The following is a 118,395-nucleotide window of genomic DNA, read 5'->3' as shown; positions in this document are numbered from 1 at the left end:
GGTCTACGACGTGAAGTCGGTTCCCAGTCCCTCGTTCGCATTTCATTCCTTATTCGTGAATCCAGCCGCAAATGCTGAGGATAACTGCACAAACCAGATAGATTTAGCCGTGTTGGCCTGAAACAGCAGAACAAAGTCTGAGTCCAGTGGCACCTTTAAGACCAACAAAGTTTTATTCTAGGTAGAAGCCTTCGTGAAGAAGTGTGAGTGCAGTGCAGATGAAAGCTTACACCATGAATAAAAGGTCTGATGAAGTGTGCTTAAGAGCACACGAAAGCTTACATTCTAAATAAAAATTGGTTGGTCTTAAAGGTGCGAGTTGACTCCTACTTTGTTCTACTGCTTCAGACCAACACAGTTGCCCGCTTGGATTTGTTGGTCTTAGGTGAAAATTAACTCCTACTTTGTTCTACTGCTTCAGACCAACACGGCTGCCCACTTGGATTTGTTGGTCTTAAAGCTGAATATTGACTCCTGATTTGTTCTACTGCAAGTTCAGACCAACACCGCTGCCCGCTTGGATCTATCTACTGTGAATAAAACTTTACTGCTCTTTAGGGTTGCCAAGTCCAAATCAAGAAATATCTGGGGACTTTGGGGGTGGAGCCAGGAGACTTTGGGGGTGGGGCCAAGATCAAGGCTGTGACAAGCATAATTGAACTCCAAAGGGAGTTCTGGCCATCACATTTAAAGGTACAGCCAACTTTTCAATGCCTTCCTTCCATAGGAAATAATGGATAGGGGCACCTTCTTTTGGAGCTCATAGAATTGGACCCCCTGGTCCAATCTTTTTGAAATTTGGTGGGTATTTTGGGGAGAGGCACTAGATGCTATACTGAAAATTTGGTTCCTCCACCCAAAAACCAGCCCCCCTCCCAGAGCCCCAGATACCCGCGGATCAATTCTCCATGATTTTCTATGGAATAAATCTCCATAGGGAATAACAGAGTTCCCAGCAGACATTTCCCTCCCCTCCCCTCCCCCCGCTTTCTGACGACCCTGAAGCAGGAGGAGGGCCTCCAAACCGGGGGATCCCCTGCCCCCACCTGTGGGTTGGCAACTCTACTGCTCTTAAAGGCGCCACTGGACTCAAACTTTGTTCTCCGCCGAGTGCAAAACCGACCTCAGCCTGCTGCTGCTTATCAGCTCTGCCATCCCTTTCCCAGCAGCGCCATTTCCCCTCCGTTTCGGCCAGGCCTCCTTTGGGGTCTCGCTCTCCACGCCGAACCTCACCCTGGCCGGGCCTTCCGGGCCGCCCCGTTCCCCTGGCAACGAGAGAAGCCTGCAGGCCGCTCCTGCAACCGCCGCCGCTTCTCCCTCCCGAAGGGGCCGAGAGGGCGCGATGGGGAAAGGCGGCCTCCGTGGCGGGAGGGAGAGAGCCTGCTGGAGCTGGCAGGCCCCTTCTTCACCCCCGGAGTAAGCAGAAGTGTGGAGCCCGGGAAGGAAGAGCCCAGAGCGCCCGGCAGGTAACTCTTCCGCTCTCGAGCCCTTCTTCCTTTCAGGCTTCGTGGCTGGGATTCCTCAGCAGCGAGAGAAGGGCGAGGAAAGACCCTCGTGTGCATGCTCAGAGGCACTCTTTCTCTCTCTCCCCCAGCCACTCGGCTCTGGTTTGCTGATCTCTCGCACGGGTTGCCAACTGCGGCTCTGAAGCCGCATGCGGCTCTTTCACACATATTGTGGCTCTCCAAGCCTCCACTGCCCTGTTGGCCAATCTGAAGATGGCATTTCTCTATTTAAATAATTTCTCCAAGCCAGACAGCGGCTTGGAGAATGCCTTTGAAGTTAAAGTTGCTTTCTTTCCACCTCTCTCTTCTTCCTCTCATCTATCTCCCCTCCTCCCATCTATCTTCCTTCCTTCCTTCCTTCCTTCCTTCCTTCCTTCCTTCCTTCCTTCCTTCCTTCCTTCCTCCCCCATCAATTTTTCTTCCTTCCTTCCTTCCTTCCCCCCTCCCTCCTTCTTTCCTTCCTTTCCTCCCTCCTTCCTTCATCCCCCATCAATTTTCCTTCCTTCCTTCCTTCCTCCCTCCCTCCCCCATCAATTTTTCTTCCTTCCTTCCCTCCTTCTTTCCTTCCCTCCCTCCTTCCTTCATCCCCCATCAATTTTCCTTCCTTCCTTCCTTCCTTCCTTCCTTCCTTCCTTCCTTCCTTCCTTCCTTCCTTCCTCCCTCCCTCCCTCCCTCCCTCCCTCCCTCCTTCACCCCATCAATTTTCCTTCCTTCCTTCCTTCCTTCCTTCCTTCCTTCCTTCCTTCCTTCCTTCCTTCCTTCCTCCCTCCCTCCTTCACCCCATCAATTTTCCTTCCTTCCTTCCTTCCCTCCTTCCTTCCTTCATCCCCCATCAATTTTCCTTCCTTCCTTTCCCCCTCGCTCCCTCCTTCTCTCCTTCCTTCCTTCATCTCCCATCAATTTTCCTTCCTTCCTTCCTTCCTTCCTTCCTTCCTTCCTTCCTTCCTTCCTTCCTTCCTTGAGCCTCTCCGACATCTGAGGTTTGTGTCTTGTGGCTCTCTGGCATCTGGCTCTCTAACACCTATGTGGCTCTTATGTTAAGCAAGTTTGGCCACCCCTGGGCTCTCAGGTACACTGCTGGACTCCAGCTGCGCTGTTCTCTTGCAGACCAACACAGCTACCCTCTGAAACCCACTCCGCTATGGCAATGGACTTTTAAATTTATTTCACTGAGAAGAGGTTTTAGGGCTTAAACGAAGGCTAGTGGAAACCAATGTTCCCTCTAACTGCAGAGTCTTGTGAGCAAGAATTCTGCTTTGTGAGCTACTGGTATTAAAGTTGTGAGCTGCTGCATAAATTATTGTGCTCTGGGGCCATTTTTTCTGAGCTAAGACAAAAATGTGTGAGCTGGAGGCTAAGAATCTGTGAGCTAGCTTACACTAACTAAGCTTATAGAGAGAACACTACTGAAATACTCCCCTTCTCTCATTTTAGTCCCAGTATTCTTTTTAAAAAGAGCCCCGTGGCACAGAGTGGTAAAGCTGCAGTACTGCAGTCGGAGCCCTCTGCTCACGACCTGAGTTCGAACCCAGCAGAACCAGTATTCTTTTAAAAAGAGCCCAGTGGCACAGAGTGGTAAAACTGCAGTACTGCAGTGTCGTAGCCCTCTGCTTACGACCTGAGTTCGAACCCAGCAGAAGCTGGTTCAGGTAGCCGGCTCGGGGTTGACTCAGCCTTCCATCCTTCTGAGGTCGGTCAAATGAGTACCCAGCTTGCTGTGGGGAAAGCGTAAATGACTGGGGGAAGGCAATGGCAAACCACCCCGTAAAAACGTCTGCCGTGAAAACGTTGTGAAAGCAACGTCACCCCATAGTCAAAAACGACTGGTGCTTGCAAAGGGGACTACCTTTACCTTTTTTTCTGTAAAAGCATTGTAGAAGGGCACCGTGGGATAAGACTGTTGCAGCAAAAACATGACTAGAGTTTAGGGGTACTACAGAGTTGATGTGGCATGAACTTTCCTGGGCCAAAGCTAGGGATGCCAGCTCTGGGTTGTAAAATTCCTGGAGATTGGGGAGGGGGGTGGAGTAGGGTTACCAGGTCCCCCCTGGCCACCCGCAGGGGGTGGGGTGGGGTTTGGTTTGTCAAAATCAGGTTGGGGATTTCTGTACTAGATTGAACCTATGAATATTGTTATTTTGTATAAAGGAAAGAAATTTAAAAAACAGGTTGGGAAGCAGCTGAAGATTTGGGGTGGAGTCTGTAGAAGAGGACAGGAACCTCGGCAGAGAACAGTGTCCCTAAGAGTCTCTGCTCCAAAGCATCCATTTTCTCTGGGGGAACTGTTTACTGCAGTCTGGAGATGAGATGTAATTCCAGGGGAAGCCCAGGTCCTACCTGGAGACTGGCATCCCTAATTGAGAGGGAAGGATTTGGGGAGAGAGGGAGTTCAGTGGGGTGTGATGCCACACAGAGCCCACCTTACAAAGCAGCTATTTTATCCAGGGGAACTAACCTCTGTATCCCAGAATCAGTTGTAATTCCAGAAGATCTTCAGCCACCACCTGGAGGTTGGCAACCCTAGCCAAAGTACACAGCAACATGTGTAGGAACTTCAGTGGGCATGACTCTAGTCTTGTACATACTTATTTGGGAGCCAAGCACATTGAATGCAGTGGAACTGACTTTGGAGTAAACCTGCATAGGGTTGCATTGTAAGTCTCTTTCTGACTCATATAAAATAATGCATACAGTTAGTACGTAAGAAGAAAGGGGCTGGCTGTCTTTGCAAAAGGAACATGCTAAGGAGAGCCAGTTTGGTATCATGGTTAAGTGTGCGGACTCTTATCTGTGAGAACCGGGTTTGATTCCCCACTCCTTCATTTACAGCTGCTGGAATGGTCTTGGGTCAGCCATAGCTATTGCAGGAGTTGTCCTTGAAAGCCCTCTCAGCCCCACCCACCTCACAGGGTGTCTGTTGTGGGGAGAGAAGATATAGGAGATTGTAAGCCACTCTGAGTCTCTGATTCAGAGCAAAGGGTGGGGTATAAATCTGCAGTCTTCTTCTTCTTAGTGCTAGAGCATCCGCTTTGCATGCAGAAGGTTCCAGGCTCAGGGCCCATGATCTATTTAAAAGGCCAAGATTGTAGGTGATATGAAACACCACAAAAGCACCCATGGAAATGGCATGCAATCCAAGAATGGAATAAGAGATGCTCTGCTAGAGCTGACCCAGTGATTATTCCAGAATCCTATAAAAGATCCGGTCAGAGTTGACGAGACTCACTCTGAGCACCGACTGGTAACAAATTGGCAAAGGAAGATGAATAGTGTACATGGATGCCTTGAGCAATAAACAAGATGAAATCTAGATTCTCAGACTGCAGGAACTCTTCCTTCTCCTAATATGATCCCACCTTCATCTCTAAGGATTACGTTGAACAAAGAACACTGAGAGGACAGGGAACAATATTGTGGCCAGTATTGCAATTTATCACTTATGGACCACAGAGAATACAGCCACGTACATTTTCCTATTGCTACTTTTCTCCTACATCCCAAATCGAGAAGCAGTTTAAAAAAGAGTTCAAGTAGACAAGTGTGTATTGCAGTTCAATTTATTTCCTAGCTTTTAAAAATGATGTTTACTAAAATAGGAAAACTAGTAACTATAGTATCCTTCTTACTGTAGCCACAAAAGAAGCACTGCTGAACCTCCCTTATTGATAGTACCGAGTGTTTAAAATATAAGACTAATTCATTTTTGTGTTAAGTGATCGTCAGTATTTTGCTTTATATAATTTGTTTCGTGTCCATTCTGCAGGTAAAGCCATGGTAATGTGAAAGCGTGCATAGACTTACTCTAAAGTGCAATGATAGATTCTGCCTTTTCTGCTTTGATTTTATTATTTGTTTTAGTGTGTGTCAAACAAAAGGGTGTGCTACAGTAGCTTATATCTGCTGTTGCCCAGGTTGGCTATGGCTTCTAAAGAATTCTGGGAATTGCATTTGGTGAGGCTGGTGAGAATTGTGTTAAAACAAAAAGGAATCTCTTGGTATGCTGAATAACCTGTATTGTTACAGAAGCTTCCATCAGAAATATGACGTGCATTCTTAGTTGGCAAAGATATAAATGTATATACACACACACTCATTGGGAATCGACAATTGTAAACACTAGGGTGAAAAGAAAATGGAAAGCAAGAAATACACACTAGGACAAGTCTGTGGCTGTTTATGACACAAATTTCTTGGACAGCCAGTGTGGTGTGGGGTTTTTTCATCAAACTAGGACCTCAGAAACCCAGGTTCAAATCCCCTCTCTGCTGTGGAAGCTCACAGGCCAGTCACATGCTCTCAGCCTAATTTACCTCACAGAATTGCTATGGGGATAAAATGAAGACAGGAAGAATGTCATAAGCTGCTTTGGCTGCCCATTGGGGAGAAATTTAGATTTAAGTGCTACAAGACTGCCTTTTGTCTTTTTGCTTCACCAGGCAAATCTAGAGAGTCTTTCTAGAATCTTTAGTCAATGCTTCTTCTCCATTTTGTGAAAATTCAGGAGCCAGGCTTCCTCAAGGAGTAACTGTTGATCCAACTTAAGTCTTTAGTGGCTGAGTGGCTGTTTGTTGGACTATCAAGCCGTTTGTTGGACTATCAAGCCACAGCGCTACTTGGGCTACTTGGACTAATTCCGATACAGAGAAGAACTACACAACAGTGGGATACCAGTGATCCATTGAATTCGGGACAAGCTCCTGTTTTAAGTAACTTTAATTTGCATTTCATTGGATTATAGGTTCCTACTGTGTAGTGTTCCATTTTCACTGTATGTACCGATAGTGTATTTTGTATAAGTCTTTTTAAAAGGTATATCTCTGAGTGAATAATACACAGAAGAAAGGGAAAACTTGTTGATAGTGTGACTTTATTACACGGAGGCTGAGTGCCTTTCCCTTTCTCACTTTTTCCTGTGTCTCTCACTTCGTTGCACAAGCTTCCAGGTGGTAACTGCGGATCTCCTATGCTGTAAGCAGAGAGAAGATGATGGTAGAATAAACCCCTCTGTTCCCTTCCCACACCACAGAACTGTGCCTCTAGAAAACTTCTGCTGTTAATTTTCGCCTGCAGCATAAATAAGTGAATTAAAAAGATTTTCCCCTCTTGTTTAAATAGATTGAATAGGTCTTGAAATGGAGAAGAAATTAGAGGTTCTACAGGAACAAATCATGGCTAGGTAGGTACACTATTTTCTATCTTTTATGTTTGCATGTATTCAGAACAGTTCAGCGCTTTTTGAATGAACATGTCACATGGCACGTGTCACATAAGCACATGGAGCTTCCTTGTACTGAATCAGCAAGAGTCCAGTAGCATCTGAAAGACTAAGAACATTTGTGGCAGGGGATGAGCTTTTGTGAGTCACTGCTCACTTCAGGTATCTGAAAGCTCACAAAAGCTCTTCCCCTGCCACAAATGTTCTTAGTCTTTAAAGTGCTACTGGAATCTTGCTCTTTTCTACTGCGATGAACAGATTAACATGGCTACTCATCTTCATCTGTCTTTATACTACCACTGGTCCATCAAGGTCAGCATTGTATACTCAGACTGTCAGTGGCTTTCCAGGGTGTTAGGTAAAGGTCTTTGTTATTACCTGCTACCTGATCCTTTAACTAGAGATGTCAGGGGTCATAGTTCTTGAGCCTTTGACCTTTGGAGTTCCTTTTTTATGAAGGAGGCTGCTCTGTTTTGCAGTCGGACGATTGGTGAGAGGGGCAGAAGAATCTTTTGCTTCACAACTCAAACCAGTGCAGTCAGACTTTGTAACAAAGTTGGTGCCATTTAAAGTACACAAAGGCTTTTTCATTGGAATGCAGTGCCTTTCAAACTTGCCGAGGGTTGCCGTCCAATTCAAGAAATATCTGGGGACTTTGGGAGTGGAGCCAGGAGACTTTGGGGGTGGAGCCAGAAGCAAGGTTGTGACAAGCATAATTGAACTCCAAAGGGAGTTCTGGCCACATTTAAAGGGACTGCACACTTTTTAAATGCCTTCCTTCTATTGGAAATAATGAAGGATAAGGGTGCCTTCTTTTGGGGCTCATAGAATTGGACCCCCTGGTCCAATCCTTTTGAAACTTGGTGGGTATTTTGGGGAGAGGTACTGTATTCTATGAAGCAAATTTGGTGCATCTACCTCAAAAAACAGCCCCCCCCAGAGCCCCAGATACCCATGGATCAAACCTCCATTATACTCTATGGGAATCGGTTTCCATAGGGAATAATGAAGCGCCCAGCAGACATTTCCCTCCCCTGCCCCCCACTTTCTGATGACCCTGAAGCAGGGGGAGGGCCTCCAAACCAGGGGATCCCCTGCCCCTGCCTGGGATTGGCAACCCTGAGCTTGCCACCTTCAGGGACCGTTTTCTGCATTGTCTTTTCTGATGATGAACATCTGCTTTGAAACTCTATTGCACCACATAGGATTCTGTGGTATATTTTTGGGCAAGCTGAATTCACCAGGGCACTGGCAGGACTCCCTGGTTCTCACCATTACCCCACCTGAATGGAGAATGTGCTATCAACAAGCCCAGCACTTGCCTTCAGCTCCACACTGTAGGGGAAGATGGGCTGTGATTGGCAAGTTGTCTTTTACGGAAACTTTCAGAGGGTAACCGTGTTCATGTGCAGTAGAAAAGTTAGAACGCTCCAGTAGCACCTTAGAGACCAACACAGTTTTCGGGGTATGAACTTTTGAGAGTCAAAGCCGTCTTTGACATCTGGGAGCTTTGACTCTCAAAAGCTTATATGCGGAAAATCTTGTTGGTCACTAAGATGCTACTGGACTCAAGTCTAAGGAAACTTGTTCTCCATTACTGATCCTTTCATTGAGGAAACCCTAGTGAGCTTCCTAAAGTATCCTAGAGCAGGGGTGACAAACATGCAGTTTGGGGGCCAAATCAGGTCCCCAGAGGGCTCCTATCAGGCTCCCGAGCAACTGGCTGTCATCTGCTTCCTTCTCTCTCTCTCTCTCTTGCTTCCTTTTGCATAACAGCTTGCTTTGCAAGGCTTGCTCAATTGCACAGGAGCTGCAAAACAAAACCTCTGTTTTCTCCATTGGCTGAGGCTCCTCCTTTGGGGAGAAAGGGGGGAGGAATAGCTTGCTTTACCAGGCTCTTTCAATTGCACAGCAGAGCTACTGAGCCAAGCCTCTCTTCCTTCTACTGTCTGAGGCTCCCCCCCCCCACTCAATTCCCTGGGAATGAAGGAAAGAACCAGAGCTTCCTTTGCCAAGTTCCCTGGATCCCATTGGAGAAATACAAAGAAAACATCTTTAAGACCAATGAGTGCTAACGTTTTAAGCATGTTTTCCAGCCTGGCGACTAGGTCTCATTTATGTCAGATCTGGCCCTCATAACGAATGAGTTCAACACCCATGCTAGAGCGTAGTTTGAAAAGCTTTGCTGTGGCACATATGCACGCAGATGGTGTGAGATCGCCTTGGAGGGAACTGGCCTGAGGCAGGGATGTGTTTCCCAAGATCCTGCCAAGCAAATTGGCAAAAAAAAAAAATGCCTTCCCAGGACATGCCCAAAAGCAAATCAGTTCATGTTAAATAAGTAAGGACTGCTTCACGGAGGCTGTGGGCTACAGAATGATGTACTGATACCAAAAAGACATCGCATTAAAATATGGTACAGCGCAATCTCTTAGAAATCTTGTATAAAAATGGCCAGATCTTATTTAAAATGTACTGGGGCTGGCAGGAGGGATTTCATTTTATGCTTTCCTTCCTCCAGGGATCTCAGAGAATCATACAGTGCTCTAATTGCACCTTCATAGCATTCCCATGAAGTGGGGGAGGAGGACAGAAAAGACTGTCTGTTTGTTTTTTTTGGGGGGGGGGTGGCCCCATCCCTACACTCACTTGCTGGTGGATAGAAGCTGGTGGGGAATGGCCTTGTCCAGGCACCGTCGTGAGGCAGTCAGCTCAACCAGAGGCTGTGGGGAAGGGAACAAGGGTAAGGGCCATGCCCTGACATGCAACTGCAGCAGTCCCGGAGACTGGCAGGCCCAATGTGTGCTTCAGAAGGGAGGTGGGGCTCAGGCAGCAGACTGCTCCTGGGAACAGAACGAAGGAGGAGGAGGTTGGGTTTTCTACCCTGCCCTTCACTACACAAAGGAGTCTTGGAGCATAGAATCATAGAGTTGGAGGGGACCTCCACGGTCATCTAGTCCAACCCCAGCTTATGATCACCTTCCCTTCCTCTCCCCATAATGGATACCCTTCAAGGGAGGTGGGGCTGAGAGAGCTCTGAGAGAACTGTGACTGGCCCAAAGTCACCCAACTGGCTTCATGTGTAGGAGAGGGGAATCAAACCAGGTTAGAGTCTGCTGCTCTTAACCACTGCACCTAACTGGCTCTCAGAGGAGGAAGAGGACACTGGCAGCAAAGCAACCATTTAAAACCTCAAGGGAGGGCAGGGCAGGGGAGGGGAGGGACTAGGGCTGCCAGGTCCCCCTGGCTGCTGGAGGGGAATGAAGGGATAGGATTGGCCGATCCAGGCTCAGAAATTCCTGGAAATTTGGGGGTGGAGCCTGGGAAGGACAGGGACCTCAGAGGTGGGGAATGGCCTTGTCCAGGCACCGTCGTGAGGCAGTCAGCTCAACCAGAGGCTGCGGGGAAGGGTAAGGGCCATGCCCTGACATGCCCTCCAAAGTAGTACCATTTCATAAATGACAAGGCCATAGGGTCTACCCTCCAAAGCATCCATTTTCTCCAAGGGAATTGATCTCTAGCCCTGAGATGAGCTGAAATTCCAGGGGTTCCACAGGTCCAACCTGGAGGCTGGCATCTCTGGAGGACTAGGAATTTGGCCCTAGGACTTCCTGGTCTGAGACTATCCATGGCACTGCACTGGCTTTTGTGGGTCATTTTTGGCTGCCTGGTCTCTGGTTGGCAATCCCTGGTCTTCAGCCTCAGCACTCTAGTCATGCAGTGTTGCTAGCTGCTACTCTCTTTCCACCTAGCACTCTGTTTCTGACCTATTTCAGCAGAAGAGAGTATGGATGCATAGGAAGAAGGTATTGCCTGCTTTGGCGGGATAGAAATCCCATAAATAAAAGAAATAATAAATATTGTAGTTGTCTAGCAACCAGGCCAACCGTGGATTCATCCTGCAGTTGCTATGAAACCACAACATGCTTTTTCCTTTCCAGAACCTGGAACTGAAGTGTAGAAGTAGCAGCTTGAACCAAGAGATTTCCATTGATAAGGGAGAGCGAGGAGGTTATGGAGAGTTTTCAGTCTCTGAAAATTCCCTTGTTATTATGCCACAACCACTTCTCTTCCGCCAAGCTGTCCCTCCATTCACCATAACCTCTTCTTTCATGGATCTGCACTGCTAACGACCATTCTCCATTCAGTCAAAATGAATTCTTTTCTGACTCCTTTCTTTGTTAGCTCATTTTGGCTGTGTCATTTGTACATTCTAACGTTAAGAACATAAGAACATAAGAGAAGCCATGTTAGATCAGGCCAATGGCCCATCCAGTCCAACATTCTGTGTCACACAGCGGCCAAATATATATATATATATATATATATATATATATATATATATATATACACACACACACACACACACACACACACACTGTGGCTAATAGCCACTGATGGACCTCTGCTCCATATTTTTATCTAACCCCTTCTTGAAGGTGGCTATGCTTGTGGACGCCACCACCTCCTGTGGCAGTGAATTCCACATGTTAATCACCCTTTGGGTGAAAAAGTACTTCCTTTTATCCGTTTTAACCTGTCTGCTCAGCAATTTCATCGAATGCCCACGAGTTCTTGTATTGTGAGAAAGGGAGAAAAGTACTTCTTTCTCTACTTTCTCCATCCCATGCATTATCTTGTAAACTTCTATCATGTCACCCCTCAGTCGACGTTTCTCCAAGCTAAAGAGCCCTAAGCGTTTCAACCTTTCTTCATAGGGAAGGTGTTCCAGCCCTTTAATCATTTTAGTTGCCCTTTTCTGAACTTTCTCCAATGCTATAATATCCTTTTTGAGGTGCGGCGACCAGAACTGCACACAGTACTCCAAATGAGACCGCACCATCGATTTATACAGAGGCATTATGATACTGGCTGATTTGTTTTCAATTCCCTTCCTAATAATTCCCAGCATGGCGTTGGCCTTTTTTATTGCAAACGCACACTGTCTTGACATTTTCAGTGAATTATCTACCATGACCCCAAGATCTCTCTCTTGGTCTGTCTCTGCCAGTTCACAACCCATCAACTTGTATTTGTAGCTGGGATTCTTGGCCCCAATGTGCATTACTTTGCACTTGGCCACATTGAACCGCATCTGCCACGTTGACGCCCACTCACCCAGCCTCAACAGATCCCTTTGGAGTTCCTCACAATCCTCTCTGGTTCTCACCACCCTGAACAATTTAGTGTCATCCGCAAATTTGGCCACTTCACTGCTCACTCCCAACTCTAAATCATTTATGAACAAGTTAAAGAGGATGGGACCCAGTACCGAGCCCTGCGGCACCCCACTGCTTACCGTCCTCCACTGCGAAGACTGCCCATTTATACTCACTCTCTGCTTCCTATAACTCAGCCAGTTTTTGATCCACAAGAGGACCTGTCCTTTTACTCCATGACTCTCAAGCTTTCTAAGGAGCCTTTGATGAGGAACTTTATCAAAAGCTTTCTGGAAGTCAAGGTAAACAACATCTATCGGGTCTCCTTTGTCCACATGTTTGTTCACCCCCTCAAAGAAATGTAACAGGTTAGTGAGGCAAGATTTTCCCTTGCAGAACCCATGCTGAGTCTTCCTCAATAACCCGTGTTCATCAATGTGCCTACTCATTCTGTCCTTGATAATGGTTTCTACCAACTTTCCCGGTATTGAAGTCAGACTGACTGGCCTGTAATTTCCCGGATCTCCTCTGGAACCCTTTTTAAAGATGGGGGTGACATTTGCTACCTTCCAGTCCTCAGGAACGGAGGCAGATTTCAATGAAAGATTACAGATTTTTGTTAGAAGATCCACAAGTTCAACTTTGAGTTCTTTCAGAACTCTTGGATGTATGCCATCCGGACCCGGTGACTTATTAGTTTTTAATTTGTCTATCAGTTGTAGGACCTCCTCTTTTGTCACCTCAATCTGACTCAGGTCTTTCAACACCCCTTCCAATATTAGTGGTTCTGGGGCGGGCAAACACTTCTCATCTTCCACGGTGAAGACGGAGGCAAAAAATGCATTCAGCTTCTCAGCCATTTCCCCATCCTCCTTCAGTAATCCTTTTACCCCATGGTCATCCAAGGGCCCCACTGCTTCCCTGGCTGGTTTCCTACTTCTAATATATTTGAAGAAATTTTTATTGTTGGTCTTTATGTTTTTTGCAATATGCTCCTCATAGTCCCTTTTTGCCTGCCTGATCACAGTCTTGCATTTGATTTGCCACTGCCTGTGTTCCCTTTTATTAATCTCACTTGGACTGGTTTTCCACCGCTTAAAGGAGTCCTTCTTACCTTTTACAGCTTCCATTACTTTGTTTGTTAACCATGCTGGCCTCTTCTTATACCTGTTTGTGCCTTTCCTAACTTGTGGTATGTATTTTATCTGAGCTTCTAGGATTATAGTTTTAAATAGTCTCCAAGCTTCCCCAAGGGTTTTGACCGTATTTACCTTTCCTTTCAGTTTCCTCCTCACATGCCTCCTCATCTCAGAGAATTTACCCCTTTTAAAGTTAAATGTGGTTGTGGCGGTCTTTTTGGGCAACTCCCTATTTATACAAATGGTGAAATCAATAACATTATGGTCACTGTTCCCAAGCGGCGCAATCACTTTTACGTCTCTCACCAAGTCTTGGGCATTACTTAGGACCAGATCCAGGATCGCCCCACCCCTGGTAGGTTCTGAGACCATCTGCTCCATAGCACAGTCATTGAGAGCATCAAGAAACTCAATCTCTTTCTCTCGACCAGAACACATATTGACCCAATCAATCTGCGGGTAGTTAAAATCACCTATTACGACACAGTTTTTACGTTTAGCCGCTATCTTTAATCCCTCCATCATATTATAATCGTCCTCTCTCTTTTGATTTGGTGGGCGATAACAAACTCCCATAGTTAAATTTCCTTTTGGGCCCTCTATTTCAACCCAAAGCATTTCTAAAAGGGAATCTAATTCTCTGACCTCAGTCTTACTGGACCGTATATCCTCTCTGACGTACAGAGCCACCCCACCTCCAACCCTTCCCTCCCTATCCTTCCGATATAACTTATATCCAGGAATCACAGTGTCCCACTGATTCTCCTCATTCCACCAAGTTTCTGAAATTCCCACAATGTCTATGTTTTCTCCCAACACTAAACATTCCAATTCACCAATTTTACTTCGGACACTTCTAGTATTTGCATACAAACATTTATAATTTCCCAAGCAAGCTAGGCCCGCCACCTCTCTCCTGCCGCCTCGAGACTCTAGCAGACAGTCCATACTGTTTGTCACCATCACAGTGGACAACTCTGATCCGTTACTCGGTAGAAAAATAGAAGCCAACCCTTCATCTCTTTGAGACGAGTCCTCCCGAACCAGAGACATTCCATCTCCTGTCGGCTTTCCCCCAAGATTTAGTTTAAAAACTGCTCTGCCACCTTTTTGATTTTAAGCGCCAGCAGCCTGGTTCCATCCGGAGACAAGTGGAGACCGTCTCTTTTGTACAGCTCCGGCTTGTTCCAGAAAGCATCCCAGTGCCTAACAAACTTAAACCCTTCCTCCTTACACCATCGTCTCATCCACACATTGAGACTTCTAATTTGCGCTGTCTCTCCTGCCCTGCACGTGGAACAGGTAGCACTTCCGAGAAGGCCACCTTGGAGGTCCTGGCCTTAAGTCTCCCACCTAGCAGCCTAAATTTCTCCTCCAGGACCTCACGACTGCATTTCCCCACATCGTTGGTGCCAACATGCACCATGACCACAGGCTCCTCCCCAGCACTGTCTATCAGCCTATCTACTACACGCGTAATGTCCGCTACCTTCGCACCAGGCAGGCAAGTCACCATACGGTCAATACGCAGTTTTGCCACCCAGCTGTCTACTTGCCTAAGGATCGAATCACCAACTACCAAGACCCCCCCTCTCCCCCTGCCCAGGGATGGTTCCTTGGCGCGAAAGGATACCCGCTCACCAACTGAAGAAGAGGTCCCTTCTGAGGGCGCATTCCCCTTATCCTCAGCAAGGTGCCCTGTTCCCTCTAGACCCTCACGCTCTCTGGCAGCAACGGGGCTGCCACATTCAGAGTGGGGCTCATCTAATACGCCCCCAAGAGTCTTCCCCAATTGCCTAACTGACCGTCTCTGCTTCTCCAGGGCAGTCACCTCGGCCTCAAGGGTACGAACTCGTTCCCTGAGGACCAGGAGCTCCTTGCATCGAGCACACACCCAAGACTTCTGTCCTGTGGGCAGATAGTCATACATGTGACACTCAGTGCAAAACACTGGAAAGCCCCCACCCCCCTGCTGGCATTCTACCTTCATGATATATATATTAAATATACAGTCCTCTTTAAATGCTGTTGTTTACGTGGCTCCCCTTCTGGAAGGTCAACTTACCTTATTGGGAGAACAAGGAAATCAGGGATCTGGGTTCCTGGTCCTTAGGAAGCCCCCAGGCAAAGAGCCACAGGCCAAGAGCCCTTTAGCTCTCGCCCTTTGGCAAGGCGCAGCTTAAAATGCAAAGAGGGTGGAGCAGACCACTCCTAAGCAATCATCAACAATTACTCTCAATCAATCAATCAATCACTTTCACCTTTAGCCCACTCACCCAAACGTACAGCAGTTCCCCAGCTATCACAACTCAGCCTTTTCAGCAGTCACCCAAGCCTCAGAATGAAGTCTTTCAAAACGCAGAAATTCTTAGCAACTTCTCCAGCTGTCTCAGCTTATCAGAGCTGCTCTGCTCTGTTCTGTTCCTCTCAGGCCGTTAGTGCAAAATTGACAGTAAAGAGTACTAAGAGATTAGTAGTAGGGACTTAAGAAGAGCCCTGCTAGATCAGAGCAATGGTTCATCTGGTACAGCATTCTGTCTCACACAGTGGCCAACCAGTTACCCTGGAGGACCAACAAAGAGAACATAGAGGCCAAGGCCTTCCCTTGATGCTGCCTCCTGGCACTGGGATTCAGAAGTTTATTGCCTCTGAACACGGAGGTTTGCTTTGATCCCCATGGCTAGTAGCCATCGATGGCTCCACCTTCCATGAATCTGCCTAACCCCCTTTTAAAGACGGTTCTTCTCATGGCCCTCAGTATGTTCACTGACAATGGATTCCGTAATTTAACTGTTTGCTGAGTAAGCTGTTTTTATCTGTCCTGCAACTATAGTCCAGGAGTGGCCAAACTGTGGCTCTTTCACACATACTGTGTGGCTCTCAAAGCTCCCACTGCCCCATTGGCTGGCTTGGAGAAGGCGTTTCTTTCACTCCTCCAAGCCATGCCAGGTGGTAACTTGGAGAATGCATTTCAAGTTAAAGTTGCTTTCTTTCCGCCTTTCCCTCCCTCCTCCCATCTATTTTCCTTTCTTCCTTCCAACATCCATCCTGTGCTGCGTGAACTGCGCTGGCTACCCATTGAGTATCGGATCCGGTTCAAGGTGTTGGTGCTTACATTTAAAGCCCTATATGACCAGCGGCCAGCATACCTTTGGGACTGCCTCTCCCTGTATGAGCCCTGGAGGTCTTTACCCAGCGACTTTTGGTAATACCCGGCCCCAGAGACGTCCATCTGGCCTTGACGAGGACTAGGGCCTTTTCAGCCCTGGCCCCTGACTGGTGGAATGAGCTCCCCCTGGAGACCCAGGCCCTGTGGGATCTGCTCCAGTTCCACAGGGCCTGTAAAACAGAGCTCTTTCGCCAGGCTTTCAGCTGAGGCAGTGGGCGTCACTTGTTAACGGCCTCTCCCTTCATTCCATCCCAGTGCTATATGATCTACTGGACCTGGGCAACAGGCCACGTCTGTGAGGCAGAACCTGCCATTTTAGTCTTTCTTTTAGATGTTATATATTTAAATTGGTTTTGTATTGTTTTTATTGTTGATCATTTTTATGATGTAACCTGTGCTGAGCCTGTCCTATGGGAAGGGCGGGCTAAAAATCGAATAAAATAAAACAAATAGAATAGATAATGTCTTGCGGCTCTCAGACGTTGGATGTTCATGTCTTGCAGCTCCCAAACATCTGACATTTATTCTATGTGGCTCTTGCGTTAAGCAAGTTTGGCCACCCCTGCTATAGTCCATAAACTTCACTGGGTTCCCCCAAGCTCTGCTATTATGGGAGAGGACATTCTCTCTATCCACTCTTCCCACTTCAGGCATAATTTCATACACTTCTCTCACGATCCTCCCTTTGGTCATTTTTTTTCTTGTGTTCATGTCTTCTTTTTTCTTGCCTTCTTCATTCTGTTCGTGTCTGACCGGAGAGGGAGCCGGCTGAGAGCCAGTGCCGTCAGCCACAATGTTGAATGTGGTGGCCAGTGACCGTTGTCTTTTCCATGCACTAAATTTATTCCTTCCGCCTCTAAATAGGACACGGTCATTAATAGCGTCTCTGCAGGCCAGCCATGAAAAGTGGCTCAGAAGACCGAATAAAATTAAATATGTATAACTTCTATAGATTTAATCTAACCTGGTTTCTCACCATCTGCAGTCTTATTAACCTCAGTGGCATGGCGTAGGCGGAGCTCCTGCGTTTGAGAAAAACTTAGCAGGCAGGAATGAGAGAAGAACGGGAAAGAGCCATACGCATGTACCTTAAGCAACACCACCTTTGGGTGAAGCCATCGGTATTGTGGAACAATTCCAGAAGACTACAAGGAAAGAACATCAAGACGCTCTTTCAAACGGATAAGCGAAATCTGTTAAAGGCCATCGTGGCGCTTGACACTTGATGAGCTAACGTTTTGGTTTATTAGCCAAACCAAGAAGCAATAATGTGACTTGCTGCTCGTAATGAAGCTCCTTAATTGACCTATATGTCTTGTTGAAATTACATTATGCCAAGGACAGTCCAAGCAGAAGAGGCATCTTTTGCTTAATTTCCTTGGCATGAGTAACCTTCTTAATTAGGAAATGCTACAGTCTGGAAATTGCATAGTATCGCGCGCACCACCACCCCAATCAGAAGAATCATGTGAACTTTTAAAAGATTTTACTTAATTACAATAATTCAGAAGCCTTAAAGCAAACAGAGTAAAACGAGTGGAGAAACCTCAAGGAGTTGTCAGGGATAGGAAATTCTATTTTCTCCCTCCCAGACGGTTTCAGCTTTTCTTCCTCCCTGGGTCTGCCACCAGTTGTGGCCACAGTCACCAGCTCTCACCTCAATCCCTTTCCCCAGCCTCCAGCACTTTTCTTTCTTGTCCTGGCGGCCATCCCTGTGGCCTCATCCTGCTGGTCCCCATGCAGTCTCAACTCTGGCAGCCCAATTTCCTCAGATCTTGGAAGCTAAGCAGGGTCAACCCTAGTTGGTACTCAGATGGGAAACCACCCAGGAAGGTCAGGGTCACTATGGGGAGGCAGGTAGCGTCAATCCACCTCTGAACATCTCCTGCCTTGAAAACCCTACAAGACTGCCATAGGTCAACTTGGAGGGGGGGGAAACAGTATTTCGAGGATCATAAAGGTGTCATTTTGTCATGCCTGAGGGTTTTTACGATACTGATTTTGTGTAGAGGTAAATCCACTAACCTCTTCATTGCTTGTTCGTTTTGTTCTGTTTTGTTAAATTTGGGGTTTGGGTGAGGTTTTTTTTTAGCTGTGTGGTGTGCTCCTGTTCTTATTTACTTAGAAGAAGAAGAAAAAGATATTGGATTTATATCCCGCCCTTCACCCTGAATCTCAGAGCGACTCACAATCTTCTTTATTTTCCTCCCCCACAACAGACACCCTGTGAGGTGGGTGGAGCGGAGAGAGCTCTCACAGAAGCTAACCTTTCAAGGACAGCTATGCGAGAGCCATGACTGACTCAAGGCCATTCCAGCAGGTGCAAGTGGAGGAGTGGGGAATCAAACCCGGTTCTCCCAGATAAGAGTCCACACACTTAACCACTGCACCAAGCTGGCTCTCTTAATTATAAAACTTGGGTAGTTTCATTTGTGATGTGGTGTTGGAGGAGACCTTTACAGATACCGTGGACCACCAAAACCCCTCAAATAAGTGGGTACTAGATTAAATCGAGCCTGAACTCTCCCTACAAGTTAAAATGTCTAAATTGAGGCAATTGTATTTTGGTCACATTATGAAAGGTCAAGAGTTACTGCAAAAGACAATGATGCTGAAGGCAGTAGGAAAAGACGGAGGCCCAACATGAGATGGATTGACTTAATAAAGGCCCTCAGTTTGCATAACCTGAGAAATACTGTTAACAACAGGATGTTTGGGAGGTCCTTAATGCACAAGGTTGCCATAAATTGCAAGCAACTTGACACACTCACACAAGCATGGGTCTTCCAGAACTTGCTTGCTTTCACCCTAAGGCACATGGAATTGGCTGCTAGAATCATTCCTTCCCCTGTGTATCAAACAGTATGATACAATATGTATCCTTGTGGGAAGAACTGATAAGGCAAAGAAACTTCAACTAAGGGGGGGAAAAAAACCCAGAATCTTTCCAGTGATTTTTTTGAAGTAGGTCAACTCTTTTAAGAAACGAGCACTGTGACCTGAATATTTTATGTGTGCTATACTTAAAAAAAAAAGACAACTCTTAAATATCCTTGTATTTTTAGATCTGTCCCACATGATACTGAGCTTCAAGAATTAATGCATCAGATTGACATAATGGTAAACAACAAGAAACGAGAATGGGAAAAGAACATGCAGGCTTTAGAAGTCAGGATGACTATCCGGGATCAAGAACTGGCAAATACGCAAAGAAAGCTAGATCGGAAAGGTCAAGAGGTACTGTAGACCATCTCCTGTGATGCACTCTTGAATTGGAAGAGTTGCTTAATTGACTGTTCTCTGTAAATGTACTTATTCTGGTGCAGCTTATCAAAATACAAAAGCAGGACACACTCCTATACCCAGAGAAAGGTTTAGATCCAGGAGCACCTTAAAGACCAACAGTATAAACTGACCTGGGTGGCCCAGGCTAGCCTGATCTCATCAGATCTCAGGAGCTAAGCAGGGTCAGCCCTGGTCAGTATTTGGATGGGAGACCACCCAGATAATCCAGGGTCGCAACCCAGAGGCAGGCAATGGCAAACCACCTCTTGCCTTGGGGTTGCCATAAGTTAGCTGCAAGCTGATGGCACCACCAAATTTTCAAGAGCCAAAATTTATATCCTGGAAATCTTGCTGGTCTTTAAGGTGGCCTTGGATTCGAACTCTGCTCTTCTACTGCAGACCAATACAGTTGCCCGCCAGAGACAATCGTATTCTCAATAGGACACGCTTTGACACAGACACTGGAGGCTTGGTCTGACTTGCTTGTCTGCTACCGCTCATTTGGGTGTTAAGCCTTCCTTTGAGAGAAATGGCTCTTGTGTTCTTATCATGCACATTTATTGGTTTATTCATTCATCTAATCTGCAAAAAGCATTAGGGCAGGGATGTCAAACACGCAGGCCCACGAGCAAGTCTGTTTCCTTCTCCCTCTCTCTTGCTTCCTTCAGGTATAAAAGATAATATATCTGCAAGAGTGCTAATAAAATATTGCAAGAGTGCTAATAAAATATTGCAAGAGTGCTAATCTTTTAAGCATGTTTTATTTAAAGTTTTTTTTTAAAAAAAATCTTTAATTGCGTTTGTTTGTTTCCTTTATAAAGTTTATGTGCCCACTACCTGGCATTACATTTTATGACACATATGGCTCAGCCCGACAAGGTCTCATTTATGTCAGATTTGGCCCCCATAACAAATGAGTTTGACACTCCTGCTTTAGGGTGCCTTCATGTCACCCTTTCCTTGTTCCTGGGAACACCTGGTGTGCTTTGCACCAAATGCTGGGCTGATCCACCATTCGTATCTGGACTGTATATGGAGAGTAAGCTTTTCTTTGAAGAACAGCTCAGTCCCCGAATGAAGTCTGACATAATATGGAATACCAGATCTGCTGACTTGGAAGGCTTTTGAGCATTTTTTTATTCCAGCTGAGCTTGCTTCTGGTATTGGAACTGGGCATGGAAGAAAATTCTGAAGTATTTGAAACACCATGCATTGAGATTGGGGAAAGGTTAGGGTGTCATTCCTCTCCCTGTGTGCTTTGCTTTCAGTTACAAATAGATGCTACCACCCCATTTTACACATAAATGGGAGGAAACGTCCCTGGAACCTTCGGTTAATATCTTCTTTGACCCTAAGCGAAATAGACCCCTTTGAGCTATTTAACTCTGTAGCATTAGCAGAAATAAAAAATGAGTACCAAATTCATTTTTGCTAGTTATAAAAGCTATAGGGTTTTTTATTGCCCCATAAAAAGAAGAAATAAGATACATTTTGTAGTTTGAGCCATATAATCTGAGTCATTCTCCTACAGCTGCTCAATATATAATTGTACACCTTTAGGACATAAAACCTCAAACTGCATATTATGAAACAATCCCTTTGACTTGAGGCTGACAGCTTCAGAGTCAGAAATGTAATGACCTCAACAGTAATTAGGCTGGGGAAGGTTTAAACTGAAGGAGCAGACCACTTTGTAGTTCGGCGTAGCCTCTTATGATCGAGTGGCACTAACATTTTCGGTTCTGCTCCAGGTCATGGGACAGCATTCTCTCTTCAGCGGTGGAATAACATGTTCACATCACAGTGTGTAATAGCCCAGTCTCTTCAGCTCTCAGAAGCTAACCAGTGTCAGACCTGTTTAGGATTTGGATGGGAGACTACTGAGGAAGCCCAGGGTCGCTACACAAAGGCAGGCAATGGAGAACTACCTCTGAAGACTCTTGCCTTGAAAACCCTAAGGGGTTACCATTAGCTGGCGGTTACTTGATGGCTCTGGCCGAAATGCATTTCGTATGCGGTAATCTGCCTAGAAACTGGTCTGTCTTTAGGGGAAACCTGTGCATGGCTTATGACATTCACATTCTGGCTACACTTACATTACAACTCAGAACATGGGAGCCTTACACATCAAATGCTTTCTGTGTCAAATTCAATATCATATATCGAGGGGAAGATTTAAAAAATGGGCTTATCATTGTATCTATTGATATCTACTGCTGCTTTTCAGCAAATTAAAAACAGGAGGCTTGATACCGAGCGCCAGAAGTTATATGGTCTGGCTAATAAAACCTGCTTCCCCCTGGGTTTTGTAATTCCTCTTATCGTAGGGAAGATGGCTTTTACTTATCCTCCTTGCAGGTTCTACAACAATGTAGAGTTTTTTCTTTAGCCAGATGTAATGCTATGCCTTCCACCGGAAAGCCAGTTTGGTGTAGTGGTTAAGTGCGCGGACTCTTATCTGGGAGAACTGGGTTTGATTCCCCACTCTTCCACTTGCATCTGCTAGCATGGCCTTGGGTCAGCCACAGCTCTCGCAGGAGTTGTCCTTGAAAGGGCAGCTGCTGTGAGAGCCCTTTCAGCCCCACCCACCTCGCAGGGTGTCTGTTGTAGGGGAAGAAGATAAAGGAGATTGTAAGCTGCTCTGAGTCTCTGATTCAGAGAGAAGGGCGGGGTATAAATCTGCAGTTCTCTTATTATTCTCCTTACAGGTTCTACAACAACGTAGAGTTTTTTCTTTAGCCAGATATAATGCTATGCTTTCCACCGTTCTATATGGCAGATTCAGTAAAATAGCCTATTCAGCCAGATACTGCCCTTGCAAACAAAACTGTGTTGAGTCAATTACCCATGTCCTTCTGTACCGTGACCAGGTATATTTACATCCTATTCTAGCTAATATGAGGAATTGCTGTGGTGCAGTCAAGGCTCATAGGCTCCTAAATGACTTTTTTCTTGATGTTATTGAGAAGATGGCCAAGTTTCTTTATTCTGCTGTAAAGCGATGCCAAAGGATCTAATACAAATAATTTAAGATTGTGTGTGTGTACCTACAGTTTGTTCTCTATTTGCTTTCTTGACAGTACTTTTAACATAATATGTAAACTGACAATCTATGCCCATGAAGGCTGACTTGAGTTGATTCGATGGGGGAAAAAATCCACAGTACGTGAGCAGAGTGGAGTTTGTCTGCCCCTGCTAAATGAGATTTTTAATTTTTATTTATTTATTTATTTGATTTGAAATCACTGCTTACCCAAAGGGTCTTGCAGTGACTTACAAATTAAAACCATTCAGGTAAAAACAGCATCAGAAGCAAATAACTATTAAAATAAACATTAAAATATTAAACTAGTAAAACATGTGATTGTTGGCATACCACTAATAAAAATAGTTCAAACACGTGGTTACCCTCCAAAGGCAAACCTTGCATGCCATGCAGAAATTAAACTAGTCCAACAGGGCACAAGTGTAGTCTGAGAGTGCATTCCACAGGGCAGGGGTCACAGCTGAGAAGGCCATTCTCCTGGTGATAGCTAAGCAAGCCATCATGGGGCCAGGCATCTAGAAGAGGCACCTAGGGGATGACTAAAGGGATCATGGGGAGGGGGTGTAATGGGAGAGTCAGTCCCAGAGGCATGAGGGTCCCAGACCATTATTATGGGCTTTAAAGGTTAACACCAACACCTTGAATGGGATCCAGTGACTAATTGATAGCCAGTGCACCTGTCATAGAATCCAGTCAGCAACTCTGAAGCTGCATTCTGGATTACCTGCAGTTTTCGAAGCATTTTCAAGCATAGCCCTATGTAGAACTAATTGCAGTACTCCAATCTGGAGGTGACTTTTGCATGGCTCGATCTGGCGGTGTTAAATACTGGGTTCGATACATAGATGTTCAAAACAGGAACATGCTTTATTGGTAACTCCAGAACAAAATGGTGGGGCCACAACTCCGCTATATGCATGTCCCAGAACACTCCCCAAAGTCCCATACCAAATCACGGCAGTCGAGCTTCGCGCCAGAACTGCTCATTGGTTCCCTTTTAAAGTTCAGATCTCAAAGTATATCCCAGAGTCTGTAGCATTCCTGCAGCCGCCCAGGCACGCGAAAGCTGCCCGCCAGACATAAAGTCCAGTACATAACAGTCAGGATCTGACAGACAAAGAGCCAGTTGGCAGGCCTGGCATAAGTGAAAAAACACTGACTTTGCTAACTTGGACACTAGTTTATCCAGTAATAGCGCAGAATCCAACCACACCCCAAGGCTCTTTGCAGAGTCTACATCTGTCTGCTGGACACAATCAAGTCCTGGGAGTGATCCTCCAGCTAGCATTCTCAGTCTTTCCCAGCCATCTGACCTCCATCTTGGATGAATTCACCTTCAGCCAGCTCCCCCTTAATCTTTGGACTACCGCATCCAGGCACTCAGAATAAATTAAGCACTTTTGCAACTATCCTTTTGTTTTCGAGGTACAGACTCTATCTATACACTATCCATGCCATCTAAGATATTAGATGCTCTCAGGAGCTTGAGAAGGTAAAATTCCCCTCTCCCGCCCTTAGTTTATTATAGTGCCCTGAACATTCCACATCTCCTACAGCATGTCCAGTCCTCATTGGGCTGGTTTTGGGTGGATATGGACCCTTTTTCTTTTGATTAATTTACAGTTGATTTATTCTGTATACACAAGGCGTTTCCCCCAAGGATTCGGATCCCATCTGTACCTGTGAGTGGCTTGGTTATGGGACTGGCATGAGGCCTAGCCACTTTACTTTTAGTTATATTGATAAGCATTGCAGGCAAAGAGGGCAAAACGGTAGAATTGTCTTCAGTCCAGCGGAACGAATGCGCGCACAGTAGTTGGGCTGCACAAGCATGTTTTATATTGTTGTTCTAATTGTAAGCTGCCTTGAGCAGAAATCTGAAGAGGTTGCAGAGAAATAAAGTAAATAAAACTCCAATGGTGAGCGGTTTGGCTCAGAAGGGAGAACTGAATCCAGCCCCCAGCTTTTTGTGTCTGGTCTGGTCTCTTTCACAACTAATTAGAGGTTATGGTCTTTTGTGGAAGCAGTCTGAGCTGCTGGATTGGGATAAGGAATTGCATGTATAGCCCCCGTTTGTGTGTGCAATTCCCCCCCCCCTTTTTTTGGCTTTCAAGTTGCAGCCAACTTAGGGTGACCCCATAGGGTTTTCAAGCCAAGAAACATTCACAGGTGGTTTGCCACTCACTGCCTCTACATAGTGACTGACCCTGCTGAGCTTCCGTGATGTAATGAGACTGGGTTAGCCTGGGCTATCTAGGTCAGGGTGCAGTTCCCCATACAAGCAGGGCTTTTTTTTGAGTAGGAATGCACAGGAACACAGCTCCAGCTGACTTGGCATCAAGGGGTGTAGTCTAATATGCAACTGAGTTCCTGCTGGGGGTTTTCTACAAAAAGAAGCCCTGCGTGAAGCGATGGTGACATCAGGGGTGTGGCCTAATATGCAAATGAGCTCCTGCTGGGCTTTTTCTATATAAAAAAAGCCCTGCAGACAACTATAAATATTTATATAGAAGCTTGTGTACAAGCAGTCCATGGAGAGTAGGAGCATCAGCATCCAGCCAGTGGGTGGAGATGGGAACGTACAAGTTGCAGGTATCCCTCATCACCATCCCTAATGGATCTCACACACAGAGTGAGGAATTGCTTGCATCCACACTCCACACATGATCTAATTTGGAGGAGGGAAGTGTTTGTGTGTGTGTGCTGGGGTCATATGGGAGAATAAGTTCCTGAGGGTATTGTGGGCATGGGTTGTGTCAGGCTTTTAGGGTCAAAACCAGCACCCAACTTTGTGTCCTGACTTGTAGGCAATCCATACAGTTGTTGGAATACCTGCACCATATCCTCTGCTTCCTGCTCATTCTTTCAAGAAACACTGATGGCAATGAACAGTGGGTTAGTATAGGCTTGTGATCATTCAGTAATCTCAGTCATGGTCATCTCCTATACAGGTTGGGCTGCTAAAACAGAAGCTGGACAGTTTGCAAAAGACTAAAGATGAGATGGCTCAGAGTTACGATGCAGAGTTTCAGGCCCTGAAAGCTCAAGTAAGGAAAAAGTCAGATTCCTATTTTACACTTCTTGCAATATTTCAAGGTTAGTTTGGCAGATTTTGGATGGTATGGACTCTTATCTGGGAGAACCGGGTTTGATTCCCCAATCCCCCGCGCGCACCTGCTGATGTGACCTTGGGTCAGCCACAAGTTCTTTCAAAGCTGTTTTGCTCTCTCAGCTCCACCTTCCTCAGAGGCAGGGGTAGAATTCTAGCAGGAGCTCCTTTGCATATTAGGCCACACACCCCTGACGTAGCCAATCTTCAAAGAGCTTATAAGGTTCTTTATTGTAAGCTTTTGGATGATTGGCTACATCAGGGGTGTGTGGCCTAATATGCAAAAGAGCTCCTGCTAGAATTCCACCCCGGCTCAGAGGGTATCTGTTGTGCGGAGGGGAAGGGAAAGGAGATTGTAAGCCGCTCTGAGACTCCTTCAGGTAGTGAAGGGCAGGGTATCAATCCAATCTCTTGTTCTTCTGCTTGCCTCTGCATAGCAATATTCACCAAGGCCGACCCTGTTTAGCTTCCAAGATCTGATGAGATCAGGCTGGCCTGGACCATCCAGGACAGAATACCAATCAATTCCTCTGGAGAAGATGGCCGCTTTGAAATTGCGTTGTGCGGCATTACACCCCACTGAAGTTCTCCCCTGCCCAAACCCCACCCTCCTCAGGCCCCACCCCCAGAATATCCAGGTATTTTCCAACCCGGAGGTGGCAGCCCTCGGTGGCTTGCTTTGAACAGGCTCGCTGTAAATTTTCATAGTCTTCTTTTGGTGCTTCGTCGAGTACCAAAGGAATGAGGCTCTTGCATCGCTAACACGGTCGCCATTTTTTGCTGCAACTGCAAGCTCTTCTCAGCCCTGATCAGGCTGCTACAAGGAGCATAATAGTAGGGTCTTAGTTAATTACTCTCAGCATTCCACAATTAAGAAGAGTTCATCTGCCCATCAGTCTTCTACTTTGATATCTTCATTTCCTTCGCTATGTTTTTCCCCCCAGAATGAAAGCCCAAACGAATGGTGACCATATAAGCTAACCTTGTTCAGTCCTTGCATCTGTTAAACACCTTTGTTGTGCTGTATGTTAACCTGCCGCTCCCCCCTCTGCCTATATGTGTGGGCAGTGTATCGGAAGAAGTGTGCATGCACACGAAAGCTTATACCGTGAACAAAACTTTGTTGGTCTCAGAGGCGCCACTGGGCTCAAACGCTGTTCTTCAGTAAGCCATTTAGGAGTCAAGCGGCACCTTTAAGACCAACCAAGTTTTATTGAGAACGTAAGCTTTCATGTGATCCCCTCGTCTGATGAAGCGTGCTTAGAGAGCACACGAAAGCTTACGTTCTAAATAAAACTTGGTTGGTCTTAAAGGTGCCACTTGACTCCTGCTTTGTTCAACTGCTTCAGACCAACACGGCTGCCCGCTTGGAGCTATCTTCAATAAGCCAGTTGATGCAACTCTCTCATCGCAAAGAGCCGTAAAAACTGTCAACACAAGATGGCACTCAACAAATGCAAAACCATGTATCCAAACACTGGGCAAGAAACCCCTTTCCAAGGCTGCAGGAAACAACTATCAAGTCAATCTGTGCTTAACTGTGCAGTTAATTAACACTACCAGTTGTATGAAAGCTCAGCTGTGTTCATCCTTAACCATTTAGTTGTAAAAACGGGTGCTTTGTCAGAGAGACTGGCTAATTAGAATGTTTCAGCTTGGCTGCTTTTGCCAATTATGACTTCAGTATGAAAACTGCTAAGGAAGGAATCAGATATTCCTGGTATTTGTTTCTTTCCCTTTTTTTTAAGTTTGCCAAGCTGACACAAAGCTACGAAAAGCTACAACTGCACCAATTAAGACAAAATAAAGCTCATGGGAAGAGGCAAGGTACAGAAAACCACGAAACACCATTTCAGCTGAGCTGTCTAAACCAGAAATTGGAGGTAAGCATAAGCAAGCCTTCTCCCTCCCTTGTGTTCCCTCTCATACTTATGCCTTCTTCCACCTGAAATGTGTGTGGCCATGAGGCTTGGGGCCTTTTCAGTTCTGGCGCTTTACCCTATTGAACCCTGTGCTCACAGAGGCTATCGCAAAATGGTGAAGGTGGTGGGCATGGTTTAATGGAATATTCTGGTGAGTCAAGTTAATGGTTAGGGTTGCCAGCCCTAGGTTTGGTGTAGTGGTTAAGTGCGCGGACTCTTATCTGGGAGAACCGGGCTTGATTCACCACTCCTCCACTTGCAGCTGCTGGAATGGCCCTGGGTTAGCCATAGCTATCGCAGAGGTTGTCCTTGAAACGGCAGCTGCTGTGAGAGCCTTCTCAGCCCCACCCACCTCACAGGGTGTCTGTTGTGGGGGGGGAAGATATAGGAGACTGTAAGCCGCTCTCTCTTATTCAGAGAGAAGGGTGGGGTATAAATCTGCAATTCTTCTTCTAGATTAGGAAATGCCTGGAAATTTTGGGGGAGGAGCCTGAAGAGAGCGAGATTTGGGGAGGGGAGGAACTTCACTGAGGTATAATGTCATAGAGTCCACTAGGGTTCCTGTGTCCCTTTGCCTGTCCAGCAGGAAGATTTGGGGGGCATTCCAGGGTGAGTGGGGATGTTGCATGGAAATGCTCTGGTATTTTGAACAAAACTCTATGGGTTTTTGGCCCTCAATACCATAGAATTTGCCCAAGTACCAGAGTATCTCTGCACGATGTCCCCAACACAATGACAACACTTCCAGATGACATCATCACATCGGGGACATCACACAGTGACGTCCCTGTTTAGGGGAGGGGCTTTTCCCACTGACCAGCTGGGGGATCCCCTGCTAGGACGTGGGAGCTGGCAGCCCTAGAGGCCACTCTCCAGAGTGGCCATTTTCTCCACTTGAACTTGTCTCAAGGTCAGTTGTAATAGCAGGAGATTCAAGCCAGAGGCTGGCAACCATGTATTAATGGTTTTTCTGTCTATATTTTTATATGATTTGGATTTGAGGTGGCTTACATAATCAGGTTTGTAAAAAGCTATAATGCAGTTTAAGATAACAGCAAATAACAGGTAGCAGCAGTCCATTAAAAAACAGCAAAAGGGAGCATCCCCCCCCCCCCATAAAATACCAATGTACCATAAAAGAGTACGGCTAAGTAGTTAATATTTTTTAATATTTTTAAATTATTAATCTAAAAGGTTAATTGGATACAAATTAGGGGGTGCAATGTTAAAAGAAAGATTCAACATAAATATATAGATACCACAAGGCTCAAATATAGCCTCAATAAAAATTTCACATCGTACAATATGCACAGTTAGGACTTTATGTGACCCTGAAACAGATGTGTTTTGGCCTACTGGCCTTCTTCAGTGGTCAAGAATAATGTTACACAGTGGCTCAATTATTGCAATACTAATGTTAACCAATATAGGATCAATTGAAACATAAGGGGGAGGAGTAAGAAAAATTATTACTTTCTATACAATATCCAGTGGGCGTATACAATTATAAGAACAGAAATCTGTTGAAAATTGTATAATGATAAATTACTTCTAATAAATATATACTGAGAGAACAACATGATGTTAAACATATCACCAATCCACTTCCTCATTCAGGCCATGCAGGGTCAGAGTTTTTAGAGTGTGAATCCAATAGGTTTCTCTTACTCTCAGATATCATAGAACAGGGGTGTCAAATATGTGGCCCACGGGCCCGATGCAGCCCACAGAGGGCTCCAATCAGGCCCTCCAGCAACTGACTGTTGTCTGCTTCATTCTACCTTGCCTGCTGTGTTCGGTCGCCATTTTGTGTTTCTCCCCAGCAATCAGTTGGCCAGCAAAGCAGCCTTCTTGGCTCCGTCTCTCTCCCCCTCCCTTTTCCCAAAGGGAAGAGGAGAGAGCAGGAGCCTAGTTTTGTAGACAAGCACATAGCCCTCAGTCTGTGCCGTGGTGCCTTCACATAATCTTGACCAGCACATGAAGCAACATATGTACAAAAGCTCACAATGCCCAGCTGCTTCATGTTTTCCTCTAGGTCTGAGGCTCAAAGCATTGACTATGAGATCTTTGTAATGAATGTCTGTAAATCAAAAGTAGGTTTGCAACTTACAGATGTGCACACTTGAACAACACTTGAACAGCATATTCAAGATTGGTACAGCACAGACATTGTCTTCAGTTTTTGAGGCAATAATTCATAGCAAGAGATGACATTTATCAGACTATAAAACAAAATATTGCTAGAGTGCCAGTGTTTTAATTAAAAAAAATGTGTTTGTCTGCGCCCTCTTTATACAGTTTATATGTCCGCTACCTGGCATTACATTTTATGACACTCATGGCCCGGCCCGACAAAGTCTCATTTATGTCAAATCCGGCCCTCATAACAAATGAGTTCGACACCTCTATCATAGAAGCTGCAGACTAGGAGCTTGGATCTTTTCCAGAACACAGAACCACAGTTGTTTATCAGTATGTCCATTCCCAAGGTTGTGTAGTGCTGAACCAAAGAAGCATTTTTCTTTGTAACCAAATATAGCTCCTGTGTTCAAAAATCCTCTTTTTTACAGTTTACATACATAGGATCACAAGGACATTGAATTGTAGAATCATAGAGTTGGAAGGGACCTCCAGTCCAACCCACTGCACAATGCAGGAAATGCACAAAAACTTCCCCCCACACCCCCAGTGACCCCTGCTCCATGCCCAGAAGATGGCAAAAATAATAATTAAAAAATCCTCCAGGATCCTTGGCCAAGCTGACCTGGAGAAAATTAATTTCTGACCCTAATGTGGCGATCAGCATTTCCTTAGGTGTGTAAGAAAGGGCCATGAGAACTAAGCACGGATGCAACCCTTCCTGCCCTTTTTCTCTGATCGGCCTAAGTTCACAGAATCAGCATTACTGTCAGATGGCCATCTAGCCTCTGTTTGAAAACCTCCATAGAAGGTTTTCCTTCCTCCTGAGGAAGCCTGTTCCACTAAGGAACTGCTCTAACTGTCCTAGTGTTTAGCCAAAAACTATTTTGATTTAATTTCAACCCGTTGGTCTGATATAACCCTCTGGGGCAAAAGAAAACAACTCCACACCATCCTCTATATGACATCCCTTCAGGTACTTGGTTATCATGTCACTTCTCAGTTGTCTCCTCTCCAGGCTAAACTTACTGAGCTCTTTCAACCTTTCCTCATAGGACTTGGTCTCCAGACCCCTCATCATCTTGGTTGCCCTTCTCTGGACATGTTTCAGCCTGTCTATATCGTCCTTTAAATTGTGATGCCCAAACTGAAGACAGTACTCTAAGTAAGGTCTAACCAGAGCATTGGATAACATATATCAGGGGTAACCAACGGTAGCTCTCCAGATGTTTTTTGCCTACAACTCCCATCAGCCCCAGCCAACATGACTGATGGCTGGGGCTGATGGGAATTGTAGGCAAAAAAAAACATCCGGAGAGCTACCGTTGGCCACCCCTGACATATATTACAGACTTGGACTTACAGCTGACAGGTGATTTTATAGGATGAATTATAACAAAAAGATGTACATACGCAAAGGCTACAAACAGAACGATTTCCTCAGGGATAATTACTGTCTGAGAGCAAGAGAAACCTACTGGATTCAAAACCTAAATGCTTTGACCCTTCATGGCCTGAATGAGGAAGCGGATTGGTGATATGTTTAACATCATGTTTTTCTTTCAGCATGTATGTAGTGTTATTAAAACTTTTTTCCTTTTCCCAATATTTCTCCTGGGGAACAGTACACTGGCAAGATAAGTTTTTTCTTCTTTTTTTTCATCCCCATTATTATCGCATCATCCATCTTGATTACATCATCCCGTACCCTAGCAGGATAGGGTATGTCTCTCTGCACTATACACTATTTCATTACATGGCTCCATACTACCTTTGGAAATGAATCTCCTGGACCAGAATAGGATGGTAATTCTTACACTTTCTTTGATTTGGTAATTTAGTCTATGGAATTAAAAAAAAAAGTTCAGTATTTATAAAAATTGTCTATTAGGCAATTTGTTTAATATCTTTTTCAGGTAAATAATTGAAGCCCCATCAGGGTTATATGTAGCTTATTTGGACACAAGACAATGTCATATGAGGCCTATGTAGTACTACTTTTTCTTGAGTCACTGATATTTATCAGAAGTAAGCAATTTAATTCCCATTCTCATAATTTTATATGCCATTAGAAATTGTTCGCAAATTGATAATTAATTTTTTCTTCCCCCCCCCCTTTCTTTTTCAGCATAATTTTTGTTTGGTCCTATATTGATTAGTATTAGTATTGCAGTAATTGAGCCGCTATATAACATTTATGCTTGACCACGGAAGGAGGCCAGTAGGCTGAAGCACATCTGTTTCAGAGTCACATAAGGTCCTAACTCTACATATTGTACGATTTGAAATTCTTATTGACAGGGGTGGAATTCTAGCAGGAGCTCCTTTGCATATTAGGCCACACACCCCTGATGCAGCCAATCCTCCAAGAGCTTACAAAAAAGAGCCTTGTAAGCTCTTGGAGGATTGGCTACATCAGGGGTGTGTGGCCCAATATGCAAAGGAGCTCCTGCTAGAATTCTACCTCTGCTTATTGAGATTATGTTTAGCCCATAACTGTTTTTTAAACCAATTTATAATTTATAATGAATACATGCATTTTTGTATAATTTATATTATATTATATATTTATAATATATTTATGTTTAATGTTTGTTTATTTTAACATTGGGCCCCCTAGTTTGTATCCAGTTAGCCTTTTGGGGGGGGAGGGGATTAAGTTTTGGTTTATCTTTTTTCTTATTCTTTTATTTTTTTGGCCATTGAGTTGCAACTGAGTTATGGTGACCCTGGAGAGTTTTTAAGGCAAGAGATGTTCAGAGGTGGTTTGCTGTTGCCTGCCTCTGCGTAGCAACCCTAGTATTCTTTGGTGGTCTCCCATCCAAACACCAGCCAGGGCTGACCCTGCTTAGCTTCTGATGAGACTGGGCTATCCAGATCAGATTGAATAGTTAACAGTAGAGTGAAAACTGGAGATCCTGTTGCTATAATCTACTTCAAGAATTTGGCTAGAACAGTGGTACTCACTCAGTGGCTCTTCGACATACCGCCTGTGGCTCTTCTGAGCACCTTTCCCCATTTTGGCACCTGCCCCATGTTCTGAGAAAATGAATTAGGCTGTTGCCTGGTAGGGTGTATGATTGGCAGGTGGTTCCCACTGGAAGGACAGGGGGATTGGTAAAATGAGATGCTCTCTTTGACCTGTGGGCATCATGCCAGAATGGAAGCCAGTGGCACATCACCTCCAACAAACCCCTCACCTTTCTCTGCAGCTTCTGCGCTCTCATCCCAGTGCCCAAGAAGCTCTCAGGAGGAGGAGAGCAAGCTGGCTGTGGAGAAAAACCACAATCGCCATATCAGCCACCTAGAAGACGAGCAAGCTGGCCAGAGCGGGGAGGCGGTTTTACTTGCCTTTTTCTGGGAGGCAGTGGAATTATCTTTATGTGTGGCGGCAAGCTACAAATATCCCAAGATTAAATTATTGTTTGATGTACCATTTTCGTTCCCCACGCAGACAAGGAGCAGGGGTCACTGGGGACATATGTGTGTGGGGGGAGCGGTATTTGTGAAGTTCCTGCATTGTGCAGGGGGTTGGACTAGATGACCCTGGCGGTCCCTTCCAACTCTTATGATTCTGTCAAATTGCTGCTGATTTATGCTGACCCCGGAATGTTTTCAGGGCAAGAGATTATCAGAGGTGGTTTGGCATTGCCCGCTTCTGTGCAGTGACCCTGGACTTCCTTGGGGGTCTCCCATCCAAATACTGACCCTGCTTAGCTTCTGAGATCTCATGACAAGAGGCTAGCCTCGTCTATCCAGGTCAGGACTGCAGATACAACTTTATTTTTATTTATTTATTTATTGGATTTATATCCCGCCCTCCCCGCCGAAGCAGGCTCCGGGCGGCTCACAGCAATAAAACCGGATCAATAAAACAACAGTTAAACACTAGAATTTAACAATTAAAACAAATTAAACAACTTAAAACAATTTTAGTGCTAGGATTATTAATTCCAGAGTATTCAGCAATACTGGGCATCCTCTTATACTACTATTCAGTTGAAGGTGAGTTGAAATAGTGTTGTCTTACAGGCCTTGCGGAAGTGGGCAAGGTCCCGCAAGGCCCTTACTTCTTCCGGAAGTTGGTTCCACCAATAGGGGGCCGTGATTGAGAAGGCTCTCTCTCTGGTAGACTTCAGTCTCGCCTCCCTTGGCCTGGGGATCAATAATAGATTCTGCATACCAAATCTAAGTACCCTCTGAGCTGCCCTGAGCCTGCCTCGACGGGGAGGGCGGGGTATAAATTTAATAAACTAAACTAAACTTTGGGCCTGGGGAACATGTGGGAAGAGACGGTGCCTAAGGTAGACAGGTCCTTGGCCATATAGGGCTTTAAAGGTAATGACCAGCACCTTGTTGTGAAAAGGAAACTTTAAGTTTAGAGGAAATTTTAAGTTTGCCCGTTTGTACTTTTATGTGTATTTCTCACTGGGTTGCTATGCGAATTAGCCCTTCACTACCATTTTACTTCTAGACCTACCACTGAATGTGCCCTTGCCACACATGGATTTGCTGATGATTTTGGCTGCTTGAAAGAACAGAATAGTTGTTGGGGGGGGGGGGTTGGGGGGGGCGGGTCTGGAATAGCAGAGTTCAGGCCTGGGCAGAAATAGCTAAGTAAAGTGGCCTTTTCAAAGGCAGCATCCTTCATCCACAGTTATTCAATAGAAGAGCACAGGGAACAGCCACTCTATTATTTCTTTGCCTGTATATAAGGCAGAGACCAGCAGTAGTTTACTCCCCTCTGAAATGGTTATGGAACAGTACAGATGCAAGTTAAATTATTGTGAGAATTAATGTAGGAGTGTGTTGCTGGTACGGGCAAACACAGTTTCAGCTTCACACCAGGGGCCGCCTTCAGATGTCACACACAACCACAGCTAAAAAAAATGTGCACCATCCCAGATTCTTGCCAGATCCTTGTGTGCCCCCTGATTGATTCTTCTTTCTCACTCCAAGAATCACTGTTAAATGCTGCTTCCTTTTCACTTGTGGCATACAAAAGTAGATGTTTCTCTTAGCCAGAATTCGTTTTCTGTACACTGTACAGGGCCTAAGAACATAAGAGAAGCCATGTTGGATCAAGGCAATGGCCCATCCGGTCCAACACTCTGTGTCACACAGTGACCAAAAAAACAAGTGCTGTTAGGAGGGCCAGAACACTAGAAGCCCTCCCACTGTGCCCCCCAAGCACCAAGAATACAAAGCATCACTGCCCAGGACAGAGAGTTCCAACAAAACACTGTGGCTAATAGCCACTGATGGACCTCTGCTCCATATGCTTTTCCAATCCCGTAAAACCAGGGTTCAATCCATTCTTAGACTCCCAGTTACTAGAGAGGAACGTAATCATGATTAACTTGCTTGCCTGTATTTGTATGCCCTGGGTAATCATAATTAGGGTGGAACTACGATTCTTGATGCAAGAAGTGAGAGGCAAAGAAATGCGCGTAAACCTGGCAACGGCACAGTTTTGGAGTAATGCACATTTTTCCTTCACCACCATTTTATCTGATGTCTCAGCGCAAGCTGCCTGGGTTTTATGGGATATGCTCATTATTAAGTACCCTTTCAAACACAGAAACATTAAAAGCCCCGCTGGATCAGATCAAAGGTCTGTCTTTGCCTGTAAATAAGACAGAGACCAGCAGGTTTACTCCCCTCCGAAATGGTTATGGAACAGTACACGTGCAAGTTAGATTATTGTATATAAATCTCTTTGTGAAGCTTGGAGACTAAAACTAGTCTTAGAAGCTCAGAAAAAATGTATACTGCAGGTTAGGGAAGGTCCAAATAGCCAGTTTGGTGTAGTGGTTAAGTGCATGGACTCTTATCCGGGAGAACCGGGTTTGATTCCCCACTCCTCCACTTGCAGCTGCTGGAATGGCCTTGGGTCAGCCATAGCTCTCGTAGGAGTTGTCCTTTAAAGGGCAGCTGCTGAGAGAGCCCTCTCAGCCCCACCCACCTCATAGGGTTCTGTTGTGGGGGAAGAAGATATAGGGGATAGTAAGCTGCTCTGAGTCTCTGACTCAGAGAGAAGGGCGGGGTATAAATCTGCAATTTTTCTGTAAAAACCAACCTGCTTGATTAACAAACAATGTAATGGAAGCAGTAAAAGGTGAGTAGGACTCCTTTATGCAGTGGAAGGCTAGTCTAAGTGAGGTAAATAAAAGGGAGCACAGGCAGTGGCAAATAAAATGCAAGTCAGTGATCAGACAGGCAAAAAGGGACTATGAGGAACATATCGCAAAAAAACAAACATCAAGACCAACAATAATAGTTTCTTCAAATACATTAGTGGCAGAAAACCAGCTATGGGTAAAAGCATTACTAAAGGATGAATAGGGAAATGCCGGATAATCTGAATGCATTTTTTGCCTCTGTCTTCACTGTGGAAGATGAGAGGTGCTTGCCCACTCCAGAACCACCAATTTCAGGAGGGTTGAAAGACCTGCGTCAGTTTGAGGTGACAAGAAGGAAGGTCTTATGATTGATGGACGAATTAAAAACTGACAGATCTCCAGGCCCAGATGGCATAACATCCAGTAATTTTGTGGAAGAACTCAAATGTGAACTTGTGGATCTCCTGACAAAAATATGCAGTCTATCATTAAAATCTGTCTCCGTTCTTGAGGACTGGAAGGTAGTTAATGCAGCCTTCAGATCGTGCTTCAACACACTAAGCACTACACCACACTGACCTCTAGGAGACACATAATGAGGGCAAAAAAGCAACACTTTCCCTTATTGATGGTCAGGATGTACAAAAGGAAATATTTCTTTATACAAAGGCCTACTAGGCACAGTGTTTTGTCTCTTTTTCACCATGCATGTCCATCGGGTTTTCTTTTTTCATTCTGTATTGTTTTTCCTCCCTTCAGCACTCAGTTCGCTTTCCATTTGCTGTTTCTTCAGGTTTTCTGAGAGTGCTTTTGTGCTAGTTTTTCCCTTGCTTCACTTCCAAGCTGAAGGTAATTCAAAAGCATACAGATTCCCTCGGATTTCCCCCACCACTCTTTCCCCACCATTCCCTCCCCTGCCGCCCTTTTTCCATCTTCATTCTGTCAGTGTGGTGTAGTGGTTCAAAACTCTAACTTGGAGAACCAGGTTTGATTCCCCACTTCTCTACTTGAAGCCTGCCGGGTGACCTTGGGCCAGTCACAGTCCTCTCAGAACTCTCTCAGCTCCCACCTGCCTCACGAGGAGCCTGTTGTGTGGAGAGGAAGGAAAGGTGATTGTAAGCGGCTTCCAGAGACATGAGGCCTGCTGAGTGACTTTCAGCTGGCCACAGTTCTTTCAGAATTCTCTCAGCTCCACATGCCTGACAAGATGCCTCTTATGGAAAGAGAAAAGGAAAGTATTTATTATTTAATAAGTTTGATTTGTTAGGCTGCCCTTCCCTGCAAGCTCAGGGTGGCCTACATCAAAAGGCGGATACAGTAAATTATAAGGTTAAGAGCAACATTAAAAATACTTAAAACATCAGTAATAAAACAAATACACTGTCCAAGATGGTGGAAAGAATTTCAGTTCCCACCAGTCCCCAGCGGGGAGGGGATGTGGAGGGGGAAGGCAGAGATATGAGAGGGCCAGACTGTCACTGCCTTTACCGAATGCCTGGTGAAACGTCTCTGCCTTGCAAGCCCTACAGAAAGATCGCAAGTCCCATAGGGCGTGGATATTCTCCAGCAGAGAGTTCCACCAGGTGGGGGCCAGGGCCAAAAATATTGTAAGCCGCTTTGAGTCTCCTTAAGGTAGAGCAGGGGTGGCCAACAGTAGCTCTCCAGATGTTTTTGCCAACAACTCCCATCAGCCCCAGCCAGCATGGCCAATGGCTGAGGCTGATGGGAGTTGTAGGCAAAAAAACATCTGGAGAGCTACCATTGGCCATCCCTGAGGTAGAGAAAAGCAGGGTATAAAAATCTACTCTTCCTCATCTTCTGCACAGATCAAGAGGGGTAGCTGTGTTAGTCTGTCTGAAGAAGTAAAAAAAAGAGTAAGAGTCCACTAGCACTTTAAAGACTAACAAAATTTTTGGGAAGGGTAGGAGCTTTTGTGAATCACTGTTCACTTCTTCAGACACAGCTAGAACGTGAGTTCATCTGTCCTGTATATTGGAAAGTGGAATGATTTCAGATGCCAAATGACATTAGCTGTCAAATGACAATAGCAGGAGCGATTGGATTAGGTGTGATACGCAGAGAGGCAGTAGGCGTGGAGATGAGGCTGCCGAATTGCACTGGTGGAGAGACTGCCGAATTGCGACTGATAACAAGCTCCAGACAGTGCATCTACCTGGACTGAATTGAGACCTAGGTTTCCTTTCCCCAACCCCAAACAGGAGACATTTTTGCCCCAGTGGGGGACCGCACATTCATGAGTTCCCTGCAGCCAGATGGCAGAAGAACCCTGACCCAGATAGTGCAGAAGATTCTCATGTGGGTCCAGTGCCAGCCTTCTCTCATTAGGGTCGCTAGCTCCAGGTTGGGAAACACCTGGAGATTTCAGGGGTGGAGCCTGAGGAGGATTGGTGTTGGGGAAAGGGAACGCATTAAAGTGTAATTCCATAGAATCCATGCACTTCCCATCCTGAACTACCATTTCCTCCAGGGGGACTGATCTATGTTAGCTAAATCTCAGCTATAATTCTAGGAGACCTCCAGGCCCCACATGGAGCTTGGCAACCCTAACTCCCAGCCAGGATACCAGCCAGGTCCACCCCTGCTTAGGAGCTTCAGCATCTGGTGTTTCCAGACCACCAACAAGGCCCATAGACAGATCTGACATTTTAACCCATACATACTCCTCAGGTTCCACCCCCAAAATCTCCAGGGCTTCCAAGCACTGCCCAGCTGCCCTGTGAGATCTGCACCACAAAACTGAGCCAGAGGGTTTGCATCTTAGTACAGGGGTCCAGAGCTGTCTTGAGAGACAGTGTGGTATAGCAGTTAGAGCAGGGGTGTCGAACTCATTTGTTATGAGGGCCAGATCTGATGTAAATGAGACCTTGAGGGGCCAGGCCATGTCGGGTTGGGCCGGGCCATGTGTGTGCCTATTTAAGATTAGGTAGCAGAGATATAAATTTTATAAAGAACACAGACAAACACAAATATATTTTTAAAAAAACTTAAAACATGCTTAAAACATTAGCACTCATTGGTCTTAAAGATGCTTTCTTTGTATTTCTCCCATGGGATCCAGGGAACTAGGCAAAGGATGCTTTGGCTCTTTCCTTCCTTCCTTCTTTCCCAGGGACTGGGTGGGGGGGAAGCCTCAGTCAACAGAAGGAAGAGAGGTTTGGTTCAGTAACTCTGCTGTGCGATTGAAAGAGCCTGGCAAAGCAAGCTATCCCTCCCCCCTTCCTCCCCAAGGGAGGAGCCTCAGCCAATGGAGAAAACAGAGGTTTTGCTCTGTAGCTCCTGTGCAATTGAGCAAGGCTGGCAAAGCAAGTTGTTATGCAGAAGGAAGCAAGAGAGAGAAGGAAGCAGATGACAGCCAGTTGCTTGGGGGCCTGATAGGAGCCCTCTGGGGACCTGATTCGGCCCCCAAACTGCATGTTTGACACCTCTGAGTTAGAGTGTCAGACTAGGATCTGAGAGACCCAAGTTTGAATCTTCACTCTGCCATTCAAGCTCACTGAGTGACCTTAAGCCAGTCACGGACTTTCAGCCTAACCTACCTCACAGGGTTGTTGTGAGGATAAAATGGAGGCGAGGAGGAGGATGTAAGCCGCTTTGGGTCCCTGTTGGGAAGAAAGATGGGGTATAAATGATGTAAATAAAAATAAATAAAAGTTGAAATGTGTGGCATGTCAAAAAGCACCTCCCTGCACAGGAATTGTGGGAGAGGGGTCGTAGGTCAGTGTTTTGCACCCACATCTTTGAATGTGGCGCTTAAATGCTAAATGTTATTAATAGTTGCAAAATGCTTTGCACCTTGCAAGTACCATGTAAATTATTGCTAACAACATGTTGTACAAGAATTTAATCTGCTCCTTGTGTTTTACTTGGATATTTATAATGAACACTTATCACAACATATTTTTCAGGTTCTCCGATTTTCATTTTACTGTCTCTTGCTTCCCCCCTCTAGAATTACCTCTCATTGTGAGTAATAAACGTGTATTGTTAAAGAACAAAAAAAGGTTTTCTACTTGAAATTTTCACTGCTCCTTTTCTTTTGCAGAATGTGTGATGAGAGCATAGATGATCTGTAACATGATTAATTTCTTTGCTCTGCTCTCTCTTTTTTAGGAATTTAAAGCTAAATCAAAAGAATGGGATAAACAAGAAACGCTCTATCAAAACCATCTAGTTTCTTTAGATGCTCAGCAGAAATTGTTGTCTGAGAAATGCAGTCTGTTTCAGGTACCGTTCTTTTCTGTTTCGGAAAGAAATCAGACCTAATTGAATAATGAAATCTGGGCTCCCATTTAACACAAAATCATTCTTTTATTCCAGGGGTGGCCAACGTTAGCTCTCCAGATGTTTTTTCCCTACAACTCCCGTCAGCCCCAACCAGCATGGCCAATGGCTGGGGTTAATGGGAGTTGTAGGCAAAAAACATCTGGAGAGCTATCGTTGGCCACCCCTGTAATTTATTCAGTCGTTTGGATTGGTCAGTCACTATCAATGCAGGAACGTAACAATTTATTTTAGTGCCATCAAGTCGCAACTGATTTGTGGTGACCCTGTAGGGTTTCCAAGGCAAGAGAGGAACAGAGGTGATTTGTCCCTGCCTGTCTCTTTGTATCAGCCTTGGACTTCCTTGGTGGTCTCCCATCCAAGTTCCATCCAAGGCCAACCCTGCTTAGCTTCTGAAATCTGACGAGATCAGGCTAGCCTGGGTCATCCAGGTTAGGGCAATTACCTGCGCTCAGAGATTGCAGCCCCAGAACACTGACTTGCACAGAGACATAGGAGATGGCCTCTCTGAGGGCAAGGACAGTTTCAGTTGGCTTTATTACGGTCCATGACCAAATACACAGCACAATGCAGGCCAACAACAACCACATAAAAATTGTAAAAATCAAGATGGACCTAAATAGGTGAAACATAAGATATTTTAAAAAAAAAATGTGAAAATAAAATGTAGGACATTAGTGTGAATAATGAGATATGACAAATAATACAGTAGTGGCCAAACATCTTCTAGCTTAATAAATATAGTACATATAATAAAAAAAATTAAAAATTATACAGCTCCAGAAAAATATTAACTAGAATACACTGGTTAAAATTACAATCTGTTACCTCGACATTAACTTGTAAGAACCATAAAATGCAATTTGATTACACGGGAACAAAATTTGACAACTTTATGCATGGTCTCTGTATTTATATCAGTTTCAGTAGCATTTGTGATGGTATACAGAGTACTCAGGCATTTAAGAAAAGATAAAATACAAGCTTGGAAATATTCAAAAAACAGTCAGTTCAAGACCCCTTCTTTACATAATCCTCACGAATTCTCCTAGCTGCCGCCATAAATTTGGCACAATTAATTGTGAATTGGGCGTTAAAATCTGATAACAGCGTATTTCTGATTTTGAAATCAGAAAACCCGAGACATCCCTCCAACAAAGAATAAATGTACCTGGCTCGTATGCCAGGGTATAGGCCACACCCAAACAAAACATGGTCAATCGTTTCAACTTTATCTGCACCACAAGGACAAACCCGCTCAGCCATAGGCACCTTTCTAAAGCGGCCCTCAACGATTGCTGAAGGAAACATATTGCAACGGGCCATAGAAAAGGCCCTTCTGTGGGACGGTATTGTTAGAGTTGAGAGATAGGGGGCTGGAGCTAACACATATCTCCTTTGAGGGGGAGCTAGATAATCCGGGACCTTGGCAATATCATTCTGTCTCTCAATGTCTTGTAGTCTCTGTTTGACTATGGCCCTGGCTTGATCCAGGGCCATTATCTGGAGAGATTCAGGTGAAAAGCCAAGCGTAGACCATTTCTGATGGATGGCTCTAACCCAAGAGGAACAATAACTATCCTTTAAAATCAACGATGTGATATTCGTGGGGCAATGGCTGAGATTAAGCCAAGTGGTGATTGAAAGTAGCCTCACCCTAGCCTCTATCCTTAGCAAGCCAGTTTCCAAGCGTAGTACTGCATTGGAAACGCAGGTTGGAAAGTGGAAAATGGCTCTCAAGAATTTGGACTGAATTTTCTCAAGGGGATCAAAGCTTGATAAGGATGGACCCAACATAGTTCCATAAGTGAGTTGGGGTATTGTTTTGGCTAAGTCGAGTTTTAATGCAACTGGTATAAAATGCCCCCCTTTTGTGAGAAAAAACCTAATGGTGGCCTGGGTCGATATACGACCAGAATTGGCAGCATATTTGTGGTGAGCCTTCTTTGACCCTGAGGACTGAATCATGACCCCCCCAAATATTTGTAAATTGTTACCTGTTGTAGACTATGGCCATTTATACTCCATCTCCTTAGCCTGGGTTTTGGGCCAAAAGCCATTACTTTTGTTTTCTGATAATTAATCTCTAAGAGGTTATGATCACAATAAAGACCAAATTGAGCTAATGCCCTTCTAAGGCCTGCTGGTGTTCTAGACAGCAAGATTGTGTCATCTGCAAAGAGTGAGGCTACTAGTTGCCTATCTGCCAGGGAGGGGGGGATGAGTATCGACTAGATGGAGGTAGATGGAAGTACAGTTTTAAAGTTCCACATTCTGATTAAATATCTGCCTCTGATTTTAATTCAACCCCCCCCCCCCAAAAAAAAAGGTTGAAAACTCACTTTCCAGTACAGGAAATGCTAATAACTGTACAGTTAATGATGATAAGGGCATGGAATGAAAATACCTGAAGAAACTTGTTTAGTTACAGGGGGGGTGTAGCCAGTGTTCATCTGCACTAGAAGAACATGATTCAGGCCCAGTAACATCGTAACGATCAGCAAGATTTCCAGGCTCAGCCTCTCAAAAGCTTATACCCTGAAATCTTGTTCATCCTTAATGTGCTTCTGGACTCAAATCTTATATACTTGTTTAGTACCTTTCAATAATTATCAGTGCAATCCTTTGCAGGGTGACTTCAATCTAAGCTGATCGATTTCAGTGGTCTTAGACTGAAGTAACTCTGCATTCCTGGGTTCAACTTGCCTCCCTGCCCCATTTTCTTCCTGAAGACCCCTCCCCCACACACACACACGATGAACTTTGCTGAAGTCTGAAGTGCAAAGCAAAAAAAGAATTGCGAGAGAATAATGGCCTCGGGTCACTCACACTTTCATATTTTGCATCATTTCATGGGCTCGGCTTTTTAGAAGTCGCGGAGAATGCAGATGCCTAATGTTTGCAGAGCAGCATAATTACCATAGTAACAACATTTGTGTGCTTTGCCGGGTATTAAATCGACGAAACACCAGTGCATTCCTGCCCTTTGAGGAACTTTGGTTGAAATTAGTGGAACGTAATCCAATGAAGTGAACGTAATGGATGCACCCAAGGCTATTTTTGTACATAGCTACACTTGTGTTAGGCTATGTATTTAATCCAGCCATATTAGGTTGTCACATTTAGGTTAGGCCTGTCTCATTATTTGATAGTTAACTGTATTTCAGCATCCCAAGAAATAGGCATCAACGGCAGAGACAGCGATGGGGACATGAGAAGGGAGGGAGTATATTTTGAGAGCACAAGTAGTTATTGTATTATGTTTATATCGTATCATTCTTCTGTCATGGGACTCACATCCAGGCACTGCCCAGACCCTAACACACTACTTCAAGAAAGGGGCTACATTAGTATGCCAATAAGCTTAGGAAACAGTTCCCTGGGCACTAGGCTTGATCTGGAGAGGGACTGGCATGGCATACAGGAGGTCCCAGATTAAGTCCTTGGCAAGTACAGCTGAAAAGGTAGTAGGTACTATTTATTTGATTTTTAGAATGCCCTTCCCTGTGGACAGGGCTCAGGGGACATCATATCAATACATTTTACGTCATCTTATGTAGAATTAAAACCATTTAAAACAATTAGGACAATAACTCAGCTATGTCGAAATGGCATTAAGAGCCAGTTTGGTGTAGTAATTAAGTGCACGGACTCTTATCTGGGAGAACCGGGTTTGATTCCCCCCACTTCTCCACTTGCACCTGCTGGAATGGTCTTGGGTCAGCCATAGCTCTCGCAGAGTTGTCCTTGAAAGGGCAGCTTCTGGGAGAGCTCTTTCAGCCCCACCTAGCTCACAGGATGTCTGTTGTGGGGGGGGGAGGGGAAGGTAAAGGAGATTGTGACCGCTCTGAGATTCAGAGTATAGGGTGGGATATAAATCTAACTTCTTCTTCATATTATTATTATTATTATATCCTTTTCCCAAGAGGGAGAAGAGAGATTGGGGAGGCCAGACTTGGTGGCATTTTAGGGATGCTTTATGTCTGGGCTTGTTAGTAACCACTGTAGGCCTGGTGGAGCATCTCTATCTTACAGGCCCTGCAGAACTGCACTAAGCCCTGCAGTGCCCAGATGTCATTAGGCAGAGAGTCCCGCCAGGTGTACAGTGGTGTTAGATAAATAAATGCAGAAGGGGAGGGGAGGTTGGGCCTTTCTCTTCTCTCACCACTGCTGACCTCAACTGTAGGCCTGGTGGAGCATCTCTATCTTACAGGCCCTGCAGTGCCCAGATGTCATTAGGCAGAGAGTTCCACCAGGCCTATGGTGGTGCTAGATAAATAAATGCAGAAGGGGGGGGGGGGTTGGGCCTTTCTCTTCTCTCACCAAAAGTGGTTCTGCCCAGGTGTTTCCTTCCCCATTAAGGTTACTTTAGGTTACTGCCATGAGAAAACATCTGGGTAGAAGCGATGGGGGAGCGGGGAGCATGCAAATGTGAGAAGGCCTGCCTGCCCATATAGTGCTTTGAATCTCCCCACCCTCACTTCACTGTTACTCTGACACAGAGCTCTGCTACTAACAAATCTACCTTGGACCCAATTATTAAAAGACCTTCAGGTCCTTAGTCTTTCTCACAGTTTGAACATAAGAACAAAAGAGCCCTGCCAGATCAGACCAGTGGCCCACCTAGTGCTGCATCCCATTTGCAGAATGGGTTTCCACCTAGTAAGTTTCCACCTGGTAGGTGAGCGCTATGGTCAAGGGTACCTGGATTTAGACTGAAGCCATCTGAAGAACAAAACACCATGAAACGCATTTTTTTTAAAGATTTATTAAAATGTGCAAGAATATATCAAAAAAAGTACTTGGCAGTGAGGAATCAAAACAATAAACTAAATTCAAAGACTAGCTACGTGATAAAGACATTGGTTCCAAAGTTACCAGTTGGCGGGGAGAGCCAACAAGCAGGGAATAGAGGCTGAGATCTTCCCATAACGTTGTCTCTTGGTGCTGGATTTCAGAAATTTCCTGCCTCTGGCTATGGTGGCTCCCCCTTAGCCTCCACGGCTCATAGCCACTGATAGACCTCTCCTCTGTGAATCACGACCTCCACTGGCCCCAAATTCGAGGGTGAGCTGGGCTTGGGAGCTTGTTTTCCTCGGGCCACACCAGGGGCAACTTGTGCAAGCCACTTACTAGAGACGGATCAAAACAACTGGAACCAGTGTAATCAATAAGCTTTGTAAGGAAATCACCGGAGACACTAGAACTTCCACGTGAAGTTCTAGCCCCATGTTGCTGAGGCTCCGTACAACGTCGGAGGAAGGAGGCTGACGAAGTTGATGATCGAAACCGTGAGGAGTCCTTTCATAAGCGGTTCCTTCCTTATCCTCTCTGCACCGTTAGGAGTCGAACACTGAAGAGAAAAGCGCTGACTCACTGCTGTGTTTATCTTGAAGAAGCCTAATTTCAAGGCTATTGAAAGACTATGTGGGGATATTTCATGCACTGAATGTTCAGTGTTCCTTAGTTTTGTTTGGTTGAGTTTGTACTAAAGCACATTTATACGCATTTCACGTGAAAGGCCTAGTGTCTCCAGTGATTTCTTTACAAACCTTACTTAATAGAGACTTGCTTTGCAAGTCATAAATAAAACCTCCAGCTCTCAAGTGACAAATCTCTGGCACCAGGACAGAATTGCACATTACAGATGTTCTGTGATTCCCCCCCCCCACCCGATTTTCATTTGACCTGTGGTGGTGGTGAATAGCAGCCATAAATTTTCCCCAGAAAGGGTTAAAGCAGTCCGGGAGATAGTGACTTGCAGTCAGGAAACAGCACAAAGAGAAAGGGTGAAATAACCTCCCCCAGCCCAACCCTGTGCTTTTATGTGCAATATCTGCAGCTGCAGTCGTGTTTTAAAAAAATACAGCTGGGCAGGGCCAGTTCCAGGTTTTGAGGGGCCCTGGCCAGAGTGTGCTCAGGGCCTCCCTCCTCTCCTCTGCCCACCACCAGGACTCCCACTCACACACTTGGGCATCCTTCCCCTGCCTCCTCACGGCCCCTCCTACCACCTGTGTGCCTTTCCTCATGGCACCGGGCAGTGCGTGCAGCTGGGAGTGATGTGTGCCGGGCAGGCCCCGCCACTAGGCGAACTAGGTGGTTGCCTAGGGCGCCGGCCAAATGCGACTTGGTGACGTTATCAGTGCGGGGGGTGGGGAGTTAACCTTGCCTAGGGTGTCAGACAGTCTAGGACCAGCCCTGCCTGTGTTCTCTTCCCAGGCAGTGCTAGGCAGCCCAAGAAGCCAGGAACACACAAGTGAGCTGGCAGGAGAAGGGTACAGCCGTAGATGGTAGAGGGGACAGGCAGGAGTTGGTGGCATCAGGCCCTGCCAGAACCCCTGGGCCCAGGTAATGCCCCATGTCACTGTATGTTGACGCAGCCCTGCAGTCACGAACAGCAGGTTTCATGTTGTCCGTGCTCTAAAAGTCCATGTAGTTACGTGTTTGTGCAGATGTGCAGACCTGCTTCTGCTCAAGTGAATTAACTCCGTGCAGCCTGCTCATTTTTCTGTTCCAGAAACAAGCGCAGAATTGCCAAAGCCAGCTTTGTTGCCAAAAGCGAAGCCAGAAGGACGACGGCCCCTGCAGCCAATGCAAAACGGAGCACCTTGGTGCTCAGCAGGATGTTTTCGCTGAGCCCTCGGAGAGAAATGGATTCTATATGGAGAAACTGAAGTCCACTGTGAGTGAAATAGCAATGAGCAGGAACAGGCTGCAAGAGGAAAACCTCAGGCTCCAGCAGGAATTGAAAATGTACCAGAGAAAGTGCCAGGTAAGGGGCCAGCATGCTACCTGGACTACGGAGTGCGGGGAATGGAGGATGGGTCTCACAGGGCTTGGATCCATAGGAGGTGGAGGCATTAGCAAGCATGGTTTCAAGCTACCAGTGCGGTGCAGTGAGGATAAAAGGGGGTGGTGTGGGAATAGATGAGCTCCTGGGAAGAAGGATGATACGTAGTGAATTTAGTTTAACTACAGATATTTCAGGCAGTGCCCAGGGTTCACACTTTACAGAATACACAAATTGTGTTTCTGGGTGATTCCCCATCCTGTGTAGCAGCTAGATGCAGGTTTTCCTCAATTCTCACATGCACAGTATTCAGTTGAGTGCATATAGAAACACTGAGCTGGAAGGGACCCCAAGGGTCATCTGGTCCAATTTGGTGCGCCAGTTTGGTGTAGTGGTTAAGTGTGCGGACTCTTATCTGGGAGAACCGGGTTTGATTCCCCACTCCTCCACTTGCACCTGCTGGAATGGCCTTGGGTTAGCCATAGCTCTGGCAGAGGTTGTCCTTGAAAGGGCAGCTGCTGGGAGAGCCCTCTCCAGCCCCACCCACCTCACAGGGTGTCTGTTGTGGGGGAGGAAGGGAAAGGAGATTGTGAGCCGTTCTGAGACTCTTCGGAGTGGAGGGCGGGATATAAATCCAATATCTTCTTCTTCTTCTTCTTCAATTCTCCACACAGTGTGAGCAATTCCCAAGTATCTTCCCCCCACCCCCAACTCTTCCAGAAGAAGGCATTTGGAGAAGGGGCTTTAGTTACTCCAGAAGAAGGCATATAGAAAAGGGGCTTTAGCAAGTGCTCTGCTATTTCCTCACCTGAAACAGTCCGTGAGGCACTCTTTGGCCTGTTAGGGAACTCAGCCCATGGACAGTGGCGGACTGGCCAGGGTGTCAGCTTGCCCGATGGCAAGTGGGCCCCTGATGAAGTGGGCCTCCTTAAACATTAGGCAATATGTTAAAAATGTTAATGACCTTTTAGTAGTTTGAAAATATAATAGAAGTTTAATAGAAGTTACAGTATTTTTACTGTAATGCAACTAAAATTTACATTGTATTTAGGGTTGCCAGCCTCCAGGTGGGTTTGGGGATCTCCCACTTTTACAACTGATCTCCAGCTGGCAGAGATCAGCTCCCCTGGAGAAAATGCAATCTGAATTTACATTTAGTATCTACTGTATACTGCCAGCGATATGTACAATGTATGTACACTGTCATTACTAAAATATATATATTTATTTCGCAAAAGTTTTAATTGTACCTTTTTTCCACTTATGTATTTTTTGAAAAATTTATTTATTTCTTACAAAGATTAAACAATAGCCTTATTGTTGCTGGTCGTTGACAGAGTAGTAGTAGAAGCGTCCCACTGGACAACTCTGGTCAGACCAGTCTCAGTGGCAGTTCTAATGAAGACACTCACAAAGACAGCCGGTTCAACAAACTGTATTAGGGTCAGGCAGATATCAAAGTCAAGAAGCAGTCCAAGAGTCATACACTTATAATCAATAAAGCCAGGCAGAGGTACAGATACGCAGTCCAATAGAATAGTCAATACACAGTCCACAGTCATCAATTCCAATATCCACCCAACAGTATGCCACGCTATATCCGTCCTTTCCTATCCCACACTGAACAGATAGCAGGCGACTGCATTTCAAGTCGCCTTAGCCAATCCCAGTCCAAATTGGTTAAAGGCTTACACCTGATGACACTTTAACACCTGTACTCAAGGATGACACAATCCTTTGGCAGTTCCAATTCATCTTAAAGAGATAGGACACTGACAGTGGTCCCCTGTCTCCTGGCAACCAATATTTTTAGACCCAGTCCGCCACTGCCCATGGATACACATAGGCTTCCTCAATGAGCCAAACGGTTTGTTTCCCTCCCTGCTTGCCCTCACCATTTTGTGACACTTTGGATGGTCCTAATAAAAAAGTTATCACACCATTATTGTCTCTGTTGGATTGTGGCCAATGGTTTGGAGGAATTGGCAAGATGGGGAAAAAATTGACTGTTGCCCTTTTCCCACTGTCTTTCACAGTGCTGCCCACCCTCCAGGGTCAGGGGATCCACAAGATCTGTGCTTGGTCCAATGAGGGGATTTGCAGTGGGAGAGATCAGCAAAAATTGGAGTAGAATCCGCAAGACACAGGTTTCGATCCCTACTTTGCCATGGAAACTTGCTGGGTGTCTTGTGAGGATAGAACAGAGGGAGAATGATGTGGAGGAGGAGGAGGAGGAGGAAGAAGACGAAGACGATGATGACGGGGCATAGTGCCTCCTTCATTGGTGAAATTACTCTTCTGCTGATGGAAAACGAAATTTAAATCCAGATCATTGTCTGTGCAATACCCAACACCTCTGTGTCCTCTGACATAGAGCAGGAGTCATCAGGGGTGGGTGGGGAGTGGGGAGGTAGTTGTAAATTTTCTGCATTGTGCAGGGGGTTGGTGACCCTTGGGATCCCTTCCAGCTCTGTGTTTCTAAGAGACAGTTCTTCTGTAATCATCAGATAGGATGGTATGTATTGAGAACCTAACAGCCTGCTGCTGTGTGCTTACTTGGGAACTTCCCCTTTTTAAGGCCCCTTAGTGCATAGATTTCCATACCCGAGTGTTTTATTTTTGAGAGAGTTTTCTGAGGAAAGAGGCTTGTGAATGAAAATCTTAGAAAAGCTATCAAAGGAGGTGAAGGATGCAATCAAATTGGAGTTCCTCACAATCCTCTTTTAGAACATAAGAGAAGCCATGTTAGATCAGGCCAATGGCCCATCCTGTCCAACACTGTGTCACATAGTGGCAAAATTTTTTATATATATATATACACACACATATATATATATACACACACACACACTCTTTCCAAGTAAAAAAGAAGCATCTTGTGTTTCTACAGCATGTCAGGATATTTAACGCGAGAGAGTCATAAAACTTCAAACTGCTGCTTGAATGAATCGTTTTAAATATCATGTTTGGATTTGTTTAGAACATCGAAGCCAGGCTTACAGGGGTGAAAAATGAGCTTCAGTCACGTGAGGACCTCTTGAAGATGGTAGAAATGGAATGCCAGCAGTTGCGGAAAGAAGTTACCAAAATGGAAGAGTATAAAAATAAGGAAGTGAAGTACGTATTGGAAACCCAGATCTGCCCTGTGAGAGTGGGGTGATCTAGTTACTTTTCCTCAGCATATTCTAGATATTTGATTTGGTTTATTTGATTTTTAGCCTGCCTTTCCCACGAACGGGAACTCCATCCAAAGGAATGTATATGCCAATCTAGCAAAGCATTTAAGTAGGTGCTTAAGACCCACTTATTTCCCTGAGATTTCCCACTTAAGACCCACTTATTTCCCTGAGATTTCCCTTTCCTTGGGCTGTATCCCTGATATAGCTACTGTAGATTCGAATCCCCTTAGAGACCAACAAGGCTCTGGGTGGATGTAAGCTTTGAGCATTCAAACTTATAACCCCAGAATCTTGTTGGTCGCTACTGGATTTGAATCCAGCTCTGCTACTGCAGACCAACATGACTAACCCTCCTGAAACTACCCCTAGTGTATTAAGAGATATTCTGAATTAGAATTTTAAAATATCTTCCATACAGGAAGCAGTGTTTCAGACTAATCTCAAGGCCAGACAACATGCTGCAAGAAAGATCTGCAACTGGATTTGTCAGCATTTCTTTAACATAAAAGCAGCAGTAGGCACACACACATACACCCTGGTTTGGATTGGGATCATAGTGCTGGGGCCTGATTTGGATCAGTAGCACTGTGCTGGTGGAACTGTCATTTCACTCTCTTCCCCTCCACCATTTCTGCAATAGAAATGGTTGCTTCTTCCTGGGACACTATTTTCAGTGATGGTCCCAGAAGATATTAGATGGATATGAACATAAGAGAAGCCGTGTTGGATCAGGCCAATGGCCCATCCAATCCAACACTCTGTATCACACGGTGGCCAATATATATAGACACAGACACACTGTGGCTAATAGCCACTGATGGACCTCTGCTCCATATTTTTATCCAATCCCCTCTTGAAGCTGGCTATGCTTGTAGCCTGTGGCAGTGAATTCCACATGTTAATCACCCTTTGGGTAAAGTACTTCCTTTTATCCGTTTTAACCTGACTGCTCAGCAATTTCATTGAATGCCCATGAGTTCTTGTATTGTGAGAAAGGGAGAAAAGGACTTATTTGTCTACTTTCTCCATCCCATGCATAATCTTGTAAACCTCTATCATGTCACCTCGCAGGCAATGTTTCTCCAAGCTAAAGAGCCCCAAGCATTTTAACCTTTCTTCATAGGGAAAATGTTCCAAACCTTTAATCATTCTAGTTGCCCTTTTCTGGACCTTTTTCAATGCTATAATATTCTTTTGTGAGGTGCGGTGACCAGAATTGCACACAGTACTCCAAATGAGACCGCACCATCGATTTATACAGAGGCATTATGATACTGGCTGATTTGTTTTCAGTTCCCTTCCTAATAATTCCCAGCATGGCGTTGGCCTTTTTTATTGCAATCGCACACTGTCTTGACATTTTCAGTGAGTTATCTACCACAACCCCAAGAACTCTCTCGGTAAGTCTTTGCCAGTTCACAACCCATCAACTTGTATTTGTAGCTGGGATTCTTGGCCCTAATGTGCATTACTTTGCACTTAGCCACATTGAACCTTATCTGCCACATTGACACCCGCTCACCCAGCCTCAACAGATCCCTTTGGAGTGCCTCACAATCCTCTCTGATTCTCACCACCCTGAACAATTTAGTGTCATCTGCAAACCTGGCCACTTCACTGCTTACTTCCAACTCCAAATCATTAATGAACAAGTTAAAGAGCATGGGACCCAGTACTGAGCCCTGCGGCACCCCACTGCTTACCGTCTTCCACTGTGAAGACTGCCCATTTATACTCACTCTCTGCTTCCTATTAATTAGCCAGTTTTTGATCCACAAGAGGACCTGTCCTTTTACTCCATGACTCTTGAGCTTACTAAGGAGCCTTTAATGAGGAACTTTATCAAAAGCTTTCTGGAAGTCAAGGTAAACAACATCTATTGGGTCCCCTTTGTCCACATGCTTGTTCACCTCCTCAAAGAACTGTAATAGGTTAGTGAGGTAAGATCTTCCCTTACAAAACCCATGCTGAGTCTTCCTCAGTAACTTGTGTTCATCAATGTGCCTACTCATCTGTCCTTGATAATGGTTTCTACCAACTTTCCCGGTACTGAAGTCAGACTGATTGGCCTGTAATTTCCCGGATCTCCTCTGGAACCCTTTTTAAAGATGGGGGTGACATTTGCTACCTTCCAGTCCTCAGGAATGGAGGCATATTTCAATGAAAGATTACATATTTTTGTCAGGAGATACACAAGTTCAACTTTGAGTTCTTTCAGAACTCTTGGATATATGCCATCCGGACCTGGTAACTTATTAGTTTTTAATTCGTCTATCAGTTGTAGGACCTCCTCTCTTGTCACCTCAATCTGACTCAGGTCTTTCAACACCCGTTCCAAAATTAGTGGTTCTGGAGCGGACAAACACTTCTCGTCTTCCACAGTGAAGACAGAGGCAAAAAATGCATTCAGCTTCTCAGCCATTTCCCTATGCTCCTTCAGTAATCCTTTGACCCCTTGGTCATCGAAGGGCCCCACTGCTTCCCTGGCTGGTTTCCTGCTTCTAATATATATGAAGAAATTTTTATTGTTGGTCTTTATGTTTTTTGCAATATGTTCTTCATAGTCCCTTTTTGCCTGCCTGATCACAGTCTTGCATTTGATTTGCCACAGCCTGTGTTCCCTTTTATTAATCTCAATTGGACTAGATTTCCACCACTTAAAGGAGTCCTTCTTACCTTTTACAGCTTCCATTACTTTGTTTGTTAACCATGCAGGCTTTCTCTTATACCTGTTTGTGCCTTTCCTAACTTATGGTATATATGACGGATTGCTTCCACTTCCTTCCCTCAAAGGCAAGATTTTTCCCTCCATTTTTATTTGTCCCTCACTGAATGAGCACCCCTGGTAATGTATTTATTCTTCCTTTGAAGAAACCTTGTCTGTCCCACTCTGTGTGTAATGTATATTTTGGCTATTTGCTCAGCCCAGGAACTTGTGGGAATGGATAAGGTCGCCTTTTAACTTAAACCCTTGAAAATGGCACTTAAAGATGCTTTTAAAATTCAAAAATAACAAGGTTTTATTTAACAGCATAGGGAAAAGTCAGGTGAAATCAGGGGTTGAATTCACTGAGGTAAAATTATTACAAGCACAGACTTTTGATCTTATATATCAGACTACTGAGAGGTTCTTAATCCATTCACAGTTACTTAGATCTTTATATTGAGAGGCTTTTGTTCCAGTGTTTTCCCAAACACACTAGTTCACTTCATTTCTATAGTCGCTGACTCTTTTTTTCTTTGGGGCCCTGAAGGCCGGTTCCCTCTTCCTGGTACCCAAACTCTTCTCTTTGGAACAACAGTACTACTCTTGTGTACTTTTACATCTCTACAGGCAGTTCCTAATCCCACCAGACCAAGGATCTCTTTATTCTTCAGAGAGAACTCTCCTTGTTAGACTAGGTAGAGAATCTTCTTTCCCTAGATCTATTCCCTCTCCTTTGGCCTGAATGGGAGTCTTCTCTACTACCCAAACATCCTTGCCAAACTTTCCCCCAGCTCTCCTGTCTGTGTTCAAACTGCTCTCAGCTAATGCTGAATTCAGACTGCATTCAATCAGGGTAGAAATCTGACTCTGTCAGCACGGAACCCTTTTTCTGATAGGGCTATTTGTAAACAGTCTCAATACACGTCTCTTCACAGTTAAGGCAAGAATCTGAATCTGACTTTTCCTCAGCATCCTGCCCCCAAAACAGGCACCCTGTGAGATAGGTGAGACTGAGAGAGCTCTTTCGAGAACTGCTCTTGAGCAGAAGGGCTCTGAGAGAGTTTTGACTGAGCCAAGGTCACTCCAGCAGTTGCATGGTTCTCCCAGGTAAGAGTCCACACACTTAACAACTACACCAAACTGGCTGTCTGAGAGTCCTCCAAGGAATACTGAGAGACCTCCAAGGAATACTCTGTGACACGGAGGCAGGCAATGGCAAACTGCTTCTGAATGTCTCTTGCCTTGAAAACCCTACTGGGTCACCATAAATCAGTTGCCAGTTTTACAACGAAACTGAGAAAGCCCTGCAGTGGTGCAGGGGTGAGGGGGGCGGGATCGGAGCAGGGGTAATGCTGGAAAACCCACCAGGTAGGATCGCTGTTGCTGCTGTGTTGTGATGGCACCTGAATGAAGCTGTGTGTCCTCTTATACTTTATTTATTAGATTTCTATTCCACCCTTTTCTGAAGGCTCAGAGCAGATATGAAAAAATATGATGCCGAGAAACAGGAGGCTTGTTGAAAATTCCCCCAAATCTTCTTTAGTGTTCCAACAGTACAATTCTCTGCAAGTTATTCCATTCTAAGTCCACTTATTTCCGTGACTTAGACTTGTGGCTTTGGATAGGATTTCACGGTCTATCTCCTACGAGCAATATTATATTGTCTATTCACTTTGACCTTATGTAGATTTTTTTTTCCCCTTCAAGGGAAGAATCTGGGTTTGTAATTTTGTAATGATTCTTTTTTAAAAGGCTTCAGTCAGCTTACGCTCAGTGCATCAAGGAGCTGGAGACCAAAAAAGTGGAGATGCTTGTCTTGAAACAGCAGTGTGAAAATCAACAAAAAGAGCTAAACCAGGTAATTCCGGTAGGAGTCTTTCAGAAACTGATGTTGCAAAATCTTTCCACAAACACAAGTAAGGCAAATTATGATCTGGGCTCTGCTGCCACTTTGAAGCTTGTTGGAGTTGTTCATCCAGAGGTTTAGAAAGACGCTCTCTGGGATAACCATGTGCCTGGAATAGCTTCTTGCCATTTTTGCCAGGTACTGCAGCTGCCCTGAATCAGTCATCCTCCAGCTTCCTGTCTTGGGGGAACCCATCAGCTATGGAACCCTTGCATGTTGCAGAGGATTCTGGGATGGATTTTTATGGCACAGTGCTGTTCACAGGAACTGTCCACCTGGCCTGTTGACAGTTTCTATGCGAATGGACAATGAACTGTAGAATAAGGCCTACTCTAGACTGACAGCAGCAGGAAATTGATCAATATAATTAGACAATGCATCTTCCAGAGAAGCTCTTCTGCTGTTGATATGGGGTGATGAAATTGTGATGAAAATACAGGCTGCATCTGCTTGGTGAGGATTTGCCTTTTGGCATTTATTGCCACTGTGAATGCAGTAGCATGAATATTGGAAATGGGCTTCTGAGCCAGAGTTTTCTTTGGTCTTTCTTCTGTCAGCTTTCATTTTCCCTGCGTTTTTCCCTGCTGTACCACTGGAGAGCTTTTTAAAAAATTAATCTGCATTGCTATAGCATTATAACAGTTGCTATAGCATTATAGCAATTACCTTTAAAAAAAAAAGTGTTCCAAAAGCCCTCCAGGTGTGCTGTAGAGAAAATGAAGGACATGAGGGGCTGATAGAAAGATATGGTCAGGATCCTTTGAAACGCACAGCTTCATTTTCGGATGGTGTGATGGCATATTTGGACCATGTTTTTTTCTCAAAATATCTGAGAAAAGCAGGTTTAAAAAGGAACATACCAAAACCTAGAGTTGGAAGGGACCTCCAGGGTCTAGTCCAATCCCCTGCACAATGCAGGAAACTCACAGACACCTCCCCCTAAATTCACAGGATCCATATTGCTGTCAGATGGCCATCTAGCCTCTGTTTATAAACCTCCAAGGAAAGAGAGCCCACCACCACTTCCTGAGGAAGCCTGTTCCACTGAGGAACCGCTCTAACGGTCAGGAAGTTCTTCCTAATGTTGAGCCGGAAACTCTTTTGATTTAATTTCAACCCATTGGTTCTGATCCTACCTGAACCTACAATTATTTGTTTTGTTTATTTATAGCCTGCCTTTTTTTTGTATGAGACTAAAGTCAGATTACAACATATAAAACCAATGCAATCAGACATCCAGGCAACAGTGCAGTAGAACCAGGAAGGCATGGCATACCAGAAGCAATGCAGAAGATGGATTACAGAGGTAGAAAAGTATGTGGTTAAAGCAAGATAGTAGCATGGTAAATAATGCAATAGACGATGTCCTTATAAAAGCACCCTACTAATCCATTCCATTATATGATAACCTTTATAAAGACACCCTTCTGAACATTTCTGTTTTACACAGTCTGGATGATAGACATGTGGGAGCCTTTCTGCCTTCCTCAGACAAGGTGGGAGCCTCAACAGAGGTTCAGACAGTTACCAGTCTTACCTGTTTGCAGGCAGCACGTTTAAAAGGCCCTGACCTGTATGGCCTAGGGTAGCCCAGTCTTAACAGTTCTCAGAAATTAAGCAGAGTGGGGCCTGGCTAGTATTTGGATGAGAGACCACCACGGAAGTCCAGAATCACAACACAGAGGCAAGCAATGGGAAACCACCTCTGATAATCTCTTGCTTAAAAAACCCTATGGCAGGGATGTCAAACATGTTGCCCGAGAGCCAAATCAGGCCTCCGGAGGGCTCCTATCAGGCCCGCGAGCAACTCACTGTTGTATGTTTCCTTCTCCCTCTCTTGCTTCCTTCTGCATTACAACTTGCTTTGCCAGACTTGCTCAATCGCACAGGAGCTACAGAGCAAAGCTCCTCCCTTGGGGAGGAAGTGGGGGAAGGAGAGCTAGCTTTGCCAGGCTCTCTCAATTGCATAGCAGAGCCTCTCTTCCTTCTGTTGGCTGAGGCTCAACAAGCCAGTGAGGTGGTCTAAGGCTGAGTGTGTGTGTTTGTCTGTGTTCTTTACAAAGTTTATATCTCCCCTGCCTGGCATTACATTTTATGATACACATGGCCCGACCCAACAAGGTGACGACCTGGCCCTCATAGCAATTGAGTTCGATACCCCTGCCCTATGGAGTCACCATACGTCAGCTGTGACTTGACGGCACTTTACGCACACACACCTTCAAAGGCTTTTGCTCAGCTGAGCCAAGCTGTCTCTGCGCTTCAGAGCAGGAGACGTAGTCCTGTAGATATGCGGGGCCAGTAACTTGAATTGTACTTGGTAACTGACTAATAACCAATGAAGTAAGTGCAGAATGGGTGCAATATGCATAGTCTGCCTCACTTCTGATAGTAACCAGGTTGTAGCATTCTGTACTGACTGGAGTTTCTGAGTTAGAGCAGGCCCCCACAGCTGCCCAAAACAAGTGTGTAATAAATCTCCATACTGGTATTTGTTACCTTCCAACATCTCAGTAATGGTAAAGGGACAACTTGTGTGTAAGTATAAAAATCTCTGAAAAGGTCAATAGTAATTCCATTGCTGCTTTGTATGTTGGCATCCAGAAGGGTAATACTTTCTGAGAAGAGCCAGTTTGGGGCAGTGGTTAAGTGTGCGGACTCTTATCTGGGAGAACCGGATTTGATTCCCCACTCCTCCACTTGCACCTGCTGGATTGGCCTTGGGTCAGCCATAACTCTCGTAGGAGTTGTCCTTGAAAGGGCAGCTGCTGTGAGAGCTCTCTCAGCCCCACCCACCTCATAGGGTGTCTGTTGTGGGGGAAGGAGACAAAGGAGATTGTAAGCCGCTCTGAGACTCTGATTCAGAGAGGTAGGTAGGTAGGTAATTTTATTTATATCCCGCCCTCCCCGCCGGAGCAGGCTCAGGGCGGCTAACAACATCATAAGGGTGGGGTACAAATCTGTGGTCGTCTTCTGTTCTAAATGTTCCATGAATTTATTGTTATCTCCTCATTTGTTGCTGGCAAAAAGATTTTGGAAACTTGCAATCTTCATTGTACTACTGGGACAGAATAGAACACTCCAGGAAACATAACCTTCAAGGCTGTGTTGAATGCAAGAGATCAGCCCATTAAATCACACCGGTAGCAAATCCTGTATTTTCTTTGTTTTAGTGCCATTTTCCTCTTCAGCAGGCTTCCAAAAGTTATTTCCGATTGTTCCTGTAGACAAAATAGCGACCTCACTTAGAGAAATGACAGATGTCTCTCTAAGACTTGCCTAAAATCAGTCTCTCAGACATCACATGGTGGTGTCTAAGCCTCATTGGATTTATTTAATTTGTTGTCTTTATGTTATTTATAGTGTACTTTTCTGATTGAGACTCAGTGAGTCAGTTCAATCAATAGGATGAGAGTCATCTAATAAACAGTGTAATGGGACTAGGATAACATAAATCTTGGGAGATTACACACACACACGCGCGCACGCACCCCTCCATTTCAGATTCTTCTGCTCAGAGATCAGGAGAAAGCCTTGTTGCTTTTCCTCCAGTCTCATCACTGCAGGAACAGATGATGATCATAGTTTTCACATTAGAGAAATCCCTACATTCAAAGAATTCACTGTTTTGTTCCTGGCAATTAGCAAAATGAGAGAAGAGGGTGGAAGGAGCAGAAGAGGGAATGCACAAGTTGAAAAAAGCCTAACCAGTCCTAAATAGGGACACCCTTTTTAATTCAGAAGGCTGTAGTTCTGCCTAGGAATGTATAGGACTTGATCTTTTCCCGGAATGAATCTGGGGGAGGGAGAGCAATATCCACAATTCCACTGAAGAAGAAGAAGAGTTGAATTTATACCCTGCCCTTCACTTGGAGTCTCAGAGCGGCTTACAATCTCCTTCCCTTTCTCTCCCCACAACAGACACCCTGTGAGGTAGGAGGGACTGAGAGAGCTCTGAGAGAACTGCTCTTGAGAGAACAGTTCTGCAAGAACTGTGGCTGACCCAAGGTCACCCTACTGGCTGCAACTCAGGAGCCACATGGGGCCCTTTGACATATATATGAATATATGAAGCTGCCTTATCCAGAATCAGACCCTCGGTCCATCAAAGTCAGTATTGTCTACTCAGACTGGCAGCAGCTCTCCAGGGTCTCAAGCTAAGGTTTTTCACGCCTATTTGCCTGGACCCTTTTTTAGTGGAGATGTCAGGGATTGAACCTGGGACCTTCTGCTTACCAGGCAGATGCTCTACCACTGAGCCACCATCCCTTCCCCCTGACATACCCCCTGGGGCTCTTCTGAGCACCATTCCCCAATGTGGCCTCAGGAGAGAGGGCACAGCTCTTGCCAGGAAAATCTTGTGGTTGGCAGGGGGTTCCCACCTTGAAGTAGCTTCAGCTGGAAGAATGGATATGCTGCATACCTCCCTGAAGTGCAGGCCTCATGCCAGAGATGGAGGTGAATATGGCTCTTCTGGTTGATGGCACAGCTGACCTGTGGAGTGGGTACCACTCTCAATATATTTCTGTTTGTTTGTTTGTTTTCTGAATCCCAATAATGGTGTTTTGCAAAACTAGTCTGCGATCCACAAATCCATCTGCCGTCTAATGGCAATGAAAGAAAGGCCAACAATGCACAGTCTGCAGGTGGATTTCTAACCCCTCCAATCAGTCCCTTTTTATCCTGACTATTAATTTTAATGTAAAATGTTACAGGTGGACTCACGGTTTGGTTGAAAGCTGATGGGCAATTTGTCTTTAACTATCTTTTACTCCCTCAAATCCATTGCCCTGTGGCACCGAACCAGAAAGACAGGTGGATTAAAGTATAAATTTTAAGTTGCCCCAAGTAGCGTAGCCCATTTATTCAGAATCATAAGACATTCTGAAATCTCTCTGCTATCACTAATATGGTCAGAAGGGTCGGCGTATTGGAACCAGAGAGCCTCAAAAGTTGGGCGGTAGGTGAAAGACGATACGATCTGAAGCTCTGCCTCCCATTCTCTCTCTCTCTCTCTTTTTGGGCCACGTTTTGCTGCAGATAAGGGACCGTCTTTATCAGGAAGCGCAGTCCCATCGCTCTGAGGTGGAAAGAATGAGGACAGAAATCTCTGACCTGACAGAAGAGCTTCATCAGAAGGAGATCACTATAGCAACTATCACGGAGAAAGCTGCTCTTCTGGAAAGGCAGTTACAAATGAAATTAGAGATAAAAGAGAAAATGTTAGGGAAACAACAGGTATGCAAACTGAATAAAAAATCGGCACTGGTCAGTTGACCGTTGTGGAGATTAGCACCTATTGATAGCCACGAAAGCAATTACTTCACAGAATATGAGGGGAAACAGTCTGGTCAAAGCCGGAAATAAGCCTGTTGGTCTCCCACTAATATTACCATGTCATATAGAAGCAAATAATCCAGACTTTATGTTATTACAATCCATAAACAGCTTTTCTATCTGCATTTCTTCCTGCCGCTCCTCATGAGCGTACCGGCAAAGTAAAAATGTTTAGGCACCGTGCCCTTAAACCTTAATAACCAATCCTGAGTATTGTACAGGCCTTCCTGAATTGTAACAGTTCAAACTGAATGCCTAAATGTTCCCTCATTTTTTTTAATCCACCCTCCCTCTTGTAGAAGAAATGTTCATTTTCAAAGAATACCTCAAAGGAGAAAACCAAAACCTTTCTTCTTGGCATGGTAGTTTTTCCATGTAGGAGGTGTTTTCATACACAGGGCAACAGCGAAACATGGGATTGCTCACCTGTAGTGCTGATGTTCTGTGGCAAGCCCGTTTGAGATGCTTTCATGCACACAGCAGGGGCATCAGCACAGGGGCTGTGTCTGTGCAGTGTAATTGATCTCATGCTGCAGAGGTGAATGCATAAAGAATGCACCCACATGGGCAGGATAACACATGCAAAAGCTCGCACACACGGAATTATTTATGTGTCTGTCAGATCTTCTTCATTCCATCTTCCTTCTAAGAAGCACTATGCCTAATCGTGTTACAAAGTCCTTGTGTCCCTCACGGGTCTGCCTCAGGTCCCGTTAACAGAGATGCTCTGGGAGTTCTGTCCTCTACACACTGGCCCAGTTTGGATCAAGATTTTGAGGAGAAGGGGCCAGTTTGGTGTACTGGTTAAGTGTACAGCTCTTACCTGGGAGAACCGGGTTTGATTCCCCACTGTTCCACTTGCAGCTGCTGAAATGGCCTTGGGTCAGCCATAGCTCTCGCAAGAGTCATCCTTGAAAGGGCAGCTTCTGGGAGACCTCTCTCAGCCCCAACTACCTCACAGGGTGTCTGTTGTGGGGAAGAAGGTAAAAGAGATTGTGAGCCGCTCTGAGACTCTGATTCAGAGAGAAGGGCGGGGTATAAATCTGTGGTCTTCTTCCTCCTCCCCCACCCCCACCCCATGCCATGACCTGAAATGGTTCCTGGGCAAACAGTAATTCCCTAGTGTGTTTTGGGTCTGAAAAAATGGTACAAGGAAGCCATTTTGGTCTAAATCTGGGTTGGAACCACACACACCTGAGAATCGCATTCTGAACATTGAGCTCCCAGAGTACACCTGTCAGTAGGATCCATAAAAGATATGTGGGGTGTGTGAGGTCTTTGCAACAGATGACTAGGGCCTCAGCATGGTGTATGTTATTTCCCTCTCCTTCACTTTATCTTCCCAACAGTCCTACAAGGTTTGGTTAAGATGAGAGACTCTGACCAGCTCAAGTCACTAAGTGAGCCTTCATACATGAGTGAACACAAGAACATAAAAGAAGCCATGTTGGATCAGGCCAGTGGCCTATCCAGTCCAACACTCTGAGTCACACAGTGGCCAAAAAAACCCGAAGTGCCATCAGGAGGTTCACAAATGGGGCTAGAAGCCCTTCCACTTTGCCCCCCCCCCCCAAGAACCAAGAATACAGAGCATCACTGCCCCAGACAGTTTGAGTGAGGATGTGAACATGAGTTTCCCCAAATCTAGCCCAATACTCTAGCCACTTTGTCATACTGGGTTGCGTATGAATATAGCTAAATGCAGAACCAGTGTGGGTAGTGGTTAAGGGTGTTGGCCCAAGCTTGTTCCATGCCAGCACACTGAGTCACACAAGGGAAGCCAACATCTAAGTGGGATCTGGGAACCTCCGGAATTACAGCTGCTTTCCGGACTAAAGTGTAGATGACTGGGGAAGGCAATGGCAAACCACCCCATAAAAAGTCTGCCATGAAAACGTTGTGAAAGTAACGTCACTCCAGAGTCGGAAACGACTGGTGCTTGCACAGGGGACCTTTCCTTTCCTTCCAGACTACAGCGTTCCATTCCCCTGGGGGAAAAGGGATGCTTGAGAAGTTGAACTCTGTGTACCCCACTGAGGTTCCTGCCCTCCCCATTCTCCACCCCCAAATCTCCAGGGGTTGCCCAACATGGATCTGGCAACCCTGCCCCCACCTCACCCCCTGCCAGCAGCCAGGAGGCCTGGGAATCCTCAGTCACATTCTGCCTAACCTCTTTGCCTAACCTACAAGTATTGACGTGAGTGATAATAATGCACTGTGTGAGAACTGGGCTCAGAGAGCCAGTCTGGTGTAGTGGTTAAGTGTGTGGACTCTTATCTGGGAGAACCGGGTTTGATTCCCCACTCCTCCACTTACAGCTGCTGGAATGGCCTTGGGTCAGCCATAGCTCTGGCAGAGGTTGTCCTTGAAAGGGCAGTTTCTGTGAGAGCTCTCTCAGCCCCACCCACCTCAAAGGGTGTCTGTTGTGAGGGGAGAAGATATAGGAGATTGTAAGCCTCTCTGAGTCTATGATTCAGAGAGAAGGGCGGGGTATAAATCTGCAGTCGTCTTCATCTATTTTCTTTAACTCTGCATGAATATTGCATTAGAAGTTTCATTGCATTACATGATAAATGCATCAGTAAATCTGGTCCCTGTGAAGATAAAATGGAGGGGAGGAGAACTCTGTAAGCTGCTTTGGGTTCCCCACCGGGGAAAAAAGCAGGTCGTAAATGAATTAATAATAAATGTTCAAAGTAGAGATGGGAACCTGGGAAATGTACACTGGACAATAATAACTCAGCTGTGCATTGCAACTTTTAAAATGCAGTTCAAAGCAGAGTTATGCCCTGCTAAGACCATTGACTTGAGTGGACTTTGAAGGATGTACCTTTGCTTCGGATTTCACAGTTAACGTTTTGCAACATGTCATAGACTGCTTGGAAGATAACAGCAAAAGAAAAAAAAGTCTCTTTTGTCTGCTCATCAAAAATCATTGTTTTTCCTGCCACGTGATACTGGGACCTTACCTGATGAGAACTTTCAAGGTTCTGAGATGGAAGATGTTGTGTGGATCCAGGGGTAGCCAAACTGTGGCTCGGGAGCCACATGTGTCTCTTTCACACATATTGTGTGGCTCTTGAAGTCCCCACCACCCCTTTGGCTGGTGGCTTGGAGAATGCATTTACAGTTGCTGGATTTCTGCCTCTCCCTCCCTCCCTCCTCTCAAACATCTAACATTCATGTATTGCGGCTCTCAAACATCTGATGTTTATTTGATGTGACTCTTATGTTAAGCAAGTTTGGCCACCTCTGCTTTTACGCTGATTGCTTTGCATCCCTTTTGAAAATACAAGATATGCCAGTGAAGAGCTTGATCCTAAAGTAAGAACTTGGTTTGTTAGATTGTGTACTCCAGAGAATAAAATTACATTCCCATTTCTGTTTCAACGAGTCTAACAAGGTCTCTAGTTACAGTTATGAAGGAAACCTCTGTTTACCTTTGCTCTTGGCCCTTTGCCACAAACCCCCAAATACTAGGACGGATAATCTGTTTTGTTCAAATTGAGCAGTTTACATAAATAACGCTTTGTTTTTCGTGTTTCCACAATTTCAAACAGTCACATTATTGCTTTGGGTTTTATTGTCTTAGAACTGGAACAGAGTGCTTTAGCCTGTACTGATCTGTACTGTTGAAGAAGAAAGGCAGGCTCAGCACATCATCGACATCCTTTGTAGATGCCAATAAAGCTGCGGGCAGCACACACATTTGTGTTTTTCGGTGTGTTATTTGATAAAAGCACAGCTGATCAGATAAAGTGCAAGAATCTGCAAAACTGAATTTTACCCGAAGACTTTTTTTATGGCTGGCGTAAGTCACACAGCTTCTCCCGCTCTCGGGACTAAATAAGTAAGGTCCCTTTTACCCATTTGCCTGAGCCATTTTAGGATGGACACTTGGATGTGAAGTAAACAGGATTAAATCAATTTCAGTTCAGGCGCTGGATTAAGCTGCTTGTTGTGCAAAATGCTGAATACAGGTATTGACTTAAGTGATAATAACGCACTGTGTGAGAACTAGGCTCAGGCTATTTTCTTTTAACTCCGCATGAATAGTTGTTGTGTTAGAAGTTTCATTGCATTACATGATAAATGTATCAGCAAATCTGGTCCCTGTTTTATATGCCATCTTCTGGAAAATATTAGAACCTCTCTGCGCAACAAACAATATTGATCTTATACTAGCACTTTGTTGAGGATGCTGGAAGAATGATCTGTTAGAGAGATTTTTGCCTCTCCTCACAGAACTACAGTTCTCAGGATTCTCTGGGGAGAAGAAGAAATGGTTAAGCCTAGGTTGCTTCCACACAGAGATATTTCTCCACCTAGGCATTCAAACTGATGCACTTTTTTAAAAAACATCTGTATCTTTGATATTCTGTTTCCCAAACTTGCTCTACTGTGATGGTTTTTGAAGGAATGAGTCCAAGTAAGCTGACTGAAAGGGTTTGTTTGCATTTTCACACTCTGCAAAGGCATGATGCCTGAGAGAGCCAGTTTGGTGTAGTGGTTAAGTGTGCGGACTCTTATCTGGGAGAACCAGGTTTGATTCCCCATTCCTCCACTTGCACCTGCTAGCATGGCCTTGTGTCAGCCATAGCTCTAGCAGAGTTGTCCTTGAAAGAGCAGCTGCTGTGAGAGCTCTTTCAACCCCACCCACCTCTCAGGGTGTCTGTTGTGGGGGAAGGAGATAAAGAAGATTGTAAGCCACTCTGAGACTCTGATTCAGAGAGAAGGGCAGGGTATAAATCTGCGGTCTTCTTCTGCAGTGCCGTTTTCTCACCATCAGTCCGTTGCAACCATTATTTTTCCAACTTTTTTTTCTTCTACTGTGGCACTGCAGGACTTTTTTTTTTTTACCACTTTCTGTTAAAAATCAGCGATTGCAGGCACTTACAGTGTTATAGCACTATAACAATCTAGCATCGTCTATCTATTTCTGTTTGAAATATGAAACGAGCTATTATAGTGCTATAATGCATGTGTGAAGAAAAGAGCCCAAAGAGGAGGGATGGTGGGTGAGTCACCGTGGCAACTATAACAACCACACCTACAAGAGCTAGTGCAGAATCACTGCAGGGCATCTGCAGAAAGGAAAAGCCAGTGAAAACATGGAAAGCGTTTTTACAGATTCTCTTTGTGGAAGCTCTGCTGCCAATGTACATTCTTCCGTGTTTTAGGTCCAAGGTGATCTAAGCGGCATCCATCCTTTCACTTTAAAAATCATGTTTTTAATCTAATATAATGAGATCTTCCTTAGAGAGCGGTTAAGCTTTTCACCTGTGTTTCAGCCATTAGCAGTCCAGTATGGTAGCTCCGGTACACCTACCAAAGAGTGAATTCATGCAGGCCTCTTTACCCCTCTTGTATAACGAGGCCCCTCGTTATCTTGTGCAGGAGCGTTTTGCATGCTCCCTGCTCACAGCTATGCACACTTATACAACCAGTCCACAATGAAACTTAAACAACCCATCCGCAGTGAAACTAAATGCTGATAACCAGGGGTCGTTTTGTAGACAAATAGGTGGTGGAGCTCATCCAGGGATTGTTATGCAGCTGCACCTGCTATTCAATGGCCAAGGGAGGTGGAACTCTCAGAAGGAGGAGGTGGAACTCTCAGAAAGGTTCAGGAGCTGTGCTCCTGTGAGCTCCTGCTGAATCTGAGGCCTGCTAACTGGGCACAGGGCCGTTGTCTAAGGTTATAAAATAGATACGAGAATCTGTATGTATTCTGTTTTGGCAAGTGGCATGAGAACTGGATTTCAGTTCCTAAATTCATGGGTCATTTTTTATTTGCAGTGAATTCTTTTAAGGTCAGGAAAACCAGGCGCTTCCTCTCACAGTCAAGCCCTTTTAAGTCCCACTCATTTCAGTGGGAGAGAAAAGCTTGCGCTTAATCCTGTCCTGTTCAGACCAGTGGGTTTTTATATTGACCAGATTGTGCCCTGTTTGCTTAAGAGCAGTGGTCAACTTTAAAAAAAAATAGAAGTAGGATTCTCCCCCCCCCCAAAAAAAAGACATTGTTTTTTTCAACATGAGCGTACTGTAATTTTACAGAGACAGATTTTGAAAGAAACATGTCGTCGTGATTTCAGCACTTTGTCTGCATTTTTCCTTTGGCAAAAAAAGCGACTGGAGGGAGCAATGTAATGGAAATATTTACAAATCTCGTAGTGAAGGATTTCTTTTATGCCTCTCTAAGACTTCCAAGGCAAGAAAATTCAAATGAGCTGAATGATTTAAGAACAACAAAAAAAAAGAAACCTGCCAAGGAGCAGGCACTGCCTTGAATGCAGGGTTCATTGAGCATTTGTAAGATGATGTTTTCATATTACATAGGCTATTATTCTTTCTCCCCCATTTATCTTCTTTGCTGTTTCTAGAGGCAGTTCCGCCGGCGTTATCATTTACTTTAAATGTTCTGTGATTACATATGGTAAATAAGTAGCAAAAACGTTGCTTTGTGCCTGTTTTCTTTGCCGAAGTGTACGAATTCAATTACGGCAGAGTTGTAAATAAACGGATCTCTCTCTTTTTTTTTTTTTTTGTCTTTTTAATTTCCTTCACTAGATGATAGATATGTATGAGAAAGAAGACAAGGCCTATTCAGATTCCGCTCATCGGCCGGAGCACGAAGACGAAAGTTTACGCGACAAATTCGTTCAATCGCCAGAGGACACCAAAGCGTTTTTCCTGGTGAACTCTGCTACGTACTTCAGAAGGAATGGTGTCAACCACACTGCAATGAAAATGCAAGAAAAGGAAGAGAGGTACCTGGCTACAATGCAAATAACTGTACTTTTGTCTTCTCTAAACTCTTTTCCCCCCCTTGAAAATCATAGAAGGGGTCATAGGGGAGGGACGGTGGCTCAGTGGTAGAGCAACTGCTTGGGAAGCAGAAGGTCCCAGGTTCAATCCCTGGCATCTCCAAAAAAGGGTCCAGGCAAAGAGGTGTGAAAAACCTCAGCTTGAGACCCTGGAGAGCCGCTGCCAGTCTAAGAAGACAATACTGACTTTGATGGACCAAGGGTCTGATTCAGTATAAGGCAGCTTCATATGTTCATATATGTTCATATGTCATATAGGTCATCTAGTTCGGAGTACCGGTCCATGGCCTGTTAGCAACCGAACCTTGAGTTGTATAATTATTTCATTATATATTACAATGTAGTAATAAGAAAACAGCATTGGATTTATATCCCACCCTCTGCTCCAAATCTCAGAGTCTCAGAGCGGCTCACAATTTCCTTTACCTTCCTCCCTCACAACAGACACCCTGTGAGGTGGGTGGGCTGAGAGAGCTCTCCCAGAAGCTGCTCTTTCAAGGACAACTCCTATGAGAACTATGGCTGACCCAAGGCCATTCCAGCAGCTGCAAGTGGAGGAGTGGGGAATCAAACCCAGTTCTCCCAGATGAGAGTCCGTGCACTTACCACTACACCAAAGTAATAGAAATAAAGTGGACAATTGTATCATCCTGAAACCATCACCCTGCCCCAACCCACCCCTGGTCCATGGAAAAATTGTCTTCCACAAAACCAGTCCCTGGTGCCAAAAAGGTTGGGGACCGCTGATCTACTCCAACCTGCTTCGCAACACAAGATCAGCCTAAAGCATTCCTGATAAGTGTTCATCCAGCCACTGATTGAAGACTGCCAGTGAAGTCCACCTAATCCTGCATCCTGTTTTCAGAAAAGACCAACAAAGCTCTAAGCTACACAGGATGATGGGACTTTCAGAACTGGAACCCCAGATGCATTATGTGGCCCCACAGAGTACCGTAATTATGAGAGGTATCAGTCAGAGCAACGAAGCTGTGGGGATTCAGGTCAGACGCTTGGATTTTTCTGATTCAGTTTTGGCCTCTTCACTCTTCTAGCCTCAATTAGAAAAAAAAAAGACAGATATCTCTATTGTGCCTGCCTTTTTCCCCCAACTTGGGTTTAAAGCAGTCTGAGGAACGGGTTTCAGCGAGGGAAACAGTGTGCGGAGAGAAAAGCTTTTTTAAAAAAACCATCCAGTACTGTCATCACAGTCCATATCAGGGGCTCCACAGCTGCATTGTTAGGCTAAAATAACACAATGGAATTCCTAGGTGATCAAGCTTGAGTTAAGGATGAAGATGAAGAACTAGGAGTGTGAATTTGGTTTAAACCAAAGAGAATAAATACCCCCCCAAAAAAATATATTGGTATTGTCTGGGTCTCTTTAAATGTCTTCTGAGTTCATTCACTGAGTCGCGCCACTGCCACCATGGCAGCAGCATGGGCCGGCTTGGAGAAAGCTTTTAAAGAGACCTCTTTAAACGCTTTCTCCAAGCCAGCCCGCGCCACCACCACTGCAGCAGTGCAGCTTGATGAGTTCACTTGCTGAGTTGCACTGCTGCCACCACAGCAGCGCAGGCCAGCTTAGAAAAAGGAATTTAAAGAGACCGCTTTAAATGCCTTCTCCAAGCTGGCCTGTGCTGTGGCAGCACATCTTAAAAAAAAATGCCCCAGGGTGATAAAAGTCTTAGGTACTTAACAGATCTCTAGGGTATTGAACATCAGTAATTAAGGACAATGTGTAAAGTTTCAAAATACACTTTAACAAGGAAATTCACAAACAGCAAAGTAATACAATATGTGGTATAACGCAGTGCAGTAGCAAGATGCAGGTGGCTCTTAACAAGATTCCAGGTTGCTCTTAACAAATAGATACCAAGCTAGTCCAAAAATGTGGCTTCAGCAAACGCTATTCTTCTCTTGCCACTCCAGACTTGATCACCTTAAGAAAGTTGAGTTGAACCGGTAATTGATAATGTCCGATTTTGAGTAGCCTTAATCTTCATCACGCATAAATCTCAGAGCAATGTCCCCATATCTGATATAAATTCCAAGAGGGGAAAAAATAGTACTCCAACTGTGGGGACATCTATCGCCTTTCTTTGGATTGAAATATGATCCTTCTCCTAGGCTCAGCACAGCTTGGCAAGTGAACTCAGAAGGCATTTAAAGAGACTGTGGTATTTAAAGGCATTTAAGGAGACCTCAGTGGATGATGCAGTGCCTTCTTTGAGGTCCCATAGAATTGCACCCCCAGTCCAATCTTGTTAAAACTTGGGGAGGAGGTTTAGGAGAGGCATCAGCATCTGTGCTGCAAATTTGGTGTGTCTACCTGCAAAAGACAGCCACCCAGAGCCTCGAATACCCCCAGATCAGTTCTCCATTATACCCTATGGGGATGGTCCCTATAAGGTATAATGAAGCCAAGTAAATTTGGGTTTCCTGAACATTTACCCAAATCCCAACACCATACCAATATTCCTTGGCCCCAGGGTTTCCGCCTGCCATCTGCATTGTATGCCATTGTCCACCAACTTGGGTTTTTTTGTATTTGCAGCCACCTTTCAATTTTGAAACGAAAGGTTAGGCTGATTGGCCTAAGGCAGTGGTCTCCAATGTGGTACCCGCCAAGTGTTTTTAGAAAGTGAGCGGAGCCAAGTGAGGCTGTTGCCCAGCAAGGATTCTGATTGGACATTGAAGATTCCATCTGTCCTTATATCTTGGAGACTGAAGTGATTTCAGATGTCATATAAAAATAGCAGGCATTGGTAATGAGAAACGTAAACTAGGTCTCAATCAGTCCAGGAGGATGCACTGTCTGAATGCTGTGGTTTCTAATAGCTGTAAAAAGAGTAAGACTGATTCCCCACTAGCCTTGTACCGGTCTCGTGCTCCTTTTTTCCGCGGTGCTTCCATCTGATTTCGCACAAGCTGCCATGAATGCTATTGCCATATAAATCACCTTTATAAAGTTTATATCTCCGGTACTTCATGTTACATTTTATGGTACACGTGGCCCAGCCCTACAAATTGACGTTTATCTCAGATCAGACAGGTTAAAACGGATAAAAGGAAGTACTTCTTCACCCAAAGGGTGATTAACATGTGGAATTCACTGCCACAGGAGGTGGTGGCGGCCACAAGCATAGCCACCTTCAAGAGGGGGTTAGATAAAAATATGGAGCAGAGGTCCATCAGTGGCTATTAGCCACAGTGTGTGTGTGTGTGTGTGTGTGTGTATAATTTTTTTTTTGGCTACTGTGTGACACAGAGTGTTGGACTGGATGGGCCATTGGCCTGATCTAACATGGCTCCTCTTATGTTCTTATCCAGCCCTCATAATGAATGAGCTTGTCCTGACCTAGATAGCCCAAGCAAGCCTGATCTCATAAGATCTCAGAAGCTAAGCAGGGATGACTCTGGCAAGTACTTGGGTGGGAGACCTCCTTAGAATAACAGGAGTCAGGAGGTGGGGGCAGGCTTTATTCTGCTTTCGTGGGGGGGGGCGGCGGGATATAAATCGAATACAATAAATAAATAAATTCAGCCACCTCCCTGAATATCCTCCAGGCCCCCAGTAGGGGTCAGTCACCAGAGGTCACCATGCTTTCCGTGTGCGTACACACACGTGCACATGCGCGTATAAATATAAAAATACCAAACAAACAAGTTCAACACTTCTGCCCTAACCACTATACTACACTGGCTCGTATTGGGTGAACATTTAGAAATGTGTGTAATATTTCACTGCTGGACCTTTTCTTAATATATAGACAAGTAACATTAGGAAGAACTTCCTGACTGTTAGAGCGATTCCTCAGTGGAACAGGCTTCCTCGGGAGGTGGTGGGCTCTCCTTCCTTGGAGGTTTTTAAACAGAGGCTGGATGGCCATCTGACCCCAATGAAGATCCTGTGAATTTAGGGGGAGGTATTTGTGAGTTTCCTGCATTGTGCAGGGCGTTGGACTAGATGACCCTGGAGATCCCTTCCAATTCTATGATTCAGATAATGAAGCATTTAACTGTAAAATAAGATGCTATGCAATATGCAGAGTAGCAAATGCATGGAGTTATTGTAGAGAGCAACAAGGCATATATGGCTTGATGTCTTTGAACCTCTTCCTTGCTGTAGTTCCTGTGACAGCAGAATACTCCAAGTGAGTTTGACCCCCGGCTGCTTTTTACACAATGACACTTCAGGGCACCATAGTTTATTGTAGGCTCGCTCCGGCCAGGCCGCTGCAATTACATCAATTATAGCAGGAGGAAAACCAATGAAGCCGAGTTCACTGCTATTCTTCATACATTAATGTGAGGGAGCAGGCCGTTCTGTAATAGTCAGGGAACGATCATAATGTGATCATAATGGGTTTCATGACCTGAAAGGAAATGCAGCTTTGATGGGGACTGCTTCGCTGCCGACCTCTGCCAAGGAGGGAAAAGGTGGGTTGCCCTAATAAACTGCTCTCCTTGAACGGTCTTCTTCAGAAAAGGTGAATGTAGAGCGGGAGGAGGTGAAAATCTAACTCTCATTGCACTGTTCCTGCCCATCGCATTGCTATCATCATCACAACTCCATCAGGACCGTTTATGTAGACAATCTGTGTCACAGTTTTTCTTAACACAGATATGAGAATGCACTTATGTGTTTTGTCTAAATAATAATAATAAATTTTATTTGTATCCCGCCCTCCCTGCCTAGGCAGGCTCAGGGCGGCTGACAACATTTATACATATACAATAATAAATAAAAACTTTAAATTTACCAATAAAAACTTTAAACATTATATAAAAACCAGTTAGTATATTTAAAAGTTCATAATTTAAGTTGATCTGGCAGCAATGGTGGTATTCTGACGCTGGTTTCTGCCAGTTTAAATAATTCCATGGTGACGTAGGTCCTTAAACCAGGACCGTGTTGGCGGATCTTCAATTCACAATAGTTCAGCAGTCGATATATGCTCGTTTAAAGAGGACAGTCTTGCAGGCCCTGCGGAACTGATCAAGGTTCCGCAGGGCCCGCACCTCCTCAGGAAGCTGATTCCATAGGGCAGGGGCCGCGGCTGAAAAGGCCCGTGCTCTGGTATTCTGGAGCTTGATCTCTTTCGGCCCAGGGATAGTCATTTTATTTTTTCCGGCTGACCTCAGTGCCCTCTGGGGTTCATATGTAAATGGGGTAAATACAGTGCAGCTAGTGTTACCAATTGCAAACTTCCAGCAAGGGATCCCCTGCCTCCACAGTCTTATTTCCCACCACTCTGTGGAGGGAGGAAAAAAGGGGAAGAGAATGGCATCTGGCCTGGAAGTGGCATAACTTCCAGGTTACACTCTAGGACCACTCCCTCCCCAGTGTCTGTGCTATTTAGCAGAGGGATCTGGGGAAATTCCTAGAGCATCATCTGAGAGTGACATCACTAGAGCCAGTTTGGTGTAGTGGTTAAGTGAGTGGACTCTTATCTGGGAGAACCGGGTTTGATTCCCCGCTCCTCCACTTGCACCTGCTGGAATGGCCTTGGGTCAGCCATAGCTCTGGCAGAGGTTGTCCTTGAAAGGGCAGCTGCTGGGAGAGCCCTCTCCAGCCCCACCCACCTCACAGGGTGTCTGTTGTGGGGGAGGAAGGTAAAGGAGATTGTAAGCCGCTCTGAGACTCTTCGGAGTGGAGGGCGGGATATAAATCCAATATCTTCTTCTTCTTCTTCTTCTTCCTGGTCAGCTGCTACTCCTCCATAAATCTCCCAGGGTTTGTGGGCAGAGGCCTGGCAACCCTAAGGGTAGTCCTAAGTGTAGTTACATTCTTCCAGTCCCATTGATTTCAGCAGATTTAGAAGGATGTGACTTTACTTAGGATTGCATGATAGATATTTAGATAATGAGGGATGAAGGGAGGGGCTTTTGAGGCAGTGCTAAAAGAAGATCCAAGATGCAGTTCCCAGCAATTGTTGCTAAAGGTGAATGATGTTTAATTTGTAAGTTAGGAGAGTTCTCAAGGCTCACAACACAGCAAAGCCTTCTAGAGTGTGTGCTATAGAAACACACACAAACTGCAAACTAATATGAGTCCTGACTGTTAGGAGTGGTTCCTCAGTGGAACAGGCTTCCTCAGGAGGTGGTGGGCTCTCCTTCCTTGGAGGTTTTTAAACATCTGACAGCAATCTGGATCCTGTGAATTTAGGGGGAGGTGTCTGAGAATTTCCTGCATTGTGCAGGGGTTGGACTTAGATGACCCTGGAGGTCCCTTCCAACTCTATGACTCTATGATTTAAGGAACTCCATTCCAGATAGGTTCCTAATCTGCCCAGCTAGCTAAAATGGAGATAACAGGCGCACATCATATTCAAGATGGAGGATTCTGGCAAAGTGTGAACAGTGAGGGTGAAGCTGAAAGGAAGGAAGTTTTCCCTAAGAGTAGCACTTCAAAGGGATAGCATCAGAGAGTAGTAAAGGAAGGCTGGTCAGTGTCCCGCCTACCTATCTCTCTGACTCTTGAGACAAAGAGACAAAATAAAGTCCTTCACTTCCAACAGAAGTAGCAGGCTGAGGTCCTGGAGAGCTGCTGGTGGTCAGAGTAGGTAACAAGCAAGATGGGTCAGTGGCGCCTTTATGTATTTGGCTTCTAAGGAGAAGGGCCATGGCCCAGCTACAGAGCACATGCATTGCACCCAGAAGGTCTCAGTTTTAATCTGGCCATTTCCAGATAACTTACTTCACATAGCAGCCAACCACAGTCAGTGATGCATAACTAGATGAACCAATAGCTGGGCTTGATACAAGGCATGTTCAAACTTGATGCATTGTGTTCAAAATGACACATTCACCAGCTACATCTAAGTGTAAACCTGTTTTTCTGTCTCCTTCTGAATAGTGTATATGCTCAAAACACATAGAGATTTCTTACTCATTTGCATTGTGCTGCCTTTGTACTCTTAAATATTTTAATTATAAGTATGCCCATTGGTCCAGTGGGGAGAAATCCAAAAATGAGAGTAATGTAATACTTTTCTATTAGGACCAGTCGAACTGTCACAAAATAGTGAGTGCAATCTTTTGAGAATTTAAATCTAAATATATGAAATATCTATTGCTTCTCACTTTGGGCATCCTACTAGGATTTCTTATAAGTAATAATAAATGTTCCTTACATCTTCAGTAGGCCAACCTTCTATACAGATGGTGGAGCAAGCTTAGCCCCTCTCACACACACACACCTGCAGCTTCTGAAATGTTGCGCTGGAGAAGTCCCAAATTGGAATTGCAAACAGTTATTTAATTTAGTGCTAGATGCGCATGGCAGGTTTCCTGATGGCGTAAAGTTTTAACCGAAAATCCTCCCCCCCTCCCAATGCTTGACAATTACAGTTTTCATTTTGAACAAAGCAGGAGTCAAGTTGCACCTTTAAGACCAACCAATTTTTATTTAGAATGTAAACTTTTGTGTGCTCTTAAGCACACTTCATCAGACGAGGAATCCAGCACAGTGAGCAGAGCCATACATAGCTGGTAGGCAGTGGCCCAGAATGCAACATGGTACAGATTTAAGAACCAATGACAGTGAAGTAAAATTATCTGGTAGGCAGTGGTTTAGAATGTAAAATGGTACAATGACAGAATAGTAAAATCAGCAAATTGAGCAAACTTTTGATCTGAGTAGCATGAGCATGTGAAAGCAACAAAACAGTAGTATGTCAAATATTTTCATTTTGTTCATTCTTGAAGGAAGCATTGGTTCAGGGAAGCTTCCGGTATCCCAGACAAGGATGCATTTGAACCATAGGCAGGACATGAACAGTTGCTGCTCCCTACTTCTTTTTAACTAGACATGGTGGTTTTCTGCATTCTGATTGGCTGTGTGTTCCCTCACTTGTCCCACTGATGAACAAGGCTAACGAGCCAGCCCTCCAGTCCTCTTTTTCACTAGCAGGCTCTTACCCTTCCTCAGCCATCCTGCTTCTAATCTTTGTCCTTAAGTTCTTCTTTCAAACAAATTGGGGACAGATGCCACATGTTGAAATTATGCAATGCATGGTGTATGGGCAGCTCACAGGAAGCCTAGTCAGACAGGCATGTGGGTCACTTATCATCTCTGTTCTGCTAAATGTAATTTCTTTGTTTGTCCCCAGAATGCAATTCTCAGGCTTCCTTCCTTCCTTATTTATGTATGTATGTATTTATTTATAAAGCCATTGATATCCTCCATTTCCTCTTGGCTCAAATCAGCATACATTAACAGTTAAAACATCCCCAGCTAAAACAAATAACAAAATAGCAAGCCCCAAAATCTCCCCCCCCCCCCCCCAATACACACAATTCCTTCTTCTCAGAGTTCTTTGTTTCCACCAGATATGTAGTTAGGTCACTAACCTACCTCTCTCTTTTCTATGCAGCAATGCTAGTTCCTAAAATAAACTGCTTGGTTTATCAATTGCCTACACTTCTCTGCACAGTCAGTAGTCAGTCTTCCAGCACTACCAGCTGAAGTTGCCATCTTTGCTGTGGATTTGTCAGCCCTGAGCTTTCTTGACTGTAGTAGGATCGTTAGGGCGAAGTTTGAAGACTGCTGCTCTAGGTGTCTTGTTTTTGTCTTCATAGGTAAAAACATCGATCAGTTCATATTCCAATGAAAAGTAATCAATAGATTATCCAGTTCAGACTCCCACCTCTTAAGACAGTATATCTTCAGTTGTAAAGAAGACAGCCAAAGGCTAATCCCCAGTGTAGATTTAAAAAAAAAAAAATCAGTAAAGTGGAACCAGCCACTGCTACAGTGTAAGGTCTTGCAACCCCCTCTCCTAGGGTTACACGAAAAAATTATGCTTGGCATGAAAACTAATATGGGGTAGAACCCACCCAAAACTGAAAGATTGAAGCCTGCACATGGACAGATGTTGGGGGCGTAGACAAGTTGTAAGCAGCAATGGCAAGGAGGGAAAACACCCAAAGCAGACACACAGCAATGGAATTTTGCTTCTCCCAGAAGCCATTTTGTGCCCCCTCTTATCAATGCATCTAATAATCAATGTGGGCCCATCTGCAGATACTTAAATTCATGGATTGGGGCCACATTGCAAGGAGGGAGACAATGCAATCATATGTCAGCCCTGGGTGGATGCAGAGAGAGAGAGAGAGAGAGAGAGAGAAGGATTCACCTTAAAGACTTCTCGGTCACTCAGCAAAAACTGAACAGTTTTTCTAGTAAGTCCCTAATAGCCTGAGCTGCCTCCTACCCATAAACTCCTTCCTCTTGTTTTATATATTTCACAACATCCCTAGGCACATGTTACATTCTGAATTGGCCCATTTAGCCAGTTTTATTAAGGGTAGTCATAAACACGTCTGTTTCTCTCTTATTTAAAAAAATGTATGCCTTCTTGTCCTCTCTGCACGGCAAGGTTGTGCTTAGTTTGTGAGTTTCCTGCAGAGAATGTTCTGCATTTAGTGCAGGGATTTCCTCATTAAGGCCCCTGGCTGTTTATGGCTGTAGAGAATAGGTGACCTCAGTCGTTCGTTCTCTCCCTGCTTCAGGAAGCAGGCGGACTGCACCTGTCCAAACTCCTTCACCTACAGAATAATTAAAGATAAATGAGCCCTCATTTGGAAAGGCTGGCTGCTCTGAGCTGAGTCATCAGGCCGAACGATGGCTTGTTTAGTTGTTTGCTTTATTTATTTCGAGGCAGCATGGTCAGGCCAAAGACACCTAAAGCAGCTTATAAAACTCTGAATAACTGTGTCAGAACAGATTAAAATAATGGCATTAAAATACATATTTGAAAAATGAAGCCATAATAAAAAGTTGATATAGATGCCAGAAGCCAAATGAGGCCCAACCTTGGGCTCATTGGAGGGCATGCTGACCTTGAACTCCAGCATGCAAGGGTTGGACTGGCCAACACATTCAAAGATTGTTCTGCACTAGGGCTGCCAAGCCCCCGGTCCGGGTGGGGGTTCCCCCGCCCAAGAGGTTCCCAACCCGCCGGCCCATGTTGGGCCAGCGGGGGGAAACCTCCTCCTTGCAATGATGTCACCTGGAAGTGACATCATCGTGACGTCACGCGGCGACCGCTCTAGGCATTTCCAGGAAAACTCTATGGCTTTGCCAGACAATCTAGCCATTTGGGAGACGAAACTCTATGGTACAATAGGCACCATAGAGTTTTCCCCTCCCAATGGCTAGAGCAGGGGTCCTCAACCTGCGGCCCGTGGGCCAGATGCGGCCCGCTGAGGACGTTTATGCGGCCCGCCGGGTTATGGCAAAATCAGACCAGAAGTGACGTTCGACCTAAACTTGCATTAGCAACGCACACTTCCGGCACTGGGCTGAGGCGGCGGAGACAGAGTGTGAGGTGATACTGAGGTGAGGTGAGTTCCCAGGCCGGGTGTGTGGTGCGGGGAAGGGAGAGAGATGCAGAAGACGGAGAACTGACGGCCCACGGCCTTGTACAGTAACAGCAGTCCGGCCCTCCAACAGTCTGAGGGACAGTGAACTGGCCCCCTATTTAAAAAGGTTGAGGACCCCTGGGCTAGAGTGTCTGGGAAAACCATAGTTTTCCCGGAATCGCCTAGAGCTGTTGCTACACAACATCGCTGGTGCGATGATGTCACTTCCGGATGACATCATTGAGCCCCACCAGGGGCTTAAAGGTACTTAGCAACCCTATAATCTGCACTGCAGATGGCAGAAACTAATCTGTGTTAGGGTTGCCAATCCCCAGGTGGGGGCAGAGGATCCCCCAGTTTGGAGGCCCTCCCCCACTTCAGGGTCATCAGAAAGCAGGGGGAGGGTAGGGAAATGTCTGCTGGGAACTCTGTTATTCCCTATGGACTTACTCCCATAGGAAATAATGGAGAATTGATCCGCGGGTATCTGGGGCTCAGGGGGGCTGTTTTTTGAGGTAGAGGCACCATATTTCCAGTATAGCATCCAGTGCCTCTCCCCCAAATACCCCCCAAGTTTCAAAAAGATTGGACCGAGGGGGTCTAATTCTATGAGCCCCAAAAGAAGGTGCCCCTATCCTTCATTATTTCCTATGGAAGGAAGGCATTTTAAAAGGTGTGTGGTCCCTTTAAATGTACTGGCCAGAACTCCCTTGGAGTTCAATTATGCTTGTCACACCCTTGCTCCTGGCTCCCCCACAAAGTCCTCAGATATTTCTTGACTTGGATTTGGCAACCCTAATCTGTGTGTGCATTTACAAGATTCTAATTTTGCCCTTTATTTTTAGATTTTTATACCTTGTTTTTCTCCCTAGTGGGGCTCTTAACACGGCTTACAGCACCTTCCCTTTTCTAGCATCTTCAGCCTTCCCTTCTAGAACTTCTGTCATCCTGCCACCTTTTCTGTGAAACATTTCTGAATTGCTTCTTCAGTCTAAACTGTGTATTCCAGAGGAGACCATGTTAAAGCTGAGACTGGTGGCTTTACACCTTTCCAGATCGTAGAAAGAGGGTCTTGTTAATTACAGCCAACAACTGTCTTGACCTTTTACACCGTGGTATCATATTTTAAAACCTTTTGTAAGGTTATATCATTTTGGACCTCCTCTTGCTATTCATTTTATGCAGGAGTTGTTAATAGAGTCTAATAAAAAAAATGAGGGATTGGAGAAGCCAGCGGGAGACATAAACTGCTTGGCAAGAGATGATTTTAATAAGCAGCTTGAACTACACCTCCCGTCTCATATCTTTCCCCGGCTACCGGTTGCAATTTTTAGAAGTCTCATTAAAAACATTTCTATTATTTTTGCAACATCGGTGTCCTTCGTCGACGTGGTATGAAAAGCTGGTGCATTTCAGATGGTGCCCAATGAATTAATATTGCCTGAAATTCAAAAGCAAGGAGGCAAGAACAGTAGGAGATGCTAAAGATATCCTGAGCTCAAGAAGAAGAAATAATTTTTGTGCGTGTCTATATATATCTGGCTCCCACTCATTTTTAGCCAGTCATCTTTTGAATTAAATAGATCAAATATATCATTAAAAACAGTGACGTTTTAGAAATGTTTTTTTAAAAATATTTTCAGCTCCTTTATGACAGTGGCAGCAAACCAGATACAATTTGGGGGGGGGGGGGGGAAACGCCGGTAGGAAAGCTTTTGGAGTGGAGCACTAGGACAGTTCTAGGCAGCAGTTTTCCGGCTTCAGTCCAAGGATTCCATAGCAATTATGTGGAACCTGCAGATTTACCTTTCTGGTGAACTGAAATCTTGATTCAGAAATAGCCAGCGATTACCTAAAATGATCATCTTGGGCAGTTTCACCTCCTGTTTTGCACGGTGTATGATTAGAGCCCTAAAGAGACCTATTTACCAGTCTGCTCTGCCCAGCCTGTGGGACAGACAGTATGTAGAGACAGCAGGTAGTTTAAGAGCAAACTACGCTTTACGTGCAAGTGTGCGTAATGATGTTGTGACAACCAGTGTGCAAACGAAAACAGCTTCAGGGAGGATTTGCCTTTAAAAAAAAAAAATGGAGAGATGCGTTTAGCATTTTCCAAGTGTAAACGTGCAACTGGTGGGGGGAAAGCAGCTGGGAGAGAGAGCTGCAGAACAAAACAGCAGCCAGGGGAAAGAATTAAGCGTCCCCTTCCCAGCCCGCTTCTTTAGGCAAAAAGAACCCCCTGCCACAGCACTATCGGTTTAGAAACTGGTGGTGGGACATGACACATATTTGAACATTATGGGTTGGTGGCTCGTTAGGTGAGCGGTATGAAACTTGTGCATGCAGATGCCTTGTCAGGAACCATTGTCCTCAAGGAGAGCAAGCGATCCATCCTCCGCATTTGACAGCACTTGTTGCAGCTGTACACAAGTGCACACACACACACACACTCAGCAGCACCTTAAAGACTAACAAAATTTGTGGCAAGGAACGAGCTTTCATGAGTCACTTGGTTCACTTCTTTGGACTCAAAAGCTTCTTCCTGCCACAAATTTTGCTAGTCTTGAAGCAGCTCTTTTCTACCGCTACGGACAGACTAACATGGCTGCCCATCTTGACATATATGCCCATTATCGATAGGTGGAAGAGGTCAGATGGCCAAGGAACAAGCATACCTGCAGTTAAGATGCACACCTGACCGAGTCAATCCTGCAGGAATAACAAATTTCTCCTGCTTTCTGCCGCTGATATTTGAAAGGTTACCAGGCCTCAGATTCAGCAGAAGCTCACAGGAGTACAGCTCCTGAACCTTCCTGACAGTTCCTCCCCTTCCTCCATTGAATAGTAGGTGCAGCTGCATAACAATTCCTGGATTAGGATAGCAGGCAGCCAGCCAGCTAGCTTTGCCACACCCCCGGCAGCCCTCATTAACCCTTAGAGAAGCCTGCACCACCCTTTCTCCACTTCTTATGTGATTTTGGGTGGCGGGTGGCTTGCTGGCTCTTTTACTGGGGGGAGGGGCAGCCCAGGAGAGCCCCGGGTGAGTGAGGCCAGTGAATCTCTAGCCAGCCCAAGCAGGCCTCGCTTGCCTGGGGCTCTCCTTTCTTGGGTTGCTTTTGGCTAGGGGGCATTTGCTAATGAGCTCCACACCTGTTTTTCTACAAAACAAGGAGGTTCCATTGAATCATGGCAAGCCTGAGGAGGACAGAAAGGCCTCCCTTGCTTCCATCATCCTGCAAACTGCACAATAGAATTGTTCAGGGGGGTATTTCTATAGACGTAATAGGGCTGTACTATAAGAGAATGGTCCAGGACAGTGTTTTAATAACAGGACTGGGACTGCAGACTGTTATTGCACATAGTCTCCATTATCTATTCTCTATCCGTATTACCCTGCACCCCTGCCTTGCCTCCTCCTTATGTAATGCCGTTTTCTGCCTTGTTTAACTTGTCACATTTAATACTTCTTGCTTTGTTTCAAATTTCTGTAATCCAGCTCCAAATTGTGTTGCTTATTAGATGTCACACCCTATTGACTGCCAAGGCTGGCACTGTGCGATCTGCCTCGAGTCTTGCAATGAAGAAGGCAGACTACAAATGAATGAAATAATTTTTTTTAAAAAAAAAGAAAAACAGCTGAAACGTCCAAATGCTTCTCAAAGGAAGCCCCCACACGTTGTAGTTCTCTCGCCTTTGACTAGTTCACTAAGATCGCTGTGCTTCAGCACATCCTTATTCCTCCTCCAGTCTAAGAATTGTAAAACTTGACAGGAGACTCCGGCAGCAAAGCATATGGCAGGCAGAAATGATGAGGTAAAAGGTTAATATACAACTTAAGGGCCAAAAATTAAAAGCAAAATATAACATTGAATCGTAAACAAAAATGCATGTATTTATTATTATAGAAAGTTAAAAACAGTTGGGGGCCCTTCAATAGCCTCCTTCCTTTGTGAAATTATAAAACCACAACGGGAAACCACTTGGCCTGATGCATTTCGACCTAAAAATGGTCATCTTCCTGTTTACCTTTCCTTTGTTATCCTATGTATTTGATGTTACGTATTTTAAAAACAATTATTCTGAGAAAGAGTCCATAGACTTTACCATACTGGCGAAAAAGGCAGTACAGCACAAAAAAGGTTAAGAATCCTTGCCTTACACATATTTAACTATATAAAAAGGTAGTCCCCTGCGCAAGCACCAGTCGTTTTCGACTCTGGGGTGACATTGCTTTCACAACGTTTTCACGGCAGACTTTTTACGGGGTGGTTTGCCATTGCCTTCCCCAGTCATCTGCACTTTCCCTCCAGCAAGCTTAAGTACTCATTTTACCGACCTCGGAAGGATGGAAGGCTGAGTCAACCTGGAGCCGGCTACCTGAACCCAGCTTCCGCTGGGATCGAACTCAGGTCGTGAGCAGAAGGCTCCAAGTGCAGTACTGCAGCTTTACCACTCTGCGCCACGGGGCACTTATTTAACTATATGAGTGCAAATCGATAACAAGTGTGAATGGACCAACTTCAGCTCATCCACAAATTCTGATATGTATGTTTTGTGAGGTTTGGGGCACATTCCCATCCAGTCTACAAATCAAGGCTGTTCCATTGCTGGTTTCAGCTTTATGTCTCAGTGAAAAGGCATCAACATTTTCCCAGCAAACCACCGCTATATTATCAAACAGAAACAGATAAACCCAAGCTATTGTGATCTGACTCTGACTCCAGGGTGTGAACCAGGGTTTTTTTCCCTCGGTTTTAATTTGCTGTTCTGTTTCCATGGCAATTATACCACGGAATGAAGGGCAAAAGGATATCTTTGATATAGCAAAAATAGAAAACATGTGGTGTTCCTTTTTTTCCCAAAGCTTTTTTTTTTTCATAATTGCCAATTTCCAGATGCCATGCTAATGCGTTTGTGCTATTTATGTTAAAGAGGCTTGGTAATGTTTGCCCATGGGGGAGGGGATAGAGATAAAAAAAGCCCAAATAGATGCACGTAACTTCACCTGTTTGTTCCCAGTTGCGACTGGTGAGAATTTTAAAATGTATAAACTCCCAAATGCAGAATGCATTCACAAGGGAAAACGTAGCTAAGCTGGTCGAAGACAGTTTCTTGGGGGTCAAACAAGATGATATTATGTCCCTTTGTGTTAGGGCTGACCAGCCTCCCGGTGGTAGGCGATAGGGATGCCAGCCTCCAAGAGGGGACCTCGGGATTCCCTGGAATTACAGTTTATCTACAGAGATCAGGTCCCCTGGAGAAAATGTGGACTTTGGAGAGTGAATTCTAGGGCATTGTACCCCACTGAAGTCCCTGTCCTTCCCAGGCTCCATCCATCTCCAAATATTCAGGAGTTTCTTGACCTGGATCTGGAGATCTCTTAGGCAACAAAGATCAGTTCACCTGGAGAAAATGGCTGCTGGGGGAGGTGGACTCTGTGGCATTCTACCTCATTGAAGCCCCTCCCCTCCCCAAACCCTGCCCTTCTCAGGCTCCACTCCCAAAATCTCCAGGTATTTCCCAAACTGGAGCCAGCAACCATACTGTGTCTGCCAAAGGGATGTGGTGCCATTTTAGATCTAGTTTTTATTTTTTTTAAATTGCTAGAGGGCCTAGCAGTTTTCCCCATGGCCCCTGTCAGAATTGGGTCTCCACAGCCATTTTAAAAGTAGAAGAACAAACTCCAAAATGGCACCATGCTCCTTTGGCAGATGCAAGGAGCAGCTGCCCAGATGGGGTCCTTGAGCATATTTTGGCCCCTGGGGAAGATGTCGTTCATGATCTTGTGTTCTTGTGTACGTCCGTCCTCCTTTCCTAACCTGCTGGATTCAGCGCCATCGAATTTGGCCGTCAGATAATGCAGCAGCTGGGTGGATCATTTAAAAAAGTCCTCCTTCATGCAATGCCTAGTTACCTTAGTTGGTTATTTGCTGCTACCAAATGTGGTGGTGACGTTTGTTGACTTTAAAGAAAAGGATCGGCTAAATTCATGACAGGTCAGTCTGTTAGCCAAAACAGGGAACCTCCAAGCTCAGAGGCAGACTACCATACAATGAGGACTAGCAACACTCTTCTCACATTACGGAGGCAATAGCAGTCACAGCCCACACACAAGCTTCTTAATAGAGCCTCGCATGAAACAAGATGCTGGACCAGGTGGATCTTCAGTCCATCCAGCAGCCTGTGCTTCTGATCCGTTTTTAAAATAGATGAAAGTCTGCAAACCTAGTATATGAATGATAAAGGGCAGTATCCTGTCTTAGGTTGGAGAAAATTAAAGGAAAAACTACTTGATTTGGAAGATGACTCTTTTGGCTGAAGGAAGGCTTCAAATATTGCTGAGTCGAGTCGGACTCAGGCCAACATGAGCAGCTGCCCGGATGGGATCCCTGAGCGTATTTTGGCCCTGAGGGAAGACGTCATTTGTGGCCTTCTGTTCTTCCCTAACCTGTTGGAGTCAGTGCCAACGGTGTAAAATGGGGGAGGGGAAGGCAGAGCAATTCATTGTATCGTGAGCAAAATAAGTAGAAAATTTTACAAGTGCTGAGCTGCTGTCGTATTGGAAAGGCTGTCTGAATCCATCATGGAAAGGCTATCTAAACCTAGACCTGCATAACCCATGGACATATAAAGCGGCCTTAGATTGTTGGATTTTTTTTATTTGTGGAAGGAAACGATCCCTTAAGCATAGGTCATCAACTGTCATGGACAGGGGTGACCTTGCTGTATTGTTCCGAGTTTCTGCAGCCTCCATCCAGGCTGGGCTATTGCAACAGGTACTATGTGGGGGCAGCCCTAGAAGATAAGAACATAAGAGAAGCCATGTTGGATCAGGCCAATGGCCCATCCAGTCCAACACTCTGTGTCACACAGTGGCAAAAAATTTTATATATACACACACACTGTGGCTAATAGCCACTGATGGACCTGTGCTCCATATTTTTATCTAAACCCCTCTTGAAGGTGGCTATGCTTGTGGCCGCCACCACCTCCTGTGGCAGTGAATTCCACATGTTAATCACCCTTTGAGTGAAGAAGTACTTCCTTTTATCTGTTTTAACCTGTCTGCTCAGCAATTTCATCGAATGCCCACAAGTTCTTGTATTGCGAGAAAGGGAGAAAAGTACTTCTTTCTCTACTTTCTCCATCCCATGCATTATCTTGTAAACCTCTATCATGTCACCCCCCAGTCGACGTTTCTCCAAGCTAAAGAGTCCCAAGCGTTTCAACCTTTCTTCATAGGGAAAGTGTTCCAGCCCTTTAATCATTCTAGTTGCCCTTCTCTGGACTTTCTCCAATGCTATAATATCCTTTTTGAGGTGCGGCGACCAGAACTGCACACAGTACTCCAAATGAGACCGCACCATTGATTTATACAGGAGCATTATGATACTGGCTGATTTGTTTACAATTCCCTTCCTAATAATTCCCAGCATGGCGTTGGCCTTTTTTATTGCAAACGCACACTGTCTTGACATTTTCAGTGAGTTATCTACCACGACCCCAAGATCTCTCTCTTGGTCAGTCTCTGCCAGTTCACACCCCATCAACTTGTATTTGTAGCTGGGATTCTTGGCCCCAATGTGCATTACTTTGCACTTGGCCACTCAAAGATAACCCAGATGCTAAAGCAAATTCGAAATGCAGCTTCTCGTTTGGTGACAGGCAGGGGTCGTTTTGTAGAAAAATAGGTGGTGGAGCTCATCTAGGGATTGATATGCAGCTGCACCTACTATTATTGGGCAAGGTGAGAAGGAGGAGGGGAACCCTCAGAAAGGTTCAGGAGCTGCACTCCTGTGAACTCCTGCTGAATCTGAGGCCTGGTGACAAGGAAGAGCCACATATATCTTGCTTTTCCTCTTCTAAAATATCTTCCCCGGCTTCCGATTTGTTTCTGGAATCAATTCAAGGTATTTGCAGTTACTTTTACAGCCTGGGAACATTGCTCCCTGTATAAGCCCACATGCCAGGTGCACTCCACAAATAAAAAAAAACAGTGCCTCCTTCACATTTTCTCTAATTCTCCCACAACTGGAAATACGAGGATTCCATCTTTGCTGACTTTTAGAAGGTCTGTAAAGACCTTTTATTTCCATTTCAAAAGGTTTTCTGTGATCTTTCTGTGTAACATTCAGTTGATAAGTGTTGTGTAACTCTTTTTAAATCTGCTGTTCGTTGCTTTGGCCTCCTAAGAAAAAAGGCAGGATATAAATATCTTTAATCAAAGAAATTAAATGAAATCCTACAGACGAAGTTGGAATAGAATATTTTGGCACACAAGTGATGTTTTGCAAAGTGTAGCTGGCCTAACACGAAACCCTTTTGTACTGTTATTTCAGACCAGCGCGGAATGAAAAGGAATGGACGCCACAATCTGCAACTTACGAAACCCTTGACCACTGCAGAACCCAGATTCCTACCTGGAAGGGCCAAGGGGATATTGCCAGTACTGAAAACACTGCAAATTTGCTTTCTCCGAGACCGTGCAGAGATCGCGAACCTACAATAGACGGCAGATCTCGATCACCACCAGCAGTATATCCTGCATATTATGGCAATTACCTTCCGGAAAGAAATCAATCTGATACGTTGCTCAGCCATCTTCATGTTATAGAAGAAAGCCAGATGGTCAGTAACTCTCAACTTTGTTTGTGGTGGTTTTTAAATCACATTCACAAGGCTTCGCCTTCAACAGGGGCCCCCAGCGTGGAGAGGTAGTTTGCACATTCAGAGAGTTAGCCAGTGCCAGGTAACTAAGTGAGAAGAGATCAGAGTGAAACAAACACAGATGTGAGCTGTATCACTCACAGATGTGAATGATACAAATACAGATGAGATGTGAGCCAGTTTGGTGTAATGGTTAAGTGTGCAGACCCTTATCTGGGAGAACCGGGTTTGATTCCCCACTCCTCTACTTGCACCTGCTGGAATGGCCTTGGGTCAGCCATAGCTCTCGTAGGAGTTGTCCTTGAAAGGGCAGCTGCTGTGAGAGCTCTCTCAACCCCGCACACCTCACAGGGTGTCTGTTGTGGGGGAAGAAAAAAAGGAGATTGTAAGCCGCTCTGAGACTCTTGATTCAGAGAGGGGTGTATATATACAGTCGTCTTCTTCTGCACAAGGGTTTTTTTTTTTAGAACCTGGATTATGGAATGCTCCCTGTTAACATATGAACATATGAAGCTGCCTTATACTGAATCAGAATCCATCAAAGTCAGTATTGTCTTCTCAGACTGGCAGCGGCTCTCCAGGGTCTCAAGCTGAGGTTTTTCACACCTACTTGCCTGGACTCTTTTTAGTTAGAGATGCCAAGGATTGAAATTGGGACCTTCTGCTTCCTAAGCGGATGCTCTACCACTGAGCCACCGTCCCTCCCAACAGAAACACCTTGGCGCTGACAAAACAAACAAGTTCACACCCCATCCTTTAGTGGAAGTGATACGAGGCTCTTGATTTCGACCAAGCCATGTCAGCTCTAATCTAGCAGGCAGCTAAGGCACAACAGAAACTGTGCACATGGCTGGGGCAGACGTTCCAAGTGTGCAATGCTACAAAAAGAGAGAAGGGATAGATACACAGGTTTGTCTGTCATGTATCAAGGGGTATTGCTGTGGGATGTTGTGGGGATGAGATGGGCCAGTGCATTAGAGAAAGATATACCTTCCCTTCATCTACAGGTATGGATGGGGAGAGAGGTGTTTATCTCCTGCCTGGATCTGCTGCGTATAGTCATTATCTTTGCAATTCTAGTCGCTTCCAGCCTCTTTGTTGTGTGCGAAGATCTATACCTGTTCCACCCTAAAATGCAAAAGATCTACTAGAGTAAAATCTGGAAGGAAAAGCGATTTCTACTTCTCTGTTTTACCAAATTTATAGAGCCAAGGGGGAATACAGAGCACCATATAACAGAGGTGTCAAACATGCAGCTTGGGGGCTGAATCAGGCCCTCGGAGGGCTCCTATCAGGCCCCTGAGCAACTGGCTGTTGTCTGCTTCCTTCTTTCTCTCTCTTGCTTCCTTCTGCATCACAACTTGCTTTGCCAGGCTTACTCAATCTCACAGGAGCTACAGAGTGAAGCTTCTATTTTCTCCATTGACTGAGGCTCCACCCTTGGTGAGGAAGGGGGGGGGAGGAATAACTTGCTTTGACAGGTTCTTTCAGTTGCACAGCAGAGCTACTGAGCCAAGCCTGCCTTCCTTCTGTTGGCTGAGGCTCCTCACCCTCCTGGTCCCCTGGGGAAGGAAGGAAAGAGACAGAGTTTCCTTTGCCCAGTTCCCTGGATCGCATGAGCAAGATACAAAGAAAGCACGTTTAAGACCAACGAGTGCTGATGTTTTTTAAACATCTTTAATTGTGTTTGTGCCTCTATCGCAGCGCCAGCCTCACGGCCTCACTGGATCTCTATATTTCAGTCTCTTCGGGGTATTTTACTTGTTTAGATGGATGGGACCACAGCAGCTTTGTAGTTTTTCTCACACAATATAGGCTCACGAGAACTTGAATTTAAAACCACAGATTTATTGTTACTAACAGTCTTGAACTGGGGATATGGGATATATTTACACAGGCTTAATCTTTTGTTTCAGGCTTCACGATTACTTTTACTTTCTTGAGTCTTGCACAGTTACACAGTCCACCTTCAACTCCCTCTCCACCTTTTGTCGAGGTCTGGCCTCTTGGGATAGATGTGTCTAGTCACACCCCTCGACTGAAGACTCTTCTCTCAGCCCTTCTTGGTGTCTCTGACCCACATCTACTCCCTCAACCTCCTCACTAGGTCTTTAGCGTAGTTTCCTGGTGTCTGCGACCGTTCAGGTCTTTAACTGACTCACACACACACACAGCCCTCTCGGCTGGTTAGGTCAAGCTGGCCGTCTCTGGAAGACTTCCCCGTCTCCGTCTCCAGCTTCCACTCAGGATCAGCTATCTTTTCAGCCCTTCTCAGGCCCCAACTGACCCTCTCAGTCTTTCTGTCAGGCTCCAACTCTGACAGACTCCTGACTGAGCTCCTGCCTCAGCAGTTTCTTGTCATGAACTAACTTTTTCCCTCCCTGAGAGCTGTGAGCACTCTGCCCCCACCCTCAGGTCACCTGACGCAGCCCTGTGCGCCTTCAGTTTATTCTTAACCCTTTGCTTTCCGTCACATGTCCCTCCCCCTTTTGAGACATTGCGCAAGGCGAAAGGTCTCAGCCTTTTGCTGAGCAATGGGACATGGGCACACTTGCTTGGGTTACACTACGTTATAACACTTTTGTCATAATACCAACTTCAAAATTATATACATTCTTACTCAGATACAGAACTGGATGATACAGTCCTTCCTCTCCTTGCTGACTTAATGTTGCACCTACCCCAACATTAGATGCATCAGTAAAGAGGGTAAACTCCTTTGAAAACTCTGGAGTTTTCAACACTGGCTCAGTGGTCAGAACCACTTTCAGATGTTCATACGCTTTTTGACACTCTGCATTCCAGATTACTGGATCAGGGTTCTTCTTCTTGGTGCACTCACATAGCGGTGCTGCTATCGTGCTAAACTCAGGTATAAACCTCCTGTAGTATCCTACTACGCCCAAAAACGCTCGAATTTCCTTCTTAGTTTGGGGTCTAGGCCACTCATGTATGGCTTGCACCTTTCCCCAATCTGCTTTGACCTTACCTCCTCCTAGCACATGCCCTAAATACTTAACCTCGGCCATGGCTAGTTGACACTTAGATGCCTTAATGGTGAGACCCGCATCTTTCACTCGTTGTAACACAATGGCCACATGCTGCAAATGTTCCTTCCATGTAGCACTGAAAATAGCAATATCGTCAATATATGCAAGCGCAAATTCTTTCAGTCCCACTAACATCTTATCAATTACTCTCTGGAATGTGGAGGGAGCATTCCTTAACCCGAATGGTAACACAGTAAACTCAAAGAGTCCCTCCTTGGTTATAAACGCTGTTTTCTGTTGATCTTTTGGATCCATAGCTACCTGCCAATAACCTTTTGTCAAATCTAAGGTGGAAATAAAATTGGCAGCTCCAATTGTCTCGACTAACTCGTCTATGCGAGGCATTGGATACACATCCGGTACTGTTATTTTATTCAATCTCCTGTAGTCCACACAAAACCTCATAGTTTTGTCTGGTTTGGGTACTAGGACTACAGGTGAGGCCCACGGACTTTCTGAAGGTACAATTAAACCCAGTTGTAACATCTCTTCTACCTCCTGCTGTACATACTTGGCATTCGGGCCAGTCACTCTGTATGGTTGGAGTGCTACAGGCCTCGAATCCCCTGTGTCAATCTTATGACACACTAAGTTCGTCTTCCCTGGTACATCTGAAAAGATTGTTTTGTACCCTCCCAATATCGTTTGTAATTGGGCTCTCTGTTCTCCATTAAGAGAAGGGGCGAACTGAACCTCCTTAATGGTTTCTTCCTGGGATATTTTCCCCCAACCCGACAATTCAGTTCCCTCCCTGACTCCCTTCTTTGCAACTAAAACCAAATTACCCCTGTCAAAATAAGGTTTTAGCATATTCACATGGAACACTTTACATTGTTCCCCATCTTCACTTAAGTTCACTACATAGTTCACGTTGGAGACCTTATGGGCGATGGTATAAGGTCCCTCCCAGGCCACATCTAACTTGTTCTTCTTCCTGGGCTTCAACACCAGTACTCTGTCTCCTGACTTGAACTCTCTGTCTCTGGACTTGGAGTCGTACCACTGCTTCTGCCGTCGTTGCGATCTTCTCATGTTGTCTGCAGCAGCCGTCCTCACCTCCTGCAGATGCTGTTGTAGTTCGTGTAGGTAAGAGATGACATCTGTCTCCTGGATGTCCTCGTTCCCGGACCACGCCTCTTTCAGAACATCAAGGGGTCCTCTGGCTTGTCTTCCATACAACAGTTCAAATGGACTGTACCCGGAACTTTCTTGGGGTACCTCCCTGTACCCGAAGAGCAGGTGTTGCAACCTCTGGTCCCAATCGTTGGGATGCTTGTATGCGTAAGTCTTTAACATATGGTTCAGGGTGCCATTAAACCTTTCATTGAGTCCATTTGCTTGTGGGTGGTATGCTGTTGTGGTCACAGGCCGGATTCCACAAGCTCTTAACAATTCTTGCATCACATTTGACATAAATGTGGTGCCTAAATCAGTCACCATCTCTTTTGGAAAACCCAATCTTGAAAACACAGTCAGTAGGGCTTCCGCCACTGTCTTTGCCTCAATGTCCTTAAGTGGAACCGCTTCTGGGAACTTGGTGGCATAATCTACGATGGTCAGGATGTACTTGTTTCCCCTTCTGGTCACTCTGGAGATAGGACCAACAATATCTACTCCTATCTTCCCAAAGGCTTCTGTGACTATAGGGACTGGTTGTAATAGACCCTTAGTTTTGTCTAGAGCTTTCCCCACCATTTGGCAGGCCTGACACGATTTGCAAAAAGCCCTTATGTCCTTGCCCATATTTGGCCAAAAGAACCGTTCTTGCACTCGGTCCCTTGTCTTATTGATGCCAAGGTGAGAGGCCATGGGTGATGCATGAGCCAAATCCAACACTTGCATCCTATACTTTCTTGGCAGGACTAATTGCTTCTTTCTTTCCCAGACTATGTTATGTTTTCTTCTTAAAGCCACCCGGTATAGTTTCTGGTCTATCACTTTAAATTGGCATGGGTGTTCAATTGTGATCTCAGTGTCAGTGTCACTCACCCCAGTTCTCTGCCATAGTTCCTTCAGGCTGTCATCTTGTTGCTGCTCTCTGAGGAATTCTGCAGCAGGGATGGTCTGCAACATTGTTTCCTCTTCTTCTGCTGGTTGCTGTACACACACCTCAGTAGTTGCTTCTTCTGGCCTGCTTCTTGTAACAATGTTGACAGGATTAGCTTGCTGTCTCTTTAACTCATCAGCTAAATCATTGCCCAATAGAAGCGATGTTCCTATGTCACTCAGGACTCCCACAATCCAATCACCTTGGAACTCTCTATACTTGATAGGAACTTCTGCTAGGGCCACTTCAAATGTAGGTCCTTTAATGCCCTTTATGGTGTAAGTTTTCCCAGGCAAATACTGATGACTTTTTACTAATTCTGGCTGTATTAGGGTAACACGCGCCCCTGTGTCCCTATAAGCCTTGACTTCCTTGTCATTTACTGTCACAGTCTCAGTATATTCCTCACTCAAGCTCTCCTGCACCTTCCACACTTTCAGAACACTATTGGGTCTTTCTGGTGGTGTGTTCTCTGGAAGTGAGGGGTTTGTTTCTACTTCTTGCTTTTGACTTTGCACTATTTTAACTGTCTTAGCTGGTGGGGTCTTTTTCCCTTTTTCTGGGCAAAATTTGGCATAGTGCCCAATTCCTCCACATTGGAAGCAAGCAGCCTGGGTCCTTCTATATGGAGGTGGACTGTACCGCTTTGCAGGGTTGTTGTTACCCGCCCCAGACTTCTCTGGAGAGTTCCAGACTCGGGGGTTTTTAGTTGGAGCAGTCCACATTGATCTCCCTAGATCTGATTCAATCTCATCTAGAATCATAGCTGCTTCTTCTACTGTTTTCAACTTCTTGTCTCTCAGAACCCACCTATACTGAGAGGGGACTTGGTTATAAAACTGTTCCAAGCCCACTAAGTTTTTCAGGTCTTCTAAAGTGGAAACTTTACTCCCTTCAACCCATCTGTTCAGGGCTCTGTCTAACCGACAACCTAGTTGAGAGTATGTTTCTCCAGGCTTCCTTCTGATTTCTCTAAATTTTTTCCTGCTTTGCTCTGCTGTTAAGCCAAAGCGGACTCTGACCCTTTCCTTATACAATTGATAATCAGAAGTTTCCTCATCCCTCAGTTCAGAGTACATTTCACTCAACTCTCCACAGATCTGAGGTCTCAAATAAATCATTCTGTCCTCATCAGCAACTCTCAAATCTTTACATGTTCTTTCAAAATTAAACAAAAAAGCTTCTACGTCATCCCCTTTTTGATACTTGGGGAATTTCTTTTGTTCTACTGTGAGGCGCCTCTCATTTCTAGTATCACGTTGAGACTCAGGCCTTCCTTGAATCTCCTGGAGTTTCAACCTGTACATTTTTTCCTCATGTTCTCTCTCTGCTTTCCTTTCTCTGTGTTCTCTCTCTGATTCCAGCCTAGCCATTTCCACTCCTCTCTCTGATTCCAGCCTAGCCATTTCCATTCCTTTTTCTCTTTCATGTTCCCTCTCTCTGTGCTCTCTCTCTCTTTCCGCTTCCCTTTCTCTGTGTTCTCTCTCCTCTCTTTCTACTTGAATTTTGGCCATCTGAATTTGTTTTTCTGCTTCTATTCTGGCCAATTCCAACTGTATTTTCATAGCCTCTATGCTATGAGTAGGATTCTCCTCAGGAATCTCCTCTTGTGTCTGCCCATCCCCCGTGGCTGTGGTAGTTCTCTTAGGAGGAGCCATTTCTGACAGGAATTTTTCACAAAACTGTCTTAATTCCTTCACTGCAGTGTCCCTCTACTTTCTGTGTGTCTTAGTGACACTTATTTTGGGGTTTTTCTTCGAAATCCCACCGCTGCCACCAATTATCGCAGTGCCAGCCTCACGGCCTCACTGGATCTCTATATTTCAGTCTCTTCGGGGTATTTTACTTGTTTAGATGGATGGGACCACAGCAGCTTTGTAGTTTTTCTCACACAATATAGGCTCACGAGAACTTGAATTTAAAACCACAGATTTATTGTTACTAACAGTCTTGAACTGGGGATATGGGATATATTTACACAGGCTTAATCTTTTGTTTCAGGCTTCACGATTACTTTTACTTTCTTGAGTCTTGCACAGTTACACAGTCCACCTTCAACTCCCTCTCCACCTTTTGTCGAGGTCTGGCCTCTTGGGATAGATGTGTCTAGTCACACCCCTCGACTGAAGACTCTTCTCTCAGCCCTTCTTGGTGTCTCTGACCCACATCTACTCCCTCAACCTCCTCACTAGGTCTTTAGCGTAGTTTCCTGGTGTCTGCGACCGTTCAGGTCTTTAACTGACTCACACACACACACAGCCCTCTCGGCTGGTTAGGTCAAGCTGGCCGTCTCTGGAAGACTTCCCCGTCTCCGTCTCCAGCTTCCACTCAGGATCAGCTATCTTTTCAGCCCTTCTCAGGCCCCAACTGACCCTCTCAGTCTTTCTGTCAGGCTCCAACTCTGACAGACTCCTGACTGAGCTCCTGCCTCAGCAGTTTCTTGTCATGAACTAACTTTTTCCCTCCCTGAGAGCTGTGAGCACTCTGCCCCCACCCTCAGGTCACCTGACGCAGCCCTGTGCGCCTTCAGTTTATTCTTAACCCTTTGCTTTCCGTCACAGCCTCTTATAAAGTTTATATCTCTGCTATAATTACCGTATTTTTCGCACCATAAGACGCACTTTCCCCACCCCCAAAAAAGTAGGGGGGAAAGTGTGTGCGTCTTATGGAGCGAAGATACCGGTACTACCTTCCTGGGGGGGCGATCCGCTGCCTCCGCCTCTGATCCCGGCGTTTCCCCCGCGCCTGCCTGCCTGGCTCCAGCTCTGATGCTTACAGCAAGCACCAGGATCGCTCCCTCTGCCCTCCGATCCCAGCGCTTGCTGTAAGCGTCAGAGCTGAAGCCAGGCAGAAAGGCACGGAGGAAGCACGCTGCCCCCTCCACAGCCGGCGCTCGCAAAGCGCTGGGTTTGCGGAGGGGGCGGGTGCTTCCTCCATGACTGCCTGCCTGGCTTCAGCTCTGACGCTTACAGCAAGCACCGGGATCGGAGGGCAGAGGGAGCGATCCTGGCGCTTGCTGTAAGCATCAGAGCTGGAGCCAGGCAGGCAGGCAGGCATGGAGGAAGCGCCGGGATCGGAGGCAGCGGATCGCCCTCCAGGAGGAAGATGCGTCCTATCGTCCGGAGCGCCTTATGGTGCGGGGCATCCACACATGCAAGCCATCACTCAGTGCTCTGTCACAAGGTGATAGGTGTGGATATATCAACCAGCACTTAGCTGCAAGTGTCTCAGAAGAGTTAAAAAAAGAAAAAAGGAACACAACATTAATTTTTTTTCAGGCTAAGAATCTAATAATAATAATAATAATAATAATAATAATAATCTGCAGTAAAATTGCTCAGATTGACGGAAAACATCATGACAGAGTTGGAGTTATGTTGCACTGGAATGTTTGCAAGCAGCATGGCTTACAATCCGCCAGAAATGTCATGGGAGCACAAACTGACAAGATCATGAAGAATCATGAAACAAAGGTTCTTTAGGACTTCCAGTTCTGATCAGAGAAACATATGGAGCATAGCACTCCTGATGTCACAGTTGTAGAGAAAATGAGAAATAGGGTTTGGATCATTGACATTGTGATCCCAGGAGACAGCAGAATAGAAAAGAAAGAACAGGAGAAGATCATGAAATGCCAAGACCTATTAAATAGAGCATCTCTGGGAACATCCCTTGTGCCAGTTGTCATTGGAGCAGTGCCTAGAAGTCTCAAGGAACACCTGGTTATTCTGGGCGCTGACCAAATAATACCAGTTCAGCTCCAGAAGACAGTGTTGCTTGGAACAGCAAGAATCCTGTGGAAGATGCATCTGTAATTCCCTAGCAATTGGTTAGATCTCAAATTGCAGAACACCATCTACAAGTCAAATTATGCGACAGTTCATAATAGCAATAGTAGCAGCAGCAGCAGTAGTAACATGCCAGCCCCAGAACCATGGGGTTTTCAAGGCAAGAGATGATCAGATGCGGTTTTCCATTGCCTGCCTCTCTAAATAGCATCCCCAGTCTTCCTTGGTGGTCTACCATCCAAGTACTGACTGTGGCCAGTGCTGCTTGGTTTCCAGGCTCTGAGAAGATTAGGCTAGTCAGGCTGCTAAGAAGCACATAAGCCATGTCTTAAAATGTAGATGGGGATTGTTAGCCTAGGACCAGAAGGACTCTGGTTTAATTCTCTAACTGCCCACCAAGGGACCTTGGGCCGGTCACTTCCTCTCTCCCAGCTAGGGTTGGCAGGTGAGGCCACCAAGCAGGTACGGAGTGCTTTCTTATTTGAGAATGGCCATCATTTCAACGTCCGTTAAAATGATAACCATTCTCCAAGAAGAGAAAGAAGAAGAAAACTTTCCAACAAGAACACTCCTGTACTGAGGACTTTGATAAATATTTTTGTGGTTCTATCGGATCACACTGGAGTATCTCTGCTTTAGTTTTGTATCACTTGGCTTTAGTTTATAAAGTATTGTGCTGAGAAGTTTTATCCTTCGTATTTTGCCACAATAACCCTTGTGGTTCCCTTCAGTAGCTCCAATTGTGGAATGGCAACCCTGCTCTCATTCTGGCCTCCCTCTAGGGTTTCTGGGACTGCTCTGGCCACCAGCAGGGGATGGGGGGGTAGGGTTGCCACCTCCAGTTGAGGAAACTTCTGGAGATTTGGGGGTGGAGCCTGGAGAGGACAGGAACCTCAGTCGAGTACAATGCCATAGAGCAGGGGTGTCAAACTCATTTGTTATGAAGACCAGCTTTTCACCTTGTCAGGCTGAGCCACGTGTGTCATAAAATGTAATGCCAGGTAGGGAAGATATAAACTTTATAAAGAACGCAGACAGACACGCACACTCAGCCTAATCCACCTCGCTGGCTTGTTGAGCCTCAGCCAACAGAAGGAAGAGAGGCTTGGCTCAGTAGCTCTGCTGTGCAATTGAGAGAACCTGGCAAAGTTAGCTGTCCTTCCCTCATTTCCTCCCCAAGGGAGGAGCTTTGCTCTGTAGCTCCTGTGTGATTGAGCAAACCTGGCAAAGCAAGTTGTGATGCAGAAGGAAGCAAGAGAGGGAGAAAGAAGCAGATAACAGGGAGTTGCCTGGGGGCCTGACAGGAGCCCTCCGGGGGCCTGATTCGGCCCCCAGGCCACATGTTTGACACCCCTGTCATAGAGTGTACCCTCCAAAGCACCCATTTTCTCCAGGGGAACTGATCTCCGTAGTCTGGAGATAAGCTGTAATTCCAGGAGATTCCCAGGTCCCACCTGGAGCCTGGCATCCCTACTTACTTCACAGGGCTGTTGAGAGGATGAGAGGACCACGTCTGTTCCTTGAAGGCAGTGCGGGATGAAAAACAAATCAGACCAACAACAGGGACTGGCTTTAAGTTTCAGAAACATTTGTCGTCCTTACCATTAAATCATGGGCCTGCTCAAGCACCGTGACTGTATCTGTGTGTCTTTGAGCTAATGTTCCAGTATAGATCTGGATGCACTCCAGCTGGGTATAAAGCCCCCGGCAAGGGGAGCTAGCTGAAGAATGCCTATACAAACACAAAGATCCTTCTGCCAGCGGAATGTCGCCGGTGCCGTAATTGCGCCCGTCCTAATTGTGCCAATCCTTCTGTATCGCTCAGCCTTCCCCGGAGACCTCATTTCCTGCCACCGCAACAGAGAAGTTCCTCCAAGAGGAAGAGAAGCGAGCGAGAGACTTTGAAAAGGTTTTAAACGCACACATCGAGGAACTGCAAAGGCAGTCGGGGAATACCCTAAAGAAATACGCCGGTCTCAAGCAAAGCTGACAAAAGATAAGTCTGGGGGGAAAAGAATAAATGCTGAGATGTAGTTACTATCCCAACACAAATCTTCTGCTCTATCATTAAAAAAAAAAACAACATTTACCCCCAAGACAAAGAATGCGAGATTTCGTATATAGTTTGCCTGCTGTCTTTATTTCGATGTAAATATTTTGTATTGCAGTTTTTATGAGATCTAAAAATACCTGTAAATTAAATATGAAACCTTTTAAATCTTAAGCACATACTGAATATCCCTGTATTGTACTCCTATTTAAAATGTGCCCTGCTCGTAAAATCCCTTTCATTGTAGCAGATTCTAGAGCAAAACCTTGGTACAAATCTGGGTGTTCAGGGGTCCAAGACCTACCATTCCTCACTTGGGGTTCTTTTCTCTCCCTTTCTACAACCTGGCAAGAGACCAAGTATAAACCAGTCCTTTATTCTTCGGTTACCTGTGTCTCTCCTAAAGCCTCAGAGCTACTTTACTGTCATATCAACCTGAAAGGTAGGTAAACAAGGCTTTTTTAATAGAAAAAGCCCAGCAGGAGCTCATCTGCATGTTGGGCCACACCCCCTGATGTCGCTGTTGTTTCACAAAGGCTTTTTTTGTACAAAAAGCTCAGCATGAACTCATTTGCATATTAGGCCACACCCCCTGATGCCGAGCCAGCTGGAACAGCGTTCCTGCTCGAAAAAAAGCCCTGTAGGTAGGGTTGAAAAACAATGCTTTAAAAAAAGCTATCCAGTTGCAGAGTGAGGATTCAAAAACTAGATTTCCCACCTCTCATCCCAGTACTGCGGCACGATGCCATCTTTTCCGTCTTTCTCCCTTTTCCCTCAATTGACAATATTTGGACCTCATGTGACCAAGAGAGGAGGGCATTGAACTGATGTGGAGACTGAGGTCCAACCAGGCAAAATGTGGGGAGTGGGGTGGTCAAAGAGCCTAGCATTTCTTTTTGGAATACAGTTCCCAGGTGCAGGAGCCCAATTCTGGTTGGAAGGATAGTGTGAGGAGAAAGAGGTTGTTAAATCTTCCACCCTGTGCAGTTTCCCTCACTTGAAGGACCTAGAGATCCCATCATTTATGCATTCTGCATACAGTCACTACAAAACATCATTTATGCGTCCAGTGCTTCCTCCAGCACAACAAAGGAACCAGTTAAGCTGGCCTGGGAGATGGGGTACATGAAAGCCCGTATCTTCAGAAGCAAATACCAAGTTCTCTTGTTCCCAGTTTTCATCACGTGTCCCTTATCCATGACATCTTTGCCATAAGAATTTTTTGCTGGAACAAAGAAGTTTAATTCCAGTTTCAGTCACCACCCCGCTTAGAGTTGCTAGCTCCATTTTGGGGGTAGAGACTGAGATTTTGGAGGTGGAGACTGAGAAGGGGTAGGGTTTGGGGAGCGAAGGGGAGGGGAACTGCCCTAGAGTCCGCCTTCCAAAGCACCCATTTTCTCCAGGGGAACTGATCTCTCAGGCTCATAGCCATGGGGCGAGGGCACAGCCACCCCATTGAAACCCCCCCTTCCTTCTACAGGGCCCCTCTATTGGGAGGGAGAGCATGCGAGAGAGCATGTGGGGAGGGACGGAGCGGCCTCGCCTTTGAAACCTAGAGGCTCCAGAAGCCTCCCTCATTCCCATCCCTCCTGCCTTGCCCGCCCGCCGGTCATCATCCACCTCAGATACTTCTTCCTCACACAGAGGTGCCCATTTCCTTCCAGGTCACTGCCTGCCTTGGCCGGCCAGAGGGACGCACCTCGCCGCTCCGCTCCCTACTCGGTGCGCCGGCTGCCTTCAGGCATGTAAGACAGCTCAGTCAGCCCTCCTCCTGCCACCCCGTGGGCCCCCGGAGCCCGTGCTATCCACCGGTTGTATGGCGGGACCATGGTGGGGGGGGCGCCTGGGGGGATGGATGCCCAAAGCAACAAAGAGCTCCAGACCTGCTAGGAGGGCAGGAATTGGGAACACTCCCCCTTCCTCGCTCGCTCAGGTGTACTAGTGGGTATGTTGGGGGTCACTGGTTGGCTGAGGGAGCCACGGGAGGAGGCGGGATCCCCATGAAGGTGATTCCCTCATCCATGCGCCCCATCTCGCCAAAGGGACCCTTTTGCCTGGACAGGAGGGTGTGTGGGGCAGCTGGGCGGGGCCTGCTGAGCAAGCCAGAATGTGGAGAAGTGCCTGCAAGTTGATGCTCTCCGGGACTGGGTCCGTGCTTTGGCTAGGAGGGGATCCCCTGCGAGGTGAGGAAGCAGCGAGCAGGTCGGGCATCAGATCCGTTCAGCCCCAGGACCGTTCTGCCCCCCCCCACCTAAAAATTTATCCCCTGGGCCCCCCCCCCCCCCAAGATTTTTTCTGGCTGCGGGCCTGTGATCTCTGTCACTTGGAGGTCAGTTGTGATAGCGGAAGATCTTCAGCCGCTTCCTGGAGGTTGGCAACCCTACACCCCCTCAACAACAACAAAAAGTTTTGAAAGGAAATTTTATATTTGGAGAATGATATTGACCTGTTTAAAAACACCACATATAGCCACCAATGTATAGGCATATACTTTTAATAATAACAATTTCTAAATGTACTTCGTGTAAAGATCTCTCGGGGCAGTACATCTGTCACCTACAGAAAGATTCGGGTGGGTAGCTGTGTTGGTCTGAAGCAGCAGAACAAATTTTCAACCCAGTGGCACCTTTAAGACCAGCAAAGTTTTATTCTGGGCATAATCTTTCATGTGCGCACGCATTTCTTCAGCTACGTTGAAACAGAAGTCACCAACCCTAAACTTAATGGTTGGTGACTTCTGTTTCAATGTGCCAAAAGAAGCGCATGCACATGAAAGTTTGTAGCCAGAATAAAACTCTGTTGGTTTTAAAGGAGCCACTGGGCTCAAATATTTACAGAGATTAGTACTTAGGGACCACTGCAGCAGCTTGATTGACAAGAGGGACCCAAACTCCACTTAGGGATATCTCCGGAAAAGACTTGTGGAGAAAACTCACAAACATTGTACCCAAATATGCAAACCTTCACCTCCTGCCCCTGGTGTGTCCCTAGACTCCTACACATCCCCCTCCCCTTCCCAACATTAACCCCAGCCAGGGCCGGCCCTTCCACTAGGCAAATTAGGCTGAATTGGGCATTTCCCCCTCCCCCTCCAGGTACCCTAGGCAAATGCTCTGGTTGCGCAGCACATCGTCTGGTGGCTTCACATCGTCTCCCGATTGGTTGCATACCAGCGGTTGCTTACCAGCCCACTAGCTTTGCTCCACCTCCCTTCCAATCAGAAGAAAGACAGACTGAAGCCTGCTGGCTGGCTGGATTGTGTGCCTTCACCTCCCTTCCCGGGTGCCCTCCCTGCCCTACTTCACATATGAACATATGAAGCTGCCTTATACTGAATCAGACCCGTCTCGGTCCATCAAAGTCAGTATTGTCTACTCAGACTGGCTCTCAGCGGCTCTCCAGCGTCTCAAGCTGAGGTTTTTCACGCCTATTTGGCTGGACCCTTCTTAGTTGGGAGATGCCGGGGATTGAACCTGGGACCTTCTGCTTCCCAAGCAGATGCTCTACCACGGAGCCACTATTCCTCTGTATTTAAAGAAGCGTGCAAGCACATGGAAGCATATGTATGCCATGAATAAAACTTGTTTTAAATGTGCCACTGGGCACAAACTTTATTCTGCAGCTGCTTTGTTACTGTGTCTATGTAAAGTTCTCCAAGGACAGTCTGTGACTGCCACCATGCGGGCAGTGGGATGCGACACCGCAGGGTGGCACCATGGAGGAGGGTGGCAGGCAGTGGGCCGGCCCTGACCACAGCTGGAATGACATGGGGACTTTTGCATTAAAAATGGAAGGGGCTCATGTGCACTGTTAGTATATGTAATTTGCATGAAGGAGGTTCCAGGTTCCAGTCTCAAAGGAAAGGAGGTAGGAGGGCTGGGGGAAAATCCGCACCTTGGGACCACATTAAGCGTTAAGCAGAACAGACGGTTCTGGGTTAAACATCGCTGGCCTGACATGGTAGGAGGCAGCTTCATATGTCCGCATATGAGAAGAAGAAGAAGAAGAAGAAGAAGAAGAAGAAGAAGAAGAAGAAGAAGAAGAAGAAGAAGAAGAAGAAGAAGAAGAAGAAGAAGAAGAAGACAAACTGGATTTATATCCCGCCCTCCACTCCAAATCTCAGAGTCGCAGAGTGGCTCACAATCTCCTTTATCTTCCTCCTCCACAACAGACACCCTGTGAGGTGGATGGGGCTGAGAGGGCTCTCACAGCAGCTGCCCTTTCAAGGACAACTCTATGAGAGCTATGGCTGACCCAAGGCCATTCCAGCAGGTGCAAGTGGAGGAGTGGGGAATCAAACCCAGTTCTCCCAGATAAGAGTCCGCACACTGAACCACTACACCAAACTGGAAGGTCTTTAAACACGGAATGGAAGGTCTTAAACATTTAGCAAAAGTGTAATGAGTTGGATCCAGAGGTGACTTCGGCTGCTACCACATGGTGAGGCCTTTTTGTTTTCCTGTCATCGCTGGCACAAATGCAAAGGCAGTGTTGTGCACATTTCTTCAGTCAGCCACCGTTTTTGCTGAATTTTTCTCTCCCCATGCCACAAATGGCTTTTTAAGGGATTCTTCTTTAATTGGCTGTTGCTGTTGCTTTGTAGCACATTACAGTGATCTTGTGCCACAATCTGTAGGTTCTTCTGAATTCTCAGCTTGTATAGTTTTAAAGCAAGTCTCTAGTCCTTTTCATTGCAGAGATATAAGAGGAAAGGTGTTCTTCAGCTCCCACAAGAAGAGGTCCGTGGTTCCCACAGATTTCCCACATGAGCTGCAGTTCCTTGCACTGAACCCCGTGCTGTCGAAGCACCTTTGGGTGGGTGGGATGAGGAGACTGCAGAAGACAGAGGAGGACAGGAAAATTCCATTCCGGAAACAGAACTCAACAAGTAAAGCTTCACTTATGGCTCATTGGACCCAACTCAATGTAAATATAATTACTGTTATCTTAGTTTTCAAAATGCTCAGGAAAGGGGGGGCATATGAAGACCTCTGCTTCAAAAGCAACATCAAAGCAAGTTTTTACTAAAAGTTTAAAAAAAAAACAAACTAATCAGCACTTAAGAATTTTGTCAAGGTATGCCAAGTTTTGTATGCATATCGGCAAAGTTTCAGCTTAGCTTAGTTTTGTACAAATTGAACTGCACAAACGAGGACATCAAAGACCCACACAAGGGAAGGCTCTGGGAAGTAATTAGGAATCACTGAAGAAGAACAGGAAGGGGGGGGGCATTGTGGAGCCCAAAGTCTGTGTTTTCAGACATGACACAGCTGGGAATTTTCGGTGAGCTTAGCAGAGAAATTGAGAAACCTTTTCAGTCAATTACGAGTGATCCCAGAAGGCCGGATTTCAGTTAAATTTCATTAGGATCCAACATTCAAAGGGGTCAGGGAGAGGAAAGAAAACCAGAAAGTTTTTATTCCCATCTACTACAAAATGGAGGGGGGGGGGGAGGTTTCAAGCAAAATGTTCAACCAGATGAATAATTTGTGAGCACTCCAAAAAGTGTTATCTGGCTCCTAAAATGCTGCAGACCAAGAAGCTGGACAGGTGTTTGATCTGTTCTCTGCGCAGAGTGGTAAAGCAGCAGTACTGCAGTACTGCGGTCTGAACTCTCTGCTCACGACCCGAGTTCGATTCCAGCGGAAGCTGGGTTCAGGTAGCCGGCCAAAAGTTGACTCAGCCTTCCATCCTTCCGAGGTCGGTCAAATGAGTACCTGGCTTGCTGGGGGGAAAGTGTAAAAGACTGGGGAAGGCAATGGCAAACCACCCCGTAAAAAGTCTGCCATGAAAACGTCATGATGTGACGTCACCCCAGAGTCAGAAACAGCTGGTGCTTACACAGGGGCTACCATTACTTTTTTAATGTGTGTAAACTTTAAGGGAGCCCTTTGGAGGTTCCAGGAATCTTGCATGTTTAACTTACTGAAAGTTGGCCAGTGTTCCGGAGGGGATTTTCATTATTTCATCTCTTGTGCTCTTTGCTTTAATCTGTTCAAGGATTTGCCTTTTTTCAGTATTTATTGGTGCTGATATAGTTGCTGATTTCGTATTCTTTATGGACTTCACTGCCATTATTGGTTTTACCACTGACTTTGTTGTTATTTTTATGATCATTTTTAACAGCAGCTGACTCATTACTTTTATTCATTTGTAGTTATTCTAATCTTAGCTTAGCTTTTTGAAAAACATTTTCACAGAAAGGCAGGACTTGCCTCTTCTAATGTGAATATAGTTGCCCCAGTTTTCCTGTAGGCACAGTGGCCACCTTTCTTCCTCAGAACTCCAACACCATCCTTTAAAGCAGGAAAAAAACCAATAGGTGTAGCTCTTCTATCATAGAGATAGACAGGATACACTGCCTGTTACACTTCTGCCTGACTTTTCAGCTGTCATTGACACGAGGACAACTAGAATGATTAAGGGGATGGAACACCTTTCCTGTGAAGGAAGGTTAAAGAGGTTAGGGCTCTTTAGCTTGGAGCAATGACGATTGAGGGGTGACATGATATTTACAAAAGTAGCCATGGGATAGAGAAGGTCGAGCAAGAAGTACCTCTTCTCCCTTTCTCACAATACAAGAACTCAGGGGCACTCAATGAAATTGCTGAGCAGTAGGCTCAGAACAGATTTAAAAGGAAGTACTTCTTCACTCAAAGAGTGGTGAACATGTGGAATTGACTGCTGCAAGATGTGGTGGTGGATAAACGTATGGAGCAGAGGTCCATCAGTAGCTTTTAGCCACAAGGTCTAGAGGGAACGCTTATTACAGCAGTGATGCTCTGTATTCATGGTGCTTGGGGTGGCCTCAGTGGGAAGGCTTCTGGAGTTCTGACCCCGCTGGTAGACCTCCTGGTGGGTTCTAGCCACTGTGTGACAGACTGGATGGGCCCTTGGCTTGATCCAACATGGCTTCCCTTATGTCCTTTAGGAGCCATGTTGGTCACAAAGGCCACATCCCTGGTTACAAGCAAGGGTTTATTCAAGAGCAGTCCATTTCTCCATGTCCAGAGACAACTTGATGCTATAACTCCAGGACAGCATCTCTCTCAGGTTGGTGTAAGTGCATGGACTCTTATCTGGGAGAACCGGGTTTGATTCCCCACCCCTCCACTTGCACCTGCTGGAATGGCCTTGGGTCAGCCATAGCTCTGGCAGAGGTTGTCCTTGAAAGGGCAGCTGCTGGGAGAGCTCTCTCAGCCTCACCCACCTCACAGGGTGTCTGTTGTGGGGGAGGAAGGTAAAGGAGATTGTGAGCTGCTCTGAGATTCGGATTGGAGGGCGGGATATAAATCCAATATCTTCTTCTCACGCACAGCTGGGGAATTTGGTACTGGGGTCAGAGTGAGCACCTTCTGTGCATATAAGTGGGGTGGGGGGAGTCTCAGGTTCAACCTGCAGCACTGAAAGTTTAAAGGATCACATGTGGCAGGACTGGAAAGACCCTATGCCTGAGACCCTGAAGAGCTGCTGCCAGTCAGAATACAGAATATTGGACTGAATCTGTCAATCAGCTGACTCACGAAGCTTCATATGGCAGTTGGGTTGTTGTTGTTTTAACTTCTTCCTCATGTTGCTGTGAAGTTCTTCTGGAAAGTCACTGTTGTGCAGCAGTTAGCATTAGACTAGAACTGGGAAGAGATGGGTTGGGGTTCCTAATCAGCCGTGAAGGTCCCTGGGTGACTGTTGACTGGTTATTCTCATCCTACTTCACCTTAAAAGGTTGTTGTGGGCAGGCCTTGAATTCGGCAGGAGCTCACAGGAGTGCAGCTCCTGAACCTTTTTGACGGTCCCCCCTCCTCCCCCCACACCTACCTACCTTGTCCATTGAATAGTAGGTGCAGCTGCATAGCAATCCCCTGGATGAGCTCCACCACCTATTTTTCTACAAAATGACCCCTGGTTGTGAGGATAAAACAGAGAGAATCTTGGTGCTTGGGGGGGGGGGCACAGTGGGAGGGCTTCTTGTGTCCTGGTACCACTGATGGACCTCCTGATGGCACCTGGGGTTTTTTGGCCACTGCGTGACACAGAGTGTTGGACTGGATGGGCCACTGGCCTGATCCAACATGGCTTCTCTTATGTTCTTATGTGACACAGTGTTGGACTGGATGGGCCACTGGCCTGATCCAACATGGCTTCTCTTATGTTCTTATGTGACACAGAGTGTTGGACTGGATGGGCCACTGGCCTGATCCAACATGGCTTCTCTTATGTTCTTATGTGACACAGAGTGTTGGACTGGATGGGCCATTGGCCTGATCCAACATGGCTTCTCTTATGTTCTTAGGCCCTGTACAATGTACAGAAAACTAATTCTGGCTAAGAGAAACATCTACTTTGGTATGCCATAAGTAAAAAGGAAGCAGCATTTAACAGTAATTCTTGGAGTGAGAAAGAAGAATCAGTCAGGGGGCCACTGTGTGACACAGAGTGTTGGACTGGATGGGCCATTGGCCTCATCCAACATGGTTTGTCTTACGTTCTTATGAACTCCTTGGGAGAAGGACAAGGTAGATAAAAGCTTCCAGACTGGTGAGGCTGTTTGCCTCTGCGGGGAATGCTTTCGTGTGTGTATGTATATAAACTTTTTTTGTTTAATGAAGCAGAGGCATATGGAAGGGGGCCCATGCTTCCAGGGTCATGTTTGCAAAAGGGCCAGATGAAGCCCAGGACAGCACAGCAGCTGAGAACATGTTGCATTTTTGACGTTGGATGACTCTCTTGAGAAAACGATTTGTGAAATGGGGCTCTACGGAAATAATAAGCCAAGAGATAAAAATTAATGAATACCTGCAGGAGATATCTTTTAAAGTCGAGGAGAGATGAGCTCAGACAGAGATGGAACCAGCTTCAATAAACACCCGAAGGTAACTGCAGGAAATGCAGGCCGAGTGGTGTATTATTCAAAAAGTAATCCATAGGTCGATCAGGTGAGCAATACTCAAAAAGAGTAGAGGCAGGAAGGAGGCTTGAGCAAGAACAAAAAGGAATGAAAGAGAAGGGATTCAGCAAGTGTGTCAAGGCCGTTACGCTCTCCGGCTGCGCCAAATGCCTGTTCTGCCATGAAACGCTGGGCTAGTCACTCTCTTTCAGCATAACCTCACAATGTTGTTGTTGTGGAAATAAAATAGAGGAGAGAAGCTGAACCATAAGTGCTGCCCTCATCTTAGAGGGAAAGGGAGAGATGATAGCAAGATCTATCAGATTTATGTCCCAGCTATTGAAGATAATGATATTGGATTTATATCCTGCCCTCCATTCTGAGTCTCAGAGCAGCTCACAATCTCCATTATCTTCCTCCCCACAGTAGTCACCCTGTGAGGTGGGTGGGGCTGAGAGAGTTCTCACAGCAGCTGCCCTTTCAAGGACAACCTCTGCCAGAGCTTTTGCTGACCCAAGGCCATTCCAGCAGGTGCAAGTGGAGGAGTGGGGAATCATACCCGGTTCTCCCAGATAAGAGACCGCACACTTAACTACTACATCAAATTGGCTCTCTATTGTCCCCAAAGGAGCTCTGGGTGACATACCTTGTCACAACAACCTTGTGAGGTAGGCATGCCGTTGGCCCCCCCAGGTCCCTGTGATGTATGAACAAAGGCCCTGTCCTTTTCTGAAAAACACCAGTCCCCTTGAGTCCTGTTTGGCGTGTGAGCAGAGCAACTAGAAGCCAGTCAGGATCAATGGAAAGGCTGGAAGCACCAGATGGTAGTAGGAAGGGTTGGAAAGGAGAGATGGCATGTTTTAGTGAAATAGGATGTGTGTCCCCAGAGTGTTAGGCTGGAAAGTCGGGTCTCAAGAGAATTTAAAGGTCTCAGAGTCTGCCTTTTGGGTAAGAGCAGGCCACAGTGGTAAAGGTAAGGAGAGGACTGTGCCTCCAGAGGAGAGGGCTGATAGAAATCCTTTATTGGGAGACTGTGGGGTCTTGAGAGCCAGTTTGGTGTAGTGTTTAAGAGCGGCAGACTCTAATCTGAAGAACCAGGTTTGATTCCCCACTCCTGGGGTGGCCTCGGGCCAGCCTCATTTCTCTCACAGCCCCACCTACCACATAGGGTGTCTGTTGTGGGGAGAGAAAGGGTAGGAGATTATAAGCCACTTTGAGGCTCCTTCAGGTAGTGAAGAGCAGGGTATAAAACCAGTTCCTCCTCCTCCTCCTCCTCCTTCCTCGCCTTTCTCTCCAATGGGGACCCAAACCTGATCATTATCATCCTCACTGGAGAGCCAGTTTGGTGTAGTGGTTAAGTGTGCAAACTCTTATCTGGGAGAACCGAGTTTGATTCCCCACTCCTCCACTTGCAGCTGCTGGAATGGCCTTGGGTCAGCCATAACTATCACAGGAGTTGTCCTTGAAAGGGCAGCTTCTTGGAGAGCTCTCTCAGCCCCACTTACCTCACAGGGTGTCTGTTGTGGGGGAGAAAGGTAAAGGAGATTGTGAGCCGCTCTGAGACTCTTCGGAGTGGAGGGCGGGATATAAATCCAATATCTTCTTCTTCCTCCATTTTATCCTCACAACAACCCTACGAGGTAAGTTAGGTAAGAAGAAGATGATGATGATATTGGATTTATACCCTGTCCTCAACTCCGAATCTCAAAGTGGCTCACAATCTCCTTTACCCTCCTCCTCCCCGACAACAGACATCCTGGTGGGGCTGAGAGAGCTCTCCCAGAAGCTGCAATTTCAAGGACAACTTCTGCAAGCGCTATGACTGACCCAAGGCCATTCCAGCAGCTGCAAGTGGAGGAGTGGGGAGATCAAACCTGGTTCTCCCAGATAAGAGTTCGCACACTTAACCACTACACCAAACTGGCGCAAAGGAGTTGGGGATAAAGTGCTAGGAAAGGAAATGGTGCTCCAGGCCCTGGGAGCTTATGAAAACTAAATTTGGGGGATGGGATTTGGAAATTGTGTACCTCATGGGCCCCCATCTTATTGTTGTTGGGTGCTAAGGTCATTCCTGACAGTTGCTGTAGAGAAGGACTCATCTTTGTATTTGAACCACTGAAAGCCTTTCAGACTCACTTGACAGCTGTACGACTGCAGCACCCGCTTCTCTTCAGAGCCAGCGTTTCTCTCCTCCTCTCTCTATAAAACTTTATGGAACCAGCCATACAGAATGAGCAAGTAAATCCTTAATCTACTGTGTAAATTTTTTAAAACGTTCTAAACGGTGAAGAAATCGGAGAACTTGGCAGAGGGAATGGAGAGGGGTGGTAGTTCCATGGCACGTTTTAAGTAAAGGATATAATGGTTGTGTGAGTTTTTGTAGACTGCGGAAGTGTTTAAGGGTTTATGGAGAGACATTCCTGACTAGGAGAATGGTTTTTACATTGATAAAAGCTGACCCAAGGCCATGCTAGCAGGTGCAAGTGGAGGAGTGGGGAATCAAACTCGGTTCTCCCAGATAAGAGTCCACGCACTTAACTACTACACCAAACTGGCTCTCAGGGAGCTTCCATGGCCCAAGTGGGGATTCAAACCTGGGTCTCCCAGATACTACTCTGACCCTGTTAACCACTCCACCACACTGGCTCTTAGGCCTTGGTTTCTGAGGAAAATTTGGCCATTTTCTGCTCTCTGTACTCCTAAATTATCATCTGTTAGCTTATAAATGAACTGGCCCAGCACCTGTAAATAGTTTCTATCCTCTTTCCTGAACTTCTCATTCCTCTGTCCCTGGAAGCAGATAAAAGATACTGTTATCTTCCTGTTTCCTTAATGGGTGCCGAACTTATTCCATTCAGAAATCCCTTGGGCTAAGTCTGTCAGGTGGAAGGGTTGGGGTGGAGATCACACAGGTGAAGCTTCCCATCATGTCGCCTCTGTTTCAGCATCAGTTAAGACCCTGACTTTCAAAGTCATCCAATGCGGGGTCAAGCCAGAACCATATCTCCCTAGGCCAAGCCCGGTGCTTTATCTATGACATCAAAATGTCCAAACAGTAGTACTCGTTGTTCAAGGTTTCAAGTACATTAGGATTTTAGAAGTACATTACAAAAAGTCTATGATCTGGAAAGTACATTCGCCAGTACAATACAATCTTGTCTTACATTATGGTGTAACATTTCCATTTGCAGACATCTGCCAGAGATTTTTTTTTTTTTGGACAGGTTTTATAACAACTGTACACACACCCACACAGTGCTAACTAGTTTGGCTCCCTAATATTCCCTTTTTAAAACATGTAGTTTACCAACCCACAGTCCAACTTGCTGACCCTGGACCGCTGGGGGTGGGGGACATAAGAAGAAGATGAAGACTGCAGATTTATACCCCGCCCTTCTTTCTGAATCAGAGACTCAGAGCGGCTTACAATCTCCTATGTCTTCTCCCCCCACAACAGAGGGCTCTCACAGCAGCTGCCCTTTCAAGGACAATTCCTGTGATAGCTATGGCTGACCCAAGGCCATTCCAGCAGCTGTAAGTGGAGGAGTGGGGGATCAAACCCGGTTCTCCCAGATAAGAGCCCGCACACTTAACCACTACACCAGACTGGCTCTCTGATGGATCAGACCCTGATGGATCAGACCAGTGGTCCATCTAGTCCAGCATCCAGTTTGGTATAGTCCAGAGCCAGTTTGGTGTAGTGGTTAAGTGCACGTATTCTTATCTGGGAGAACTGGGTTTGATTCCCCACTCCTCCACTTGCCGCTGCTGGAATGCCCTTGAAAGAGCAGCTTCTGTGAGAGCCCTCTCAGCCCCACCTACCTCACAGGATGTCTGTTGTGGGAGGGGAAGGTAAAGGAGATTGTAAGCCGCTCTGAGACTCTTGAGATTCTGAGTGAAGGGTGGGGTATAAATCCAATATCTTCACACAGTGCCCAACCAGTTCATATGGAGGGCCAACAACGGCCCATAAAGGTCAAAGCCCCGCCTCCCCCCACATTGCCTCCTGGCTCTGGGATTCAGAGGACTACTACCTCTGAACATGGAGGTTCCCCTCAGTCACCATGGCTAGTAGCTATCCCCCATGAATCTAGCTAATCCGCTTTTAAAGCTGTCTTTGCCTGAGGCCATCACTACATGCTCCGGCAGCACGATTCACATTTGAATCATTCGCCCTGTAAAAAGGTATTTCCTTTTGTCCAACCTGAATCTACTGCCCCTCAACTTTGCTGGACACTCTCAAGTTCTGGTATTTTGAGGGGGGCGGGGAGTTATTCTTTGTCAGCTCTCTCCACCCCATGCGTGATTTTCTAAACTTCTCATGTCCCCCCTTTTTCGTCTCTTTTCTAAACTGAAACATCCCAGACTCTTCAGCCTTTGCTCATAGGGACTGTGTACTTGCTGCGAGGATACACCCTCCCCACCATCACAGTCTGGCAAGGAGGTGGTGAGTTGCGAAGCCCTTTAAAAGTTTAAAGGGGCCACGTCTGGAGAATATCTGACAGGGCAATTCAATTAGTGTTTTCCTGAGCCCACTGACTTCATTGAGCCCAGAAGGGTAGAATTCTGCTTAGGGTAGTATTGTTATGCCCTTCTGTAAATCTGTAAGATACTGGATTTATATCCCGCCCTCCACTCCAAAGAGTCTCAGAGCGGCTCACAATCTCCTTTACCTTCCTCTCCCACAACAGACACCCTGTGAGGTAGATGAAGATATTGGATTTATATCCCGCCCTCCACGCCAAAGAGTCTCAGAGTGGCTCACAATCTCCTTTACCTTCCCCCCCCCCCCCACAACAGACACCCTGTGAGGTAGATGAAGATATTGGATTTATATCGTGCCCTCCACTCTGAAGAGTCTCAGAGCGGCTCACAATCTCCTTTACCTTCCTCCCCCACAACAGACAGCCTCTGCCAGAGCTATGGCTGACCCAAGGCCATGCTAGCAGGTGCAAGTGGAGGAGTGGGGAATAAAACCCGGTTCTTCCAGGTAAGAGTCTGCACACTTAACCACTACACCAAACTGGCTGTGATGTGGCTGCAATTTGAAATACCGCACGCAGTTCTGGACACTGGCAGAGAAGACAGCAGGGTCCCAAAAAACAAGCGGTCCCCAACCTTTTTGGCACTAGGACCAGTTTTGTGGAAGACAATTTTTCCATATACCAAGGGGTTGTGGTATGGTTTTGGGATGATACAATTGTGCACTTTATTTCTATTTGTTTGGTGTGGTGGTTAAGTGCACGGACTCTTACTTGGGAGAATCGGGTTTGATTTCCCACTTGCAACTGCTGGAATGGCCTTGGGTCAGTCATAGCTCGCACAGAGTTGTCCTTGAAAAGGCAGCTTCTGAGGAGAGTTCTCTCAGCCCCCTCCACCTCACAGGGTGTCTGTTGTGGGGAAGGAAGGTAAAGGAGATTGTGAGCTGCTCAGAGACTCTGAAATTCGGAGTGGATGTCAGGGTATAAATCCAATGTCTTCTTATTATTATTACTAAATTGTAATATGTAATGAAAGAATTATACAACTCACAGCCCGGTTGCTAATAGGCCACAGACCAGGACCGGTCCATGGCCTGGGGGCTGGGAACCCCTGCCATAAAAGGCAGAAAGCAAATGTGGAGACAGCTTTTTTGAAAGGATGGGCATCCAGAGTGCCTCTTGCCATGATTATTGTAGCCACAAAGGGTTCAAGCGTTGCCTTGTTATTATTTTGCTCATGAATGCATTTTGCCTGTTATGTCGTTAGCTCATTAAGAAATCACTTTACTCTGAGAAAGTACATGGGAAAGTCACACAGTGTTATCTGGTCTCAGAGAATGTACTTTCGTTTCTTTCTCACCGCTAATGCTTAGAACGTTCCTAGGGGGGAGTAGGGGGCTTCCCATGGGTAGATTTTGCACTTGGCATTTTGAATGTATAATGGATGGACCTGAACCTATATCTGGGGAAATTGAAGTTCTGGGCCTCGGTTTCAGCAAGAGGAGTCTTGCTAGCTGTATCTGTCTATTATCATGTAAGAAACCTTCTTTGATAACAATCATAGAGGTGATCATTGATGAAGACTGAGCAGAACTTGACATGAAGAGGTGCTATCTCCAGAAAATACCCTGATTGGGTGACCTAGGCTGGTCCAATCTCATCAAGTCTCAGAAGCTAAGCAGAGTCAGGCCTTGTTAGTACTTGGATGGGAAGCCACCAAGGAAGCTCAAGGTCACGACCAGATGCTAGCAATGGCAAATCTCCTCTGAACATCTCTCGCCTTGAAAACTCTGTAGGGTTCCCATAGGTCGGTTATGACTTGATGGTGCTTTAGAAATCTATTTTGCAAAATGCAGTTATCTTATAGAACTCCTCACCACAGGATGATGTACCAGTCACTAGCTTTGATGCATTGAAGACAGGACTAGACAAATTCCTGGAGAAGTTGCGGAACAATTATTCTCAGCATTGGAAGGGATTTCCAGGGTCATCTAGACCACCTCCCTGCATAATGCACGAAACTCACAAATACCTTCCTCCCCCCCCCCCCCCCCACACAGTGTCTCCTGTTCCATGCCCAGAAGATGACAAAAAAACAAAAACAACCTCCAGGACCCCTGGCAGAACTGGCCTGGAGAAAAATTGCTGCCTGACCCCAAAGTGGCAATCAGCATTTCCCTAGGCGTCTAAGAAGGGACCACCAGAACTAAGCACTGATTCAACCCTTCCTGCCCTCCCTCTCGTGATCTGCCTAAGTTCGCAGAATCAGCATTGCCTCTTTTTATAAAACCTCCAAGGAAGGAGAGCCCACCACCTCCCGAGGAAGCCTGTTCCGCTGAGGAACTGCTCTGTCAAGAAGTTCTTCCTAATGTTTAGCTGAAAACCTTTTTGATTTAATTTCAACCCGTTGGTTTTGTTCTGACACCATCGTCTATATGACAGCCCTTCAAGCACTTGAAGATGGTGATCCTATCACCTCTCAGTTGTCTCCTCTCCAGGCTAAACATCCCCAGCTCCTTCAGCCTTTCCTCATAGGACTTGGCCTCCAGACCTCTCACTATCTTTGTTGCCCTCCTCTGGACACATTCCAGCTTGTCTATATCCTTCTTAAGCTGTGGTGCCCAAAACTGAACACAATACTCTAGGTGAAGTCTAACCAGAACAGAGTAAAGTGATATAATCACTGTATGTGATCCGGATACTATACTTCTGTTGATACAGCCCAAAATCGCACTTCCCCACCCCAAAAGCTCCCTGGGTTGCCAGCAGATAGTGGCAAGTCTAGTCCTGTGTTCAGGGCCAACAGCGCTGTTGTTTGTAAGCTGAAGATTTCAAGACATGTTCATAGCCATTTGTTTTTCTGAGGAAACCTTCAGAATACACTGGTCTTCAACTTGGTGCCTGCCTATGAGCATCATGGTGCCAGCCCTTGTGATTGTTGGTACCCACCCGCTTGCTTCTTCCCGAAAACCCAGAGCCAAAGCAAAGACATCCCTCCAATTCAGTGTAGGAAATCCTTCAGTAAATCACATGAACCACAATCTTTGGAAACCACTGCTTCCATAATAGGAGGATGCTTGTCCTAGAACCTTCTAATATTTTCTGGAACCTTCCAACGTCAAACAATTAGGCTAATCCTCCCCCATGCTAACCATGGGGAGGATTAGCCTAACCATGCTAACCAGAAATGTTAATTTTATATTGGAATGTTTTAAGTTGAATGTTGATTTTTAAATTTGTTGTATAACTCACTGTAGGCTGATTATGTTGTTAGCTGCCCTGAGCCTGCTTCGGCGGGGAGGGCAGGATATAAATAAAATGTTGTTGTTATTATTATTATTATTATTATTATTATTATTATTATTATTATTATTATTATTATTATTATTATATTATTATTATTATTATTATTATGTTTGTGATTTGTCCCACCCCTGTGGCAGCCATTTTCTTGTGGCAAATGCTACCTGTTCTCACCCAAAGGGTGATTAACATGTGGAATTCACTGCCACAGGAGGTGGTGGCGGCCGCAAGCATGGCCACCTTCAAGAGGGGGTTAGATAAGAATATGGAGCAGAGGTCCATCAGTGGCTATTAGCCACAGTGTGTGTGTGTGTGTGTGTATATATTTGGCCGCTGTGTGACACAGAATGTTGGACTGGATGGGCCATTGGCCTGATCTAACATGGCTTCTCTTATGTTCTTATGTTCTTAATGTACAGAGAGTTCATGTGTAAGGCAGAAAAGTTCTACAGTATCCAACCCATTGTATGCAGACTATGCTATTTGAGTTTCCCATTCCTCTTTTTTGGGGTGGGAAGGGTGGATATCATTGTTATTTTGGCCACATGAGGTTCTCTTTATCTCTCCCATTTTGTTGGGTGTACCCATCAGCTTCATCTAAATTAGGTCACAATCAGTGTTCCCTCTAAGCTGCAGAGCCTTGTGAGCAAAAATTCTACTTTGTGAGCTGGCATTGAAGTTGTGAGCTACTGGCATTAAAATTGTAAGCTGCTGCATAAAATTAGTGTGCTCTGGGGTCATCCTTCCTGAGCTAAGACAAAAATGTGTGAGCCGGAGGCTAAAACTCTGCGAGCTTGCTCACGCTAACTCGGCTTAGAGGGAACACTGGCCACAATCCTATGCACGCTTCCCTGGGAGTAATTTTACTGAACAGCATGGGACTTCTGACCCTAGAATTCGGGTGTCTGCATCGGAGCCAAGATCTCTGCTTAAAGAACAGATGCCTTTTGTAATGTAAAATCTGAGCAAAGCAAAAATCATACGCCGCTGTGCTGCTTGGGTAGCGAGTTTGATCGGTATCACCGGTGGCATAAAGCAGAAGCCCCTGGCAAGCTTGCTTTATGCAGTTGTGTTCAATATATTAGATGCACCTCGAAGGCTGCGAATTAATGTCTGTGTTTGGGGAGCACACACAGTACCGGGCCATTCCGTGTGGTGTTTCTTCCCTAATAAGCGGTTCAGAGGTGGTTTCTGCCTGCTATTACTGCCGTTGCAAAGTGCTGGTAGGGGAGGCTGTACCTCTGGAAGTCAGCTCGCTGGTGGTAATGACTGCATATGGAGAGAAACCGATATCTCTGGCAGTGGGAGACGGCTGTTACCAAGGCCTCTAGGACCTATGCTGCTCTGAGCAGGGGAAGAACTTATACCTCGAGTATAAAGCTTTCCTTTGGGGAGAGAGAGGGAAAGAAGCGGATGGCTCTTGTGCCAGTTTTATTTAGGTCACCCACTTTGCTAAATATAGGGTTGCCAAGTCCAATTCAAGAAATATCTGGGGACTTTGGGGGTGGAGCCAGGAGACTTTGGGGATGGAGCCAGGAGACATTGGGGTGGAGCCAAGATCAAGGCTGTGAGAAGCATAATTGAACTCCAAAGGGAGTTCTGGCCATCACATTTAAAGGGACGGCACACCTTTTCAATGCCTTCCTTCCATAGGAAATAATGAAGGATAGGGGCACCTTCTTTTGGGGCTCATAGAATTGGACCCCATGGTCCAATCATTTTGGGTATTTTGGGGAGAGGCACTAGATGCTATACTGAAAATTTGGTGCCTCTACCCCCAAATAACAGCCCCCCCAGAGCCCCAGATAGCCACAGATCAATTCTCCATTATTTTCTATGGGAATAAATATCCATAGAAAATAATAGAGTTCCCAGCAGACATTTCCCTCCCCTCCCCCGCTTTCTGACGACCCTGAAGCAGGGGGAGGGTCTCCAAACAGGGGGATCCCCTGCCCCCACCTGGGGATTGGCAACCCTAGCTAAATGATCCCACCCATTTTCTGTGTGGTGCCCCCCTTCCAATTTTTCCCCAGCCAGTGCCGGATTAAACCCTGTGGAGGCCTCTAGGCAGTCAAAATCTTAGGGGGCCCCTTGCAAATTATCTCAGAGTCAGAGCACCCCCTACTGTCCATGGCCTCCACTGCAGCCTGCAGCCACCTTCTCAAAAGCCCCTTTGACAAAGCTGTGGGGGAGAGGCAGAGAGAGGCAAGCTTGGCAAAAATGTCAGCAGCGGCCACACCGGGCAAGTCGGGCGGAGTGTGGCTCAGTTGCTGGCTGCATGTGCAGGCTGGGAGGGCTGCAAGCGGGGAAAATGGGGGGAAAGCCAACCCGGGGACCCTAAAGGTGTGGGGGCCCATAGGCCAGTGCCTGCTTGGCCTAATTGTTAATCTGGCCCTGCCCCCAGCCCGTTTTTTTTTGTTTTTACAGAACCCTTTAGCTTTTTCTCCAACGAATTGCATTTGTGCTTATCTTTGCCCCTCCGGTGTTCTCATCTCTCCTCCCTTTCTTCCGTTGAACTCCCCTGGGGTCAAGATTTAGTTTGTAAGCTCCTTGAGGCAGGCACCTCTCCATTCATTGCTTTTAGTTTGGAAAGAACTTACGCCCATAGATGGTTTTGTTGTTAAAACTGAAGGAGTCCTTGTGACAGTGGAGGGTGCCCTATATGTGCAGGTGGGGCGAGGGGCAGCAGGGTGTAGTGGAGAGACCACTCACCTTTCCCAGAAAATGCTGGAGTTCTATCCTGCTCCTCTCTCTCAAACAAGGCAGGGGCAGGGGCAGGCTGATGTGCAAAGAGATGCCAGTCTCCAGGTGGGACCTGAAGATCTCCAAGAATTTTAGCTGGACTCCAGTTCCCCTGGAGAAAATGGCTGCTTTGCAGGATAGACTCGATGGCATGATAATCTGAAGAGATGCCCTCCCCAAACCATCCCCAGGCTCCACCTCAAAATCTCCAGGGATCTCCCAGCTTGGAGCTGGCAACCTAGCTGTGTATATCATCATGCAGGCACAGTACTCAGGGGTCCAGGATCAAGGCCCAAAGATGTGCCCATGAAGAATTAGGAACAGTAGAGTCGCTCTGGGTAAGAGGAGGGCCCATCTATTCCAGCATCCTTTTCCCAGCCGTGGGCTGCCAGATGCCTCCAGGAAGCCTGCAGAGAGGGCACGGAGAACCCTCTTCCCTATTGTTTGCCCCCTCCCAGCAAGCACTGTTCAGAACCTCGAAGTTCCATGTAATGATAAGAACATAAGAGAGTTGGATCAGGTCAGTGGCCCATCCAGTCCAACATTCTGTGTCACAGTGGCCAAAAAACCCCAGTTGCCATCTGGAGGTCCACCACTGGGGCCAGGACACTAGAAGCCCTCTCACTGCCCCCCCCCCCCAAAAGCACCGAGAATAGAGAGTATCACTGCCCTAGACAGAGACTTCCAACAATATGCTATGCCCAATAGCCACTGATGGACCTCTGCTCCAGATGTTTATCCAATCCCCTCTTGAAGCTGTCTAGATGGCCATCTGAGAGCAATGCTGATTCTGTGAACTTAGATCGTAAGAGGGAGGACAGGAAGGGTTGCATCAATGCTTCGTTCTTGTGGCCCTTTCTTACACGCCCAAGGAAATGCTGGTTGCCACTTTGGGAAGCAATTTTCTCCAGGCCAGTTTGGCCAGGGATCCTGGAGGGGTTGGGGGGTTTTTTGGCCATCTTTTGGGCATGGAGCAGGTCCCTACCAACTCTATACCTAAGACAGCCCTGGGCACATGGGGGAGGCAGGGTGGGGGAAGAGCCTCCGGCTGTGTTGTGTCACCTTATAGATGCTTCTGCTTGGAAGGTCTCCCAGCTGGGCGCCTCTCAGCGAGTTGATGCGTGGATCTGATCACTCCGTGGCTACAGCCAGGCTTGGAAATCGGAAAGCCACACAGACAGGCACAAGAGACAGATCCAGCGATCTACTATCTGCAGCTCACAATCTCCTTTACCTTCCCCCACACACAACAGACACCCTGTGAGGTGAGTGGGGCTGAGAGGACTCTCACAGCAGCTGCCCTTTCAAGGACAACCTCTGCCAGAACTTTACCACTCTGCACCACGGTGCTCTTGAACAGAAAATAAAAAGGTAAAGGTAGTCCCCTGTGCAAGCACCAGTCATTTCTGAGTGTGGGTGACGTCACATCACGACATTTTCACGGCAGACTTTTTACAGGGTGGTTTGCCATTGCCTTCCCCAGTCGTCTACACTTCCCCCGCCCCCCCCAGCAAGCTGGGTACTCATTTGACCATCCTCGGAAGGATGGAAGGCTGAGTCAATCTCGAGCCGGCTACCTGAACCCAGCTTCCGCCGGGATCAAACTCAGGTTGTGAGCAGAGCTTTGGACTGCAGTACTGCCGCAAAGACCCACATTAAAGCTTTGTGGGTGCATTTTTTAAAAGGATTTTGAATCAAAACAGGGATTTACGCTTAGGAATTTCACTCCTAATAAAAACCGCTGCTCCAAAGCCAACTGGTGCGCGAGGAAGGCTTGCTGTAATATATGTAGAACAGCTTTATCAGGTAATGACTACCTTGGGTGGCCGCATCACGTGACGCTGGGGGATGCAATTGCTCAGTGTGATTTTTTCAGCTCAAATGATTCTAATCAATCATTCAGTCCCATTTCTGCCACTCCGTGCTCAGAAACAGCCTGAAATTCTGCCACCAGAGCACTTTTTTGAAGTGTAGAGACCAGAATATATCAGGGTGTTTTTTTCCCCCTTGAGTTAAAAAAAAAAAAAGAACAAAGGAGAGTCGTTGGACCTTTGGCCAACCAAGTTAGAAGCAGACTTTTTGACCGTTTCTTCTTTCTATTATAATTACAAAGAGCTTGCTTCTATTTTACTGTGCAAGGGAAGGCAAAGGTGAACT

At 45.7% G+C, this 118,395-nt stretch overlaps 1 protein-coding gene across 2 annotated transcripts; it reads left to right on the top strand.

Moving 5' to 3' along the window:
- The first annotated feature begins 1,273 nt into the window (after window positions 1-1,273).
- Window positions 1,274-97,002, top strand: DEUP1 (deuterosome assembly protein 1). Of its 2 annotated transcripts, XM_060234945.1 has the most exons (13): window positions 1,274-1,466; window positions 6,621-6,681; window positions 19,253-19,424; window positions 25,470-25,565; window positions 27,376-27,510; window positions 39,942-40,055; window positions 46,630-46,884; window positions 49,883-50,019; window positions 54,541-54,646; window positions 59,735-59,932; window positions 66,602-66,801; window positions 85,566-85,854; window positions 96,604-97,002. In XM_060234945.1, the coding sequence occupies exons 2-13, from the start codon at window positions 6,638-6,640 to the stop codon at window positions 96,766-96,768; spliced, it is 1,911 nt and encodes a 636-aa protein (XP_060090928.1). In that variant the 5' UTR covers window positions 1,274-1,466; window positions 6,621-6,637; the 3' UTR covers window positions 96,769-97,002. The 2 variants fall into 2 exon arrangements, with proteins under 2 accessions (XP_060090928.1, XP_060090929.1); XM_060234946.1 differs by lacking the exon at window positions 59,735-59,932.
- The last annotated feature ends 21,393 nt before the right edge of the window (window positions 97,003-118,395 follow it).

The sequence above is a fragment of the Heteronotia binoei genome, chromosome 3 (assembly GCF_032191835.1).
Source record: "Heteronotia binoei isolate CCM8104 ecotype False Entrance Well chromosome 3, APGP_CSIRO_Hbin_v1, whole genome shotgun sequence".
NCBI classification, from domain to species: Eukaryota; Metazoa; Chordata; class Lepidosauria; order Squamata; family Gekkonidae; genus Heteronotia; species Heteronotia binoei.
This window is presented reverse-complemented; position numbering and strand designations above follow the sequence as displayed.

Coding starts and splice junctions, on each gene's coding strand:
- DEUP1 (XM_060234945.1), top strand. CDS start 6,638: ATGGAGAAGAAATTAGAGGTTCTACAGGAACAAATCATGGCTAG. Junction 27,511..39,941: donor GTCTAAACCAGAAATTGGAG/GTAAGCATAAGC, acceptor TCTCTTTTTTAG/GAATTTAAAGCTAAATCAAA. Junction 85,855..96,603: donor TTATAGAAGAAAGCCAGATG/GTCAGTAACTCT, acceptor TGTATCGCTCAG/CCTTCCCCGGAGACCTCATT.